The 109,180-nt window shown below is 37.1% G+C and overlaps 12 protein-coding genes across 36 annotated transcripts; 6 read left to right on the forward strand and 6 right to left on the reverse strand.

The window, feature by feature from the left end:
* Positions 1-2,935: 2,935 nt before the first annotated feature.
* Positions 2,936-6,590, reverse strand: cavin4a (caveolae associated protein 4a). The gene is made up of 2 exons (XM_081374298.1): positions 6,082-6,590; positions 2,936-3,614 (listed from the first exon to the last, which is right to left on the reverse strand). Exons 1-2 carry the CDS (start codon positions 6,460-6,462, stop codon positions 3,006-3,008), a joined length of 990 nt encoding a protein of 329 aa, XP_081230424.1. The 5' UTR covers positions 6,463-6,590; the 3' UTR covers positions 2,936-3,005.
* Positions 6,591-10,041: 3,451 nt separating this feature from the next.
* tmeff1a (transmembrane protein with EGF-like and two follistatin-like domains 1a) lies at positions 10,042-14,582 on the reverse strand (the record flags this gene model as incomplete). Its single annotated transcript, XM_081375619.1, has 9 exons — positions 10,042-10,249; positions 10,354-10,512; positions 10,636-10,753; positions 10,858-11,006; positions 11,942-12,035; positions 12,230-12,256; positions 12,446-12,575; positions 12,732-12,841; positions 14,444-14,582. The coding sequence occupies 9 exons, from the start codon at positions 14,580-14,582 to the stop codon at positions 10,165-10,167; spliced, it is 1,011 nt and encodes a 336-aa protein (XP_081231745.1). The 3' UTR covers positions 10,042-10,164.
* A 2,230-nt stretch (positions 14,583-16,812) lies between these two features.
* On the forward strand, positions 16,813-24,866 carry slc39a6 (solute carrier family 39 member 6). 2 transcript variants are annotated; one of them, XM_081374265.1, is made up of 11 exons: positions 16,813-16,959; positions 19,032-19,718; positions 19,958-20,102; positions 20,206-20,298; positions 21,193-21,362; positions 21,684-21,860; positions 22,042-22,129; positions 22,218-22,559; positions 22,894-22,974; positions 23,136-23,326; positions 24,336-24,866. In XM_081374265.1, the coding sequence occupies exons 2-11, from the start codon at positions 19,041-19,043 to the stop codon at positions 24,486-24,488; spliced, it is 2,118 nt and encodes a 705-aa protein (XP_081230391.1). In that variant the 5' UTR covers positions 16,813-16,959; positions 19,032-19,040; the 3' UTR covers positions 24,489-24,866. The 2 variants fall into 2 exon arrangements, with proteins under 2 accessions (XP_081230391.1, XP_081230390.1); XM_081374264.1 differs by having other exon boundaries at positions 16,959-17,199.
* cyp7b1 (cytochrome P450, family 7, subfamily B, polypeptide 1) lies at positions 24,741-36,795 on the reverse strand. Of its 4 annotated transcripts, XR_014030772.1 has the most exons (8): positions 36,484-36,736; positions 34,252-34,303; positions 32,663-32,799; positions 30,873-31,475; positions 29,122-29,328; positions 28,685-28,863; positions 26,599-27,324; positions 24,741-25,974 (listed from the first exon to the last, which is right to left on the reverse strand). XR_014030772.1 is itself a non-coding variant. In XM_081374282.1 (7 exons), the coding sequence occupies exons 4-7, from the start codon at positions 31,453-31,455 to the stop codon at positions 27,004-27,006; spliced, it is 1,290 nt and encodes a 429-aa protein (XP_081230408.1). In that variant the 5' UTR covers positions 31,456-31,475; positions 32,663-32,799; positions 34,252-34,303; positions 36,484-36,735; the 3' UTR covers positions 24,741-27,003. The 4 variants fall into 4 exon arrangements, 2 of the variants coding, with proteins under 2 accessions (XP_081230408.1, XP_081230407.1); XR_014030771.1 differs by lacking the exon at positions 34,252-34,303 and having other exon boundaries at positions 36,484-36,787; XM_081374282.1 differs by having other exon boundaries at positions 24,741-27,324; positions 36,484-36,735.
* Positions 36,796-41,483: 4,688 nt separating this feature from the next.
* trim55a (tripartite motif containing 55a) lies at positions 41,484-48,903 on the forward strand. Of its 4 annotated transcripts, none has more exons than XM_081374286.1 (11): positions 41,695-42,180; positions 42,907-43,079; positions 43,929-44,106; positions 44,212-44,307; positions 44,431-44,576; positions 45,213-45,300; positions 45,424-45,446; positions 45,549-45,673; positions 45,760-45,989; positions 46,962-47,018; positions 48,599-48,901. In XM_081374286.1, the coding sequence occupies exons 1-10, from the start codon at positions 41,851-41,853 to the stop codon at positions 46,968-46,970; spliced, it is 1,398 nt and encodes a 465-aa protein (XP_081230412.1). In that variant the 5' UTR covers positions 41,695-41,850; the 3' UTR covers positions 46,971-47,018; positions 48,599-48,901. The 4 variants fall into 4 exon arrangements, with proteins under 4 accessions (XP_081230413.1, XP_081230412.1, XP_081230414.1 ...); XM_081374288.1 differs by having other exon boundaries at positions 41,719-42,180; positions 43,926-44,106; XM_081374287.1 differs by lacking the exon at positions 46,962-47,018 and having other exon boundaries at positions 41,484-42,180; positions 48,599-48,903.
* Positions 48,904-49,106: 203 nt separating this feature from the next.
* On the reverse strand, positions 49,107-50,672 carry crha (corticotropin releasing hormone a; the record flags this gene model as incomplete). Its single annotated transcript, XM_081374309.1, has 2 exons — positions 50,639-50,672; positions 49,107-49,570 (listed from the first exon to the last, which is right to left on the reverse strand). The coding sequence occupies exon 2, from the start codon at positions 49,524-49,526 to the stop codon at positions 49,107-49,109; it is 420 nt and encodes a 139-aa protein (XP_081230435.1). The 5' UTR covers positions 49,527-49,570; positions 50,639-50,672.
* A 1,617-nt stretch (positions 50,673-52,289) lies between these two features.
* Positions 52,290-58,865, forward strand: adhfe1 (alcohol dehydrogenase iron containing 1). 2 transcript variants are annotated; one of them, XM_081374290.1, is made up of 14 exons: positions 52,290-52,399; positions 52,826-52,875; positions 52,952-52,995; positions 53,286-53,339; positions 53,557-53,711; positions 53,827-54,023; positions 54,258-54,335; positions 54,520-54,625; positions 55,165-55,317; positions 55,467-55,565; positions 55,872-55,950; positions 56,550-56,646; positions 56,944-57,101; positions 58,282-58,865. In XM_081374290.1, exons 1-14 carry the CDS (start codon positions 52,347-52,349, stop codon positions 58,363-58,365), a joined length of 1,407 nt encoding a protein of 468 aa, XP_081230416.1. In that variant the 5' UTR covers positions 52,290-52,346; the 3' UTR covers positions 58,366-58,865. The 2 variants fall into 2 exon arrangements, with proteins under 2 accessions (XP_081230416.1, XP_081230415.1); XM_081374289.1 differs by having other exon boundaries at positions 52,300-52,399; positions 52,943-52,995.
* A 1,226-nt stretch (positions 58,866-60,091) lies between these two features.
* LOC308695988 (uncharacterized protein) lies at positions 60,092-63,572 on the forward strand. The gene is made up of 5 exons (XM_081374307.1): positions 60,092-60,290; positions 60,375-60,415; positions 60,515-60,673; positions 62,500-62,585; positions 62,661-63,572. The coding sequence occupies exons 1-5, from the start codon at positions 60,224-60,226 to the stop codon at positions 62,809-62,811; spliced, it is 504 nt and encodes a 167-aa protein (XP_081230433.1). The 5' UTR covers positions 60,092-60,223; the 3' UTR covers positions 62,812-63,572.
* Positions 63,573-64,602: 1,030 nt separating this feature from the next.
* vcpip1 (valosin containing protein (p97)/p47 complex interacting protein 1) lies at positions 64,603-71,659 on the reverse strand. Of its 2 annotated transcripts, XM_081374222.1 has the most exons (4): positions 68,906-71,659; positions 68,550-68,636; positions 66,657-67,332; positions 64,603-65,177 (listed from the first exon to the last, which is right to left on the reverse strand). In XM_081374222.1, the coding sequence occupies exons 1-3, from the start codon at positions 71,499-71,501 to the stop codon at positions 66,683-66,685; spliced, it is 3,333 nt and encodes a 1,110-aa protein (XP_081230348.1). In that variant the 5' UTR covers positions 71,502-71,659; the 3' UTR covers positions 64,603-65,177; positions 66,657-66,682. The 2 variants fall into 2 exon arrangements, with proteins under 2 accessions (XP_081230348.1, XP_081230347.1); XM_081374221.1 differs by having other exon boundaries at positions 64,608-67,332; positions 68,906-71,653.
* Positions 71,660-73,242: 1,583 nt separating this feature from the next.
* On the forward strand, positions 73,243-90,167 carry cspp1b (centrosome and spindle pole associated protein 1b). Of its 12 annotated transcripts, none has more exons than XM_081374240.1 (29): positions 73,243-73,523; positions 73,605-73,695; positions 74,482-74,580; positions 74,662-74,719; positions 74,808-74,899; positions 75,748-75,807; positions 76,489-76,640; positions 76,765-76,824; positions 76,947-77,035; positions 77,400-77,493; positions 77,719-77,770; positions 77,849-77,973; positions 78,057-78,151; positions 78,461-78,554; positions 81,477-81,582; positions 82,308-82,455; positions 82,563-82,622; positions 82,727-82,839; positions 83,541-83,690; positions 84,487-84,627; positions 85,159-85,227; positions 85,327-85,387; positions 85,640-85,766; positions 86,520-86,632; positions 86,886-86,920; positions 87,084-87,144; positions 87,425-87,519; positions 89,538-89,652; positions 89,724-90,167. In XM_081374240.1, exons 3-29 carry the CDS (start codon positions 74,482-74,484, stop codon positions 89,891-89,893), a joined length of 2,634 nt encoding a protein of 877 aa, XP_081230366.1. In that variant the 5' UTR covers positions 73,243-73,523; positions 73,605-73,695; the 3' UTR covers positions 89,894-90,167. The 12 variants fall into 12 exon arrangements, with proteins under 12 accessions (XP_081230366.1, XP_081230365.1, XP_081230359.1 ...); XM_081374232.1 differs by having other exon boundaries at positions 73,258-73,523; positions 73,616-73,695; positions 77,852-77,973; XM_081374239.1 differs by having other exon boundaries at positions 73,243-73,695.
* Positions 90,168-93,246: 3,079 nt separating this feature from the next.
* gbp1 (guanylate binding protein 1) lies at positions 93,247-100,381 on the forward strand. 5 transcript variants are annotated; one of them, XM_081374269.1, is made up of 11 exons: positions 93,247-93,510; positions 95,725-95,942; positions 96,029-96,156; positions 96,237-96,346; positions 96,438-96,637; positions 97,223-97,465; positions 97,581-97,729; positions 98,277-98,408; positions 98,691-98,903; positions 99,009-99,111; positions 99,625-100,372. In XM_081374269.1, exons 2-11 carry the CDS (start codon positions 95,753-95,755, stop codon positions 100,023-100,025), a joined length of 1,869 nt encoding a protein of 622 aa, XP_081230395.1. In that variant the 5' UTR covers positions 93,247-93,510; positions 95,725-95,752; the 3' UTR covers positions 100,026-100,372. The 5 variants fall into 5 exon arrangements, with proteins under 5 accessions (XP_081230395.1, XP_081230397.1, XP_081230396.1 ...); XM_081374271.1 differs by having other exon boundaries at positions 93,255-93,510; positions 96,447-96,637; positions 99,625-100,381; XM_081374270.1 differs by having other exon boundaries at positions 93,430-93,510; positions 95,732-95,942.
* gbp2 (guanylate binding protein 2) lies at positions 100,117-108,468 on the reverse strand. The gene is made up of 11 exons (XM_081374274.1): positions 108,251-108,468; positions 107,942-108,138; positions 106,861-106,988; positions 106,541-106,650; positions 106,237-106,430; positions 104,621-104,863; positions 104,207-104,484; positions 103,795-104,007; positions 103,077-103,179; positions 102,661-102,854; positions 100,117-101,809 (listed from the first exon to the last, which is right to left on the reverse strand). Exons 2-11 carry the CDS (start codon positions 108,132-108,134, stop codon positions 101,585-101,587), a joined length of 1,881 nt encoding a protein of 626 aa, XP_081230400.1. The 5' UTR covers positions 108,135-108,138; positions 108,251-108,468; the 3' UTR covers positions 100,117-101,584.
* Positions 108,469-109,180: the final 712 nt, after the last annotated feature.

Consider the following 109,180-nt stretch of genomic DNA (forward strand, 5'->3'; position numbering starts at 1 on the left):
GTATTTTTGATCAAATAAATGCAGCCTTGGTGAGCAAAGAGACCTCTTTAAAAAAAAAAACATGAATAAATCTTAATAATGTAAAACTTTGGAACAGTAGTGTAGCCTATATATTTATGAAGAATAAAAATGAATAGCTTCATCCTGTTCAAAAGTTTGGGCTCAGTAAGGTTTTTGAAAAAAGTCTCTTATATTCACCAGGGCTGTATTTATTAAAAAAAGACAATAAAAATTGTAATATTGTGAATTATTATTGGAATTTCAAATAACTTTCTATTTTAATATAGTTAAAATTTTAATTTATATGCTAAGCTGAATTTTCAGCAGCCATTATGCAGGCTTCAGTGTCACATGGTCCTACAGAAATCATTATAATATGCTGATTTGGTGTTTAAACATTTCTGTTTTCATTATCAGTGTTGAAAATGGTTGTGTAATATTTTTGTGAAAACCGTGATGCATTTTTTTCAAAGTTTCTTTGATGAATAGAAAGTTTGAAAATAGTTTTTTTTATATATTATAAAAGTCTTTACTGTCACTCCTGATTAATTTAATGCCTCATTGCTAAATAAAGATGAATACAATTTCTTAAAAAAAAATCTTATTGACCCTAAACTTTTGAAAAGTAGTGTATATTATTACTTATTTTTCTTTCACACACACACACACACACACACACACACACACACACACACACACACACACACACACACACACACACACACACACACACACACACACACACACACACACACACACACACACACACACGTGTATATATTGACCTATATACAGTGAGGAAAATAAGTATTTGAACACCCTGCTATTTTGCAAGTTCTCCCACTTGGAAATCATGGAGGGGTCTGAAATTGTCATCGTAGGTGCATGTCCACTGTGAGAGACATAATCTAAAAAAAAAATCCAGAAATCACAATATATGATTTTTTAACTATTTATTTGTATGATACAGCTGCAAATAAGTATTTGAACACCTGTCTATCAGCTAGAATTCTGACCCTCAAAGACCTGTTAGTCTGCCTTTAAAATGTCCACCTCCACTCCATTTATTATCCTAAATTAGATGCACCTGTTTGAGGTCGTTAGGTGCATAAAGACACCTGTCCACCCCATACAATCAGTAAGAATCCAACTACTAACATGGCCAAGACCAAAGAGCTGTCCAAAGACACTAGAGACAAAATTGTACACCTCCACAAGGCTGGAAAGGGCTACGGGGAAATTGCCAAGCAGCTTGGTGAAAAAAGGTCCACTGTTGGAGCAATCATTAGAAAATGGAAGAAGCTAAACATGACTGTCAATCTCCCTCGGACTGGGGCTCCATGCAAGATCTCACCTCGTGGGGTCTCAATGATCCTAAGAAAGGTGAGAAATCAGCCCAGAACTACACGGGAGGAGCTGGTCAATGACCTGAAAAGAGCTGGGACCACCGTTTCCAAGGTTACTGTTGGTAATACACTAAGACGTCATGGTTTGAAATCATGCATGGCACGGAAGGTTCCCCTGCTTAAACCAGCACATGTCAAGGCCCATCTTAAGTTTGCCAATGACCATTTGGATGATCATGGGAGAAAGTCATGTGGTCAGATGAGACCAAAATATAACTTTTTGGTCATAATTCCATTAAACGTGTTTGGAGGAAGAAGAATGATGAGTACCATCCCAAGAACACCATCCCTACTGTGAAGCATGGGGGTGGTAGCATCATGCTTTGGGGGTGTTTTTCTGCACATGGGACAGGGCAACTGCACTGTATTAAGGAGAGGATGACCGGGGCCATGTATTGCGAGATTTTGGGGAACAACCTCCTTCCCTCAGTTAGAGCATTGAAGATGGGTCGAGGCTGGGTCTTAATGACCTGAAGCACACAGCCAGGATAACCAAGGAGTGGCTCTGTAAGAAGCATATCAAGGTTCTGGCGTGGCCTAGCCAGTCTCCAGACCTAAACCCAATAGAGAATCTTTGGAGGGAGCTCAAACTCCATGTTTCTCAGCGACAGCCCAGAAACCTGACTGATCTAGAGAAGATCTGTGTGGAAGAGTGGGCCAAAATCCCTCCTGCAGTGTGTGCAAACCTGGTGAAAAACTACAGGAAACGTTTGACCTCTGTAATTGCAAACAAAGGCTACTGTACCAAATATTAACATTGATTTTCTCAGGTGTTCAAATACTTATTTGCAGCTGTATCACACAAATAAATAGTTAAAAAATCATACATTGTGATTTCTGGATTTTTTTTTTTAGATTATGTCTCTCACAGTGGACATGCACCTACGATGACAATTTCAGACCCCTCCATGATTTCTAAGTGGGAGAACTTGCAAAATAGCAGGGTGTTCAAATACTTATTTTCCTCACTGTATATATATTTACATTAGAAAAACTATTTGAGTGAAAAGCTGAACTGAAAAATTTGAATGCTTGTGTTGTTTCCGAGATAAACCGTGAGTCAAAGTATGTTTTATAATGTTGGGTTACTATGAGCTGGGCAGAGCCGCTCAGCTGTTGAGATTAATTCCAAGAGATCTTTTTTTGGCTGATGGGTCAATCTTTCTTTCACTCTGCCAGTCTCTGTCTCTGTGATGTTGGTGTGTGTATGAACATGAATGTTTGGAGATTCAAATGTTCTCTGGCCTTCTGAGGTTCAGTCCCCAATGTGACTACCAGTGTTTTGGACAGAGTCATCTGCTCTTTACATGGTAATCAAAACACAAATGCAGAGTAAGAGGACACATTAGACAGGATATGTTTTCACATTTTAATACATTTCACATGTGGTTTATTGTAACAGAAATGACACAAACATTAATAGTGCTAGCACTATTAATTAATTTGGCTACCCAACACACATACTCATATACACTCTCACATTTTAGAGCACATTTTATGAACAATTCTCCTCTTTCTTCCACTTCCAATTACTTCCTCTGCATTTTATATGTTTTGTTCCATCCATTTCTCCACAGTTTCTGTGGTGAATTTCCTTTTTCAGTCCTCTTGAATACGAGTCGCCCCCTCTTCTGATACTGGACCCTCCCTCTTGATCTCGGTAACCACCTCTGTGTATGTCACATCTGGGCTGGGCTTCCTGCCTTTGGGAGGAGTCACAGCTGGCTCGCCCTCTGCACCTTCCTGGCCCTCAGCGACAGTGCGTTCCTTCTTCAGTTTGATTTTGAACGATTCTTTAGTGGGTGCTTTCTTAGCAATGTTTTCCTTCAGCCTCTCGCTGCTCTGACGCATCTTCTCTCGCTGCTCGGGGGGCACGATCTTCTCACCCAAGGTGTTGAATTTGGTTCCAAGCGTTTGGCCCGTCTTACTCAGGCTCTCCTTGGTCTTGCTTAGGTTTTCCCGCGTCTTATCGCGGGTCTTGCTCATGTTCTCTTTGGAGAACGCAGCTTTGATGTTCTCAATGCCTTTTAAGCCGCTCTGTTTCAGACGTGCGCCCCGGGATGACTCACCCTCCTCTACCACCATGTACTCCTCATCAGATGATAGGTCAGCAGGGATGTCATACTCATCTGGCTCCACCTCCAAGTTAGCAAGCCCTGCCCCCTTGGGAGTCTTGGTGACAGCAACAGAGGGAACTTCAGTTTCACCCTGCACACAGGAGAGACTATTATTCACTGGAAAACACACTCTGACTTTACCCACTCCCAGAAGGTCATGGAGAAGAACTCAGATGTGTTATGCTTTCTTGCAACAATGTCAAACTCAACAAGATGCAAGAGTCATTGTGCTGATTACCAAACATCAATTTCAATATTAACATATTTAGATTTAATTATTTATTAAAGCGTTAGTTCACTCAAAAATGCTAATTCTGTCATGAATTATTCACCCTTATGTCATTCCAAACCCTTAAGTCTTTCGTTCATCTCTGGAACACAAATTAACATGAAATGAAATCTGAGACCATTCTGTCCCTCCATTGACAGCCTTTGCAACTACCACTTTCAAGCCCCAGAAAGATAAGGCATCATAAAAGTATTCCATGTGACCCAAGTGATTTAACCTCAGTTTTATGAAGCGATGCAAGTGCTTTGTTTGTGCAAAAAACAAACAAACAAAAAACATAATTTACCTCTTTATTTACAAAGTATTAATATCTAACATGCGTTCATGAGAGCACAACGACGCATGCATGTTGTGTGGATTCATAGAGTGGTAAACAAGTGGTTTTTTTTTGCGCCAACAAAGCACTCTTGTCACTTCTTAAAATTGAAGTTAAACCACTGAATTCACATGGATTACTTTAATGATGTCTTTACTACCTTTCTGGGACTTGAACGTGGTAGATGCGTAAGCTGTCAGTGGAGGGACAGAAAGCTCTCAGATTTCATTTTGTGTCCGTTTGTGTTCTGAAGATGAACTAAAGTCTTACGGTTTTGGAACAACATGAGGGTGAGTAATTAATAACAGAATTTGCATTTTTGGGTGAACCCTTTAAGATCTAAATGCAAATTTCTATTTAAATGTATTACATTAATTAAAGCATAAATATGAATGTTGAGCTTTAGCTCTTGCTCTTACCAAAACAAAAACAGACAGCCTACATTTCAGGTGCTGCGTTGGGTGTAAAATGTTGGTTCAGTTACAGAATACAACTCATATACTTAAAGGGATTGTTCACTTAAAAATGTAGAGAATATTTTAGTTTGAAGAATATTTTTAACTGTTTTGTCCATATAATGAAAGTCAGTGTAGTCCAAAACAACATTAGACCCCAATGACTTTCATTGAAAGGAGAAAAAAAATCTTCTTGGAACGACATGAGGGTGAATAAATGATGACAGAATTTATTTATTTTGACTGAACTATCTTGTTAGGTAAAAATTACTGATATAGTTTCAGCTGTTTTGTTTGTTTGTTTTTGCAAAATTTATGATGATGCAAATAAGATGATATGTCTGATGCACATTGAACATTGAACTAGTTAAAATCACCATAATATTAAAACTTTTTATAAAACACTTTTTTTTTCCGGTCCTTGATTCTGATTAGTTGAGCCGCATTTAAATCTGCTGTAAATTACAAACCTACACCTCCACTCCACATCGTGCCTAACAACATCGCTTAGCTGTTCTAAATTCACTGTAAACCACTTCAATGTCAGTCAGACAATCTGATCCTGTTTAAGTGGGTGGTTCTTGGCCATCACAAGCAAAGTGGACTAGATTTTATGTCAGTCTAATGTCTGGTTACTTGAGACTACCCTTCCCTTGAGGACATTTTTTCAGTCTGTAAGAATGGATGTCTATGTACAGTATGTGTATGAATAAACTCCCTATTCAGGGAATAGCCTTAAAGAGTCTCTTCAGCTGTGTTCAGCAGCTCTATATTAGGAAAGCCCAGAATAACTACTCACAAACACACTCTCATACACACACACACACACACACACACACACACACACACACACACACACACACACACACACACACACACACACACACACACACACACACACACACACACACACACACACACACACACACACACACACACTAACAGCCTAATTTAGACTAATTTGTAACACATTTTCTCAAATGTAATAGTTTAAGAATAGATCATTGATGAACCACATTGGACTACAACTACTAATCTGTATCTGTGGTGGTTGAGGTCCAGTGTCACTCTTGAATGAACATATCAAAAATATCTTTATTGTCATCTGACACACAAACATAAATAGGTAGCCAATCAGCTCTAGAAAGGAAATTCTCAAGTGTGCATACAGCAGATGTCATTGTGAGATTACAGAGGCAACTTGCTGTTAAATGCCAAAAGTATAGAGCTTCACTATCAATCACCCAAAAAGTTTGATCACATTTACAGTTTGGTGAATTTTCACGAGTGAAATCCAATCACTTCAATAGGAATTCTTCAAGTTGTTGACCAACAAAAAGCTGCTTTGTTTGAAAGTGACTTCTGTGTGAGCTGTGCTTCATAAAGTGCTAAATTATTGACAATAGACAGTGGACCTTTTTTGCCTGTGGAATCTCACCAAAATGTCGCTAATGTGACCGCACCTTAACATGCATGCAGTGGTTAGCAATGGGTTTACCTGGTAGATAACAACCCTGAACTTGTTGCGTGTGAGAAGCTCATCCTGTGTAGTTTCCACCTTCTTCACACGCACGTTCTGTTTCTCCACACGTGAACGTACTTCTTTAACGTGTGTGCTCACGCGACGGGCTTTCTGCAGCAGTTTGTCAACGGTTGTTGCTGTGGCGCCATGGTCACGAGCCAGTTTAATAAGCTCGGATTGGACAGCGTTTACAGAGCTTTCGAGCTGCTGCTGTCGCTCCTCCATGCGCTGCTGGCTCGCCTGGACGCCATCGATGATCGTAGACACGCGTTCCAGCAGAGAGAGAATCGACAGGGCCGAGATGGGCTGCCCGGATTCATCCTCGACCCCCAACATGACATCTCCTCTCTTTTCCATCTCTGATTCTCCTTTTCACCGTCCCTGAAAGTAAAGCTACCGGGCCAGAGATGGGTAAGGGGCCTGGCGGAATCAAACACACAGTAGAGAGAAACTGACACTCCAAGAGAGAGACTCCAATGGAATCTGACAAACTCCACCCCTGTTCACACAAAGATATAAATGCATGGATATAAATACAACTGTAAGAGGACACTAAGACAGTTTTGGAAGCTGTATCACAGAAGCGTTGGAAAGCCCCATTAATTCATACATTCCAGTACTGTGTGCATGTGTTATGGTGGCTTGTGATATGCATAATAATATGTGTTGCTTTCTCAGCTCTGAAATATCTAAAATGACAGTGGCATTGATCTAGAGAGCAAATGTGTGTGTTTGTGTGGTGAGGTGGACTTACTTTTATAAATCTGCCCTCCTGTGGCATACCGTCAACTCAACTGAAGCCAACAGCTGAGGAACGCACACACACACACACACACACACACAGTGTAAACTGACCTTGGAGGGGTTTCACATTGGCGTTTTGACCTCTGACCTCACATTAAGGCATACGAAAACTGCACCTCCCAGCATGCACTTTGAGTAACTGAGGAAAATACACTAGAACTTTAAGAAAAACACTAAAGACATGACATTTTCCTTAAAACTCACTTTATACATTTTTACTGAGTTTAAACAGATTTGACATGCAAACTTTCACAGGCCTTCACATAATATCAAGTCACTGATTCACAAACTGATTTATAAGACTGATAAACTTCTTTAGGAAAATTCAGTTGTAAGAGGTTTGGATTGCTTGGTTTTGAATTGTGCTAAAACACAGCTGCTATTATTTCCTTTTTGCCAGCTTTATCCACCATATTTTTCTATGTGGAAGTAAATTATTTCCTGTGGATGTGCAAGACTTTGGATTCATTAGCTACTGTACTGTAGGTAAACAAATAGAAAATAATAGCAAATACCGGTTTGCAACATCAAGCAGCATAACAGACTTTTTTTTACAGCTAAAATAATTGACAACGGAAGCCTCACACATTCAAGTTAAAAATGATTACACCTTCTCTTACATTAAAAATGAGGAGGATAGAAGGTAAAATATAAAGAGAAAACAACAGATTCTGGCAGGAGTAGGCTTTACAAACATTCTCTGATATATATCTTTAACCTGTGGCCCACACTGTAAATCTCTTATGGAGAGTTTGGACACTAAAAACAACTATATTTTTCCTTTTCTTTTCTTTTTTTTTTAAGAATATCTGAGTGATCCATGCCAAAGTCACAAAGCTATTGTGCTGTGGGTGGTTGCCAGGGCATTGCTATGTAGTTGCTAAGGCTTTCAAGGAGGTTTTTTTTTGCATGTTTCTATGTGGTTGCTAGGGTGTTCTGAGCGGTTGCTTACTGGCCAAAGATAAAAGAGTGTCAGTAATATTCTGGTCCCAATAAATGGCTTGGGTAATGTTCTGCAACTGAAGAAAACGCATGCAAATAGAAAAAACACCAACAAATTAAGAAAACATATTTTGTTTGACAACATATGCTGCATATACTCGCAACGCAACCAAATACAGAAACGCAATGCAAATACTCGCAACGCAACCAAATACAGAAACGCACTGCAAATACTCGCAACGCAACCAAATACAGAAACGCACTGCAAATACTCGCCACGCAACCAAATACAGAAAGGCACTGCAAGTACTCATAATACAAGCATATGAAGGAAATGCACTGCAAATATTTACAACGCAACCAAATACAGAAATGCACTGCAAGTACTCATAATGCAACCAAATACAGAAATGCTCTGCAAATACTCACAATGCAACCAAATACAGAAACGCACTGCAAATACTCGCAACGCAACCAAATACAGAAACGCACTGCAAATACTCGCAATGCAACCAAATACAGAAACGCACTGCAAATACTCGCAACACAACCAAATACAGAAACGCACTGCAAATACTCGCAATGCAACCAAATACAGAAAGGCACTGCAAGTACTCATAATACAAGCATATGTAGGAAATGCACTGCAAATATTTACAACGCAACCAAATACAGAAATGCACTGCAAGTACTCATAATGCAACCAAATACAGAAATGCTCTGCAAATACTCACAATGCAACCAAATACAGAAACGCACTGCAAATACTCGCAACGTAAACAAAATTCAGAAAGGCACTGCAAGTACTCATAATACAAGCATATGTAGGAATTGCACTGCAAATATTTACAACGCAACCAAATACAGAAATGCACTGCAAATACTCATAATACAAGCATATGTAGGAAATGCACAGCAAATATTTACAACGCAACCAAATACAGAAACGCACTGCAAATACTTGCAACGCAACCAAATACAGAAAGGCACTGCAAGTACTCATAATACAAGCATATGTAGGAAATGCACTGCAAATATTTACAACGCAACCAAATACAGAAATGCACTGCAAGTACTCATAATACAAGCATATGTAGGAAATGCACAGCAAATATTTACAACGCAACCAAATACAGAAATGCACTGCAAATACTCACAATGCAACCAAATACAGAAATGCACTGCAAATACTCGCAACGCAACCAAATACAGAAAGGCACTGCAAGTACTCATAATACAAGCATATGTAGGAAATGCACAGCAAATATTTACAACGCAACCAAATACAGAAATGCACTGCAAATACTCATAATGCAACCAAATACAGAAACGCACTGCAAATACTCGCAACGCAACCAAATACAGAAACGCACTGCAAATACTCGCAACGCAACCAAATAGAGAAAGGCACTGCAAGTACTCATAATACAAGCATATGTAGGAAATGCACTGCAAATATTTGCAACGCAACCAAATACAGAAACACACTGCAAATACTCACAATGCAACCAAATACAGAAACGCACAGCAAGTACTCACAATAGAACCAAATACAAAAACGTACTGCAATACAACCACTCTGCAAATACTCACAATACTGAGTATTTGCAGCGCGTTTCTGTATTTGGTCGCGTTATAAGTATTTGCAGTGCATTTCTATATTTGGTTGTGTTGTGAGTATTTGCAGCACATCTGTTGTCAAACTGATGAAGATGTTTTCAAATTTGCTGGTGTTTTTTTCGTTGAGCTCTTTCGGCCACCCTATCTTAGTCAGTATAAATATAAATATGGGATTTGTATGCCCGTTATATTGTCCTCCAAGTGAAAATCATCTTATAGCTTTTGAAAGTAATAGCACACATTCTCCTTGACAATATGCCATCACTCTTAAATCTTGCTAGCACGTTTTGCGTGGCAAGCATCACTCCAATATTGTTCAGAACATGTAAAAATCGACTTAATGTAAACATTTGACCATGTGGATTTACTGCATTTAGACTAGAAAGAAAGTGACGGAGAGAGATGAAAAAGGCAAAACTGTGAAGGGGAGAGAACACTGGGAATGTAGAGATTTTAACATAAAAAAACTCCTGGTGACAAGATGGAATAAGGCCACTGAAATATCACTGTTGAAAGATAGAATTCTTTCCAAAACGCTTCAGTGAGAGTGTAATAGTGTTTGAGTGTGAAGAAGCTATTGGGGTATGGGGTGTATGTGATGTATGTGAGTAGATGAGTAGTATGTGTGCTTAGTGACAAAAAAAGAGTTTTAAGAGAGTACAGTTTGTGCGTTTCTGTTTAAGTTATCAGCAGCTATACAATCCTGCGTCCTCCATCTTTGGGTGAGTGACCTAGGCTCTGTTTCTGAAGATGGGCTCGTGGGTTTTTTGGATGAATCCTAAAGGCAACAGTTTTGAGATTTGGTGAGTGTGTGATATTTGTGCTTTTTTTCTATATTAGAATTTATTTGGTGCATACTACTGTGCATGAGAAGAGTTTTACCTTGTGATGCATATTATGATAGCGATAATTATGCTGATCTGTACAGCAGCAATAATCACAGCAATCAGGACGTATTGAAGCTTCTGTCCATTGGGCACCACGTACAACTCACTGAAGTCTCTCTGCTCACAGTGCACACCGGAGAACCCCACATCACACCTAAACAATACGACTGTGATTGACCGAAACACATCAACCACATATGCCTAAAATCCTTTTCATTTTTACAGCCAATTGAGATTTACTACAATAGATGACTTGTGCATGTGTTGCGGATCATACCTGCATGTTGCCAGATCATTTTTCATCTCACAGGTTCCATGCACACAAAAGCTGCTGTTGATTTCAGCACAGGGCATTGCTCCGCCCACACTGACTCCGCCCAATAATACCACTGAATCTATGGGATGAATCAAACATGTCATATCTGATTACAGAATTTTTTTACACATTTGTCTCTACATGTGTTTGCTGATTGTATGATTTATGTGTGTGTGTGTTTACCTGGACATTGCCCAAGGTGTTTGACATTAATCTGAGCTTGTTTCAAGCAGGAAGCTTCTCTGACCTGACATGGATTACTGTAAGACTGGCCATCTGATCCACAAACTGGATTCATATTAAATCCACTGCAGTCTATATTACATACACACCTGCACAGAAAATGCATGTTACTTGCATGTCCGCCTCTATAGAAGGATTTCGCAAATGGGCTTTTGGGAAGGAACTGCAGGGGGTTTGTGAGATGAAAAGCTAATAATTAATTAAGTCATGAGAAGTTCAAGGGTTTAAATGTTTGAAAATGAAGAATTTAAGACAAATATTAGTTTTGTAACTTGTAAAGTAAAAATATTATTATTATCAAATATTTGTATATTTTATTTTACAGTTCAATTGTAATTTGCAACATATTTATATATATATATATGCCTTCAATTTTTACAAGCTAACACTACTACAATATTTAATAATAGTTAATAATAGGAGAACTATGAACATGCAAATTTTAAGTTAAATTATTGAATTATTAATTTAAAATCTCAGGGTAAATATCAAGCAAATATTTACTTTAATGGGTTTGGCTGAAAAAAAAGTTTGGAAACTCCTGCTCTATAAAACGCACACACACACACACACACACACACACACACACACACACACACACACACACACACACACACACACACACACACACACACACACACACACACACACACACACGTTGGTGCACCTATAATTATGGGGACATTCCATAGGCATAATGGTTTTTATACTGTACAAACTGTATATTCTATCCTATTACACTAACCATACCCCTAAACCCACCCATCACAGAAAACTTTCTGCATATTTACATTTTTAATAAAACAATGTTTATTTAGTATGTTTTTAAAGCCATTTTAATTACTAGGACTCAATAAATGTCCTTATAAACCATGTTTACATTGTAATACCAGTGTAATACCCATGTCATTATAAAAATTTGTATCCTCATAAATCATATAAACAAGCACACACACACACACACACACACACACACACACACACACACACACACACACACACACACACACACACGTTGACCAACCAAATGCCTTCAGAGTCTTCATCACACTCCGCTCCAAACTTGCAGCTAGAACACTTAGAGTATCTGCTGGGCTCTAGTCCTGAACTCTCCAGATCTACACACAAACATACACACATGGTTTACGTAAGGTCTAATATTGCATTGAAAGTCACATATCATTTTTATTTTGGTTGCCTTAATATCATACAGCAATGAAGATCACATTTCACATTCCCTAGGGCCTAGACCATTAAACTGCTCAAAACTTTAGATGTTGGCTCTGACAGCAAAAAAATTAAATAAAAATACCTGTATCTCCTGATGCCGATTCAGCATCTGAGAAAAAGGATAAATATCATGTAAAACGCCATGTCTGCTTAATAGTTTTAAATATATGTATTACATAGATTTACATATTACATATTATACATACAGCAAAAAATATTGTATATTATTAAGTGTATAGCACTGATTTTGCATTTAATTGCTAAGTGCTTTGAAAAGGCTTTTACTGTTTTTGCTAACCGGGATGACAGTGTCCTTCCGTAATTACAGTGATTCTGGTCTGCTGTTCACAGGCAGCTTGTCTTAGGAAACATTCACTATGATATGTGTCACCATCAGACCCACATACTGGAGCAAACATCTGTGGACACTGAAAGAAACAAACACCTGAGTCCTGAAACCAGCCTCAGACATTAATTATGTCACAGGGCAATAATCTAGACACTGTTCTTAGCATCATTAGCTGTAATAAGCCATGTTTAATTTCATAATGTGCGGAGCTTATTGTGGCAGGACAAAAACAAACCTGAAACTGACAAAGACACTCCAGGTGTGATCCGTTGTCCCTACAGATTCCTCCGAAAGAACAACTATATTCATCACACACATGATGGTCAACGTTCTTCTCGGACATACCTAAAACCAACACACACCTTTGTCAAAGGCATCACGTGTAAGTGTGTTCATGTATGTGTTTGACCACACAAAGATAGTACAAAACCTAGCTCAGCAGGAATAGTGGGAAGAAGCCTTAGAAAGGGATTAAACCATCTGTTCTGACAAGTATACACATGCAAAAATGTACGAGGGACCATGACGTCCAAATGTCACCACAAAGATAGTAAAACCTGAAAAAACGAAACCCTGCTGAAAACAAAAAACAGCCTGTTTGATGGCCTTAGCTGGTGTCTCAGACTAGTTTTAGAGCGCCTTTTAGAAACTGTAAACTGCTTAAACTGGGGAACCAATTGAAAGCAACTAAAACTAACTATCTAAGGTTGGCTTGAACTGAAGGGGTGGATTCTAGAATCCACTGCTGCTTCAATGTATATCTGATGAGTGATTATAATCAAGGTATTAATCTATAGTTTTCCTTCTAAATATCAAATGAGTTGAATGACTTCTCTGGGCTTATGAGATTTTACTTTGTTATAGAAGTAACCAGTGTGATTACTGAAATGTTCTTTTCATGTATTCTTTAATGTTTGTATTATATATCTGAGAGGTGACTGAAGGGTCTAGTCCATGCTAGAAGTGCAGTAACAGTGCATGCTCATTTAGCTTGGCTTCCAGAAATGAAATATGGAAAGATGTTTTGTTTGAGAGATGTTTTGTCTTCAACATTGTGTTAAAACATATCTGTTCTTCTAGCTCACCATGACGACTATAGGTCACAATGGTCACTGGAACCTAGTTGAGGGACCATTTCTTTGTTAAAGCTTTACTTTATTGTGTTATATTAAAGTGTCCTCTCTTTGAGAGAAAGAATGTTATATCTTGATGTTTTGAAGACTCTCCAGTTTATAGTTAGAGCCTGGCCAAATCCAACCTTAGAAAAGCTGTGTGTCGGTGTGTGTGTTAGTCTTTTTGGTTGCAGGTAAAGCAACCACTGGCATTATTGGAGATTGACTGACTTGTTGTTCGAGACAGGCTGGCGCCCAGCAACCCAGATCCGCAAACTGGAGGGTCACAACGTGCCTAAATTCAGGGTCCAAGTGTCAGCTGCATAATTGATGGAGATATGCTTCAGTCTATCTGTATAAAATTACTATGTTTATCTATATTCAATGAGAATAATTCAACCTGAAGCAAGGACGTAGCTTAGACCTTGGTGAAAGGTATAACTGCTGTGATCTTTGTAACTGCAAGCCTACGAACTCCTTGTGAGTCTTGAAGCTGACTTCTGCTGATGAAACTGCAAACTATCTTCAGTAAAACTTTTCTTCAATTTATTATAATTCTGACTCCGGGTCTTCATTCATCACATTTTAATATTTTATTTTGTCGTGTTTATGTTTTTCAGCAGGACATTTTCACAAACTGCTAAATCTAAAAGCTTCCTAACATAAAGAGACTACGTTTAAAAAATAAAAAATGCCAATGCACTTCATTTTAAAAACAGTTGTCAATGGAAGGTCCGCACCATCACTCCATCAGTAAATTAAAGACTATGTGTATGTGTGTGTGTGTGTGTGTGTGTGTGTGTGTGTGTGTGTGTGTGTGTGTGTGTGTTCGCACCTTCACATCCTTTGTCATCTTCAGTCAAACAGTCGCTCTCCGTGTTGGAAGTCAGGGCCCCGGGCGTCTGCACGAGGACCAGCAGCCCGAACATCGCGAGACAGCGTCCAGCACCTGCAGCGCACGAGCCACCGGACATAATGCGGCTGAACACGACGATTCCGCGCGACTGATAGCCTACGGCTGTGTGAGCCAGGTGACGCGGAAATGTTGGTTCACATGAAAGCTGATGCTGCACTTACTATGGCTCATTTCTTCTTGTCATCGGCCGGGATGAAAGAAGGGCCAGTGACCCGATACCTTTAGACGCATCACACCAGCTCACGCGCTCTAATTATCGTGTCGCGCGCGCAGAGACGGCATCAGTTTCCTTCACTTCCCTTCATCTGCGCTAGACGGACACAGAACAGGGAATACAGGGAAGAGATAGACTCCACAGCAACAACATGAGACGGACCTGAATATGGTCACGTGAAACCCTTAATGGTTAGAGGGGGGAAAAAACCTATTAATAAAGTAAAAAAAATCAGGTTAAAACCTATTGTGAAAATTAGCGTTGCTTCCTACAATATTAGGCTATAAAAAGTCTTTAACATCATATAGGTTCATGCCTACTTTTCATCATATACTTTTTCTTACACAGTAGGCTATTTATAGGCTACATAATTAGCCTATTTATATTTTATATTTACTTTTAGGAAAGAGATCCCTCGCGAGGAGATCATCATATTTGTGAGTTCCATCAAAACGTTAGAACATTTCAGAAATAACGAGCTCTTTTTTCTTACTCTATTTTATAAATCCATCACAAATATGATGATTCCTTTCGTGAGACCCCCTTCCTTAAATATAAAGATAAAATTAACACAGTGTAACAAAAATATTATAAAGATAGGTCTGTGATATGCAGTCTTCATGGTTTTAAGATATGGTAGGCTATATTTTCTCTTAACACTATGGTCTTATTTATGTAACTATAACATTTTAAATTCGAAATATTCACTGTAATATTCAAGACAGTTAACCTTGACAGCCCTAAAAATACATAATATATAAAAAAAGCATTTATATCTCTCAAAGTAGGGGAGACCGGCAGACAGTTGCAACATGGGGATGGTTGCAACATGTCATTTTTGACATGTTGCAACCATTTTTTGACATAAAAAACTTGTTTTGGAGGTATGAAAGTAAATATTTTCATGAGATATATTTTTTGTCATACTGTCCAGATATTTTGTATGAAGTAATCAAAACTTACTTAATTTGAATTATTGTGTTGTTGACTTCTAAATTACATGGTTAGCATGTGTCAAAGTCAGTGTGTCTAGCAGGCACATTATGTTCTGTCATGGCTGATAGGGTTGGGGACGGCTGCAACAAGTTATAAATTGCATGTATAATAAAAGTTTGTTACATTGCAAATTGCTCAATTCTTCCAGTCTGACACTGAAATATGGAGGGATTGAATAGCATCTGTAACACCTGCACACTGAATCTATGTAAGCCTATGTTCTACACATAAACAAACAAAACTCAATAACTGTTATTTGATAAATATGACTAAATAAATTATTGGCTACAATAATATTATCGAAATAAATAATACTATAATATTATAGTAGGCCTAAAACAGTTAATATTTTCAGAATTATATGCTCATTGAGACAAAAAGCTTAAGTTAATGAATGAAATTTAAGGTATTTTTAACATGTTGCAACCGTCCCTGGGTTGTGTTGCAACCGTCCCCTGGGTTGGGGTCAGTTGCAACATCTGACTTCTTCCATTCAAATAAATACTGTGAATGATATGTCATATATAATCATCATTAAATGGTATGGGTAATTAGCAGACAGATGCAAGTTTAATATATACAAATTTGGTTGGTCTAGTAGTCCAAATAGTCTCTGAGTAACTGAGAGAAATGCAAAAAGTGTTGCAACTGTCCCCGGTCTCCCCTCTTAGTGCCCCTATAGAAAACTCCATGACAGAGCACATCTGTTGCCCTTTTTAACTCTAAAAATGCAAAGGTTTTTCTTTTTGGGCTAGTGTGTAGGCCTATGTCTTATAGTTAAATAAACACGTCTGTGTGTTTGAGATTTGTTGCTGGGTGTGTGTGTGTGAAGGGGTTATGTTTAGCCACATTATAAGTCCATTTGTACCGTACAACACATACAAACTTTATCTGCATCTGGATGTATAGGCAAGCTGTTGTAATGTGGCCATTTAAACTACTAGTCTAGGTCACCCTAGTCACAAAAGTAGCCTAGGGTCATGTTTTCAGAATAATTCACATGGTTAAAGTAAGTAAAAAATGAAGCCATCCCTTCACAAATATTTACCATAAATGTTTGTGCGGAATGTGGATGTATGACTATGGATGAATCAGAGAAAAGCGTGGTCATGTGACTACACCTAAACCAATGACATTGCTTCTGATTCTTCTTTAAAATCACCAGGCTCTATCACGGAGCGTCCCATTTTTTCCGCATAAAGAGGTCTACAATCACATCAAATCGGTAAGACTGCTGTTTGTTTTGTATTGTTAGTCGCCGACTCGCCGTTAGATCGGGAATGGCAGGGAAGAGATGTGGCCGCGCCGCGCGCTCCCCTCTTGAAACAAAAGATACTATCTCTGTTTCCGGTTTTACGATGACGTTTTTTTGCACACGGTCTGGTTGAGGTGCTCGTGGTGTTGTGTGCAGAATCGCCGTCTAGAACGCGCTTACATTCGAGCGTAGTGCACGTGTGGACTCCCGGTAAGCAGTAAATAGTGTTGATGTATGGTCAGTGCGTTACGCGTGAAAAATACAGTTAGGATGAGAGAAATTCGTTGTGCACGTTGCAGGAAAGTACCAACTAGGCCGCGTGACGCCTGTTGTTCTTCCACATCAGTGTTATTTCTGCTAAATTTTCATAGATCATAGATCTGAAAATATAAACGAAATGCAATCCAGTAAAGAAACGCCTTTGTTATTGTCAAAACCATTGACATTGTAATTATCGTTGTCGCAGTGTGTGTGTAAACAGGTGTTAGTGATTTCTGTTTAGAAACAGAAAAAACAGGGATGAAGTGCATTGAATCACCAGATTCTTATGCGTGTTACTTTTTCTTAGAGGTCTTACAGGTGAACACTATGCATATGGAGTGCATATGGAGTCACATATGGAACACTACGTATATGCACTTTGCACTAAGTATATGGAGTCGTTTAAAAACTCCAAATTCATTAACATTATAAATAGGATTAAGAACAAATTCACAACAAAAACAAAACACGCAATTATTGATAAATGGCTTTTGTTAGATACAGAAGGTCAAGACCTCTGAGGTAGAAGACTCCAAAATCATTTTAAGGGAAAATACATATAGATTTAAAACTAGCTACAAAAACATCAAACAGGTCTCACATAAAAAAACATGGTATTTGTGACAGTAATATTGCAAAGTAAAAAAAAAAAAAAACGAGTGATAGTGGGACACCGCATAAAATACGCCTTAGCAAACGACTCCATATGCTTAGTGCAAAGTGCATATGCATAGTCCATATGTGACTCCATATGCACTCCACATGCATAGTGTTCACCTCAGAGGGTTAGGACAAATTAAACAAATGTACTATTTTAAGTGAATTGTGTTAGCAACGCTTTTTTATTAAACATTTTTATTAATTTACATTAAGCTACAGGACATCGTCTTTCAAAACATAACCTGTGCGAAAGAGAAAAAAAAAATGAATGGGTCATTGTACCCAGCACTTCTGCAAATTGCACGTCCGAGTGAAGACTGCGCGAGCCACAAGAACACAGTATCCGCGCCACTGATCGCCGCGGAAACGAGCACTTTGATCACTTTATTTAAAATACAACACATTTCAGCGCTAGATCGCCACTTATTTAACAAACAAACTAAATTAATACTCTGCTAGTTAACTGGAGATGTTTTATTTATTTGTATTAGTATATTAGTGCCGCGAGATATTTCAAAAGTGGTGGGGACAATATCGACCTTAGCAAAAAGTGGTGGGGACATGTCCCACCCGTAAATTACACCTATGTTTTTACATAAGATGCTTACCCAAGTTTAGTAATTTGCATAAACACACTCAACTATATCCATATAAGGGTCTTCTATGCAACCTTTTTTTTACAGCTCTCCTTCCTTTGACGGAATATGCATTTAAGATGAAATTATCTATGCAAAATAATTCTTAACACGTTTACATGGCCACCCAAAGTGTGGGTTTTGCATATGTGTGATATCAGTTGTTTCTATATTTTTCCTGTAAATTTAGAATACATTTTGGTACAGATGTTATTGATGACTCATGATTTGTTTGTGCATTCTTAGTGAGTGAGATTCATTAGTTTGGAAATCTATTGCATTTGTTTTCAATTAATTGCAGTTCAAAAACGAATTATTTTTAACTAGGCTACTTGTTTTTTGGTCCTTAAAATGAGTCTTTCCATTTTCCCACTGTAAATGGAAGTTAAGAATATAGGTTTATGTTTTGCTTTTGTTTTCATTCTCTGTTTCAGAATTGTAATGTTACAGCATTGTGACAATAACCAGATTATTTTTCTGTTTTAGGATGCCAGAATGATTGACTTGTGTCCACGCCTCTTTCCAGTGGTATCACTGACATTACTGTGGGCGTGTTTAGTTGGGGCAGGTTCAGACTGCACATCTACGCCCATTGAGACTGACAGTCGAGTAGCAGAACAGGCACAGCAGCGCCACCTACATGCTCTGTTTGACAAGTATGGCCAGAACGGGAGTATCTCCTTAGAAGGCCTGTTCAACTTATTAAAGGGGGTGGGGCTAGACCGCATCCAGAAAGTGATGGTGCATCATCGTGAAAACGAACATAATCATACACACTCGCATGCTCACGAGCACGCTCATGTGGACAAACTCACCACACGCACACATCCTGTCACCAAGAAGGGGGGTATTGATCATATTGTGGAGAAGACTGACCCCATCCCAAAAGTGCAGCCTGATCCTGCCTCTGGGAAGAAAAGCCAGTCGGATGCTCACCACAATCTCTACATGAAGATGAATCAGGAACCGACCACACATTTGACTACTCCGTCCTACGTCACAAAATCACGGCGGACGAATCGTAGCGCTGACTATGATTTAACGCAAGACCACGACTCCTATAACCACGCCCAGCCCAATTTAACACACTCTAACCACACCCACCATCCTGAGGACACGGCCACCCATGTGCACGATGACCATGAGCATGGACACAGCCATACCAGTCTAGAGGTACACAAACAGTTACATTATTTACTTGTTTAATTTTTATTATATATTTTAATCTATGTATTTTAAATTTTATTTATTGAATTTTATTTTTATCAATATTTTTATTTAACCTTTTTTATTTATTTAATTTTTACATTTGTTACACTGTTTTTCTCTAAACTTTTCCATGGATCCGATAGTGCTCCTTTGAAAATCTCTGATATATCCCACTCACGTAAGTCCTGCCTTTTCTCTTTCAGTGTCAAAATGCCTCCACAATCCTGCAGTCACATGGCATGACAAAGGAAATGGGTCTCTCTGTCAAGGACTTCAGTTACCTGTGCCCTGCCCTTCTCATGCAGATTGATTCCAAGTCTTGCCTCGTGCACAAGGATGAGCATCCAGGTGAGCTTTTGTGCCTGTAATTTGCATACAGTTGTATTTTTGAGTCACAGCTGATTTGCAGAATCTGTTTAACAATTCGCTCCCTCCCCCCTCCCCCCGCCAGATCATTCCCATCATCACAACCACCACCATCATCACCATCATTTGCATAATCACACCGATGGCAGAAGCCCAAGGAATGCTTCAATTACCATTGGTAAGTATTGTTACTTATGGTTATTGTATATACTTATGGTGTATATATATATATATATATATATATATATATATATATATGTATATGTATGTGTGTGTGTATATATATATATATATATATATGTGTGTATATATATATGTATATATATATATGTATATATATATATATATATATGTATATATATGTATGTATATATATATATATATATATATATATATATATATATATATATATATATATATTATGTATGTATATATGTGTATATACATACATACATATACATGCAAAAGTTTGTGTATTTCAGTAATTCAAATTAAAAGGTGAAACTAATATATTTAGTATATATAACTATATACATATGCATGATTATACTTTTCAGAGGGCCGACATTTCTGTATTTAAAATCCTTTTTTTTTTATTGATTTCATTTAATATTCTAATTTTCTGAGATTTAGAATTTGGGGTTTTCATAAGCTGTAAGCCATAATCATAAAAATGATAACTTTTGCACGATATTCAAATTTTTCGAGTTTCACCTGTATCTGTGGAGGTCCTTTGGTTTATAATACTTAAACTTGGGAGTGATAAGTTGATCATTTTCATTTTGTGGTTGCTAACCTACACATGGCCCATATTAAAATTCTATTTACTATTTGACTGACTAAATAAATAAAAAACTAAACACAAAAAAAATATTAATTAGTATTAAATATTGCAAATGAATTCACAACATAATTACGAGATTTGCTAGTGTTATTAAATTATTAGTGTTTTTAAAGTTGGACTTTAAGTGAGCTTTAGATGGCGGCAGAAGTAATCTAACTGTAAAATTAGAGGAAAAACAGAACAAACAAAAAATCATACATCTAATAAGTGTGTATGTTTGTGTTACAGCATGGGTAGGAGGGTTTCTCTCCATCACTTTGATCAGTTTACTGGCATTAGTTGGTGTGGTTTTGATCCCACTCATGAACAGAGTTTGCTTCAACTTCCTGCTGAGCTTCCTGGTGGCCCTTGCAGTGGGAACTCTCAGCGGAGACGCTTTCCTTCACCTCATTCCACATGTAAGACAAAGACAAATACTGTCATCAAGACACAAACTGGCATTTGAATTTAGTACTGTTGTTTTTAAGCTCTTAGTTTTTTTTTGTTTTTTTTTTGGTCTATGGTTTTACTTGATACTAATATGATATAATCATCACCGGTGCTTACATATTTACAAATACACTGCCACGTACACTACCACTTAAGTTTAGGGTCTGTAAGATCTTAAAATAAGTATTTTATGCTCACTACATTACAAGACTGTGTTTATTTGAATCTATATACACAGTTTTTCTATATTTTGTGAGATTTCTCATTGACTTCTGATTGGTGTCTGTCAGTCTCTGGGTCATCACCAGCATAGGCACTCGGAGCACCATCACCACGATGAAGAGATGGAAGAGGATTCCCTTCGGCCTGTGTGGACAGGGCTCACGGCACTGAGTGGAGTCTACATCATGTTTCTCATTGAACACTTCCTGACCCTCGGCAAAATGTACAAAGACAAAAAACAGAAGGTCAGCAAAATGTACAAACACACAAAATACAAGGTTAAGATCTCATATTTCATGTTAAAGTCATGTGCCACATTATTTTAGCCACTCTGCCAAAAGTCACAGTATTAATTCCCTGAACATTGTGACATAACAACATGGATGTTGCATGGAGTTGTTCTTTGAGTATTATCTCTGTTTGTAGGTGCAGAAAAGAGTTGATCTCACCACAGAAGTTTTGGAATCTGAGAAAATGCCGTCATTACAAGACAATGATGTCAAAACACTTGATTGTATGTAACTTTATGCAACTCTTTTTGATGCTTGTCAATGTTTATGAGGTCAAAATAAAACTCTTACATGGTATTTCTATAACATCAGCTGTTGAAACGAATGGTGGAAGTGCATGTGGGCGGGGCGTGGCAGAGGAAGAAGAGGTGATGTTGGGGGCGGAGCTCTACTCCGACGTGGACTGTGAGAACAAATGCCACTCCCACTTCCATGACACTGTTGGCCAGTCAGATGAGCAGCATCATCATCACCATGACTACCACCACATACTGCATCACCACCACTCCCAGAACCACCACCCACACACACACTCACACAGACACACAAACTCCTATTCACTACAGCACTTCCAGCAGGCCGGCGTGGCCACACTTGCCTGGATGGTCATCATGGGAGACGGACTTCACAACTTCAGTGACGGTCTTGCCATAGGTAAGTTTTACACGCGCACATACACAACAAATGAAACCTTGGACTTACAGTAAAAGTGTACAAAAGTTTATGCATATTACAGTCTCTATTAGACAGTCTTGGGATAAACTTGTTGCAATTTTGAAACCATCTGTTTTTGCATAATTTAGCAAATCACCTAGCAAACAGGCCTTCATAATGTATGTGTGTTTGATATAGAGATCCATAAACATGAATGTATGTTACAGTGCATATAAAAAATTTGCATTGCAAATTTCAACATTGCATACTAAGGCTTTTATCATCCGTGTTTTAGGAACAGCATTTACAGATTATGTGCCATTTTGTATTTCAGGGGCAGCATTCACTGAAGGTTTGTCCAGTGGTCTTAGTACCTCAGTTGCGGTGTTCTGCCACGAGCTTCCTCACGAGCTGGGTAAGACATTGTTTCTGTCATCATGCTGGCAGTTTTTTTGACATTAGAAATGTGTCAGAATAAGGAAGGAACCGGAAATTAGGTTGTTGTCTATTGCATTACTATGAATTTTTTTTTTTTCTGTTCTCACTCCCCTCTCTTATCTTCTTATCTTCTTGCAGGAGATTTTGCGGTCTTGCTGAAGGCGGGTATGTCAGTACGACAGGCCATTTTATACAATCTGTTGTCGGCCCTGATGGGATATTTGGGCATGATCACAGGCATTCTGATCGGACATTATGCGGAGAATGTTGCCATGTGGATCTTTGCTCTCACAGCTGGGTTATTCATGTACGTCGCTCTCGTGGACATGGTGAGTAACACAGAAAAATAAATGCTGTGATTGATGAGGGCCGATTCAAAAGGCTGTCTACTAGAAATACTACATCCTCAGCAGGGTTATCATGAGCTAAAAAGAAAAACCTTTTTGTTAATTTAAATAAAGCTGAAATAACAAAATATTGGTTAATGTGTCTGGAAAGATTATATTGTAAATGGTTAATTGTTGAGGAATTATAATTGTATGTTGATGCTTTGTGATTTTAGATTTTAAACATGTTTAATATTTAGCATCGATTTAACTTGCTGATAGACGGTGACGTCAATATAAAAGTAATTGTTTAAATAGTGGGTGGAGATATGATATAGTGGAGCCAAAACGTTTGTGTATTTTTCCACTTGTGTAAAATAAAAAAAACGCTTAATTCTGAGTACGAATCAATGCTCACTGCTCATGATAACTTCTGTTAACTCTACAATAAGTAAATCCACTTCACCAGCTAATTACGCCTCGACAATGAAATCATAGAAATATACAGGTCTACCGCAAAAACGGATTCTAAAGATGGTTTCGTGCTTGTTTCTCTGGAGAATAAGGTGTATAGGCATGAAGTGTTTCTTTAAAAAGTGACATCGCCAACTACTGGCCTGGCATGAAAGTATTTTCAGTCGTTTTTGTGGATCCGTGTGAACAAGGATCTTTTTAACAACATTGCCGTCTGTACGTGCATCGCTGTCGTGTAAACGTACCCTATAACAAATAAAAATAAATTAAACCTTGAAGTAATATTAAAATGGAAACAGAAATATAACAAAAGCCAATTCAAAATATGAATGAAATACTATTGTAGTTATAAATACTAAAATAACACTGATCCTTGGTATCTTCAGCATATACAGTTTAGCTAACTATATGCATTTCTAAGTAAAGAATAATGTCAGTTCGGATGAAAACATGGTTATTTCCACCATATGCTTTGTGATTTGTGTTTATCTAACTGAAACTGATCTCTAAAATTGTTCTTTTTGTGTGTGTTTTGTAGGTTCCTGAGATGTTACACAATGATGCTAGTGAAGCAGGCTTCAGTCACTATGGCTTCTTCCTCCTGCAGAATGCTGGGATACTCCTGGGCTTTGGCATCATGCTTATCATCGCTGTTTTTGAGCACAAGATACAACTTGACTTTGGCTTCTGACCTATGTAATAATAATCTAAAGAATGCCACTCCACAAAAACATCTACTAACATTGCTCTTTGACTGATGACCCTCACTCTTGTTCACCTGCCTGGTGTCTACCTCTTGACATGCCTTAGATATAATTTAGTCTGTGGAAAAGTGGCATCTTAATATGCAAGAATAATTGTCGTCTTTGTTGCTTGTGGGAGAAAAAAAATATAAATGTTGACTGTTACAGTTTCAGTATAAAAGAGAAACTTGAGCCACATTGAGAATGTGGAGATTTTTTTATTTGTTTGTTACAGTGTTGTTCAGTAGCTGTTGAAGCAAGTTACATTGTTCATTTTGCACATGCTGTCTCTCTAACATTCCAGTAAAGTATTAAGTGTCCCATGATGCCTTTGTCCGATTTCTGTGTCTAAACTGTATTTGATCTTAATGTGTGTATCAGTGGAGTTTATAGTACAGAATCTATTGATATTATTGGGTTGGGTTACTGAGAAATCATTCCTATGAATGAGACTATATTTCACGAGTTCACACTTACAAATGATTAGATTTACATTTAATCATTTAGCAGACGCTTTTATCCAAAGCGACTTGCAACTGAGGAGACCAATAGAAGCAATCAGACCAGCAAGAGGGCAACAATATAGATATAAAGAATAGGCAAATGCTAGTATTAATTGGCCAGGTGCTGAACATTTGTCGAAAATGGTTAAAGAATCAGCTGCATGAATTGAGATAGAGGTCATTCCACCAACAGGAAAAGGTCCGCGAGAGTGATTTTTGTGCCTCTCTGGGATGGCACCATGAGGCGTCGTCCACTTGTAGAACGCAAGCTCCTGGAGGGCGTGTAAGTCAACTAGTGAGTTAAGGTATATTGGTGCAGACCCAGTGGTTGTCTTGCAGGCAAACATCAGTGCCTTGCATTTGATGCGAGCGGCTATTGGCAGCCAGTGCAAACTGATGAAGAGAGGTGTGACGTCGGCTTTCTTTGGCTCGATGAAGACCACCCTCGCTGCTGCATTCTGGGTCAGTTGCAAAGGCTTTGTAGTAGTAGTAGTAGTAGTAGCCGGAAGGCCTGCTAAGAGAGCATTCCAATAATCCAGTCTGGATAGAACAAGAGCTTGGACAAGGAGTTGTGTGGCCTGCTCTGACAGGAAGGGTCTGATCTTCCTGATGTTGTATAAAGCAAACCTGCAGGACCAGGCCGTTGTAACTTGTAATAATATGGTCTGTGAAGCTTAGCTGATCATCAATCACAACTCCAAGATTCCTGGCTGTCCTGGAAGGAGTTATGGTTGACGAACCCAGCTGAATGGAGTAAAAGAATAGGCTATGTGTATTTCGCGTGCTGTCCGTAACTCCGTAACCAGGCGAGTGTGAGGAGACGGGGTAGTGGAGCGGAGGGATGCAGAAAAAACTGTCGATGAACATATGAGTCGGCTACATATTTATAGACCTCCTCTCGTGGAGATCATTTGAACGTGCTCCTCCCGAACTTTAATAAAACATAATTTAATGTTATTAAATGATTAGTTGTTTTTAAAGATGTACTTTGTGATATAAATGTAAAAAATAAGGTAAATGAACATGCGCAATTAAATATCCAATAATGACCAATACTGATAAATAAAATTAAAAACTTGTGTACATTATCATTCAAATGTTTGGGGTCAGTAAGATTTTATAAAAAAAAAAATTAAGAAATGTACATTTTAAATTACATAGGATGCATCAAAAGTGACCGTAAAGGCATTCATAATGTTACAAAAGATTTATATTTCAAATAAATGAATCCTGAAAACATTTATTGTGGTTTCCACAAAAATATTTAGCAGCTTAAATGTTTCTGGAGCAGCAAATCAGCATATTCGAATCATGTGACACTGAAGACAGATGCAATGATGCTGAAAATTCTTTACATTTTAAAATGCATTTAAATAGAAAACAGTAATATTTCACTTTTGATAAAAAAAAAAAAAGCAGTCTTGGTGAGCATAAGAAATGGTTTAAAAATCTTACCAACCCCAAACTTTTGAATGTCAATTTGTTTATTCCACAATCATACAGTTTATGACTCGATTAATCCTTTTAATTAAAGTAAAACAACAAAAACATTTACCTTTTAATGTTCAACTCTGTTAGTCTGGATAATGAGCTGCAGTCCATGAAATCCAGTCGACTGCCATGTGACTCCTTTGCAACTCTATGAGTTTATGATGTTATTTACACCAAGTGACAAGATAACACTGAATTATGAGAGGTAAGATGTTTGAAAAGCTGCCCTTATTTCATGCAATAGTAGCCTATACATAGAAGGCTGTTCACTGAAGTGCATCAGACCCTGATTCAAAGTGCACTGTATACTGCGTGCTTAGCTAATTTAAAGGTGAAATTTTTCCATGGCAGTGTTATGTGTAAATACTGCAGCTTGCATTATTTACAAAATCTTTGAATTACCCTTTGGAAAATCAAGGTAAAATACCCATGAAAAGAACAGACTACAGTCCCTCTCTATTCATTTAGTTCATTCCTCCCTCTCCGCCTCGCTGTCTTGTGGTTTTCTGGTTCTGAATCTGAAAGTGATTTGATTGGCCGGTGGCATGATGCCCAGACCAGCACGGCTGTTGTCTAGCATCGCCTCCTGCTCGTTGTCCAGCAACTGCATTTCACACATGAGTAGAGTGACACACAAAAACTGCTTCAGCTCATTCATCGCAAAAAAGCGTCCCGGACACTGTGTGGCTCCCGAGCCGAAAGGCATTCGATAGTACCGAACCTTCTGGCCACATTTATAAAAATCAGTTTTCTCCTTCCCGTCCTCCACGAAACGGTCAAATTGGAAGCGCTACAAGAAACCCACAGACACAAGACATCTCAGTAAATGAGTTTTTTAACAATAAAGAGTAATATGTGTTAAATGTGTCTGCTAGGTGGATCTAGCACAGTGGTTCTCAACCTTTTTGACTCCAATAACTCTCATTGGCCACAACAATATTCAAAGGCCCTGTGACTTCCAGTTGTTTGTTTAATTAAGGATAAGGATTTTTAAGAATATGTTTTCTCATAATTTCTAACCCATAATATGGGTTCATATATATATATATATATATATATATATATATATATATATATATATATATGAATCATTTTTGTTCTGACTGCATGTATGTATATACGCATGTATGTGTGTGTGTGTGTGCCCCCTGAAGTTTTACAATTTTATATATAATATATTTTATATATATATATAAAATATAAATAAATTTATAATAAATTTTGATCTGACTGTATATATATATATATATATATATATATATATATATATATATATATATATATATATATATACAGTCAGATCAAAATTTATTCAGACACCTTTATTCGCTATAGTTTAGAAAATGGTAATAAAATATGACAAGAACTCAGGGTTATCAAATCAGTTGATATTTCACTGATTTTGGCCATCCTTCTGTTAGATTGTCTCACAAATTAATTAGGTTGAATAGCTGTCAGCTGTTAAATTTAATTACACAATTAGATAATGCCAATTTAGGTCAACCAATTACCAAGCAATGCTTAATTTTGTTCAGTCTGTGGTGTAAAAAGTTCGCATTAGTAATTAAAGAAAAAAACACTTAAGCAAAACACGGTCAGGTCAAAATGTCTAGATTTTTGTTTTATAAATTTTACTGGTATGTATAACACTGTATGAAGAGTTTTAAAGTATAATATGTCACAGTTTACTTTATTTTGCTATCCTCACTTACATAAATGAACAATATTGTCTTGCACCCACTAGTAAAAAAAATAAAAAAAATTATATCTGGTGTCTGAATAATTTTTGGTTTGACTGTGTGTATGTGTGTGTGTACCCCCTGGAGTTTTACAATTTTATATAAATATATACAATGTTACTTATTACATGAATTTATATTTGATATATATAATAATGTTAAGAAAAACTGTGAGAACTTTTAAAACACCACTGCACGCCACTGGTTAAATTAAAAATAGGTAGGAAGTTTATAGACAAAACTTATGTTGGCTTGAGAAAGCCTAGCCTAAAAGTTTGAAGTGGTTTAAAAAGCTTGGTTAAAATATGAAATATTTTTGTTATTTTGACTAATTTTAATGTATGCTATATCTTATAACATTTTAAGTCATCTTGGTTGAGAATCACTAATCTGGAGAGCTGTAAGTATTACCTGAGGCTGTTCATATATTTCCGGGTCAAGGTGTGTGCTTTGTGGGTAAAGAGCAATGATGTCATCTTTCCGCAGGCTGATTGAATTCTGGGCATCCAGACGCAAGCAGAAATCTTCCTGAACAACACGGATGTTCATCGATACAGAGGAGAGACGTAAACTCTCATTTACTGAACTCTCTGCACAGAGAACAAAAAAAACAGTCTGAGTCACTGAAAGCTGGCATAGTAACTCCAAAATTATAGCACAATTTATTTCTTTATCTACGCAAGAGTTATTCATTTAAGTGACAACCACTGAATTCACTCCTGAAAACAATACAAGGTTACAAAAAATGTATGCTGTCTCTGAAACGATCATACAAAACGCCCAAATGCTCATTCAGGTTACAGTATAACTATGAGTGATGGGTTACTGTGTAAAAATGTGTTTGTTACCCAGGTAAACCATTTGTTCTAGCTGTTGTCGTGTAATAGTGATGTCCTCTTTGAAGATCAACTGCATGTCCTTCTCTCCAACCACATTCACAATCTCTGCTCGTACTGCTGCAAGGGCTTCTGGGCAGGTGATGAGGTGGTAAAGACTCCAGAAGGCTGCTGGGATGGTGTTTCCCACTGATGCCCACAGCATGGCAAAATGATGTGCTATGGACAGAGAAAGTAAGATGATATGAGTGTGTGTGAGTTTGTTTGTTTGTTTGTTTGTTTGTGTGTGTGTGTGTGTGTGTGTGTGTGTGTGTGTGTTTGTGTGTGTGTGTGTGTGTAAAACAGCACAGTCATAATGAACTTTCACTCTGTGTCAATTCTTTATTTGTACAGTCACATCCTGCTTCCAGCATTCCAGCATACTGAAAAGAAGCTGTGGTAAACAGCCCCTTTAAAGGGATAGTTCACCCAAAAATATAAATTCTGTCATTATTTACTCACCCTCAAGCTGTTCTAAACCTCTATGAATTTCTTTGTTCTGCGGAACACAAAAGAAGACATTTTGAAGAATGTGGGTAACCAGACAGTTGATGGGTCACACTGACTTCCATTGTATAGAAAAAAATACTATGGAAGTCAATGGGGCCCATCAACTGTTTCACGAGATCACACATACATGAAATCAGATATAGTCAAGTATGCTTATTTGGCGTGCTATATGGGAGGGCTCCGAGGCGAGGATGTGAAGCTGTCGCGGGACAGAGGTGAGGGAGGGCTATATATACCGGCTTTCTTTTGCTCTGATTGGTTAGATTACCTGATCGTGCTCCTCCCGGACTTTGTTAAATAAACTTTACTTAGTCACCGACATTCTTCAAAATACCTTCTTTTGTGTTCAGCACAAGAAAAAAAGTTAATACAAGTTTGGAATAACTTTGGAACAGAATTTTCATTTTTGGGTGACCTATCCCTTTAAGACAAGTCAGTTCAGTCAGCAGTCATCTTGGCAAAACCCCAGGGGAAGGAAATTTCTTTGTACATGGGAAGTATAAGACCTTTCTACTTTAATGGGGAAACACCGAAATCTCCAAAACAGTTTGTCAGTTTGTTGCTCAGCAATAAAATCTGACAAAAACATAATTTTTTTTTCATCCATAGCTCAAATTATGCTAAAACCCCAACTAACCTTCACTGCATTCACAGATAACCACTTTAACAACACTGATAGTTCTTGTGATGGGCACTTTCGAAACACTGTTTCATGAAGCTTCAAAACCTTTTGAAATTTGATTTGAAATAAGTGGTTTGGCATGTATATCGCTACTGTTTCAAACCATGGTTTTGAAACATTTTCAACTGTAACACTGTTCGTTAAAACGAAAACTATTCAAAATGAAATAAATATTAAAGCTGAAATAAAATATATAGATACATATTTTATGTTGCCTCTGATAAAGAGTCATTAAAAAGTCTGTGTAAACACACCTTTTGTGAGAATTGTTTTCCATTTATTTAGTACTTTAATAATCTCTTTTTGTGCATTAAACTTCAGTGCAAAAACCAAAGATTTAGGGTTCTGCATGTCATCATCATGGGAATATTAATATCCTTTTGTAGGCGAGACATTTATCATCAACAAAACACGGCACAGTCATATATGGGCCCCACAAGAAGGATCTCAGACTTTCTCTGTGTGTGTGTGTGTGTGTGTGTGTGTGTGTGTACTGTACGTTTGCTTGTGTGTGTGCATGTGAGAGTGTCACCTGCTTTATCCTTGTCCTGAAGAGTATCATACTGCTGGAAAAGGGCCATTCGGGTCTGTATGAACTCGCATGGACCTTTCCATTCTGACATTTTATGAGGGTAGAAAAATCTTGTCAGCTTCTCTCGAATTTCTTTGGTTTTTCCCAGCAAGCCAATGGGCACACGGGCCATTAGTAAAGGGAAAATGGCATCAAACTTCTCAAAGTCCTCTCGCAGCTGATCCAGACGCAGATGTGGCGAATGTCCGTATAGCGTGTTAAACGTGGTCTGAAACATTACGCATTTACAGAACTCATATAGCTCCACTTCTTTCCAATCGCCATCAGGCCCAGACTCTTCACTGGGCAGAAAACGGTGTCGCAGGACCTGCTGCAGGTTTCCCATCATGCTGAACGTGAGCAGGTCGAGAGCAGGCCCCTGCAGAAGGGTGTAGCTCCTCTGGAGGCTGTCACTCATTCCAGGAAAGTGGCCACTCCGTACCGCTGGGAAACCGAACGTCCTGGATGCTGCGCTGTCTGAAAATGTGTGGAAATCCAACTGTTTCCCGTGTTTGATCACAGACGAGTACAGGAGAGGGTTCATTATGAATGTTATGTATCTCCCTAAAGAAACACACAAACATAGGTAGATGTCATTACATCACGACTGATTTGGATCAGAAAACATCTACAGAAAAAATCTAATTTTTTAATCACCAAGTTCACCCAAAAATGAAAATTCTGTCATTAATTACTCACCCTCATGTGGTTCCAAACCCGTAAGTAACCCCCACCCCCCCATAGACTGCAACGTAATTGCGTAATTTCAAGGCCCAGAAAGGTAGTAAAGACATTGTAAAAAAATGTTCCTGTGACTACAGTGGTTCAACCTTAATTTTTTTTAAAAGCAACGATAATACTTTTTGTGCGCAAACCCTCCCCCCCAAAAATAACGACTTAATTCAACAATTTCTTCTCTTCCATGTCAGTCTCTGATGCTGTTCACGTTGTAAACAGTGCAGCTCTTCCGGGTTCTACGTCAGAACGCATGCGTCGTGGTGCTCACGTGGTGCTGCTCAGAGACTGACACGGAAGAGAAGAAATTGTTGAATTAAGTCGTTATCTTCATATAATTAAAGCTGACCCACTGTAGTCACATGGACTAATTTAACAATGTCTTTCTTTACTACCTTTCTGGGCCTTGAAAGTGGCAATTACGTTGCAGTCTATGGGGTGTGGGGTCTCAGCTCTAAGATTTCATCAAAAATATCTTAAAGGGGACATAAAACACGCAGTTTTTGCCAATCTCATTTCAATCTTGAGTACATATAGAGTAGTAATGTATCCTTCATGTCCCCAAAGAGTCTATAGTTTTATCAGATTTATAAAAGACAGATACGCTGTCTTCACGAAAACAGCCGGGCTCCTGGAGGTGTGCCGTGTAGCGCTGCCGACGGTGATGAAAATGGTGATGAATTGCAGAATCTAAAATATACACTTTGCCATTCACATTTATAAAAACTGTAACCTAAAAATGTTTATGTTAAATAAGTCCATGTTATTTGCCAGCTATCCAAATGCTATTCTGACAACATCTTTAATGACCATATCTTTTTTATTACCATAACTATGTGCGAGCATGTGTTGCGCAATGACAGTGTGTCTGAGAGAAAGAGCAAAAGGAAAACTGTAACTAAAAGTTAGCAAAATATGACAAAATCTTCATTTTGTTAACATCAGAAAACGTTATTTGAAAAAATGACCTAATTTGTATAAGTAATGTTAGGTAAACGTGTGTGTGTCAACTATACCTGCAATAAGTACAGTGAAAACATCTCCATGTTCCTGTTGTAGTTGTGTAAGAAACTGTAGGGAGTTTTTTCTGAATTCTAGAGCTTTCCCAAGGAATGGAATCCAGCCTTTAATCAGCGGGGGCTCACCGTCCTTCCTGTAACACGCACACCCAATGTAACAGTTGAGTTCTTTCAACAATGCCTGAGAGACTGCCATTCAACATAAAATCTTAGACAAACATACAAACTCTTCAACTCTGTTCTCTTGATAATGTCTCTGTGGTAAAGCGGTTACATAATTGTGCTGAACAAAATCTTATCAGTTTGTTTTTCTGCTAGTATTCTTTTAAATGACAAAGCCATTATTAGGATGAGAATTAAGGATTCATCAAGGATTCATTAACTGAGAATACTGCTGAATGACCACAGGGATCTACTGCTGATGTACGTCTCCCATGGCCTACTTTTCAAGGCTGACCAGAAAAGGATGGGGAAGGATTGCCCTTTGGGAATTTATTTTCCAAACTTCCTCCTGAGGTTGCAACTGACAAACTGACCAAGAAGCCACATTGCAGCCCATAAAGAAGTAATTTTCCGCAGAGTTCAGGTTCAAAGGGTTTTAAAATAACCCCATTAGTGTTTATATATATATATATTCCCTTTCATGCAGTGTGTAATATAGCTGTTTGTGAATGTAAACATTCTGCAAAGTTGTAAAGTCAAAAGTGCGGAATAAAGTTATTGTCTCCCAAAAGAATGAATCGACTCAGGATGGCCTAAACAAGTCGTCTGTAATTCGAATTCCACTGCTTTACGGTTCTATGTCACTAGATAATACATTTGCATAATGCCTGCCTATGTTGTACATTGTCCGCCCGCGAACAACTTGTCCTACCTTCAAACACGTCATTTTACTGACGAATATATGCGTTTACAGAGTGTAACACACTACAGAGTGTTTCAAATACGTATTTTTGTGTTTTATATGGTGTAAGTTTCTGCTAACTCACATAACAGCATTACTGTCTTACTGAAATAGTTCTGCAAATCACTTGAGGGCTAACTATTATCTAAAATAACTGAACTGTACAAGAGACTCTCTCTCCAGTCAGAATTTCAATTACTCTCCACCTCAGAAACTACTGATCGTTTAATGAGGGGGAAAGCCACATTTTATGAACATGGAGAGAGAGCAGGTAAATTCCTTGCTCGGCAAATTAAAGAGACGGCAGCATCAAGACTGATAACTGAAATTAGGAAAGAAACAGGGCAAACTACATCTGACCCACAAGAAATAAACAATTTTTTTTTTAAATTACATCAAATTATATTTCTCAGAATCTATTAATGATCCATCGTGTATAGAGCAGTTTCCTGAATCACTTAACATTCCGTCCTTGAATATGGAAGACAGAATGTCTTGGAACAGCCACTAACTATTATTAATAGTTAGTGGCTGTTCCAAGACATTCTGTCTTCCATATTCAAGGACGGAATGGAAATAGTCTATTAATGAAATAAACCAAGAGATATCCAATATGCAATGTTCCCAGGTCCGGACGGTTTCACAACTGAGTTTTATAAATCTTTTACAGATCAAATCTCACCATTGCTTTTAGAGGTTTTTAATGAATCACTTGAGAAAGGCTGTTCTCCCATCTGTGATCTCCACGGATCAAACAGGATGGAATATTGAGAGGGGGAAAAGAACACAAAGTATCATTATACACTGATGACCTGTTAGTTTACATCTCCAACCCCTTACAATCATTGCCAACCATTATGTCAATCTTAGATAAATTTGGGAAAATCTCAGGATACAAGATTAACTTTTCTAAGAGTGTTATACAGTATTTCCAATCAACCCCAAGGCCCAATTTGAAACACTTTCCTCTTTCCCTTTTAAAGTAGCAAACTCATTTAAATACCTAGGGATCACCGGTAACTAAATGTTTTTCTACCCCTTTTAAAGAAAATATTCTGAAACTGTACGCATATACCCAACACATTTTTAAGAAGTGGTCCAATCTCTTTATTTCCTTAGCAGGTCGTATTAATCTGGTGAAAATGAGTATTTTGCCCAAATGTTTATTTATTTTCCAGTGTATCCCAGCTTACATTAATAAGTCATTTTTTAAAAATTTGGATAGTTATCCAATTTATTTTGAATAATAAGACCCCCAGAATCAAGAAGATATATCTACAGAGGACTAAACCGGAAAGTGGGATGGGTCTGCCTCATTTCCAGCTGTATTACTGGGCATGTAATATAAGAGCACTCAAATTTGGCATACAGGAGGGTTCAAAAAAGGGGTTTGTCCTTCCAAAATTTGTTTATTAATAAATGCTTTCCAACATTTCAGCAGTTACAGCAGATATTTGATATTACTGCACACTGTATCCGTAAAGTGAATTTTGATGGAGTTTTTCTTTGTGCCAATGTAGAAAATTTTATAACTTGAATGTTCCAAAAAAAAAGAAATATACAAATCGGTTTGTTGATGAACAATTGAACATACACTTGTTAATGCTGATGGTGTGTAATTACAGCTGCAATATCTCATGTACCTCAAACGGAGTAGCACATTGAGGTTCCGGTTGAAAAACTAGTTCCTCAAATGTTTCATCATCAGACTCGCGCTCGGATTTATATGATAAAATCAACACCATCATTACTGTCTTTATTGTGTGCAATTACTGAGGACTGTGGAAGCCTTCTGAGCTGATGTTCAGTTATGGTTATGTGCGTTTAGCTTCCAACAAGCAGCTTACATACTGGGCCGTCTGGCCAATCAGAGCAGTGCATGCGGAAAGGAGGGATTTAGAGAGACTGATTCATCCGACGAGTCGTTTGAGAATCATGTGCAAAATGTGGTGATGTGCAAAGTATATTATGAGAAAATTAAAGTGTTTTTTGACCTTTAATGCATGTAAACCTGATGTAGGAAACCTCCTAAACAAAGTTAGGAACCTTTAAAATAGCATAATAGGGGCTCTTTAACATTAGAAAAGGGGGTTTAACCCTAGGGTTTGGGTTAGAAAATAGCAATTTCCGAATCAAGAATGAATCGTTCATCGAGTCGAATCTTTTCAATGAATCATTTAAACCAGTTCACAAAACAGGTGTTTTTTCATTACTTCATGTTTTTATAAACTGAATCATGGCAACTACAAAAATCTGAATAGGAACAAATTACATACACCTTTATAAATACAATGTAAGAAAATGTATGTCTCTCTCTACAACATATGTCTTTATTGGAATATTTTAGAGAATGTATGTACATATGCTACACCTACAGGTCTAAAAACAGTGGCCTTTTTTTATTTCAATAAAAGAAAACAGCACTGCATCAGCACCTCATCTGCAGTGTCCATATCGGCACGTCAGGAAAAACGATGACGAAATAGAATCACTGAATCGGCTCGAATCGTTCGAAAGAACCGATTCTCAACGATGAGTAGAACAACCCATTACTGGAAGGTTCAATTTCAAACTGAGGTGAACGGAGTAAACAAGAGACCAGCCTGTTGTTAATTGTTCATATGGTCTGAGCAGACATTTCTTTGCCAAATTGGCTTGAATTAATGACGATTGTAACGTTCAGTTTCATTTGCCTTCAGTCCAGACTAATCAGGGATGTGCTGATTTATTAAATAGGAGTCACTTTGATCAAAAGAAGTCTGCCTAATGATAAATACACACTCCAAATATGCAACATAATCACAACTGAACACAACGATCCATTTAAACAACGTATGTATCTGTATTACAATGAATTAAAATCGGATACATGTTACATTCTCAACCAGCAGCAAAACACAGTCAGAAAACTCACCGCCTCCGTCCACAGAACACGCAAAACAGAAGCACGGAGATAAAGCCCAGAAAGATCGTCAATAAATAATCCAACATGATCAAAGAGCCACTGAGTGAAAAAAAAAAATACAAGAGAGGTCCGGTTTACAAAGCACTATACGCGATTTATAATACGTCCAGGTTTTGCGACGGTCACTTTAAAAGTGAAAGAGTGCTTATCATCATCGCACAAATTAAACATCAGAGTCCAAAGAGAGATATGCCATGTAATGAAGAGATAACACGCGAACACGGCACGGCGAGTGTTCAAGATTTTCAGAAAGTCACGCCCAGTGGAGGTCGCTCAAAAGAAATTTAAGCAACAGTCTGCATGTTTTGCTTTACAAAGCTTGGGTCATTTAAGCTTTTAAACACACACAGAGCCATGGTTATCGATACTGCAGCATTTATATAGGCCTAATATATTCATTGCATTGATATATTTTTTCAGACAAAATCAAGACATAATCTATTTGACTCAGTCCTGCTAACACACACACACACACACACACACACACACACACACACACACACACACACACACACACACACACACACACACACACACACACACACACACACACACACACACACACACACACACACACACACACACAATATGAATGACTGAATTAATGAATACATAAATAAAAATAGTGCAACAAGTTGGATAAAAAAACAGTGATATGCTCAATTTGCAAGATGACAATAAATGTGTATATTATAAACAATAAATAAAGACTAATTTATATGATACTGCATGTAGTGTGTGTGTCATTAATGCTGTGGTAATATACATTATTTTAACATGGAAATAAAGCGATTTGTATGTGTACAAATAAATAGGCGAAATATTGACTTCAAATCCCTCCATTTTCCAAGACAATGTTGAAGATATTTACATGGTTAGGATGATTACTCTGGTGCTTCTGCTGCAGTCATAACTAACTTGTTTTCAAACTTTCCTATCAACCGAAATCTGGAGTGATTAAAATATTTTAATGAGCTTACCTATAATTAATGTCATGATTCCAGAAGAGCTGAATGCTCTTTAATAAACAAAATGTTCTTCTGGGACCAGATGAAAATATAAACTAGATTTTGAATGGCTTATTTATTTGTATATATTTAAATCATTAATAAAAAAAATATTGTAACAGTAAAATAATTGTTAGTCATCTTCAAAAAGTTTGCTGAGGCCCTCTAGTGGGTAGTCTGATGGCCTCCAGGAGCAGGGATGAGAAACACTTTTACAATGGGCTACATTATCACAGGGACAACCCCTTTGAAACATTTTTGTTCTTTGCTCATGGGAAAAATAAAAAATAAAAAAACACCTTTGCAGGGTTTGAACCTATAACCTTTTTATAATCGCTTCACCACACTTCAGCAGCATGTGAGAGATCACACACAGATAGTTTATATTAGTGTATGTGTGTTGGGGAGAAAAATAAATCACCACCCGGTGTAATTCCAACGGTTCCTGAAAACAGATGGATTCTCTCCATACAAAATAAATATTTTTCTTCTTTCAAATTTACTCTTTCTTCTCTCAGTCTGTGACTCAGTGTGTATGAATGCCAGCAGTAAGCCCTACTGCTCCACACACAAAGGTCTCTCTGTTTGCCTGTTCTGTGGCTCATTTTTCAATGCTGCCTGAAAAAACAACAAAAAACTGGCTTTCACCATTCCCAACACTCCTTGACTGTTGCTGCTGCTTATTGTGACCACACTATGATAGCACAATTAACTCACTTAAATCAAATGAAAACATTTCCTTCAGTTTATCATATTGAGGGCAGATCATCTATTTTAGTTCTCCAGGATTTGATGGCTTTAATTTTCTCCCAGTACAGAAGTCACACTCCACATCTCCAGATTCAGTGTAACACTGAGCAGGACGAGCTTGTAGTTTTGTCTTCTTGAGTTTCTCCACCACTTCAGCCAGCATGGTGTTTTTAGCTAAAACAGGTCTGCCAACTTTTGAGTTTTGCTTGGAGTGAGATTTTTGGAGTGAGAGAGGTGTAAAAACAATTATTGCATCACAATTATGGGGCGCCGTTTGTAAAGCGGCTCACGCTGAAAATAACAGCAACATTTTGTCACATTTAGCTTCAAACAATGTTTAAAAAACTGGTATGAATTTTTGACGGTCACTTTTTACCACATTTACAACAATATTTGTCAACTTAGAGATATTTTAAATAGTTAAATCTAAATATTAAATGTTACACCTAAATGTTAAATAATAAATCTAAATGCTAAATATAAATCTAAATGTTAAATCTAAATCTAAATGTTAAATCTAAATGTTAAATGTTAAATCTAAATCTAAATGTTAAATCTAAATATTAAATCTAAATCTAAATGTTAAATCTAAATGTTAAATGTTAAATCTAAATCTAAATGTTAAATCTAAATATTAAATCTAAATCTAAATGTTAAATCTAAATGTTAAATCTAAATCTAAATGTTAAATCTAAATGTTAAATCTAAATCTAAATGTTGAATCTAAATCTAAATGTTGAATCTAAATGTTTTGGGTGAAACTAAATATTTAACTAATATGCAAATTCAAAATGCCGGAAGTGCCAAAATAAAAGCTCGAGGTGGTCAGTGTGTGTTTATAGCATGGTTTATAGTGTCAAATAACGAATAAAAACCATCTCATAATAATAACTATAATATAACGATAATAACTTCCTAAAATAATAAACACGTTTGGAGAAACTGTAGAGTCTCGTGATGACAGAGCGATGACATGACATTCAGTCAAAGTGAGCCCCATAGTGGCCATAGCTGGCTATTATGGCTACAGGTCATAACTCCCGCACTTTTCATAAAAGTGACACTAGCCTACTCTTCAAATACAGTTTCTCCAAACGTGTTTATTATTTTAGGTAGTTATTATCACGATAATCTATGTCCAAGAGTCCATTTCCTCGGATAAGATGGTTTTTATTCGTTATTTGACACTATAAACCATGCTATAAACACACACTGACCACCTCGAGCTTTTATTTTGGCACTTCCTGTTACCGGCATTTTGAATTTGCATATTAGTTAAATATTTAATTTCACCCCAAACATTTAGATTCAACATTTAGATTTAGATTTAACATTTAGATTTAGATTCAACATTTAGATTTAGATTTAACATTTAGATTTAACATTTAGATTTAGATTCAACATTTAGATTTAGATTTAGAATTTAGATTTAACATTTAGATTTAGATTTAACATTTAGATTTAGATTCAACATTTAGATTTAACATTTAGATTTAGATTCAACATTTAGATTTAACATTTAGATTTAGATTCAACATTTAGATTTAGATTTAGAATTTAGATTTAACATTTAGATTTAGATTTAACATTTAGATTTAGATTTAATATTTAGATTTAACATTTAGATTTAGATTTAACATTTAACATTTAGATTTAACATTTAGATTTAGATTTAATATTTAGATTTAACATTTAGATTTATATTTATATTTAACATTTAGATTTAGATTTAACATTTAGATTTAGATTTAGCATTTAGATTTAACATTTAACATTTAGGTGTAACATTTAATATTTAGATTTAACTATTTAAAATATCTCTAAGTTGACAAATATTGTTGTAAATGTGGTAAAAAGTGACCGTCAAAAATTCATACCAGTTTTTTAAACATTGTTTGAAGCTAAATGTGACAAAATGTTGCTATTATTTTCAGCGTGAGCCGCTTTACAAACGGCGCCCCATACACAATAAGTGTATTGTGATTGTCAAAACATTTTAGTAACTGAATTTTATTAGGTTTAGTGACAACATGTTACAATGTTTACATGGTTCAATTTCTGGTAAGCTGCGCTTTTTTATTATTTCAATTCAATTATTGTGATTTGATTTAATATTGACTCATTTGGATAAATATTAGGTATTCTACACAAGATACGCATTCATTTTTCTCAAGAAAAAAACAACTCACCTAATGCTGTAAACATACAGAGAGCCCTATCAGCTGGCAGTATTATTTAAGGTAAAAAATAACACAAATTAAATATAATGCGTTTTTTTATAATACTTTTTTTTATATTTTATATATTTATATAATAAATATGCAATATAGTACACATATTTAGCAAAATACTCTCTATAGCTCTTTTTTTCTAGCCAACTAACGTGCTATAGCCTATATTATCATGGTCATTAAATGGCTTTCCTGAGGTAAATGTTATGTGACATAATTGTTCTCCAGCTGTTTTATTGACCCCTTTGTTTGATTGATTGGTCGATATTATGTATGAGGAATATACATTTCGGTAAGTTGTACTGTATCTTTCAACAGTGTTCATTTGTGTTTTAATGTTATTTACTATCAGCTAGAGATGATCGGATCACGTGCTGCTAGGGATCTGTCGCGTCACATTTACAAGCGCCAAAACGGTATTTATTGTCTGAATTTAGTAATGAAAGTGACAGAATCTGAGAGCTGCGATTTTTTTTAATATCATAAGTAACCTGCTCTGTCGGTCTTCGTGTCCTCTTTGCTTCGCGATTTTTCTGTGCGTGAGAAAATGGATGTGTGGCGTGAGAGCGTGTGAAAAGTGTCAATTGCATGTGTCTCACGGTGAATGCGTGAGAGTTGGCAGCTATGGGTCTTGTAGTGAAGGTCTGTCTGCACTGAGGGCAGCTGTAGACTCCCTTCTGATCATCCTGATCCCAGCAGCCTGTGATACAGATCATACAGTAACTGTGTCCACAGGGAATGCCCACTGGATCCTTCAGTAGATCCGATCCAGACAGAACTGATCCTGAGCCAAAGAAACACTATTCTGCCAAAATTCGTATTTGTCTACAAAAACAATAAAATTAAGCATAAGAGTTTGTGAGACCATAAGAACAGAAAGTCAGTCAAGTCTCCCCATAGATTTAAATGATGGTGTTCCAATTATTATCATATTTATGCAGACTAGCCTACTATGGTATTTACATGCCACTTCAATGTAACATGGTACAAGAACATGGAAGTGCCAGGGTACTTTATGTCAGTGGATCTTCTTCACATCATCATAGTAGACATAACTCCAATTTTAACAAGAAAATCTAAAGAAAGACTGAAGAGTTTTTCTTGTTAAAATTTTACTTAACATTTAAACTTTTAAGAGAAAATATGAAAGTAGTCTGGATGACCATGGTGTGGTGGTATTCTCACGCCGCAGGCTGGTTTCCAGGGATGCGAGTGTGATTAGGGAGGTTTGCGAGCTTGTGGTCAGTGGTGGGGGTAGACAGCTGCCCGGTCTCGCGCAGTGCCGTTTTCATATATGGTCACGTAATCATGGCAACCTTTACGTACTCATGCTAAAAACAGACCAGACAAGCGCGTGGAGGAAGGTGACGGAGCGGCCTACGAGTGCCACACGGAGAGACAGTTTAACAACTGGATTTCTTTTGAAAGGAAATAAAAAAGAAACAGAACAACACACACCGGAGTGTGTTCGCCAAGCGCGTGCGTTCCGCGTGATGAGCGTGGGTTTGGATTATTGGTGCCCTAGAACGCGCGAGACCATGGAGAGTTTGGAGAGGCAGCTGATATGCCCCATATGCCTTGAGATCTTCACCAAGCCGGTGGTAATCTTACCGTGCCAACACAACCTCTGCCGCAAATGTGCCAATGACATCTTTCAGGTACCACCAATACGCAAAATTAAACTTGGTTAACAATGTTTAAAACTAACGTTATAGTGTTTTGGAACATGATATTTCATAACACAATTCAAAAACCAGCTTGAGTGTGTCCAGCTGGTAGGCCTAACGTTACTGGTCATAGATTGTCTTGGAATGGCTAGCTTGAAACAGCTAGAAAGACTAGCTAATATAATCCTCCCTAACATTTTATAAAACTACCAGCTGAGTTTAAGCTAGATTTCTAGACTAGCCTATAAGTTATGGGCAAAATGGGTCGATGTAATACATACATTTCTAAATAACTACAAAAGAGAGCGGGAAATTTTGTTCAAGAATTAAGGTTATGACAAGAAAATTGATTAGAGTGGTAACATTTTGAAGAGTCATACAAATATCAGGATTGGGAACAAATGTAACATCCTCAAATTCTCTGTTTAATTATAGTTAAAAGAAGAGTGTAATAAGAAACAAGCTTAAGGTACTAAGCTAGACAAAATACTTTTGAGTAAGTGCACAACTGAAATTATTATTGAATCACAAAATAAAAAAGATTTTATTATTGTTACAGCTATTATTATTTGCTTTTTTATCATTACCATCATAATATTTCTTCTGTCAACGTATTTAGATGTATTTTTAATTTACATGTAATCCCCTGTAAGGAAGAATTTCAATAATATAAGTAAAATCTAAAATATAACAAAAATATTTGTGTGTATGTTTCAGGCCTCAAACCCCTACTTGCCCACACAAGGAGGTTCTTCATTGGGCTCAGGCGGCCGGTTCCGCTGCCCATCCTGTAGGCATGAAGTGGTTCTGGATAGACACGGGGTGTACGGCCTGCAGAGGAACCTGCTGGTGGAGAACATCATAGATATGTACAAACAGGAATCCAGCAGGTACACTTGCAGCTTCATTTCACCTTCTCTAATCATTTATGCTGTCTAATCATTTGGAATCCTGTTGCAACTCAGACTTTCCTCTCTATTCTATTCTATTCTATACTATTCTATTCTATTCTATTCTATTCTATTCTATTCTATTCTATTCTATTCTATTCTATTCTATTCTAGCACATGGTCAATTGTGTGTGTGCTGGACTATATTTATAAGTAGGCCAATGTGACAGGAGCTATTTCAGACACACTTTCTGTGTTTATCAGTCCCCTCCAACCCCCAACACACACACACACACACACACACACACACTTGGAAACACATCAACATGAGCAACAGCAGTTCTCTTTTCAAAAAGAAAAGTTCACTTCTCTGTCAGTGCACTTCTCTAGCACTTCACATTTAGTTGTACTCAGTAGGGGATGCAAACTAATATAAATGAAACTAAACAAAAACTATATCATCACAGCAGTGATTGTGTTACTTTTATAGGGAGGGGAGTATTTCATTGCTTGGAAATTTGTTTCTCTTTGTTTTTTTAATTTTCATAAGATTGTTGTTCTATACTCTATACCAGTGTTTCCCAACCCTGTTCCTGGAGGCACACCAACAGTACACATTTTGGATGTCTCCCTTATCTGACCAATATATTTCTGGTCTTGGAGTCTTTACTAACGAGCTGATGAGTTGATTCAGGTGTGTTTGATTAAGAAGAGTGTGAAAATGTTTAGTGTTGGCGTGCCTCCCGGAACAGTGATGGGAAACATTGTTCTATAGTCATTTATATACATTTAAAAATAGGTTTTTAGATAGACAATTGAAGTAAAATCTCTCTGATTCTCTGTCAGCAGCAGTAAGCCTGAGCCAGATGTGAAGAATGATGAGTTGATGTGTGAGGAGCATCAAGAAGAGAAGATTAATATATACTGTGTGACCTGCTCTGTTCCCACTTGTTCATTATGTAAAGTGTTTGGGAGTCATCAGTCCTGTGAGGTTGCTCCACTCAAATCTGTCTACGAGACCCAGAAAGTGAGGCTTTTTTAGTCTATTTTTCTTATTATCATCGCTCTGCACCTCTGTATTCTTTATCTCATGATAATTTATGCGTTTATATTTCTGTGATTGTGTGTGCAGACAGAGTTGTCTGATGGTGTTGCTTTGTTGGTTGGCAACAATGACAGAATTCAGGGCATCATCAGTCAGCTAGAGGAAAGCTGCAGATCTGTGGAGGTCAGTGTCTGTGTTTATTATAATTATCAATGACTGATCCTTTTTTTGTTGTGACTATGAAAACTATGATTTCTTACATTATGGTCCTAGTAATGATGCCAGTGCATATGTGTTTGTGTGTAGGAAAATGGGCGTAGGCAGAAGTCTCGTGTATGTGAGTGGTTTGATCGTCTGTACGCTCTTTTGGAAGAGCGCAGAGGAGAACTCACACTGAAGATCACTGCAGAACAGCAGGAGAAACTCGATTACATCAGTAGCCTACAGCGCAAGTACATGCACATATACACACTACACAAAAATAAAGAGTAATATAGAAGGTCACATTCGTGATGATAGGTAATCTAATTGTCTGTAATAGGTGACAAATGATTATGAAGAACAGATATATATATATATATCTATATATCTATATATCTCATTCTATACCATTCAAAAGTATGGAGTGAGTAAAAAAAAAGAATACTTTTATTCAGCAAGGATACATAAAATTTGATCAAAAGTAACATAAAAGACCTTTATGTTACAAAAGATTTCTATTTAAAATAAATGCAGTTCTTTTGAACTTTCTGGTCATCAAAGCATCCTGACATTTTTTTTAATCAGTTTCCATGAAAATGAGAGAATGATTTCTAAAGGATCGTGTGACACTGTGACTGGAGTAATGGCTACTTTGCCATTTTACCTTTTTCTGTATTTTTGATCAAATAAATGCAGCCTTGGTGAGCATAAAATACTTATTTCAAAAACAACCCCAACATTTTGAATGGTAGATAAATAATAGATGCTCATCAAATATCCATAAGTTTATCTGCTTAACTTCTAATTCCTCTATTTTCCCCATACTAAGTATGTTTATGCATGTGTATGTTTACACAATCTGCTAATCACAGTAATCACCTGTGCAGGTACAGAGAGCACTTGGATAACGCAGCCAAACTAGTGGAGACAGGAGTTCAGACAATGGAGGAATCTGAGATGGCCATCTTCCTGCAGGTCTACAAAGTTCTTTATTACATGCTTTTTTTCTTTTCTTTTTTATAATTTGGTACATATTAGAAAATAAAGCATATTTTTTCCTAAGCAATGGAGTCTCTAATCTAAATGTCTCTCTAACAGAATACGAAGCCTCTACTACAGAAGTAAGATTCAAATAATCACCATTTTACTGATTCTAAAAACGTTTAAACTGTCAGACACTCCTGTTTTATGCCATCTAATTCATTATGTCTCTTTCATGTCAGAATTGCAGAAGGCAGGAATGTGTCTCATTTAGAAAAGGTAGAGCGTGGATATGAGAATATGGATCATTTCACTGCAAACTTCCAGCCTGAACGAAGAGCAATACTCAGCATAGACTTTATCAGGGGTAAACTAACTCTAATCCTAACCTAAGGTGTCAGGTATGATTTTATTGGAATCTGTCTCTTTATAAGATATTTTTCTCTTACTTAGATGGTGATGACAATGAAGAGGATGATGATGAAGAATTAGCAGGTACTGTTGGTCCTGAGACCCCGCAGAGGCAAACACCTGTACTGAACCCCCCACCAATGACAACAGACTCCTCCCAAATGTCATCAAAACCCAACCAATCAGTGAAAATCAACCCGGCAGAGAACACGCCCTTATTAACGCCCACTCCAGACTCCAGTCACAACCCTTCTACAGATGCGCCAGCTCAGGTAAGGGTTTCTCCCTCTTTTAATCTCATCCATATTTGTGATGCTTTGATTATTTAATAATATTTTTTAGGATTGATCAGTAATGTTTGTAAGGTTAAAGGAGAACTCCAGTCAATTTTAACATTGAGCTCATTTTTTTGTAAATTTGGAGTGCTGTCAGTACAGAGAACAACAACAAAAATCGGTGTTGCCTACACTGTGTTATCCTCTTTTTAAAATTTGCACCCTGTTGACTTCAATGGGGCAAGTTTTAAACCTGCTTTTAGCCTCTTAACATCCTTGATGTGTCATTGGCTGGGCACTTGTAATGACACATCAAGGATGTTAAGAGGCTAAAAGCAGGTTTAAAACTTGCCCCATTGAAGTCAACAGGGTGCAAATTTTAAAAAGAGGATAACACTGTGTAGGCAACACCGATTTTTGTCGTTGTTCTCTGTACTGACAGCACTCCAAATTTACAAAGAAATGAGCTCAATGTTAAAATTGACCGGAGTTCTCCTTTAAGTCATTGTGAAAGACACAATTGGAATCTGAGGACATTATGGATCATAAAGCAGTGGCTGCTGTGTTGGGATCAGCTTACATTTTGAGATTATACCTTATGATTCAAACACATGACCCCAGACACCAAAATATGGACACTTTTCTCATATATTCTTCATTTTTAATATGGTATGGTATTTAAAATGAGTAATATTTAACTTTTGTCAAATAAAGTTTCAGTGAAACATTTCTGTAAAATTCAGTGAATTATATTGTAAAATTATAATTTTGAACATGCATTGATTTCATATCTGTGTCCGAACATTAAAAAAGGCTGTATTCCAAGGAAGGAAGGCATCAATGCACGTCCGAATATAATGTTATTGCTTCACTTCCTGTCTCCTGAAATACCTTCATCTGATTGATTTTTGAAGGCAGCATAGATGTATCCTTATATCCGACAATCCTGTGCTTTCCATTTTGTTACAGTTGAGCTAGAAAACGAAAGATGGCGTCTGAAAGTTGTGGTTGGTGGTCAGTTTGTGTGTAAGTGTACATTTTTAACCAACGTTGTCAACTTCTGATGTCATTTCTAGCAAGAAATTACTATTATAAGAATCAAATATTTGCTTAGTTATCACCAAACCTAAACTATTTTGCTGTATATCATTAGACAAGTCAGCTGCCTAAGTTTTCAGATGCAGCATATGTCTTATTGCCTTATTATTTCACAATATCATTCTTATATCCTTTGCTAAATTCAGTTACTTTTAGAATCAGAAAGAGGTTTGGCTGTAACAGTAATTGCCCTCAGAAATACAGAATTAAAGAAAACCATACACGGCAAAATCCCCAGTGTTAAATTAACACTCCTCGGTGTACATATAGGTCCAACTACAGGATGTTAAAAATTAACACTGAAGCAGTGTTGAAGTTAATTAAGTGTAATTAAGTGATTAATTAAGTGATAATTGGCCATTAGTGGTGACACCTAGCTTGGGAAAACCCAGACTACTTCCGGCGAATTTTAATTCTCTCTCCAGGATAGAGAATAGCCCATTTAAACTCATTTCTGTGCCGCCGAAATCGCGGCACCAATCAGAAACGTTTGGGGAGGGATTTACATGATGACTACAGCGCAGCGACGCTGAAGGAGATTTCATTACAAAGATGGATGCCGCCGTGGAACATCACTCGTTCGAATCAGTTATCGCGTCTGTTTTGAGCGATTTAAAACTTACCGTTTTCGTTGAAACCGGAGCAAAGAACAACACTCGAAGCATACGTCATCTCCTTCATCGATCTGATTGGTTTTAAGACTATCCAATTGCGCCCAGAGGAATTTGAGCTACGTCAGTTGGTGACGCCCCTTTGGAAATGATTTGTCTACATAGCTTCGCCAGACCCTACACTCAGTTTCAACTGAGAAGGGTCTGGTTTTAACCAGGCTAGGTGACACCTGATGTTAATAAGAATCATTGAAGGAAAGAGAAACAAGAACTGAAAAAAGAGAAGCACAAGACCTACTGACTTCGAGCCATTACACATTACTGCACTTATTATTACCAGTTGGACTTTATTTCTGTCATACATCTACACACGTTCTTATTTAGATTTAACAGAAGTTTAGATGGTAATGTTTTATGGAATGTTTCGTTTCATGTCACCATTATGGTCATCAGTGTTTGCTTTAGTTGGGCTCACGACCCTTTACTATTTAATATTAGTTTTTCTCTAGCTGCTCCAACTCTGTGTTTATAAAGCACATTTGTGTACAGAATACAAACACTGTCCACTTGGGACTGTCCGTCATTAGAATGTTCCTGTGATTAAAACATATAAGAAACAGGCTGGTATCTTCAAAATCTGAGCTGCTAGTCATCTGAGCCTTGAAGATGAAAACAGCCTGTTCCTGAGTTACGAGTGACAACTGCAAAACGCCTAAATGCCGAACTCTGACCTGCCCATTCATGACCCTTCCAGTCATTTCGACATTATTTCATGTGACCACTGTAGATTATTTTTTCTGACCACAAATCACTATCAAACCACTTTTGTTCTGTCTGTCTCTCTTTATCTGTCTATCCATCTCCATCTCTCTTTCTCTGTCTTTCCCATACATGTAGGTAACTGCCGATCCCAGCCAGACATCTGAGGATGAACCACGCCATGTTTTCTCTTTTTCCTGGTTAAATGTGCCAAAATAAAATCAGTTGGTAACCCTGCAACATCCCAGTGACCTTCCAGAAAAACCTGTTGTTCTTCATAGCTAATATTTTGTTACTTTGACAATCATAAATATTGACTACATTGAATAGCTAGACAGGAATTTGAAAAGGTAAAAACCACAACTGTTAAATATTAAAATGATGACAATCTTTACTGAAGTAGCTGACTAAAATGCAAAATAAAGGATTATGAATAAGTGTATAAACATTCTCTTTTGTATATGTTAATAATGCTGTTTCTAGGGGAATACATTAAAAGATAAAAAATATATTACATTAAAAGATAGGAAAAGGCCAAACGGGATAAAAAGACACCAAACACAAAGTATTCACAGGGGTAAACCATAATCATGTGTAATATTACTTAAGAAATTGAATTACAAACATTTTTTGTGTAGTTAATTTATTATTTTCCTAAATCGTCCATGATTTTGCGGTTGTTGCTCGCGCGCTGGGCCAGTTGTTCGGCTCGCGCCATCTGCAGCACCTCGCGCAACAGGTGAAAAGTCAGATCCAGCGAGATTGGTGGATCCTCAGACCGGCGCTCGCGTTCCACGAAGCTGTTCATGATCCCGTTACCGACACTACCGACCTTACCTCCTAACAGCCGCTGCGTGAGCTGCAGCTGAAGAGCCTCGGTGCGGGACGGGGTTCTCCGGTCGGGCGCGCGCGGGCTGTAAGCGGCGTTATCCGGTCTAGTGAAGTACTCCTCTCCCAAACGCATCAGAACCGGCAGCTGCGTATCAGTGTGTCCGGGAGCGGACTCAGACAGCGAGACGAAGACCCAGAGAGACACCGCAGCGAGTAGTACTACGTGCAGCTTCATTGAGGGGAATTCCCAGGAATCTGAATAATACAGCAGGCTGTGGGCTACAATAGGCGATACAAACGTCCAGGATTTTAGAGATAGATAGATAGATAGATGGTACTTAGGCTACATATAGGCTATATATAATATATGAATGAAGAGTTCAGATGTGTGTGCCTCTAAGTGCCATCTGACATTTTCTTATCATGATAATTTTTATCAAGCTCGTATATTTAAGTTAATTTCACTTAAATGGCAATGCATATTACCTATTAATTGTAATTTAAGTGCAATTACTGAACTTAAATATACCAGCTTGATAAAAATGGTCATTCTAGAAGAAAATTTCAGATGGCACTTAGAGGCTTTTGCATCTTAACTCTTCATACACACACACACACACACACACACACACACACACACACACACACACACACACACACACACACACACACACACACACACACACACACACACACACACACACACACACACACACACACACACACACACACATACATTCCTAATGTAAATAAAAAAACTAAGACTTTACAAAGGCCTGCCCATGTAGCCTACATGTTCCTAAAGTAGGCTATTGCTATAGATGCACATTTTTCTATTTCATACAAAGCTTTTATTACAAGAAGTTAAGTTTGAGAATATATTTATTTATTTTGTGTTTTTCTTTAATGACAGCATCACTTAAGATGCAAAACATGCAAAAAACTGATATGTTCTCCAGCATAATAAATTGAGAATATTCCAAAGAGCATATTTTCAGCTTCAGTGAAAGAACATCTGACTTTGACTGTAAAAATGCTTTTTAATGTTTAATGTTGTAGGCTATTATTTATCACAGAGTAGCCTATAGTTTTAAGTCATAACGTTTCCCCCCTCTATAGCCCTCTTTGTTTTATTTTTAGCTTTAAAAAAAAAAAAAAAAAACAGATTTTTAATTTTGTAAGACTTTTGGACCCCAATGTGGCTATAAGAAACTTTGATTTCGATTTTTTTATTTAAAAACAATAATTTTAGTTTATTAAACAAATAGCCTATAGCACATACATAGCCTACACTTATTAGAGTTATCATGTATGTCTTTTGTAGGCGTGTGTTGAGTTCATGCTTACCTCAGGTGTTCTCCTGAAGTTTGAGAGAGTCTGCTGTCGGTGTAGCGCGAGCATCGCTGCAGTTTATTTATATGACGCGAGATTATTTCGGAGATGGCAGAATGAGTAACGGAATAATTGGCTGCGGTTCAAGTAAGTAAAAAATTAAAATGCTCTTGGATTCTGTCCTGTGTTTACTACACTGTAGATTGACTGAAGAGGAATTTACCGGGGCTTTCTTAATTCGTGTTAATGAATCAATCAGATTCAACCGCAGGTAATTGAGAGACTCTGCTGATGACGCCGAGGAGAGGGGGGGGGGGGTAGTTTACGCTTACGTCATTCTCAGAAATTTGACAAGTGTTTTTGAATTAGATTAGTTTAGTGTTTAATAACTGCAAGAAATGAAATAGTTGCCCTTTATTTAGATATAGTAATAAATTCTATTCTATAAAGTTACTGACAGATGAATTAGCCTATCTCAAAGTGGTTCATTTGTTAGAAAAAAAGTGTTCTGATAAAGTCAGTAAAACACAAACAGCTGCTCCACATGTACAGTTAAACAAAATTAATTAAAAGTAATTGTATAAACACTGGCAATTATAGGCTATAGCCTAAAGGGAGACTGACGAAAAAGTACCATAGCCTACTTCATAAAGTTCATAATTAATTGTGTTGTTGTTGTTGTTTGTTTTAAAGCAAATTTAGCAGAAAAGCCTATATTAGGCAGTTTAAGCTCCCATTGTGACAATTTAAGTCATACAGTGACAATATGCCCTGAAATTGTGTAAAAAAATATATAGGGGTTGGATGGGGGAAGATGACCCCCTTGAGAACAATGTGGATTTACTTTTAAATTGTAACATATTTAGATATAAATTTGCATGTGCAGAATGATGATGCATCAGCCAATGGGTTATTATTATAGGAATAAATAGAAACATTTGCCAATTTAGTTGTAGCACAACATATTAAAATATAGCATATATAGCAGTCAAATATTAAAAGAGGGTTAAGATGGCCCCTACTGGGGTAAGTTGTTCCCCTGGGGCAAGAAGCCCCCTGGATAAACTTTTACAGAATGTACAAATTACTTTTGGTATCATTATTATTAATATTTATATATTTTTAAAGTGTAATTTATGTAAAATACTAAAACTATTGCATTTAAAATTTTATTTTGAAAATTTGGTTGATAATAATTGAATAATGGATGACAGACAAAGCATAATTCCAGTAAAAGAGATTTATCTGAAAGGTAAAATTATTCTACGAATTATATACAGGCATATGAATATTTACTTATTTAATTGCCCATATTTTAATTGAAGATATGTCATAATAGCAACACTATGAATGCAATTTAATGATTTCACTCAACTAACCTATAGGTTTTAGTGAAAGCAAAGATGTCTGAAATGTAGGCTACATATAATTAATGGAAATACTGAATAATAACCCCATTATTACAATAATTATTACATTTTAAAATAACAACACTAGTAACAGCTAACCTTGGGTCCTTCTGTGCCAGTTCTGGGGAGGGTCATCTTACCCAAGGGTCTAATTTTATCTTTTTACTTCAAAATAAAAGCTATGACTTTTAATCCACAAATACTATTTCAGACACTTGCCAACACACACAGTCATGTTTCCGCCTCGAGCGCATACCTGTCAGCAGGTGGCGGATGTGTTTGCGGGCGCGCGCTAGAGGGCACGAGCAGAAATCATGGCAGGCGGTGAGAGAGTCGCGCATCTGATGCGCCAGCTCGCGAGCGCGGCGTAAGTTTCAGTATTTCCATTCATTTCATTTCATCGTTAAGGTATTAAAGTGTGTTTTTAGTCTGTGCACTTTCATATTTCTATTTGTGTATAGGTTAAGCATGTTGTCTGTACTCAATGGCCTTAGAGTTGTAAACAAACCCTTAAAGTGACAGTTCACCCCCCACCATAATTTAGTCTGACACACTCAAGTTGTTACAGAGCTGCATGACTTTTTACTTATTTGGAAAATAAGAAGATATTAGGCAGAATGACAGCATTAGTCTCCATTTAGGCCTACTTTTATTGCATTTTCTCTCTCTCTCTCACCAGAATGGTTAATGAGTTGTCCTGGCAAGCACCTCCTTTTTGTTTTACACATAATAAAGTAATGTAGATTAGTATCTATTATCAGTAGTATTTTTTTGCATGCCATATGTTTTATAGGTGCAGATGTCCTGCTCATTCTCAAGCGTATTCCCACACTTACAACCGAGGTAAGATATTTCAGAGATTTTTCTCTGAATAAATGAACTATAATATGTGAGTGTGTTTCATGTGTAGTTTCTGCAGGTGAGGCTCATATATGTGAACGCAAAACAGACTACGCATTTGAAGTAAGCGCACAACATGCATGCATTTATTATTTATGCATTGTGGAATATAGTTTTAGCACTCAACGTATAGTTTTTTTTAATACTGTGTTAAATAATTTGCACGTATTTATAGTGAAATACTTTTCTCTTAATGAATGTCAGTCAGGCCAGCGAAGATATGTCATTGTAATTGCGAGCCTGTTAATATCCAGGAATAAAATCATAACATCATAGGTCTATAATAATAATAACGATAATATAATTTTTTATTGTTATTGTGGTTATTCATTTCATTTGTTGTTCCGTTTCAGATGGCTTGTTCAAATATCAGATTTGGAGCAGGAGTTACCAGAGAAATTGGCATGGTAAAGGACTTTTTATGTTATTTTTATTTTTTTTACCCCAAAATTACAGTTGTATCATCATTTACTCACACTCAAGTTGCTAATGTATTTTTATGAACACCATTTGTAATAATAGGTTTTATTATAGTTCATCTTATTGCTCTCTCTCTTCACTTCACGTCAGTTCTGTTGTGGATTTGTCAGTCATTGGTTGTGCTGTTTTGGCTGATTTAATCAGGATTTGCAGAACATGGGAGCACATAACGTGTGTCTGATGACAGATAAAACCCTGTCTCAGCTGCCGCCGGTTGCAGCAGTGCTGGACTCATTGACAAAACATGGAGTCAAATACAAGATCTATGAGGATGTGCGAGTAGAACCAACCGACAAAAGGTTAAAAAAAAGTGAAAGAAAATGTGCTGATTTTTGTCCGTTTTTGCTGATTTCTGTTTCTGATTATAAACAGAACACAGAAGTGAGTGAAAGCAACTTCTCTTTCTCTTTTCAGCTTTAAAGCAGCGATTGATTTTGCCAAAAAAGGACATTTTGATATGTATGTTGCTGTGGGCGGGGGCTCTGTGATTGACACCTGTAAAGCAGCCAATCTCTATGCATCTCATCCAGAGGCAGAATTTCTAGACTTTGTCAATGCCCCAATTGGAAAAGGAAAACCCATCACAGCCACACTGAAGCCATTAATCGCTGGTACGAAGACATACACAGAGCCAAACTTTTTTTCTTACTTTCTGACTCTCTCTCTTGTTAATGGTGACCATTTAGCATGTGCATATAAATACAGACCACAGCTGGAGAGACCAAACATTGACCACAGACCAACCTTCTATTTTTTTTTTTAAATAGCACTGATGTGCTGATACATTACATTGTTTTGTTTTTTTATTTACATTTTGTGTGTCTGTATGTCTGTGCATGTGTTAGTTCCTACTACGGCTGGAACGGGGAGTGAAACCACAGGAGTGGCGATCTTTGACTTTGAGGACATGAAGGCCAAAACGGGTTCGCAGAAACATTTTACTCATTAACATTTCGTCTCTGTTCTCGGTATACTAGATACGTAATTCTGAAAGGTTGAGTGTTGAGGTTTAAGATGAGATATTGGTTAAATAGGTGTAATGATAGAGGTTGAGTTCTTTGTACTGTGTTGTGTGAGTTTAACACTTTAATGTGTGTGTCTTTTCAGGTATTGCAAATCGAGCATTAAAACCCACTTTAGGGATGGTGGATCCCCTACATACTCTTCACATGCCATCCAGAGTGGCAGCTAACAGTGGGTTTGACGTGCTCTGGTGTGTGTTTACATGTACACTTTATTTATTTACCATATTCAAACCAAGGCAATCACTTAAAGATAAATTCCTTTAGTGTACAGCAAGAAAATTTAAGTATACTGACAAAAAGCACTGATTTGATAGTTTCTGGTTGTGCTCATTTTGTGTGATCCTGCTTTATTATATTCCCATTTGGTGCTTTTAATATTTTGAATAAAAGGAAATAACTTTTTTATATATTAACATAATTTATTCATGTGACGACAAAGCTGAATTTTCAGCATCATTGCTTCAGTCTTCAGTGTCACATGATCCTTCAGAAATCATTCTAATATGCTAATTTGGTGCTCAAGAAACATTTATTATTATTATTATCAATATAAAATCAGTTTCTGTGGAAACAGTGCTACATTTAAAAAATATGTTTTTAACTTTAAAAAGGTCTTTACTGTCACTTTATTAGTTTAATGCATCCTCGCTTAGTAAAATTATTAGTTTCTATAACTTGTGTTTAGATTGATATTTATTGTGTTTGGTTGAAATCTTTCTCTTTTTAGTCATGCATTAGAGTCATTCACTGCATTGCCGTATAACCTGAGAAGTCCCTGCCCACCCAACCCCATAAATCGTCCCGCTTACCAGGGCAGCAATCCAATCAGTGATGTCTGGGCAAGACACGCTCTCATGATCGTTGCCAAATACTTGAAACGGTATGTTGAGTGAGGTCATGTGTTTATTTGTGGTTTATTGAATATTTGGGTACATCTAAATGTTTTTATTTTATTTTTTTTAATACATTTTAAAAAGATTATATTTAAATGTAATATTGTTAAGATATGAATACGTTTGTGTGTTGTAGGGCGGTGTGTGATGCCGGAGATGTGGAGGCTCGCACCAGTATGCACCTGGCCAGTGTGTTTGCTGGAATTGGCTTTGGCAATGCAGGAGTCCATTTATGGTAATTAAATAGAACTAACATTAAATTAACATCAAAAAGTGTTGATTCTGGCAGCATCGAATCACAACACAATTAAAAGACTGCTAATGGAATTTCTAGTGCTGCACTGCCATAATTTTCCATATTTGCACATATCAGAACAGAGAGCACAGGTGGACTGAATTTACTGCTGTGAGTTAAAGGAAAGGCATAGAGATTTTCCAGCTGTACATTGATGTGCTTCCAATAGTTCTATTTTTCTATTGATATGTATTTGTGGAAATTATCTGATAATGCCTTTTTGATTGTTCTTTTTCTATGTTCAAGTCATGGAATGTCATATCCCATTGCCGGGAATGTTAAAACTCACAGGGCTAAAGGCTACAATGTGGAACATCCTATAGTGGTAAATATAAACTGCTCTACATTCAAAAGTTTGGGGTCAGTACGATTCTTTTAAATAAATTGATAAAGTGACAGTAAAGACATTTGTAATGTTACAAACTATTTCTATTTCAAATAGATGTTATTCTTTTGAATTTTCTATTAAAATAATGCTGAAAATGTGTGTGACTGTTTCAAAAATAAAAGGAAATAAGATACAGTACAATTAGGTAATAATAATAATAACTGTTTCTTGTGCACAAAATCAGAATGATTTCTGAAGTTATGGCTGCTGAAAATTCAGTATTGCCATCATAAGAATTAAAAAAAATATTAAAACGGAAAACGTTTAATTTGTAACAATATTTTAATATTACTGTATTTTTGATAAAATAAGTTCAGCCTTGGTGAGCATAAGAGACTTAAAAAACATAATAAAAACTTTTTGACTCCAAACTTTTTAATGATAGTGTGTTTCTAGCCTAATACATGCAATTTCACAATTCTACATTCTGTAATACATAAAAGTACTAATTCTAGTACGTTTTTTGTTGTGTTTTTGTTCGTGGCAGATTCCCAGTGTTTTTCACACTATAGTTTAACTGTGCCTTTCTCTTTCAGCCTCATGGACTCTCTGTAGTTCTTACTTCACCTGCTGTTTTTGCCTTCACTGGAAAAATGTGTCCTGAGCGCCACCTGGAGGCAGCACAAATACTAGGTATCACACATTGAGGGCCAATCTCAAAATTTTCAAATATTAACACTGTAATTTGACAGTAGCTTATGAAGATTTAAAATGTAACTTTCAGAAAAGTTCAAAAGGGTATTAATTTGGGTCGTTGTATTGGAAAGTGAAATGTTTATTGTGTAAAACGGATGTGAGGTGCATTGATTATGTGTTATTCACTGTAATTTGTGGATGATTTTATAGAAAATGCTGCTTTTGAGAGCACTGTAAGATTTGATTGATGATGGATGGAGGTTTGTATTACAGATTGTGCATGTGTTTCATAAGGTACTGATTTGAGTAACATCAAAAAAGAGGATGCTGGCCGCGTGTTGGCGGACACTCTCAGGTCGTTTCTGTATGACCTAGAAGTGGAGGACGGCTTGTCTGCAATTGGCTACACTAAAGAAGACATTCCATCTTTGGTGAAGGGCACCATTCCTCAGGTCAACAAATCATGTCACATCCCTGTACTAAAGTGCTACAGATCATTTTTTTGCTTAAAGCTGAAATTCTGCTACACCCAAAATCCCCCAACACCTAAAAATAAGAGAGAAATATGGCATCTTAAAGGGCTGAGCTCCTTCAGCTAAAGCAACTGTTCATTATTATTATTATTATTAGGTTACACTTTATTTTAAGGTGTCTGTGTTACAGTGTAATTAAACATTTAATTATTGAGTAATAATATTTAACTACTACATGTACTTCATTAGGATTAGGAGTTGGTTTAGGGTTTGTTGCATGTAATTATGCATAATTTATAGTTATTACTACAGTAACTACATGTAACGTGTAACAAGGACACTGTAAAATAGTGTTACCCACACACACACACACATATATATATTATATATAGGAGGTCTTCATATATATATATATATATATACATTCACTCAATATTATCTCATTTTTGACAGAGGTGGCTTTTAGAGGCTTTTGCATCAGAGATCTTCATATATATATATATTTATATATATATATATATATATATATATATATATATATATATATATATATATATATATATATATATATATATATATGAAGATCTCTGATGCAAAAGCCTCTAAAAGCCACCTCTGTCAAAAATGAGATAATATTGAGTGAATGCTCTCTGCACATAGTATACGTTCATCAAATACTTTCATTTTAGACTCACTAAATCCCAGCCTCAGTTTATTCAGAAATGCTGGTACTTAGGTAGAAACATATACATAGGAGCCTTATAAAAATGTTAATATTAAAGAAAAACTTTAGACGGACTTATAGGCTTTTGCATCTAAAGTCTTCATATACAGTACATAACATTAATATGAGATTAACAGGAAGTCCACCAATTGTCCCTCCCACATTAAATTGTATGCAGCTAAATTATGCAATGTACAACTGCATCATTAATGCCTATTTTAATGGCCTTGCAATTTTAGCATCAAAGTATTTAAAATACATTATATGGTACTTTATTCGTGTTTTATAGCCCTGGCTTAAAATGCCACACTCCAATGCATATAACATTATGCTAGTTATTTTCATAATTAAGTAAATAAAATAATTATATTATTTTATGAGTTAAAACTATCTCATGAGTAATTTACTGAGTTTGTTTTTGTGTATTTTTCACAGGAGCGGGTAACTAAACTGTCTCCTCGAGCTCACACAGAAGAAGATCTGACCGGTCTGTTTGCTGCATCCATGAAGCTCTACTGAGCTCATGAAGGATATTTTAACACGTTGATGGTGTTCGCAGAAGCACAGCCTCAGATTAGCTGTGCTGATTTCATTATGTAAGCAGAGACACTGATCTGAACTAACTGACCTCTCTTTGAACTTTAATCCTTTCACAGAAATGTCACTGTCTTGAGCAAGAAGGATTTAAAGTGTGTTTCATATGTTGTCAACTTATTTAAACATAATCATCATAGTAATCATATTTAAACCACCATGTATACACACACAGTACTGAGACTCTCCATTCACTGTAACTCTTAAGGCTGATTTGTTATTCAGAGTGAATTAGGCAGGTTGGATTTAAATAAGTCTAATCTAAGAATCAGGATTAGACTTTCAATTGCATTTGTTTTTTTGGTTGAGTTGTTTTTTGTTTTCCTGAATGGCCATGCAGCAAATCTGAAAGAATTCACAGAAATTCTGAAAATGAAATTCTGAAATATCAATGCATGCAATAAAATGCAAATGCAATAATACTTTTTGATGATCAGGGCTGTTTCTTGGCATATATGCAAACTAGGCAGTTGCCCAGGGGGCACCAGTTAGCGCTTCAAATGGCCTCAACACCCCATTAACGTGCACTGTAAATTTGTAAAAAAAAAAAAAAAAAATAGTTTTTAGTTTTAAGGAAGTATTCGTGCTGCCTTAAAATTTTAAGTTTAGACAACTTGAAATGTGAAAATTGTATTAAGTGACAACTTGGATATTTGAGTTGAGTGAACTTAAAAATTTAAGATAGAACAACACTTTTTTTTTTTTTTTTTTTTTTTTTTACTTAAAAAAAGTGTTTACAGTGTGTTAACTACTTTTTAGCCTAAATTCACCACGTGATTAAATTCACCATTTAAGCAGCTGAATATTAGCATAAAAATAAATAGTTTTTAAAATGTTATTAGAAAATCGGTGATCAGATATCCAAATATTTTGTGTATATTAAAATTGTATAGGCCTATTAAAAAAATGAATGGCGGCAACAGTGAAATAACACAAGTGTTGAAAAACATTTTAAACATTTTAAAAAACAGTTGTCCAGAAAACCTACATCATTTTCGACTGCATCAGTCACCATTTCAAGGAAAAAGTTATTAGATTACAGCAATGAATTACTTAGTGAGGAATTGCAACTTGAAGTTTAGATTTGGATACTGTGCACTCGAAACCTGTGAAAATGTATTGCTATCTAACAACGCTCTATATATAGGGTGAATTCCGGCTGATTGGGACACATTTTCCCAGTCATCTCAGATCTCCTTTGGGGATCCAAAATGGTCAGAAATAGCCCAGCTGATGAATGTGGGCCTAGAACTCAGTATTTCACTAATGTTATGCCACTGATCTCCACGCAACTGAAACTGAGCTAAAAAAAAAAATCCCCAAAAACTGTATTTAATGCAGTGTACAGATTATTGCTTGAAAGATAATGAAATCAGAATACCTGTTCAAATATTTATTGCTGTATTACAGGCTAATGACATTGAAAGTTATTTGATTTGTTGAATGACTGGGCATAGAATGTGAACTGTGGTGTCATGTGTTAAAGGTTTGAGTGAGTTACTGTAAGTGCAGAAAGCTGACTTTTAGAAGCGTGTGATTGGCTGATCAAAGCCGTGACTTGCACATCAACTGAAGTGGAACAGATTTAAATAGATTTAAGAGTGCTAAAGCTTCCTAGAAAAGCACCTAACCAAGATCTCCTAATGTGTGTGCGTCTTTAAGAGAGTATTTAAAGAGAGGAGGAGGTTTAGCAATAGCAGTGATTCTGAATGAATCGATAAAGTATTTCAGCTCTTCTTACACTGTAGGTACATTCAGACTTTGTGTGTTGTCTGACTTCATCATGCAGCAAATCTACACGCAGAGCCATGAAGAGTTTGAAGTGTTCACAACTGTGCTGTCTCCTCAAGGTTAGTCATCTTTTCATGCTCTCTTTTTTATAATTTCTGTTAAATTTACAATTATAATTACAGCAAAATGATTCAATCTTACAGTTTGTCGAAAGAGAGTGATATTCAAGCACGAAGGAGAAGTGGTACAGGTTTTCTCATCTTAGCTGCTTTTCAGTTTTCTCATGCTGATTTGATACAGCAGTTTTTAAGATGGTGAAATCTGCTGATGTTTTTTGTGTTAGATGGTTGTGGCAGCAGACTACAGTGCAGACTGTGATGAAGAGGTGTGTGTCCGTGCTGGTGAGGTCGTGTTGCTGCTGTATCAAGAGAACGCTGACTGGTGTTACATCCGACTTCAGAACGGAAAGGAGGGATACCTGCCTACAGCCTGCTTTACTCCGGTATTCATGCACACAAAACTCATGCAGTGCACAAATTATGCACTACGTGGCCTTCAGTAAGTACACCTGTGTGTGCTAGTTGAGCATTTAATTTCAAAACCATGGGTGTTCCTTGTGAAAAAGAAGTACTTTTTAAAAGAGTTCACTGATTAAAAGCGCAAACTGAATGTAGTCTTTTAGGACACTTAATCGCATGTTATTTGCAATTTAATGAAAATGTATTATAACTTACATTTATATTAATTTATATTAAATGCATTTAGTTGAATTTAAGAGTGCTTTTTTAATCCTCTTAAGTACATCTTTATATGTAATTTCATAGTTATTTTATTGTCTTGGAAATATGCTTAAAGTTTACTGCTGAATGTACTGACGAGCATTTATGGTAAACTAAAATATACTTTAATGTCAGTTTTGTATATCATGCATTTAAATATATTTGTGCTTTTGTAATGATGAAGTTGCAATTCAGTACATTTAAAATAAATTAATTTTTTAATATGATATAGAATAATGCTACAGTGCTTTATGTTAGTCAACATAAGTGTGCTTTTTAAAAGCACGACAAAATAATATTAAAATGCAATTATTTAAAATGTATTTTAAAGTAAAACTTATTTTGAAATGATCACAAAGGGCACTTTTTACATGTGTTCTTAAAGGGATAGTTCACCCAAAAATCATTAATTACTCATCCTAATATTGTTCCAAACCTGCAAGACTTTCATTGATCTTTGGAACACAAATGAAGATATTTGTGATGAAATCTGAGAGCTTTCTGTCCCTCAGTTGACAGCCACGCAACTGATACTTTGACGCATCAAAAAGTTCATAAAGAGATCGTAAAACTAATCCATATGAATTGAGCGGTTTAGTCCAAATATTCTGAAGAGACTCGATCACTTTATATGATGAACAGATTTAATTTAGGCTTTTATTCACATATAAACATTTATCAATGAACATAAACAGAAGCTCAACTGAACATGCTTGACGCGCGAGAACAAACCTCATGCAGAAGCTTTAACGTGTTGCGTAACACGAGAATGAACTTGATTGGTTCTTGTTGAAGCTGAAACGTGATGCATAACACGAGAATGAACCTCATTGGTTCCCCCACGTCAAGTTTACCACAACTGATGTGTGAGTTGATGAATGTTTATATCTGAATAAAAGCCTAAATTCAATCTGTTCATTATATAAAACGATTGAGTCTTCAGAAAATTCGGACTAAACCACTCAATTCATATTGATTAGTTTTACGATCTCCTTATGAACTTTTTGAAGCGTCAAAGTGGTCGTTGTGTAGCTGTCAATGGATGGAAAGAATTCTCTCAGATTTTATTAAAAAGATCTTCATTTGTGTTCCAAAGATGATCGAAGGTCTTTTGGGTTTGGAACAACATGAGGGTGAGTAATTAATGACAGAGTTTTCATTTTTGAGTGAACTAACCCTTTAAGTGTGTAGAAACAGTCACTAAAGTGTACGCTTAAGTGGCCTTTTACTTCATTAATATATTATATGCAAGTACAGTTTTAAAAATATACACCTCTAAAATTTGAAGTACACTACTTGTGGTTAAAAAGGAGATGCTCCCATTGTTGCTATAAAAGCTTCCTCTAGAAAGGCTTTCTATTTCCTGAAATTACTTTTGCAAACTGAGATGGCCTTCAAAAAAGAACTGTGATGCTTGATGCTTGAAGCAACAATAAAAACAAACTAGTAACCTACAATTGATATTTCCTATTGGCACACTTAAGCTATCATATAAAAGCATCTAATGTGCCTAAGATGTTTGAACCGTACTGTATGTGTATGTGTGCAGAAGCAGGAGCCGCTGAGGCCCATCGTGAATCAGGAGCCGCAGAGCTCCACGCAGGAGTCGTCTAATAATCGTAATGGCTGTGCAGGGTGAGAGCTTGTGATATTTTGTAACTCTGATTTGTTTTTGTTGTACTGTGGGATCATTGGTGTTTGTATCCCTAGAGGGCGCTCTCTGAAACTGCTGCGGCGGGCGTCTCTGTCAGGAGTGCCGGGTTCACCTCGATTACTTCAGAGGCTGCTCTCTCGTCGACGTAGTGACGGACATGCAATTCGTTCGATCGGCTCCATAAATCCAGCATTTAATCCTGACTGATGCATCCACCCTCAGAGCTCCACTTTTCCCTTTTAAATGGGTCACAGAGCAGCAGAAACTAGGACAGCATGACACTAAAAGTTCAGTCCGTACGCACCTCCTTCTTTATGGAGGAGAAAAACGGAAGTTTGGTGTCCTGGTTAGGGGTTGGGGCCTTAGTAACTTGCCAACTTGTGGAAATGAATCTGCTTCTGGTATCAGGAGTCTTTATTTATTAGGTTACTGCCCCACATGTAAATAAATACTATATGTGAATATTGTGGTTTTGATTAAAAAGACATTTGAATGTCATTACACTGCAGTTTTAATGGAAAAATCACACCCTTCGCCTAAGAATATATTTGTTTGAATATATGTATTTGGTTTGTCTAATGCACAAAGACTACAATGATTTAGATATTTACAGTGTTTAAATGTGAATACATAAATGTGAATATTATATACAGTATATTAAAATGCTACTGCAGATGTAGGCCTATCACATTATCTATAAAAATGCATCAACAGGAATCTACTTGCGACAGAGGGAATGTAGGGAATGTACATTTCGATTTTTTTTTGTACTAGTCATTCAATTTAATGTGGGTAGGGGTCAACACACTGACTGTGTTCTTCATATGGATAATACAATTTATTAAAGAAAAAAAACCTCAAATTGATATGTGGAACTGGAAGTTTAAGTTTTGTTGTTTGTAATAATGGATTGCTTCCCTTTGCTTTAATTTTGGAGAATTCACTTGGAATAAAATAATCATCTTATAACCACTGGAGCACTATTGATTTCCCTGCAATGACATCTTAATTGAGGAACAACTAAAAGTTATGAAATAGTCACTACAGTTTTATTTTACCCTGGTATGATTATTGTTAAATGATGAAGTTTACCTTTGGTGCTGTTGAATTCTTATGGGCTATTTAGCGTTTGTTTTGTGTAGGACGTTAGCACACAGCTCTGATTGCTGCAAAATTTCCTGAAATGAAAAGTCATTTTGTAAGTCACAGTCTGACTATAATCATTATCACTTCAGACATAACGAGGACAAAAGCATATCAACACTAATTAGGTAATGCATTACACTTAGGCTCAATTTGTGAATGCATTAGGTATGAGCAAACAATTTTTTTACAGCATTTAGAAATCTAGGTTAATTTGACAATGTACTATTGTTTAATTTTGTTCACAGTACATTAATGTTAATTTTTACAACCTTAAAAATGTATTAGTATACACTACTGTTCAATTTCAAACGTTTGGGATCAGTCAGAAATTAAAACTTTTATCCAGCAAGCAGGATTCATTAAATAATCATAACTGGCAGTAAAAACATGTTAAAAAAGATTTATAATGTCAAATAAATGCTGTTCTTTTGAACTTTCTGTTCATCAAAGAATCCTGACATAAAAAAATGATCAGTTTCCACAAAAATGTGAACTGTTTTCTGCATTGATAAAATTAAATGTTTCTTGAGCATCAAATCAGCATATTAGAATGACTTCTGAAGGATCATGCGACACTGAAGAGTGATGCTGAAAATTCAGCAATAAATAAATTACATTTTAATTTGTAATAATTTTATAATATTATCTGAACAGCAGTGTGTAGAATTTAAAATATACCAAGATTAATTTTTTATTTTATGTTAGTATACAGTAAAATTCAGTAAAAAAAAACCCTAATAGTTAAGTATTACCACTAATTAAAATAGATGTGGTCCATTTGTGACCTATTAGAGAGAACTGAAAACACCACTAGCTTTGTGTGAGAAAGTGATTCAGAAACAGTGACCACATCGTTTCATACAGATGGAATAACTTTATTGTTGTTAAGCTGAAAAGTAATCAAGCATGCAAACAGCAGATTCAGCTGTGTAGAAACGTCCAACTGTTTTTATTGAAAAACAGAGGAGAAACAATCCAGAAGGGAAAAAAACAAAACAGATTCAATATCTGTACAGATGAAAGTATAATACAATATATACCACTATTGTACACTGGAATACAATATATCAGGAGGGCAGCAGTCACAGAGAAACAACCTGCGCTTGAGTCTGTTACGTGAAGCAGTAAAACATCTCTTTGTGCTGCTCTTCTTTACACCAACAATATCAATTATTTTCAAGAGCTAATAAACACGCCCACACAGAAAAGTGCTCTGGTATAAATGCTGCCGAAAAACATCAACAGCAAAAAATAAAAATAAATCTTTTAAAAAGCAAAAGCTCATCAGGGCCTCTAACATCATCATGCTTCACTTGGCCTTTGACCAAAGTCAGGCCTCGTTCCAATACTCCAGTTTATCCTTCTCGGATCCTCTGTCATACGGCACCATTGGGAGAAGTGTCACGCACAAACACTGCAGATCAGAGCTGGGGAGGGTAGAAGACTCGTTAAGGCTGTTAATAACAGGTTTGATCACCTGTTTGTTTTTTGGCAATATCGTGTTAAATGCAACAGCTCAGCAAAGTTCAACAATCTCTAGGATTTTCCATCTGTTTTTATGTTCTACCCAGGGACCGAAGCACAAAGATCAAGAGCTCTAGTAATCAGTTTTACTGTCATTTGTTTTTGGTTCATATGAATCAGTTGCCAAGGTGACAAGAAAAATCTGTTTAGAATTTTTTTCTGAACTCAAACCGTCCTTGACACACATTGCCCTATACTTCAGCATTTTATCATGGCCTAACACAGCTAACAATACCATAGCGCTGAAATCAGAATATCCTGAAAGTATCACCAACTCTGCTACTTTCCATTTGGATTTAGCCGAAATCTACATTACATTCCGATACTAAGTAAACCTGTTGGAATTGTCTTGCACTGAACAGTGTTCAAAGAAGAAAGGACATGCAAAAGGGCACAACAAAACCAAATAATAAGTCTGAACAACTCTGGGCTGCATAAAAGCATCATTGTCAAGAGTTCAAAGGCCAATCATAGATTTCAGAACAGAAACTTGCTCTCAGATCTACGGATACTCCATGCTGCCCTGCTGAGAGAGGTTTCTGAGCTTTAAGTTTGTAGTGGGACGTTTAAGTGAATGTGAAATGCTGCTAGAACTCTTTTTACAGGCTTTTACCCATGTAGTGTTCTTTGGATGGACAGCAATGCATTGTGGGTAATACAGGGTAGAGAAGTGCAAAAGATGACTACCTCACTGAGCTGACACCTGGTTTGTTCCGCCGGCCACTACTAAGTGCACACAGGGCTGAAGTTTAGACTCAGTGAGACAGTCAAAGTTTCAAATTTGATTGTGAAGAATTAGGTTGTAATTATGTTGATAGCAGAGCCGTGAATCCAGCAATGAGGGTCAAAGTGCACTTTGATTATATAAGTACTATGCATCTGCATACAAGCAAAGCTCAAGGGTGATCTTAAAGGGATAATTCACTCAAAAATGAAAATTCTGTCATAATTTACTCACCCTCATGCCATTCTGACATACTTTCTTCTGTGAATTGTTATGTTTTTTTTTGTCCATACTAAGAAAGCCAATAGGGTCCAATGTTTATTATGTGGACAAAAACGGTTCAAAATATCTTCTTTTGTGTTGTACAGGTTTGGACCGACATGAAGATGAGTAAAGGAATAACAGAATTTTCACTTTTAGTTGACCTATCTCTCGCAATAAATTAGTGTGTGCACCATGTATATATTTTAAGTGGATGAAAGCCAACACTCACTACCCTAAATAATCACTTCAAATTTCACATCTTAAGACTTTGAGAATATAAGGAATGCGTTTTGCACTAAAAAGACACTTACGTTAGTAAATCGGCTGCACCCTTATATTAGTCGGATCACAGTGTGTGTGTGTGTGTGTATGTGTGTTATGCCAGGAAGCTCACTCTGCTGCTGTAAGGGTAATGAAGCATCAGGATTGGTCCATGGGCTCAAAGGTGCTGGGAGGCTCCGCCCCATGACTCTCCATCTCCTCCTGTTTGTCAGGAGTCTCTTCTTCCTCCCCATCATGCCTAGCTGTTGCATGCTGGCGCAAGTGTTTGTCCATGGACGCTTGTATGTTTGAGACCATCTCCTGCAGGCGCTGCCGCTGGGCCTCGATCACGGCGGGCTCCAGCCCCATGCCGCGGCCCTCACGTAAAGTGAGCATGCCCGGGGCCACGCGCACCAAATCCTCCCCTGACAACGTTAACCCTTCGTCGCGAACGCTGCTGCTGAGATCCACACCACTGCTGTGTTGCCGCCTGATTGGCGGGTGTTCAGGAGGGGCGGAACCCAAGGAGTGACCTTTGCCCTGGAAGGCAGTGACGTTCTGCTCTTTCTTGCGCACCGCACCACCGGCGCCCAATCGCAGGCTGTGGGCGGGGCTTCCCTCGTGGCTACGGGAGGCTGCGTCTGAGCGGAGTTGGGAAAGGGCCTCCTGGACGAGCTCCTCCACGTCAGGGCCCACTGGAAAATGACCGGCTGTGTCCACACACAGCTCCAAACGCTCCTCTGATGAATTGAACACAAACGTCTTGCCCGACAAGTGGGGCAGTGTGCAGTGCTTCCCGTCCAACAGACCTTAACACAGAAATTGAGAATATTAGTATATTCATACAAAAAAAAAAAAACATACATTATGATATTACACACCTTCTAAATTATGATATTACACACCTTCTAAATTAATAGCTACTTTTGCTACTTTTGCTATACTCGCTTTTTTTAATACTATATTATATTGCAATTTTTGCACAAATGTTATTTATTTACATAATTACAAGTAATAAAAAAAATAATAATTGTATAGTCAGTTTAATTTGACAAATGTTTGCCATATCTTTACATACGATAACAATATGCATCACAAAATACTAATTTTTGTGGAACAATATAATAAAACCCCCCAAAAATTATAAAATGTATTGAAATATGTTTTTGACTTAGTAGGCCTATCACACATTTGTACAAAATAAAAATAATAATAAAAAAATAAAAAATTATTATATATTATATTATATTATATATATATATATATATATATATATATATATATATATTTTTTTTTTTTAAATAAGAAATATTTAAGATTCTGAGCTATTTCTAGGTCACTAATCAAATTAAATCAATTTGTGACAATGATCATGTGAACGGTTAGATGTTCTTGAATCTGATGAAGCACAATATGCACTTTGGATCAGTCTTGAATCATGCTGGAAAACATGGCTATCAGGTTTTACACAAACTTGTGGCTTTCATACAGCTCGAGTCCTGCTGTCATGAAAGTAAATATAAAAGAGACAGACCAAATACTAAGACATTCTTAAATTTATTTTAATTTCTCAATTAAACTTTTCACTTTTGTTCACAAATTGTTATGCTGATAATATAATTTGTAATATTTTTTTTATTAAATTAGAAAAATGCATTAGATTTTCACTACTGTTCTCTGACCATAGAGTCCTAATGTATATATTATTACATATAGAAATTATGGTTAATCAAAACAATTTTTTTTTATTCAGCTGCATTGCATCTCTCAGCCAGAGGCAGAAAAACAAGAATCCTGATAAACAGAGGGTCAAGTTCCACATCACAAACCATGAAAATGATTCTGTATATTTAGGAAAATAGAACCAGTTTTAATAAGAACCATTTCTCAAATCCCATCCTATTGACAATATTGCTTTTGCAAATACTTACGGTAAAATTCTGTCTCATGCCAATAAAGCACAATTTGGAATTTTATAAACTGAACTGAAACTGTGTGTGAGAAAAAGGGAAAAATAACAGACTACCCATGTCTTTCTTCACAATATTGTAAAAGACTCCTCCTTGCTGGAACAGGTGAGGCAGTTTCTTAGCATAAGACCAGACATCTTCACCTGAAAGAAACAGCAAGAAAGAGGAAGAGACAAGACATCAAATCAACAGATTCAGGTCTCACAACATACAAGGTTTAGGCAGAACTGATGAAAGAGAGCAGAATCTCAAATTACAGAAGAAGAATTCTGATATTACAGCGATAAGTTTGAGTCAAAGAGACAAAAAGAGCACACATACTTAAGAACATAAAAGAGCTTATGTAGACGCTGATTCTAGTACGAGACAGTCAGTCTTACTGTAATTTCATAAAGCATAAAGTGTTTCTTACCCATGAGTGCTGCCAGGAGACAGAGTGATGACATCTCAAGGTCAATGTTGTCCTGAAGTTCCCTGCTACTGGTGCGACTGAGGTGTGTGTCAGAGTGAGTTTGAGTTTGTGGTGCGTGAGTGTGGGTCTGGGTCTGGGTCATGTGAGTATCGGGTGAGCTCTCTTTCAGCGCTTCCACAGAGATGCGGTCGCCATGCTGGAGTGCCACTGGCTGGTTCTGGTCCTCAGGACGGGGCGGGGGCAGCTCTCGAGGGGGGAAGCCGTGTCGGATGCACAACTGTCCGGACGACAAGTTGAAGACCTGGATGATGGAGTTCTGGAGATCACTGTAGGTGGTGTGCGGCTGCAGCGTGAGCATGGCTTGCCGGCCATCGCTGGTTGTTACACGTATCTTCTTCTCCCCGCTGGTGGGTGGCACTTTGGTGGGCGTGGGAGGAGCAGAGGATGATGAAGATGAAGGAGATGCCGGGCGAGGATCCTGCTGGCGCACGCGGTCTGTGCTGCGGCGCTGGGAGAGGGCGGCCTGCTCGCTGATGCTGTGCTGCAAGACCCTCTCAGTTTTGCTCATCACCAGCTCCTCTTTATGCAGGGTTTTGCCCTTCTGTCCCGTCAGGATGATTTTAGTTGGAGGGCGTGAGGCCGATTCACCCCCGTGTTCCCCGTCCTGTGCGTGAGCACCTTCGATGGCAACCGGATTGTATTCGTCTTGGCTCCGCTTGGCGGTGTGATGCAAAATGGTGTTCACAACTTTTTGGACTAGGATCTCGCTGCCAAACTCACCGGGGAAGTGCTTCGTGACGAGTCGCATTGTTACGTCGTAAACGTTGCTGTTGAGCGTCTGATCCGTTTCGTACTGGAACCAGTAAACGGTCTCTCGCACCACACGGCCGGCCCACTCCAGAGTGATGGGGAAGGCTTCGGGAAGATTTTCATACTCCTTCCCCCCCCAGAAGTGCTTAAACCCACAGCCGCACTTCCCACCCTGCGAGCGAGTGTTGGTACGGTCTCCGTCCAAATAGACTACAGAGCCGTCGCCACAAACGCGCCGCACCGAGGTCCCGTGACACCAGGTGCAGGCCGCGAGCGAACTGAGTTTGTAGTCAGGCACGAGCACATCTTTTTCTGGGTTATAGGAACAGACCAAACTATTCAAAGGAAAGCTGTAGTTCTTGTCCGCTCGCAGCGTCCCATGAGTCGACTTGGCCAAGTTGTAGAGTTTCCCTCCCGGGATGAGCCACTCCGCTGGCACGTGGAGTTCAGAAAGGGCATTGCAGACAAGGCAGCGGTGGAGACGGCCCTCCTGAACGGATTTCTTCGCCGCTTCTGTGACCTCCTCCGGCTGCACGCCGATCACTCCAGTGCGTCGATATATGTACTGGTGGACGTCGGCGACAAGAGCGGGGTGGATACCGTGCTTGTCCATGAAGACGTCCTCCATTGCGCCTACGAGCCGCAGCAGGTACTTATCCTGCAGGCTCCGGTCTCCCCCGATCACACAGCTTCCACTGGAGTCCAAGCTCACGTATTTGCGAATCAGCTCTTGAGGAACACCCCAAGCTTTCGGGAGCAGCGCAGCAGGTAAACGGGGCAAAGCTACGCCCTTGATGCCCACTAGGGGCAGATAGTGATTTCTGCCAGAGCTGCTCCAGGCGATGCAGATGGGTTTGTTCAGAGTGCCATCTTTTCCTCTGCAATGCTCCTCTGGAACCAAGCCCGGCAAGAAGGTGGCGGAGTAATCGCCTGAGCTGCGCATGCCGCTCAGTGAGTCCAATAGGATTATGGGTCTGTGCAGTACATTCGCCAGGCCAAATATGTGGATGTTCCGCAGCCCCAACGGAACGCCTTCTGGAGGGATAAACAACGGGTCACACTCGTTAATGATGTCTTCCCATTCTGCTGCATCTATAAAGTCCTGGAAAAGAGCTTTGTAGCGACCAAGATATTGACTGAAATTGAGCTTTAGGTTCTCTCGAAGGGCATGCCAGAACAGCTCACGTCCAACTAACGCCCTGGACACGGCGTGGACCAGGCAGTGTCCGTCTCCATCCACATGCACGGGAATAAGACACTCTCTATTCAAGTTTGCTTTCTTGATCTCCTCCAAAGTGTCATGCAGGTAGATCAGGCTCCCTGACCGATCCCGTCCATACCCAACAGTGGACACATGCTCTTGCTCGATGAGAAATGCACGGTCCCCAAGAAGTGAGCAGTCAAAGATGTCTCCCTGGTTCATTTCCTTCAAGAGTTTGGCAGTGCCCGTCTGTTTGTCCATGCCATAGCGGGTGAGGATGGGTGACAGCAGCTTGCAGTGATAGTTGGACAGTCCCATCACTTTCACCAGCTCTGAGCCCTTTTTGGGAGGGCCTGGCACACCCAGCAAAGCATTTCTCAGTAAATTATGAAGCACTACATCTGGGTCAGTCACTTCCTCCACATTCGCGAGATTCTTCTGCTCGTGTCTTTGGCCGCACTCAGTGCACTCGATGCTCATGGAGGTGTGTGCAGGGAAGAAGAGCTTCGCCTGGCACTGCGGGTCCGGGCACATCCCGCATAAAATGCGCCTGTCCTTCTGCTTTGAGCCCGGAATCAACGACATAGTCCAATCTGATATCTCTTCTGACGCAGCGGTTTACAAAAGCATCGCTGTCTAATCAGTGACGGTCAATAGAAAATTATGTCACCTCACGCAGTTTCTGTTTTCCAGTAACAAACACAACACGGAAGCAGATCTGTAACACAGCGTGACCCTGTGGGGAGCACAAAGCATGCTGGGAATTGTTGTTCACAATCGTCACAGGTCTAGAGGTCTTGCAACGACGTTATTTTAAAAAATAATAAGTAAAAGGCATTCTAATATTATTAAAAAATGATTGAGTTGTCTTTTATTTATCAAGTGCCCTATTTATTTACTATGGCTGGGACGTAGCATACGATCTACGACCATAGACGGAAGATATTGTAAAAGTGACTTTAACAAAACTACAATATCCACAATACAAAGAAGGCCAAAGGTTGTGTTGTGTTTATTGAGTTCAGCAGTTTTTATATGGGCGTGAGAATAAACTGCAGTTGTTTTAGAAATAACAGGATTAATGTAATTAACATAGATTGTTTATTTCTCTTTCTCTGTAACAAATTAATGCTTAAATTTCACTGGCAGAAGAATTAAAAATAATGTTGAGATATATAGGTCATGTCAAATAATAATAATTTATTATGATGTGATCGAATATTTATCGATTAAATCATTTTCACAGTCCGTTTTTTTGTAACAACAGTAATGAGAAACCAAAGAAAATAGTAAAAATTCTAGTAATAAATAGCTTTAAAGAAGTTGGCAGTTTGAAATTGTAATTTTCATTACAGAACGCTATTAACCTAATACATAATGTGCCATGCGGAGGAATGTTCATAACTCTCAGGAAAAAATTACAGAATGTCCCCTTTGAATATAATTATTTTGTACGTAATTTTCAATCAATCAGTACTTCGTAGGAATTATGCAAAAAGTGTTCATATTAAGTAGCCTAAACAAAACAGCACAATAAAGAGCAAGCTATAAAATTAGTCTTCAGTATGAGTTGGTCAGTTTATCATCAATTCAAAAGTTTAAAATGTAATTTTCATTAGGCTACAGAAAGCCATAACATAATACATAAATCATAATACATAAAGTGGAGGAAATGTTAATTACTTTTAGAAAGAAAAAAACCCCTCATGTGATGTATTTTAAACATTTAATGAACCATCCATGAAGAGTGAGTTAATAATATTCTCTTATCCTTATTTTGACTCTGAATTAAGCTCACTTCTTCATTCTCTTCGTTACATAAATAATAAAAAAATCCCTACGATTTATACAATATTATGAAGAAACATTTCTGCCATGCCATTGTATTTTTTTATTTTTTAATGTCTTGTTTTTATGTATGTATATGTAATTCCTTGATAATGTTATTTTGTTCTTGAGCAATAATAATAAAAAAAAAAATAATAAAAAATAAAAAAGAAGAGTGAGTTTATTAGAAATCCACAGTTAATATAAAGTATACGTGAGATTTTGTTTATTTTTACAGAAATCACACACACACACACACACACACACACACACACACACACACGAAACGATACGTGTGTGCAATGAACACAGAGAGAGAGTATGAAGGAAGGAAATAAAATGTATTTTTCTCATAAATTCAAAACCTTTATTCTAATTTCAAGGCCTTTTCCGGGTTGGCCTAGAAAACGTCACGACCGAACAGCGTCTTTCCCTGTCTATGGTTTTTCCGCTTCTGCCCATCCGAGAGTTATATAAGTCAGCAGCAGCGAGAGGAAACAGGAATAGCGGAAGAGAGGAAGTGAAAGACAGGAAAACGGCGCTCTGTTGTTTATGCCTTTCCAATGTGACCGGTGGCCAGAGATCAGGGCAATCACATACGATAAATATAGGCCTACCGTTTATTTAAAACATTTGATTATTTTCAATATATGAACAGATCCAAATATCAGATGACATATTTATTCCCTTTCCCCAATGAAACGAGGACAGTAAATTTTCTGTTGAGAAGCTCTCAATAATTCGCTATAGAGTTTGCATCAGCTAACGTTAAGATTCAAGGTAAATAAACAACACACTTTAAGTCACGTTATTAACATGTCTGATATCGGTGTGATCTGATCAAATGGTTCTTTTGTGGAGTGGAAGAACAGATGTATTCAGATTCAGATTCAGAGTCGTGCCAACCGAGGATTAAACTTCAGAGTTTCAGCACCAGGAGTTCTTCAGAGAGGTGTGTGTGATTGCACTTTGTCTCTCGGTGTGTAGTAGATATGCATGCATCAGAGGTTATGCGAGGCATACATGGTTCCTATAGAAATAGTTTGTAAGGCCGGTTCATAAGTATTTGCACACCCATGCATTCCTTACCTAAAGATGTCTCAATGTCATTGAATAAGATTAAATGAAATTCTACCCAGTTTAAATCTATTATGGATTTGCAGTCATTGCATTTTATATGCATTTCTTTATTTAACTGTTTACTTGCTTATTGTGTTTAATTTATTTTTTCATGGTTAATCATAATTGTATTTCCTTGTATCTACTTTCATATCATGTGTGTATACAATATGCCTTCTGTAAAGCATTTTGTAAACAGTGTTATAAATAAAGCTTTACTTACTGTTACTATAGTTATTTTTTATAGATATTGTAGTAACACTTTACTGTAATGTTCCATTTGTTAACATTAGTTAACCACATTAGTTAACATGAACTTACAATAGAAAATACTTCTAAAGCATTTATTAATCTTAAAGTTTCATTTTCAACATTTATGCAGCTGAGCTAACAATGAACAGTACTTTTATTTACTAAGTAACACTGACAAAGATGAATAAATACTGTAACAGATGTATTGCTCACTGTTAGTTGATGTTTTTTAATGCATTATCATAAACTAGTGGGACCTTATTGTAAATTGTTGCACATATTGTTTATGAATAATAAGCTATGTGCATCTTCAAGTGGCGCTGTTTATGTTTGATATGCTTTGCTTTAATATTTGTATGTATTCCAGATGGATGAGGTATTGGAGAAGTTTCTTGAAGATCAGAAGACGAAGATAGCAGAAGAGAAGGCCTGTCTGGAACAGGAGCCACCTTACATGGAGATGAGGGTGAGAGTTGGTGATGGGGATAATGAAAGCATGTTTGATCGGGCATCATTGTAATGTTGTTTCATTTGTTTGATGTATCAGAGGCGGTCAGGCCATGTTCTCCAGAAAGAGAACATCTCTCCATGCACAAGTCAGCAAGGTACAGCTCTGTTAATAAGGTTGTAATTTAATTTCTGTTATATACATACCTGGTTTTAAAGGTGTGTGTGTTTAATTTCAACGTGTAGATGGATTGAGTCTGCCGCTCGGAGATGAATATGAGAGAAAGAAACACAAACTGAAAGAAGAGCTGAGGAAAGATTACAGGAAATATATGGAGGTGAGACACATTTACAGTATACATACATGCACACTTGCGCCCTGTCCCACATGTCTTTAATGAAGATGTCAATATTAAAATGTCAATATTCAAAGACAGTGAGTCTTATTCAGAAATAATTGATTGGATAATTTCATATTTGTTCACACAGGAGAACTTCTCTTGAAACATGTTTAAGCACATGAATTTATTCTGAACCTCGTTCTAATATTAATAGATTTGGAGTATTCTAAATGAGCAGCTGCATGTTTGAGGTTAGTCTGTTGTATAAAACATGCCCAAACCATTTCCATATAAGGGCTTTCTGCACTTTCCTTTCCAGCCTTTCGTCACTCTCAGCACGCTCTCTAAATATGCGCTCCTGTCTGAGAGCACACGCAGAAAGATCCTCAAGCAGTGCCAAGCGTGCCTCAAAATCAGTTCATACACATTGAACACCTTTTATACAGACCCAGATTATAGATGTCTCATTAGTTAGCTGTACATACACACATCTGCATTTTTATACAGAGAAACCTCAAAGCTCAAGCTGTAACACATTTTTTTTTACTTCACTGTAAATGTTGGAATATATTTAAGATGAAATATCTTATCTATGTATAAAATTTCATCTTAACATGATTATGTAGCCACCTAGAGTAGGTGATTTTCACGTATGTGTGGTTTCAGTTGTTCCTAAATTTTTTATAAATGAATATTTGAATATTTAGTACAAATGATATTGGTGAATCATGATTTGTTTGTAAAAACGCTTGTACGTCGTAGATTATACACACACATTTGTGTGTATGCACACTTAGTGAATGAGACCCAGTCTTCATTTCTCACTGTCTTTGTGTCTCTTGCAGAAAGATCACTGGGATGCTGGTGACGTTCACACAGTTCCAGAGAGAAGAAGAATACCGAGGGTACAGTACTTGATCAGAACCTGATTGTTTGTGTTTCCCTCCTTGTATATGCCTTATCAGTTTAGGGTTATGATCCAAAAAAGCTCTTTTAAGTTCAACTAATTATACAACTATAACACATTTTCATTTAATTGCAAATAACATGCAATTAAGTTTTAGAAAGCATTACATTCAGTTTCACACTTAATAGTCTTTTTAGGGATATTATTTCCACAATAAGTACATTTTTAACAAGTATGCTAAAGTGTACTTCTTTTTCACAAGGTACTGGTCAGTTACTGTTCTGTCAGGTTGAGATTTCCCTTCTAAATCTGTTGCTCTCGCCTATCGCTGAGATCAGTGCTGTCATGCAGGACAACTGACTATTCTGATACAGAGTAAAGCAAAATTAATTTTGATTTTATTTAACGCAATATTTCTCATATCTACTAAAAAGTACTATGGGATTACCATGTTTTTGTACATAAATGGTAAATACTGTAAATTTAAAATGGTAATACTGTGTACCCAACTCCCCACTGTCCCATCTTTCTGATATCTGTCTGCCCATAAGAAAAGCCTCATCATCTGTTACTGTATCATAAATTACCATGATATTACCATTGGATATTATTACTGTACCATGATTCTCCCAGATTCAACAAGTCTCTCACTCACAAAACGCTTGCTCGCTTTTTTCAGACGGTCCGTGTGCGGAATGTGGCGACCCTTACAGAGGTGTGTGGTCTGGGATGGGGTGTGTGTAGCTCTGAGGAAGACTGCAGTGATGAAGAACTCATACTTTTACAAGGGAGACGACATCAGAAAGAGAGAGACACCAGGACAGCAAACAGGTGAGGAGAGATGTTTAGAATTGATGACTCATTTCGTGTTCTCTATGGATTGATTTTTTTGGATATTATTTATTTTGATTGTATATATTAATGGTATTATCTTTATCTCTGTCTTTCTCATAAGAAGAGAAGAATTGTACACAGAGACAGGGCATCACACGAGCCAACTACAGCACAGAAACAGGTAAAAGACACGTACACGGATTAAACTTACAGTATTGACAAGCTGGCTGCTTTTATTTATTAGTATTTTGAATGGCAGAATGGTTTGGACCCACATTTATCACGGCTCTTTCACTGTTGTAGAATGTCGGCATCCGTTGCGACCCAAGCCAATGAAAGATCTGTATCTGGGGCCAGTCAGGACACAGTTTTCACCACTGGAATCCTAATAGGTAATTCAGTATTGCGATTCTGATTGGTTCGAGGTCCTTGTTACTGCTTTGATTGGCTCAATAATTGAAGAAGTGATACTTCATTCAATTGAGATTGATTCTGACTTGATTTTAAAGGGATAGTTCACCCAAAAAACAAATCATCACTTACTTACTCATCCTCATGTCGTTCCCAAAACTGTTTGGTTTCTAATGTTCTCCAAATATCTTCTTTTGTGTTCTGCAGAAGATAGAAAGTCATACAGGTTTGGAACGACATGAATGTGAGTAAATGATGACAGAATTTTTATTTTTGAGTGAACTATCCCTTTATCTGACATTAACTGATGCTCAGGCTTCTGACATGGCTGAATTTGATTGACAGGTGCAACAGATCTGGAGTCCGCACTGAAGAGGAGAAAGGAGCGTTATAGACGTGAACTACAAGAACAAATTGCAGAGAAACAGAGTCGCAGGAGGTGTGTGTTCATGCAAGTTGTCTTACTGGTGTATTTGGTTCACGTCATTACCTCGAAAGAAATAATGTTTGATTGATAAATCGCCCGAAAATTACAGTTCTGACATCGTTTACTCACCCTCATGACATTACAAACCTGACTTCTTTCTTCATGGATCATAAAAGAGATGGTAGGCTGAATGTTTATGCAGCTTTCATGAACAACCTGTAATTCAACTGTTTTTAGGGAAAAGGAACTGGACCTGAGAGTTGTGAGAGTAACAGATGCTGAGAAAAAGGTAACAAGGTGTGTGTTTGTGAATGTGCACATATTTGGTGATGTTCTTGTGTTGATTTTCTGGTCTGTTCCTTTAAAGCAGCTCTATGTGAGTGAGGCGCCCGCATACAGAAAGCAACCTAGGGATGACATCTTCCGTCTGGACACTGCCGAGCCTCCTGAGGGTCTTCTGCAATACAGGACAGACCCTCTGTCTCCATGCAGGTATGCATTGATATACACAAGTACAAACACACATATTCACACATGCTGTACTTTAAACTCACAAACATCTTTTCTTTCTACAGGATGCCTTTTATCCCCACTCACCTCCCATTCCTTGCAGATGCCTATAAGACTCCAAATAATGATTCTGAGAGTTTGCTGAGCCCAAGCAGAGCCTGTAAGACACACTTATGACCCAACAGACTACATTAAATATATGTTTACTTGCAATGAAGATGAACATGGTTTTGTGCAATAAATTATTGGCTGATGAGAGCATGAAACCATCAACATTAATGCATTTCAGTGTACATTTTTAAGGACATTTTTGTTTACTGTACTGTGCTGTAAACAGTGTTGGCACTGTGTTGTGTATTCTGGATCCTGCAGCAAAACCAGTTGAATACATTCAGCATGAAAACAAGTTTTTAAATGCGTTCAGCATATGATTCCCACTGCTACATCATGAGTGTGTGTGTTTCCACAGATGGCCCAATAGCGGGACTTTCTTTTCCAACATCATCAGGAGAGCCACACCCACTCAGTCCTCACAACGAGCACAGCAGAAGCACTCACAGACAGTAAGAGTGCAGCCGACACACACACTCACACACATGCAATTTTCCAGACACATTTCTGATTGTAATTTGTGGTTAGAAGCAGTCATTAACACCAGGTAAAGTTGTCCAGCATCAGTCTGAGTGTTGGATCTGCCAACTTTCCAGCTTTCTGATTGTCCTGTTTCTGACAAATATATATTTTTAAATAATTTCTTACATCTATCATGTACTTTAATGCCACATTCACGTCGAGGTCCAAATTGAAATGTCCTACTTCTGACATCAGTGAGTTCCAGTTAGTCAAATGTCATGCTCACATGTTGACCACATGATGTCGCCATGACACATCATGAAACACGTTTCATGTTTTTCTATCAATTAAATGGCAAAAAAAGAAAAATGCTGCCATTCACTTTGACAGCTGACAAAAAAGCAATGATTTAAGTATCATTGTATAAGCATAATGTCTAATGATAAAGTTTATTTTTACATTTGACGTAAGGTAGCTCTACACTATGCTCGTTGGAAGCAGAACTTGCCTCCATCTTGGAAGTGACGTCAAATGACTCGTCTCGCTGAGGTCGGGGTTGATTAATCTGATCCAAGTTCACCGGTCGGATGTCCGACTTTGTGCGGCATTCCAGGCCTAATTTACAAGTAGGTGGTGGGAAAAATCTCAATTCCGAGTTGTCTGGAACGCAGCATTAGACACAAACAATACCCAGTTTCTCCAGAGTCACTTTGTGACGTATTAAAAGAATTGACAATTCCATTTCCAGCTGACAACAATGACAGCAAACCAATGGCAACAACTCTTCTACTTTCTTTATGAAGATCTTGTGTTAGAACCAGATGATACAAACAAATTAGTAGAGCCCGACCGATATGGATTTTTGGGCGCCGATGCCGATACCGATAAAAAAAAGCCAGATACCGATATATCGGCCGATATCATTTATGTGTATATTATAATACAGTAGCAATATTATTTATGTGTATTATAGTACAGTAAGTTTGGACACACTTTACAATTGGTGTGTACAAACTTTTGATGGGTACTAGAGCCCGACTGATAAAGGATTTTGAAGGCTGATACCGGTACAAATATTTGTTGGTTTTAAAATCCGATATTCCGATATATCGGACGATATTTTGTATTTTTTTTCAGAAACGCGCAACAAAACATTAACAAATTTCCCTAACATTAGTTATTTGTAGTTATTTATGAGTTTTAACTAAAATAATATGATAATGCATTTTAAAAAGAAACTTGTTTCTTGTATTGTCACAACAGAACAGAGGAACATCAAAATATATTAAAGTTCTGATAAATAAAATGTATAAAAATACAAAATTAAGATTTTTTTTTTAAGACTAAACGTTTAGTCCTTTGAACAAAAACAACAATTTCACATTCAAATTGACAACAAATTCAAATCGTCATAATTTACTCTCTCAAGTTGTTTTTTTCTTCTGTTGAAAATAAGTTATTTGGATGAATGTGGGTAACCAAACAGTTGATGTACCCCAGTGACTTCCATAGTATATATTTTTTTTCCTTTGGAAGTCAATGGGGACCAGCTACTGTTTGGTTACCCACATTCTTCAAACAATTAATATTAGAAAAATATTAGAAGGAAATTAATACAGTTGGAACAACATTAGAGTGCCTGTAAATAATGAGATCATTTTTATTATTGGGTGAACTATCCCTTTAAGGACAAGCGGCAATGTGTTTACAATTGCTACTGTCTGTTTAAGAGCTGAGCACGACACGTCTAATGTACACGCATTTGACAAGCGGACAACCGACATTGTTTATGTAAATCTTGTGTGTATTTAACAGGATTAGCACAATAATACTCGAAAGATAACTTAGTCCAGTATCCAGGCGCTGGTAGAAAGGCTTTTAGTGCATGTGAGCTTCACATGTACGCGCTGAGAAACACACACGTTAGAACAGCGCATCAGCATTTAAAATTAAATGTTTAACCGACAAAGCATTAAAGCACATGCACATTATGAACTTTTGTGAACTGCAGTGTTAACATTTTATGTGAATATAGCCTACGTCGCGTTGTTCCGCTTCACTCTCGGCTTATTTAACCGCAGCAAAACTGGACATGAGTCACGAATTTTGTCATCCTTATTTGAGTTAAGACGAGAACTGATAGGGATGTTCTTTTAATTGTTATTCAAACAATGTATGTCTCGTTAGTCGTTACCAACTCACCATGAACACACTTCACCGCTGATCTCACTCGCGGTTCTCTCTGCCCGACTCTGGCTGGATCAACAGGTTGCAGAATGTGTGGCGCGTTATACACGAGTGTTGCCAACAGGGACGGTGTAGAGTGCCCTCTGGTGGACAAACTATACAACGCCAACACTCATAACATGGTTGAAGGGTGTTTCGTCCGTTTTTATTTTATTTTTTAAATATTAATTTATCGGCCGTTATAAATGCCGATGGCGATAGTTTTGAAAATGCCTAATATCGGCCGATAATATCGGCCTGCCGATATATCGGTCGGGCTCTACAAATTAGGTACAAGTTAGTGGGCATAAAAACTGTTTGGTTACTAACATTCTTAAAAATATCTTCTTTTGTGTTTCACAGCATAAAGAAAGTTGTTTGGAATAACATCAGAATAAGTAAATTATGACATAATTTATCTTTTTGGGTGAACTATCACCATGAAAGGAGAGGTCATTAGTGCCACAATTATCTCAACATCTTGTAACCTTAATTGAAAATCATTTACCACCAATTCAGACCAAAATCTCAGCCAGATTACCAAAAACTTGTTCTTTCTATGGTACTTTCTTCAGACTTTTTTTTTCTCACCATCAAAGATACACTTTTAAACCAAATGCCTGTATGCAGACAGCTAATACACATTTAAATTTGAGGAGTATTTGCACTTTATTTGTGTGTTTCAGGATGTTTCTGGGTGAGAATGAAGGTGTGGGTTCAGGTCTTTCAGTGTTTCCTGCACATCAAGCGCAGAAGAACAGACTCAGCTATAAAGAGGAGCTCAGACAGCAGGTGTGTGTCCTTAGTGCATATTAAACAGTATGTCTTTATGACATAGTAAACAGTGGGTTTGTCTTTGTTAAAGGGATATTTCACCCAAAAAATGAAAATTCTGTCATCATTTTCATTTCATAAAATTCTGTATGAATTTCTTTCTTCTGCTGAACACAAAAGAAGTAACACTTTATTTTACAGTGTCCTTGTTACAGTACATATGTTACATGTACTTACCATAGTATTAACAGTAAATTATGCATAATTACATGCAACTAACCCTCAACCAAATCCTAATCCTACACTAACCCTATAGTAAGTACATGTAGTTGCTTAATATTACTCTTAGTTATTTACTTAGTTTATTACTCTAATTTTAATATTAGTAAAAATGACACCTTAAAATAAAGTGGAACCCAAAAGAAGATGTCAGTAACCAAACAGTCGATGGGCCCCACTGACTTCCATAGTATTTTCTTTCCATACTATGTGGTCCATCAACTGTTTGGTTACCCAGTATTCTTCAAAATATCTTTTATGTTCAGCAGAAGAAATTCAAACAGGTTTGGAACAACTTGAGTGTGAGTAAATGATGACACAATTTTCATTTTTGAGTGAACTATCCCTTTAAATATGGTTTTGCATTAATCTATTTAGTCTAACTTGGAAAAGTACAATAGAATGCTTCTTAATGAAGACTTCCAGCTTATTAGTTTGTTTATTTGTGTGTGCCCCGTGGGTAGATAGAGGAGCGGGCCGCACAGAGGAGGGTGGACAGAGAGGAGAAGAGAAGACTGGATGCAGAACTTGATGCTGATATGAGAGCATATGAACCCTGGGGAAGGGGCGGAGGTGGTGCACCACTCAGAGACAGCACTGGAAATCTAATCAGTATGACTTATTTACTATGACTTAGATCTCCAGCTAATCTGTTAGTAATGGAACTTTTGGCTATAGAAATTATGTGTTTGTGTGTGTGTGTGTGTGTGTGTGTGTAGCTGATCTGAAGCAGATGCACCTTTTGAATGCAGCAGCAGCACAAATACCGGAGAGGCCAGGTAACATGCTAGCACACATGTTTTAGTTCAAATACAAACATGTATGATGTGTTTTTAGCGAATGTTTACATTCTCAACTAAATTATATGTTTTTGTATCTGAAGGTTTTGTTGAGACACACACTCCACAGTTTGCAAGAGGAAATGTGTTCAATCAGATGATGTCACCCCAGCAACTACAGGAGCAAGACCAGTACAAAGCGTACCTGAAACAGCAGGTACACACATGCACTGCTGTTCAAAAGTTTGGGCTCGCTAGGATTTTTTTAAAGAAGAAATTAATACTTTCATCCAGCCATGACACATGCCAGGATCTGACATTTTAGGGCAATTCCACGCAAAACTGTCACATCCATAACGCCAACACAATGCCATGGTATTTAGTTGGCGTAATGGATGTGACAGTTTTGCGCGGAATTGGCCTTTACCAAACATTCTTTTTCACATAAATGCTTAAAGAAATTAAGAATTGAGCACTAAATCAGCATATTAGAATTATTTCTGAAGGATCATGTGACTGAGGACTGGAGTAAAGAAGCTGACAATTCAGCTTTGCATCACATGAATAAGTTACATTTTAAAATACATTATTTTTTTAATTGTAATGATATTTCACAATAATACAGTTTTTTCAGTTTTGATCAAGTAAATGCAGCCTTGGTGAACATAAGAGACTTGTTTCAAAAACAAAATAAATCTTACCAACCCAAAATTTTGAATGGTTGTGTATATACATAAAACTCTTCACACTCATATTCATTCAATTCTAAAGTATTTAGGATTAAATTAGATACTGAATCACAGATTTTCAATTTGATTCAATTTTAAAACTTTTGGACCCCAACTGTACCTGTAATTAAACACCATAAATATAATGATCTTTGTATGTTTTTTATCCTTTATATGTCTGTGGCATTAGATGGAAGAGAAGCGAAGGAAGCAAGCGGAGGAGAGAGAGCGGATGAGGGCCGAGGAAGAGAGGGAGGAAAGACGACTGACAGAACAGAGAGAGAAAATCAGGAGAGAGTATGAAGAGGAGCAGGAGAGCAGGAAACGCAGAGAGATGGAGGTCAGACAGACACATGCGCTCCTGCCTGTCATATTTTTAGGGATGCATCAGTCCCATATCAGCAAAGAGTCAATTTCAGTATTAGTCAATATTGGATATTAAATTGTGCATGCTCATTTCTTCATGTTTTTTATATTTAGATTACCATTTGTAATGCTCACTTAAAGTTGATGTTTAAAAAAAAACACTAATAATTTAATAACACAGTTAAATGAATGTTCTAAATGAATGTCCATCTTCATTCTGTGTATTATAATGTTGTGATGCTTAAATTTGATATAAATGAAAATTAAATTAGTATTTATTTTTAATAATTTTAGATACAATTATAGAACTTGATTTAATACAGTTTATTATAGAATTTTAATATATATTTAATGACAAAAAATATCAAAATGTTTTGTGCCAATTTATACATGAAAAGTATGTTACGGGTGCATAAAATACTACATTTCAATGGACCTTGAACACTGAATTGTTTTGATGTGTGGATTCCTCTGTTGGTTTTTCAATATAGATTTCATAACAAGAAAATGATTATCAACAGAATTTTTCATTATCAGTGGCCTAAAGCAATTATTAAAAATCTCCTAGTCGTGGTCTAATCTAAACAATTAAATAAATATGAATGATTTAACAGAAATGTGTTCACTTTAAATCACATTTTGCCATCATGTAAGTGCTTAAAGAAATGGCATCAAATGTTGTTGTCTCTCATTTCCAGTGCATACGCATTCCTAATGATCTTAGTGACCATCACCGCTGACTTTAAGCAAACTTATGACATTTTTTGTAGCAAAAACTGAAGAATGAAGAACTTGTTCGTCTGGCGGAGGAGAGACGAAGGGATGCAGAGAAAAAGAAGAAAGAAGAAGAAAAAGAGAGAGCAGCTTTCCGAAAACAGGAACAACAAAAGAGACAAATACGGCTGCAACAGGTGTGTGGTTCTCTCTGAGTGTGGATGTGAATTTACTGCAATGAGCTATCATTCACATAAGCTGTATATGTGTGTTTTAGCATAGATACAAATTTCTTTCGTGAAATTCTAGATGGCACAGGCTGATGGGTCCTTGACTCAATCTGCTGCAATCACATCATTCTCTATAGGGCACAGCTGATTGGCTCCTGCTGTGTCAGTAGCCAATGAGCTCGTTGCTCAACCTTCAGATACTTCAAAAAGCAGTTGCTGCACACTTTCAGAAACCCTCCTCCTTCCCCAGCTCCACCTGTATAGATCTGCTACGGGTAATTTAGGTTATTGTACACCAGCAGCTCGTCTTACTTGCTCACAGCAGCGTATTGGCAGTAGCAAGTCCCTTACTTACTCTGCAGCAGCAGTGTAGCAGATCATATCCATTACCATGCTAAACACTCAGAGAGTTGTCATGACAGAACAAAAAATTGCTGTCCATAGAAGTAGTGATTGTGTGCAACTGTTTTGTCATCACTAAATCTGATGTTTTTATAGGTTCAACGTGCGCCATCCCCTCCTATCCCCACCTTACAGAATAAACACCGCAACCCTTCAAACGCTACAGTAACAAACACTTCATTAAACTCAGACATTTACTTAAACAAACAAACATTGCATAACTCATGTTCACTTCTCACTCACTTGTTTCTGTATATTCTTCAGGATTTCTCTCCGTTACAGGCTCCTACATCTCCAGAACACAGAAACCATCAGAGAACAGAGAGTAATATCACAATGAGAATGTTCTATTGACTTTTATTTTAAGCTAATAATATTTGCTATACCCTAACCCTAAACCTGACCCTTACAGAAATCATATGTAAATTTGAGATTTGAATTAAAAAATGATTTAGTCCAACGTCAAGCTGGTTATGAACCTTTTAATTTATTTGTTTGGCCTGCTTATAAATTAGCTAATAATATCCTTATATGTCCATTTTTGAGGGTTTACTGTATTTATTTGTCTTCTCTTCAGAAGACAGAAGTGAGGTTGTTAATGAGCTGAGTGTGTTAAGACGACGTCTACGCAGTGAACAACAGCGTCTGGAGGAGCAGCTCTTGCAGACAGAGTGGGAGCCTCTCCCCTCCCCCTTCACTGACAGGTACAGTGTGTTGTTATTAGTGTTTTATAATGTTTGTTTAATATTTAAGTCTGACACTGAAGGAATGTGTTGATCATTTGCCAAACTTGACCTGTTCGTCAACCTACTGTGAATGAATACAGTAGCGGGTCACTACAGTTGTACTGTTTTAGAGGCTTAAGCATCAGCCTTTCCCAGTCATGGCTGGTTTGTGCTGGTTTTGACTGGTTCTACTAAATGAGCTGTTTTTTTTTATAGTTAATGAGCATCAGTAATTGTCTGTGATCTTTTAAACTAATGGTTTATAATTTTGCTGTCTGGAAGGAAAGATACTTAGGAAGTATGATGCATAAAATACGCCCAATGATTTCTAGGTTTGCATTAGTACAGAACTGATCTAAAAGAGATACACACATAAAATATAACTCAGATGGCAGCTTAGCTGACAGAAGTAGGCTACATGTTTTTCCAGACATGTAGTTCATGTATTCTGGTCTTAGCCAAGGTAAGGTTTTAAATCAGAATTGCTTTAAGTATCCAAAAGTATCACTATTCACAAAATGTATGACTTTAAACAATAGTTCTGGTCCTGGATGCTAGTTGGTTAGTATGGCTACATTAATACAATATGACGTTCCAGCCTAGTAAAACTCTTTAATACATTGTCACTGTGCAACACTTATAAATAACACATAAATAACACAACTCTTTCATAAATTATGTCTATAATATTTGTATTACTTTCATTATATAGCATTGTGTGTGTGTTTGTAGGCCCAGGGTGGATGTGTTTGACATGGCACGTATGCGTATGCCTGTTCGAGGCCCCTCCTCCCGTGGCACTGAGCCAATCAGCTCAAAGAAATCCTATGACATCATGTACAGGGGTAAGAATTGCCTGTTTTACTAATATAAATCTGAGCTATGAGGATTAAAATTACTAAAATGAATATTAATTTGAGTGTCTGTATGTGTCTTTTGGTATTTATTTCACTATAAAACAGGTCAAATCATACTTAAGTAATTTGTAGTTGGCTACGATTAAATATTGTGACTGAAATGAGAGCTCACTTTAATGTTTGGTTTTATGTAAATTCATCTTTCATGCAGAAACTAACACTTTTTTTTCATATTTCTCAGATGCCTTTATGCCGCTTCCTAGAACAAGGCAGTCTGTAAGTCTTCCTGTTTTATGAATGTAAGACGTGCTTGTTATTTCCTGTGCTTGTTATTTCCGTTGTGTTCTGCGGTATCAGAAGCAGCTCAAGCTGTACTTGTGAGGCTGAGTTAAGACTGAATGATGTTTAACATGGCAGTTCTGTTTTTCCTGTCACACAGAGGAACAGAGAACTCGAGGGGGGACGAGGATCTGTGCTTCTGTCAGAGAGTGAATTTATCGGTGGGATCACACGTTTCTTTAATTGTTTGATAAGTAAAAAAAGTTATTTTATTATATACAGTGGCCCCAACATATTTATATACTTGGGGCACACTTAAAAATGTATGCATGTTTTTGCATTATATAACAAAATATCAAACCAAATGTGTGTTAATATTTTTCTTTAAAATAAATTACTTTTCAAACATTTTACAAGATGTTTTTGATAGTTAAATATCACTTTCTCATGCATATTTTAATTTTTTTTAATTCATACTGTTGATTTATTATATAACATTAGATCAGAATGGAGTTGCTTTCCCGCTTCCTCCAGATGTTGAGAGGAAATCTCCTAAGCCATCGGCACGAGAACGACGCAGACTAGCAAACCTTCAGGTAATTCACATCTAAACATGTATGTACAGTACCGTTCAAAAGTTTGGGGTCAGTAAGATTTTTTGTTTTTAAAAGAAGTCTCTTCTGCTCACCAAGGCTGCATTTATTTGATTAAAAATACAAACAAAAACAGTCATATTGTGAAATATTATTCCAATTTAAAACAGCTGTTTTCTATGTGAATATACAGTAAAGTGTAATTCATTCCTGTGATCAAAGCTGAATTTTCAGCATCATTACTCATCATTACAGCATCTTCAGTGTCACATGATCCTTCAGAAATCATTCTAATATGATGATTTGATGCTCAAGAAACATTTATGATTATTATCCATGTTGAAAACAGTTATTTACATTTTTATTTCATGATGCTATGATGAATAGAAAGTTCAAAAGAACAGCACTTATCCGAAATCTAAAGCTTTTGTAACATTAAACACTACCGTTCAAACGTTTGGGGTCAGTAAGAATTTGAATTTTATTTTTTGGGGAAAAAATAAAATAAATCAATACTTTTATTCATCAAGGATGAGTTAAACTGATCAAAAGTTACAGTAAAGACATTTATAATGTTAGAAAATATTCTATTTTAAATAAATGCTGTTCTTTTGAACTTTCTATTCATCATAGCATCATGAAATAAAAATGTAAATAACTGTTTTCAACATTGATAATAATCATAAATGCTTCTTGAGCATCAAATCATCATATTAGAATGATTTCTAAAGGATCATGTGACACTGAAGACTGGAGTATTGATGCTGAAAATTCAGCTTTGATCACAAAGCTAAATTGTACTTTAGTCTAAATTCTTATAGACTAAAGTACAATTTATACTGACAAAATTGCATGCATTTTATTGCCAGTTGTTTTTTCTTCATGTGTCAGTTGATTAATTATTACAGATTTTATGGACAATTATCTGATACCTAAAAAGAACTCAACTACATTTCACACAATTCATGATATGCAAATGTTAAAGTCCCCCTGTAATCAATAATTTTATCCCTTAAAACTCCACTTTGATCACCAAAATTATATATTTATATCTTCATGCCTTAAAATAACCACACCCTTGCCTCATTTAGAATATGTGATTCTATGAATATGCAAATTAGCCCCGCCTCCAATCACTCACACCAGCTCAGAGATCCACTCATTGACGATCACACAGGTAGTTTGTGACGTCAGAAACACCAGCGATTTCAAACCATGTTTTTGAGACTGTCTTTGGTTCATTGCAGTTTTAAATAGAAAATACTCTGCAATGGTGTTGACTTATGAATTTGCACATGGTTTGTCTTAAAGCACATTAAAACACCACATAGACATATAAACAATATTAAAAGCTTGATTTTCACCACAGGGTGTCTTTGGCATTATTTATGAACCATCATTTTTCTCAACCAACATCAACCGCATCTCGTGGAAATTATATACAAAAATATTGTTCACAATTTATATTTGCCTAGTTTTGCTTTTAAAAGTATTGTTTGTTTATAAATACATTTGTTTGAGTACTGTTTTAATACTGATAGCATCCCAGGATGCACCTGATAAAGTCGGATGAGGGGCTGGTTAGTAAGCGAAAAACAGTATGTGACAAAAGAACAAGTATGTTCAAATTCACAATACTCATAAAAGAATAAATGAAAAATACCTGGATGACCTACTACTTCTGCCAAGATTCTGAAGTGTGCATATGGACGCTTTACTATCCCATAAGGCCACGGGAGAGGATTTGTGAATGACACTGGTATTGTAGGGCACAGGATAATGACAACATGGCGAATGTAGTATGCCCAGAATACATTCATACTACAGTAGTAAACATTTGAAGTGGTCACTCAAAATAAATACCTACTCGAGAGTGTGCGATTTTGGACGCAGCCAATGTCAGGAACTAACATACTTGGGTTTTGATTTTGTCACTACATAATTCCTAATCTTTTGTTTTGCATATGATTTACATATGATGACATCCATATAACTCTAAAATAAAGTGTATATGTGTTTAGGCTGCAGGAAAGCAGCCGGTGCAGCAGCAGTCCCTCAGTTTGAGGAAAATCAGAGACACAAACACTCTCAGGATGAAGAGACTACAAGCCTTCGGTCATCACAACACCACAGCAGGTGTGTGTTTGTCTCAGTGAATGTTCTGTGATTCTTTTAAGATCCAGAACTTATTTCAATGATGTGTTTAGGTGGCTGCTCTGATGATGAAGATGAAGATGAAGTTGGTCATCGCGATGAACGTTTTACCCTGACGTCTCCTGGCTGGCCCGGTTCCATTGATACAGCTACTACAGAGCCCTGGATTCGAGCGGAGTCGTCAGACACTCTTAGGAGGCTGATGTCTGGCTCTGAATTCTAGATGGATGTAGGACGGACTATAACATACACGACTGCATATATAGGACATTTTATGTAATTAGATCTCTTGAGCTAATAAAAGACTGATCAACATAATCTCAGCTGTTTGACTGCATAACAAAATCCCTTCTGTAAGCTGATTGGTGGATTCGTATCAAGTGAAGAGGTTTTTTTTTTTTTTTACAAAACAGAAGGAATGTAAATTCCTTTTAGAAGTAGTTTATAAATGCAAAATAAATTCAAAATAAATTTTAAAAGTATATTTGCAATGAACCAAATCCTGTTTTTTTTTTTTTTTTTTTTTTTTTTTTTACATCAGGATTCACTAGAATAAATAGCACTTATTGAAAGCACTGTATTCCTGATTGTTTGGAGGCTTAAGGCCTGTTCATACCAAGAACAATAACTATAATAATAATAAAAATAGAGTTTTGAAAATCATAAATTTAAAGGAATAGTGGGGTTCTCACCAAAACTATAATGTTAATAGCTCAGAGGAACAATATTGTTGGAATCACTTTCAGAATTTTTTTTTCAGCTGCTAAAAACATTGACAGCCAAAACAGAATCCACCTAAATTTTAAAAAGCTTGCGCATTTAAAGCGGCAGCGTGTGCTTATAATAAAAAGAACGTTATCTACTGTTGGTGTGGATGCTAATATACAACCCCATTTCCAGAAAACATGGGATATATGTTCCATCACAACATTTATTGCGAAGGGTCTGCGAAGGGTCCATCTGTTGTTTCCTTCATTGCCCGCGAAACAAAGAGCGCATTTCCAGTCCGCATTAGAAGGAGCCTTTGGATTGGGACAGCCTTCGTCAAGCTGTGCGTGAACGCCTTCGAATTGAACTGTTGCCATCCTGGAATATGGCCATGATGTGAAAGTTAAAGTGATATGTTAAGGCCAAGAATGGCAACCCATACACGGAAGATGTCCACTGCATTTAACCCTTAAAGAGAGTGCACACATATTACGAATAGTGAACACACACACTGCAAACCGTGGACACACACACCCAGAGCAGTGGGCAGCCATTTTTGCTGTGGCACCCGGAGAGCGATTGGGGGTTAGATGCCTTGCTCAAGGGAACCTCAGTCATTTCCTTCTGGTGTTGAGAATCAAACCCGCAACCTTTGGGTTACCAGTGTGACTCTCTAACCATTAGGCTACAACTGCCCCTGTGTTTTCCTACATGGTTGTTTAAGAAATGAAAAGCTACCCACTCCATCAATTAGGGTTATAAGAACTGTTGCCAAACATATAAAATGCAAGAAACATAATAATCACTGCAATAATGATCTAGTCATAGACTCTTAAGCATTTGCCTATTTAAATCCAAACTGGCTGGGCAGTGTATGTACAACATAATTACTAATCCTTGCTAAATAGAATAGCATAGACCAGCTAATTCTGCTGTATTCTTCAGAATCTGCTAAAGCTCTCAGCCAAGAGGGAAACACTAAAAATTAACATTTAACTGTTTTTTTTTCATTATTATTTCTTAAGTATGAGAGGTACATAATCTCACCTGGTTTGAGTGTCAGTGCACTCTCCAGATACTCGTCTGACGTTATTGGTTTATTCCCCATTTTCAGTTCCAGAGTGAAGTCAATCTTTTGTTACAGTGAATGTGCATGTTTATTGTGTATGGAGAATGGAAGGATACTGCAGCTTTTCCAGTGCATTGTTGTCAATGGTCCCTAAGCTGTTGTGCACTAGAGTGCTGCTGAGAAGAACAGCCAGACAGAAGATCCACGTGTCATGTTTCTCATCCCCCTGAAACAAACAGTCCGTCAGCTACAGAATAAGTGGCCACTTATTTACCTGTGATAGAAATATTTTATGTAATGTGTATTTTCAACATTAAATGTACAGAGAAACACAGACTAAGGATGCTCAGGTATATATGCCTACTTAACCAAAAAGTGCTTAACACAGTAGAACTTACAGTCATATGACTAGCTCAGATCATTACAAACCAATCACCAGAACAAATCACAGTGAAGAAGACTTGAGTGACATTGATTTTTACTCAGCTGTTTGATATAAATGTACATGTATCTTTCTATTCAGGAGACTCACTTGGTTGTTGTGACCAGTGATCTCCCAGCCGTGAATAAAACTTCATTTCTACAAAGAGCAACTTGGGAGTCGTGTCAGGTATATGCTGCACAGCTGAGAAACAGATTCTACGCTCAAAAGAAAACAAAAGAACATCTATGTGTGACTGAGGTAGTGATAGTAGCTTCATCGACGGGACGCCGTCACCTTACTTCAGGGAAGTATTGTATTGTATTGTATTGTATTGTATTTTTAACAACTGCAAGTTGTTTAAATTGTCCGTGGTAAAGAAGTTGGTATTAAGTATTTCCACGACAGTTTTACTACATCACACAATGTGTGGAACAGAGTTTTAATGCAATATGGCTGTCTTACAAGCACTATGAAAGATAAAATTAGTCATGCTGAAAATATGGTTTATTTTGTTGCAGTGGAGGTTTTTGCTACAGAAACATCACTGTGAATGCTGTATGGTCTTCCTCCTCACCTTCTTTACATCACCCAGTCCCTCTGTGTCCAGCAGCACCAGAGTGTGTCCTTCTTTATAGGGGTGAGGGACACACCACATCCAGATGCCTTTAGTCTTTGATTCAATAGTGCTGCCAAGAGCAAAGCCTGAGACAAATGCACACACACTCACTCACACACTCACACTCACACACACACACACACACACACACACACACACACACACACACACACACATATATATATATATATATAGGAAAATAAGTCTCATAGGAACAGTTATTTATCTGCCACAGATATTTCAAAGCCAAAAGGGATGTATTTATCAAAAAAAGAAAGAAAGAAAAGAAAAGATATTCACATATTTACGTTATAAATAAATGTAAATATAATTAAGAATATATGACAATAAAAATCACATTGTGAATAAAATGTGTAACTGCACAATTAAAAGTCTTGAATGGACATTATACTGATTATATTATCAGTATACTGATTACATTGGTAGCCTAAAATGTTTGCACTGATTTACAACCTGGTCCAGGTTCGTGGTGCGTGTTAGCCCAGTTTGTTTTTCTTGCGGTTTATGGAGCCTGGGGTGTCTACAGAGACCGCGTTTTTTTTTAATAGTGTGTTCAGGGGACAGGCAGCTAGCGGATGGTGAGGAGATATTTGCTGTATGTGACAAAAAATGTTTTGGCCTAAAAAACGCGTGACATCGCTTAGAGCACCTTTAATCTTTAATTTTTAACCTTATCTTTTCCACCATAAATTGTGCAGACAGAGTCGAGGCGTGTTCTCTCATTGGCGAATCAGTGATGCTAACACGAAAGTGAAACTAAAAGCGAAGCACCGCCAGTTCGGTTTGGGATTGGTTACTAGACAAGGTTTCCCAGAAATCGACCGTTTAACGTCAACTCCGCTGTAAATCCATATGGGCGGACACTGAAAAACAACTTATAATAAATAAGACCTGCGATTGCGTTCAGTGCGCTGTGGCTGAGAAGCATCGTGGACGAAAGAGAGAGCATCGGTATCTATTATCTCATCACAGAGTCGAGACACGTTTCACATTTAGGGTCATGTAAGTAATTGTGCAGTTACACATTTTATTCACAATGTGATTTTTATTGTCATATATTCTTAATTATATTTAAATGTATTTATTATATAACGTTATTATTTAAATAAGTATTATTTGACACTATTAATTATCTAAATATGTGAATATTTTTTTTTCTTTTTTTTTTAAATAAATGCATCCCTTTTGGCTTTGAAATATCTGCGGCAGATAAATAACTGTTCCTATGAGACTTATTTTCCTTTAGGCGGCGCACGAGGTCTCGGATTCGGAAAACACAGAGCCATGGAGAGAAAGAGTTGCGACACTCCCATAGACCTCCGTTGTAAATAATGGCGGCGCTTTTAACCGCCTACTTCCGGGATTTGAAGAGCGGAATAGTTCTAAACACTGTCATTTTGCCGTTGGACCCCATTCACTTACATTGCTGCGCGTCGAGTTGTTCCAGAGTTAAGTTGTTGAAATATCGACCTCTTTTGAATGGTCAACTGTCTATTTTGTATCAGAGGCCCTTTGCGATGCTTATACTGGTCTTCATTTGTACATGCACAGCGTAATTATTTATATTTTATGTTAGTTGTTTCAACCAATTTTCAAGCACTGCCTGCTAAATTAGCTAGTTAGCTAGCGCGACTTCGTCATTTAAGAGTTCGGTAATGAATCGCTGCCACCTTTATAGCAACTTTTATTTAATTTAATTTTTTGGGATATACTTTTCATTATGTTTTATTGTCTTGAGTGAAGCGGCTTGTGAGAACAATGCTGGACCTCTAGGATTGTTATGGCCATCACCAGTCCTGTCTGTTTCATGGATCACCTGCCCCTGATTTTTGCTTTTCTTGTTCACACAAGCACACATTTTTGTTGTCTGTCATTGTTTAATAAAAATAGTTTATTTGAAAACTTTCTTTTGTATCAGCAATGCTTAAATTCGTTTTAATCTGTTATAGTTTTGACAATGTGTATGGCTTAATATTAAAATAATATTCTTAGTCTTAACATGATAATGTTTCACGTTGTGGTCCTGGGGTGGCCACTTTCATCAGAATAAGTGAGCTAGCTTAAGCGAATTCTGAACGGACCGCCACGGCAGACCTCTTTGCGTGATCACGAAGGTAGGCTAATGGCTGAAACAAAATTTATAAGCAAAATCACGTGAATCAATAGCCTAATATAGCCCAGTTGTGCTAAAATAAATATCATGAGACGTCCATCATCAGATGAATGATATGGAAAAGTTAAGTTAGAGCCGCTAAAGCCAGTGCTACTACCCATGCGAACATGAACACTAAGCTTTTCCCTCCAAAAATATAGCCTAAAACTTGTCTCCAAATGCAAAACTGACATTAACAAAATGCAATAACAGCTGAAAAAGTACTTGGGGTGTGTTTTATTTTATATTTACCGTTCAATAATGCAATCGCTGCTGTCTGTCCCATAGAAGAACATGACAGCCAGCGTATGTTTTAGAACTATTGGGGCGTACATGAACCACGTGACAGCCTTAGCGGCGACATCAAAGAGTGTCGCAACTCTTTCTCTCTATGGCTCTGGGAAAACATAATAGACTCACATTCAAATCTCACGACGTTTGTTGTTTCTTTCCTTTGTGCTCCTAACTCGCAGTCCCAAACAAAAATGTAAATACATTTTTAATATAATATTGACCTGTTTTAATGTATTATTGCTGTTATATAATTATTTTAATACATTATATAATATATAATACTGTCTTTTACTTGTAGGCCTTTTGGGGTGTGGCGATGTCAAATGGCTAAATGAAAGTGGGCAGCATTTGTTGCCACAAGTCATAAAAGTGCAAGCTTTATTTGTTGATAAATATGTTTATAATATTATTTTATAAATAAAATATATATATACAATTTTAATAAACCATATGAGACCTATTATTATCCATTAGTTCTCCACCTTAGCAGCGTTGAAAATCAGAAAGAATACTGAAATCATAATTCTTGTAGCATAATAAAGCATGTGAGTTTTAAGAACAGAATTAACTACATAAGAATAAATAAAAAATAGGTTTTTAATGGCTAACACAGAATGAAAATGGTAGCCTACATTATATTTGAAAGTCCATGAAGAATTCATTGTTTTGAGGTATTTTGTGTCTACAGGTTTTATAAATGTCTACAGGTTTTATAAATTTTGTTTACAGTATTCTGTTTACATTAACCAAATGACTATTTTCCCCTTTAGCAAACAGGAAGAGCTAGAGAGAGCCAGCATGTCTAATGCCAGACCAATGTCTTCACCCATTTGTTTGGTGGAGAATGTGAACGGATCTCTCCGCGTCTGTAAGGATGCCATTGAGCTCCTGAGTAGAATCAATGAGCCGGTGGTGGTGGTGTCTGTGGTGGGACTCTACCGTACGGGGAAGTCCTACCTTATGAACCGCCTGGCAGGACAACAGTCAGGTGAGAGAACTGTTTAGACACGTTAAATTAATGTGTGAATATTAGCTAGATTGTGCTAATAATAATAAAAACTCGAATTGTCTCAGGCTTTGCTCTTGGCAACACTATTGAGTCAAAAACCAAAGGCATCTGGATGTGGTGTGTCCCTCACCCCTGTAAAGGAGGACACACTCTGGTGCTGCTGGACACAGAGGGACTGGGTGATGTGGACAAGGTGAGGACAAGGATTGAGCTGTAGATTTGTTAATATTGTTAAATGGTCGATGCTTTGATTTTGAAGACTCTGTGTTTCAGGGAGACTCTAAGAATGACAGCTGGATTTTTTCTCTGGCTGTTCTGCTCAGCAGCACTTTAGTGTACAACAGCCGTGGCACCATCGATAACAATGCAGTGGAAAATCTGCAGTATCCTTTAATCAGCCACTTAACCCATATAATCTTTCAAATATACAAACATACACTTTGCAAGATAAAGTTATTTCTCAATGTGCTGCAGCTACGTTAGTGAGCTCGCCGAGCAGATCAAGATCAGATCGACAGAAGCAGCAGAAGAGGAGGAAAATGAGGATTCTCAGTTTGTGCAGTTTTTCCCATCATTCATCTGGGTGGTTAGAGATTTCACCTTGGAACTGGTAATTGATGGAAAGAAAGTGACTCAGGACCAGTACCTTGAGTTTGCCCTTCAGCTGAAGAAAGGTATTTATTGATAGACATTCTATAAACATCAAGCACCACCAGTATGTGGATTTTAATAATTAGTCACTAAATATGTGACCCTGGACCACAAAACCAGTCTTATGTGTAATTTTTTTTAAATTGAGATTTACACATCATCTGAAAGCTGAATACATAATATTTCCATTGATGTATGGTTTGTTAGGATAGGACAATATTAGGCCGAGATACAACTATTTGAAAATCTGGAATCTGAGGGTACAGAAAAATCGAAACATTGAGAAAATCGCCTTTAAAGTTTTCCATTTCTATTGGCGATAGTGCTGCATCCATTCACAAAAATAAATGTTTTATATATTTAAGGTGGGAATTTTACTAAATATCTTCATGGAACATGATCTTTACTTAATATTCCAATGATTTTTGGCATAAAAGAAAAATCTATAATTTTGACCCATACAATGTTTTGTTGGCTATTGCCACAAATACCCGTGCAACATAAGACTGGTTTTGTGATCCAGGGTCACATATTAACAACAATAAAAAAAATGTTGACACAATCTTCTTTGGTAAAATGTGTTATTTTCTCCTAAAAACCTAATTTAGGTGTAAATAAGAAAATCAGCGACTACAACCTGCCCCGTCAATGCATTCGAAACTATTTCCCATCCCGGAACTGTTTCGTGTTCCCATCTCCTGCCTCGCCTGAAAACATGAAACGCTTAGAAAGCTTGCAAGAAAAGGACCTTGTAGCAGATTTTCTGGAGGTCACGGGTCATTTTTGTGACCACATCTTTCAAAAGAGTTTTGTGAAAACACTGAAAGGAGGACACAGAGTTACAGGCAAATGTGAGTGTTTTACCAATTTAAGTTATTGGAAATCTTCAGTGTTCAGAGTGTGAACTTCAGACCCATAAGCCTTTATATTTCTGAAAAGGTAAAATGTGTTTGTGTGTGTTGTCAGTGCTCGGGCACCTGGTTGAGATTTATGTGGATACAATCAGCAGTGGGAAGGTGCCCTGTCTGGACAATGCAGTGGTTGCTCTCGCAAATCTAGAGAACCAGGCAGCTGTTCAAGAAGCTTTGAAAGTCTATCAGAGTGGGATGGAAGAGGTAAGACACAATTTTCATATATGTGACCCTGGACCACAAAACCAGTCACATGGGTAATTTTTTTTTAAATTGAGACATATACATCGGTTTGTTAGGATAGGACAATATTTGGCCGAGATACAATTATTTGAAAATCTGGAATCAGAAGATGCAAAAAAATCAAAACATTGAGAAAATCGCCTTTAAAGTTGCCCATTTATGTTCGCCATTGATTTTTGGCATGAAAGAAAAATTGATAATTTTGACCTATACAATGTATTGTTGGCTATTGCCACAAATATACCTGTGCGACTTGTGACTGGTTTTGTGATTTTTACATATCTAAAGCTGATTTGATATAATGTTAAATAAAATGACACATAAACATACATATACAGGTCACTTACAGCAGGCAATAGTTTGAATCATAATGTTATCCATTTAACATGTTAATATTCAGTAAATAAATAAAGCCTTTGTCAAATTCACAGAGTTATTCTTTTTTTATTTAAATACTTGTATTTAATTGTTACAGCCATTCAGTGACAAAGCATGCTGTTCTTTGCAGGTGAAGAACAAGTTCCCAGTAAATGTGGATGATATTTCCACAGAGCACCAGAAGTTCAGCAGTCTGGCCACCTCTGAGTTTATGAAACGCTCCTTTAAAGATGAAAAAGGAGAACACCTAATAAAACTAGTGGTGAGTTTCAAATGCACAATTATACGCACACTCATTATAATGCAGCTATATTCTTAAATATGCAAACGTTTGTTAATTTAATCATTATGCTTTATTTTGAATTATATTTAGTGGAAGTATTTAAATATTATCCTTGTGAATAGAAAATATTTGTATTTTAGGGAAGTTGGAGGGGGGCGTAGATGGTTATTTATTCTTAACCAATAACTCAGCTTGTATAACAGACTTTTTCCATTGTGTATATGTGATGTATGTACTGTATATGTGTGTATGTATGTTTAGGAAAACATAGATGTACACTATATAGGCCTGCTGAAAGAGAATGAGATGGCGTCAGAGAGAAAGTGCCAAGATCTGCTGAATAATCTGTTCTCTGACATGAATAAACGGCTGCAGAATGGAGAGTACAGTCAGTCTGGAGGATATGAGCTGTACTGCAGAGACAGAGACGCCATCGTTGAGAAGTACCGCAGAGAACCCAACAAAGGTGTATCGGTGAGGACACTTTCAGTGTGTGTTTTTACGAAATGGTTCTTTAAATACACATTGGGTTATGAGTATGTCTATAGATGTGCTCTAAATATATATGTTTATGTGCAGGCTGAGGCCGTGCTGAACAAGTTTCTGAATGAGCGAGGAGCTGAAGCAAACAGTATCCTTCACACCGATACAAAACTCACTGAAAACGACAGAAAGATGCAAGGTAGGTCTTTACCAACCGTATGAATATTTGTAATTCATTAGGCGGTTTCATCCTGCAGCATTTGTTATTAAATAAATGCATATAAAATGGAAACCAAACCCAAATTCTTAATGCATCTTGAAGTTCAGATTCAGGAGGTTTAAGTTCAGAAGTTCAGATTCAGGAGGTTTTAACACAGGGGCAGTTGTAGCCTAACGGTTAGAGAGTCACACTGGTAACCCAAAGGTTGTGAGTTTGATTCTCAACACCAGCAGGAAATGACTGAGGTTCCCTTGAGCAAGGCATCTAAATGGCTGCCCACTGCTCTGTGTGTGTCCACGGTTTGCAGTGAGCGTATGTGTGTTCACTACTCACTTCTCGTAATGTGTGTACTAACTTAGATGGGTTAAATGCAGTGGACATATTCCGAGTATGGATGACCATACTTGGCTGTCACTTTCACCATTTCACTCTCCACTTTCACTTAGCATCATGTTTCACATCATTTCTCTCCTTTTTTATTGTGACTGACAGAAGGAAAGGAGAAGAATGATCTGCTGGAACAGAAGTGGAAAGAAGAAGAGGAGAAACGCATTGAGAGTGAACGAATGAGGCAGGCAGAAAAAGAGCGGCAGGAGGACCGAATGAGGCAGATGGAGGAGAAGTTCAACCAGGAGATGGAGCAGCAGCAGCAGGAGATGGACAGAGCCATTAAGAGCAAACTGAAGGAGCAGGAGGAGATGCTAAACAAAGGCTTTAGGGAGAAAGCTGATTTTCTGGATCAGGAGATAAAGAATCTTAAAAAAGAAAAGGAAGAGAAAAGTTCTGGCGGTTTTATGAAGGAATATCTGATGCCTCTTGTTGAAACTGCAAAAGAAATCCTTCCTTCCATACTCCAATACAAGATGCTGATGAAAGGACTCAAAACTAAATAAATACCCCTTCAGTGCAAATCACTGTTGAATTACAAATTGATTCATTTTATAGTTATAGCTTATAAAACTCAATCATGCGTAGGTTTTATTTAGTAAGATTATATTTAGTTTATTGAGTAGAGTCACTTATTGTACTGTGCACAAACATTGTGTTCTGTGTTGCTGGTTAGTTTTAAGCATGTAGTAAGACATACAAGTTTGCTTGTATTTAGTAGACCTTCATTTCACATAGCCTACTGTTTGTGTTTGGATGTAACCACTGCATTCTTCAAACTATGTTACAATCATTAAATTCAGAATAAAATTCATCATTGGTTAACTTGTACGTTCATAAACCTTGAAGCTGTTGTCGTCACAAACTCCTTTTCCCATTTTTTTCAATTTGACTCCCGACCTCAGCTTTAGAATGTTAACAACAACTTCAATCCTTTTATTATTTATTATGAACAAGGGTGAGGATTTAGAATTCAAGAAATGGTCGCATTTAAAGTTTGAACCGCGCCATCATGACATACATTTGTAGGCCAAACCAGAAGGCTAATTTTTCATGGGTTCTCAGGAATTTCCTAGTGATTTTTAGAATAGCTGATGTGTAAAATATGGTCTGTGATGAACTTTACTTGGAGAGACTGTTCCATAAAAACAGTCATACCTAAAAATGAATTGTGAAGCCCAACATGCTTATTAAGTTGCTATAACAAATTCAAGTTCTGAATGGTTGTAGTTGCTGTCCTTATGTTGTTGGCACAGATTAGAATAACAAGTAGGGTTTTGTTTGATTTACATCATTTCTAATACATTTTGAGTTTAATTTATGGTTGTAAATTCTTACACTGAACCTACCTGCAACCAAAATTCATCCTTTAAAAAAGTTTGGACTTCAGTTATGGAAGTTTTCTGTTACACTCTGTTACAAAATCTGTGACACTCAAATCTCTTAGTAACTCTTGCTTACTTTTAAGCTCTGTTGGGTGCAATACAGTTATGTGCTACTATATTTAGTCTGCAACACAATTAGTCTGAATCAAATATAATATTTTATTATATTTCACAGACCACTTTAAGCCTATAGGGAAGAATATTTTATCTGAGTACAGGCAAAAAAAAAAAAAAAAAAAAATATAAAAGTGGTAGTGTTAACTAAACCTTTGAACACAAAAAGTACAATTATATTGGCCACTGACAAGGCTTTTCTTAATCTGCCAACTGGACACATATATTGGCCAAAGTCATAATCTCAATATGGCCAAATATCAAACTATACATTTGAAGGTTCCCAGCAAGATTTACATCAAAATTCACAGATTATGTGAATCAGTTTAAAGTTATATGGAAAAGTTCACATCACTCTGATCACACAGCTTTGTTTATAGTTCATAACATGTTGGTGGTGCAAGCTTGGCAGTTAATAAACTGGGCTTTAAACATGAATGTCATCTAGGAGAACAGCAACTCAATTTCACAAGCAATGACAAGTAACTGCAGGACAATTCAAGATGGTTGGAGAATAATACATATAGCCTATGTTTAGGTGAGTGTGTGTGAATAATGTATATTCATTATCGAAACCATTTTGAGACCATGGATAGACCAAACCCAGCTGCTTTAGGGATGAAGCCTGGCAAGAACAAAGTCGCCGCAGTGCCGATACCATCCAAAACCTTGCTCACCGTGGAGGGTTGGGATGTCTCCTGTTTATTCATGTCAGCTTTCAGGTTGTCAATCTCGCTCTGCATCCGGGCAGCTTCCTGCTGAAAGCCCTGCTGTAGAAGAGTTTCCTTCTCCTGCAACACAAACAGCATCTGAATAAAGAATGTCTAATCCTAATCTTGACCAAAAGCACATTCAGTAAACCTCAAAAACTCAGACAATACATTCAATCAAACATGTCAAAAATCACCCATATTCTATATAGTTAGCAACTTAGCATACACACATTTGATATGTTCTACATTACTTCTTACTTTTGTTTATTCTGTATATTGATACTTTGCGGTCACGTGATATCTGGCGGGCAACAAACGCGGTTAGTGCATCCAATTGCACAACAACTATCTGACATGTCGTGTACACCTCAAAACACCAACTTTTGTATATTAAAACTGGCAACGTCCTGGCAAGATCCTTGATTAGTTTACTGGTTTTCGCTGCTAGAGAATGACATTCTTGCCCGCCAGACAGTACAACTGACGTCACGTGCAAAGTATCAATATGCATTAAAATAGTATGACTTAAATAATACATTTGCTGAAGTGCTGCTTAATTAAATAATTTCTTCTTATTTAATACTCTTATTCATAATGGTGCTTGCCAGCAGCAATATATTGGGATTCCAAAAACATTATATAACATTGAATATCCCTCCAACTTTAAGCATTACACCTTTCAAGTAATTCAGACCAAACAGCTTAATGTACAGACTCTATTCAAACCTTTAGTAAATTTTATTATAAAAAAAAGAAAAATCTCCCATATTCCATTGAAAGAATGTTCACCTATTCAAAAATAGCCTACCAACAGCAATCTGAGTTTGTGATGAAATTCATGCTTTTCCTACATCGATTTGCATACCTAATTGTGACTGTTTTTTTCTTAATTCTACTTGTGAGAATTTTTAGAGTGAGTGTATTCTTACCCTCAGTTTGGCTTCCAGGACTTGTTCATTGTCTCTCCTCATTCTCTCTTGCTCTCTCTCCATCTGATGAATGATCTGATTCAAATGCTCATCATGGGTTCTCTGCATGTCTTTAAACGCCTGCTCTTGTAACCGGTTCTGTTCCTCTAGGCCTTTTTGCCGCTGCTCTAAGATCTCATTCTTTAATCTCTGCACTGTATAGCGAAAGAGAAAGAGAAAGTTTACTCATTCTGACCCAACAGCTAGACAATACACACATACACACGAGAAGTATATAGTAATGAAAGTGAGATCTACTGCAGCTATAAGTTAATCACAAAATCTGTTTGTTTCTGTCCTGTGCTCTGATTAGTCATTGTACAGTCTATCACCGAGAGCCTTGACTGACAGAAAAGTGCAGATGATTTGAATTGTACCCTCTTTTTCCTGTTCCGCCTCACTGAGAGATTTGTCGGCTTGTAGAATCATATTTCCAACCTCTTCCTTTGCTTTCAAATGCATACTCAACACTTCCTCACACTGTGAAAAAAAAAACATTCCTAATCATTCAAAATATCTGTTCCTTAAAAATGGGAGTGTTGTTTTGATAGCAACAAATCATATTTAAAGGAATAGTTCACCCAAATAAATAAGTTGTTTTTTATTTATTTATAATTTACTAACCCTCATGTTGTTACAAACCAACATGGTTTCAATTTTTGAATGTTATAAAAATGTTATTTTATATACAAAGTTCTTAGTTACATCATAAAAGTATCCTGTGCACCATTTTTCATATCTTGTAAAGCCTCATCATATTGCATAACTTGGAAAATCAAGTCTAACACATGAGTCATGGTGTTTGTTTGCTTTTTGCCCTATTTCAAGTTTGACAGTCCTGATCATTAATGTTTGAATAAAAAGAACATTCTTCAAAATTTCTAATTTTATGCTTTAAGGAAAATAACAAAAGCAAAGATTTAGAAAAACATGAGAGTGAGTAAATTATAGAAATTTTTGTGTTTCAGTTTCATGACTGTTAGCTGTTGTCATGTTATCTTTAATCTTTATCAGCATTATGTTTATCAGTGCCGTTTCATGCTGTTATGACCATCCAGAACAATAAAATGCAAACAAAGCATGCATGTTCTGTACCATTATTTGTGACTGTGTCCTTGCTCTGTACTCTTCAGCCAGCTGTGCGAGCATGTCTCTGTACTGCCGGTATCCTCCAGGTTTCAGGTATAATCCGTCAGAAATGCCTTTTTCCAGTTTATCAAACACCTCATGCAGAACAGACTCACACTGCATTTGAGATGCTTGATGATTCTGCAGGCACATGTCTTCATATTCATTATGAATCTTCCTCTAAATTGTGAGAAGCAAGAGAGAGAGAGAGAGAGAGAGAGAGAGAGAGAGAGAGAATCATTTAACATCATTTGTTGACATCATTTAAAGCTTAATTTGTATTAAACATGGATTTTTTCTCTAAATGTATAAAAAGTTAGCTAAATCTTATCGCCTCTATGCAAATACAACATAAAACACAACAAGAATTAAATTTTACCATGAGCTCTTGTTGGTAGATCTGGTCATTGTCATTGAAGGACATGGTGATGAAACCTTCAATGGCTTTCTTCTCTGCGTCTTTGTGGATGTTGGACAGATCTGCAGGGTCCATGGGAAGCTGAGCCATGCTGAGTAACTCGGTCATGTAGGACTCCAGGGCCTGATCCACTGCACGGACGTTCTGGATCTTAGCCAAAGACACGACTGCGTTCTCCAGACATGGAACCTTCCCGCTGCGGATAGCCTCTACGTAAACCTCAGCAAGATTTCCCAGAGCTGTCAGGAAACACAACTCGATAGTTCAGCTAACCCTCTTTGTTTTTATACAAAGTCCATTGATTCTTGGTTCTTAAAAGAGATTAAAAACTTTTATAAATTTGTTCTCTATGAGGGTTTCTAAGGTGGCACACACCTGCTCCAGTAATTGTACGGCCTCCGCAGACGACTTTTGGCTCTGCGATGTCGTAAATGTAACGGCAAAAAGTTTTTGCCTGCTCAAGGAACTCTGAATCCAGATCTTCCTCGGCCAGATCCTCCATTCTCCTCATGTTTTGCGTACTAGCCGGCCGAGGGAACACAAAGCACTTTCTCACCGCAAAGAAATGACGCAAACAGCGCCGAGGCAGGTTAAACCTCTCAGTCTGAGGTGAGTTCCCTAAAAAAGTACAATTATAAATAACATAATTATGAAATCATAATATATACTGTATACATTATGGGTGCTTCTCAAATGGAAGGCTGTCCTGGTAAAGTTGCATATCTCAGCTGCCATGTCATCATTACATCTCAATTTGAAGGATCCTTGAAAGGCAGCCTTCATTTCGCATCCTTCATTCAGTTCATTTTGAAGGATGCATCAAGTGTATCCTTCACATCCTTCAATTACCCACAATCCTAAGAGTTCATTATGAAATGCAAGACAAAAATAATGTTTTCAGAGATAAAGGCATGTTATCTTTAGTTTTGGTGTAAATTGATCACCTGACAACAAACAGTCAATAATATAAGCCACTGGGAGACCAAAGACGGATGTCATTAAATTTTTCCAAAATTAAGTTTTAACCATGTTTTCGTGCCTTGACCGTGGGGGTGGGAATAGGTTTGAAGTAGCCATGCATTTACTAGACCGTTTCATTCTAGCGTTCAATGCTGAGGAGGAGTCTTTAAGCCTATGAAGGACTGGACTAGGAAGGACACAGCATCACGAGGAATAGGATAAAGCCTTCTGTTTGAGAAGCACCCTATATCAGTGATCAGTCTTTCTTAACCCTGTTCCTGGAGGCACAGCAAGGGTGCGTTTGGGATTTGGGATCAGCTCCCTAGTTCAGTTATCAGGGTACTGATCAGGGAGTCGGCCATTTAAAATCCTGTCTCAATCGCAAAATCTTCCAGGGAACTGAAAATAACATTAAAAATAATGCCAGAAAGATGTCAGTTCTGCTGTTATTCATGAATACCAGTAGTTATTAAAATACGTTGTCATGTCGCTGGAAATAGAGTCATCAGTGGCCCAATGTGTAGTGAGCCAGGATCCTTACCGTCCTGACCAATGCTTGAATTCATGAACAGGATCTACTGATTTACTAGCTCGGGAGCTGATTGAGACGCACCCCAACACTACACATTTTCAAATCCTACTAATCACACACACCTGATTTAACTCATTAGTAGAGACTTCAAGATCAGTAATATATGGGTCAGATAAGGGAGACATCCAAAATGTGCACTGTTGGTGTGCCTCCAGAAACAGGGTTGGAAAACACTGTATTATATTACGAGAGCCAATTTAAGCTAAGCCAGAGGAATGAGTTTGGGGAATTTTTTAGGGAAAACTTGTTTATTTGGAGACAGTCATTATTTCTGCAATTATGACTAACGTATCACTAGCTGCACACTGTAGCTTTAAGACCATTGTAGAATTTCCTGTTATCTAGTTCAGATTGGACTATAATAATGTTTTTCAACAGGACAAAACTTGACTGTGATGGCATTTTTGGCTGTAGGTAAAAGAGTATGTTTTTGTCTCACCTGGTTTGAGTTTCAGTGAGCTCTCCAGATACTCATCCGATGTTATTAGGTCATCCCCCTTTTTCAGTTCCAGAGTGAAGTCACGAACAGCCCAGACAAACGATGGGAAAACACGCATGAAATCTTCTGACTCGTCCTCGTCTCGACTCACTTCTGCCTTCACACGAATGTTCTCCGTCAGCTCTGTAACGTAGCTATATTAAGCTCTGTTCAGGAAGAATTACACAAATGCTATGAGAGTGTTTTCAATTCTTTTGTTACAGTGAATGTGCATGTTTATTGTGTTTGGAGAATGGAAGGATACTGCAGCTTTTCCAGTGCATTGTTGTCAATGGTCCCTAAGCTGTTGTACACTAGAGTGCTGCTGAGAAGAACAGCCAGACAGAAGATCCACGTGTCATGTTTCTCATCCCCCTGAAAAAAAAACCAGTCCGTCAGCTACAGAATAAGTGGCCACTTATTTACCTTTAGTAGCAAAAGACCATTCAGTTTAAAACCGATGTGTCATGTCTAAATAATTCTGTGCAGTGAATTTTCTCATCTATTAAATGGAAAGTGAAAGCACAAGACTAGGTGATATTAGACTAGAGATAATGTTGCTATGGATGCAGTTTTACTCCTCACCTTCTCCACGTCACCCAGTCCCTCTGTGTCCAGCAGCACCAGGGTGTGTCCTTCTTTATAGGGGTGAGGGACACACCACATCCAGATGCCTTTGGTCTTTGATTCAATAGTGCTGCCAAGAGCAAAGCCTGAGACAAATCACAATGACATTTAAGGATGTCCAAGAGGAAAAACACATTTTTAAATCTACTCGCCAATCCAGAACTCAAGAAATATAATATTTGTATTCGTGTTGGTTTTATATGTTTATACGTTAAAAACGTCATATAAAAAAAAAAAAAGCTTTAGATGATATCCATCGTTTGTGATACCATTTACAGTTTTATGATTGTCACAAAATGGTTTCCTGCATGTTGGTAACACAACCTGACAAAAGTTTTCTGAATATCAATAATATTTTTTGAAAAAAGATCCAAAAAGTTAAAAGCCTTTATTCGCATCATGGCTCACTCTCGAAACATTAGAAAATTACTAAAACACTACACACTGATGCATTTCGGCCATTCAGCATTCATCATAGTGTCAGGTACAAAATGAATCACAGGTGAAGATGTAAATAGTTACTCAGTAGAAATAGGAGAAACCAAAATAATCATTACAGATTGACCTATAATATTGTTAACTATTACAAAGTATATTCACAGTTTTTAGTTGCAGATGCCATTGTTGAAATGCTTTATTCAGTCAGTTATGATCAATTTATTCAGTGAGCAACAGTGTCAGGGAGGTTTTACTGAGTGCACCTTTTATACTTTTTCATCATTACAATCTCAGGACGGTTGTTTCACTGTAAAATTGTTTACTTTATGCCCCACAAAATATTTTGTGAATACATTTTAATTTAAGGTATGAAATTCATTTGAATAAATCTGAATGAATTGTCCAGGGCACAGATTTTTAGCATAAAGACCCTTATTCTTACTATTAATATTTTAACTTATATTTGTAATATATAATTGTTTACATGTATAAATGTTCCCATCTTAATGCAGTTAGCTACTATTTTACACATACTCATTTACCGTGCGTCCTACAGTAGGCTACTACTGCACAACATGAGTCTTTCAGCAGTTTCTCTCACCTGACTGTTGTCCTGCCAGGCGGTTCATAAGGTAGGACTTCCCCGTACGGTAGAGTCCCACCACAGACACCACCACCACCGGCTCATTTATCCCATCCAGAATGTCTTTGGCCTGTTTCCTAACACACAGCTTCCCATTTTCATCATTTTCAATGAGACACACCGGAGCGGACATGAGACCGCCACACGCCATGACTCTGCGAAAAAACAAAAAACAAAACGCTAGATAAAAACACAATTAAACAAAGCCATTCCCGCAATTTCATACGTAGTCCTACACATAAAAGATTAAATCTGAATGTTTAATACCTTATTGAAAGTGCGATGGAGCAAAGGAGACTTTCTGGCGTTAGCGAAGATATTTGTTGTTTTATCAGCAGAAAGCGACTGCACGGTTCATTACTTCTAGACTGCACGAACCCGTTAGGTTGAGGCTCCTCCCGTCAGTAAATTTGTTATTCTGAGTCATTCCCAGACACGCTGAAACGAGTGAAAGTGAAAGTAGCTATGCACCACTTGGGTGGGGTGAGTTCGCTCAGTCGAGGCAGGGGTTTCATAGAAATCATCCATTTTACTTAACCTGCTAAACATAGACTCTGGGTTACTGGCTACAAAAAAAGGAACTGTATTGCACTAATTACTATTATTACGTGCCAAACGTTTCAGAGGGTCGAAATCGAAAACCCATGATATTTCATTTTAGGGTGAACTATCCCTTTAAGACAGGCTACAATATATATATATATATATATATATATATATATATATATATATATATATATATATATATATATATATATATATATATATATATATATTGCAAAGTATAAAATAGGTCTAAGACTTTTTCCTGCAGGCTACTAAAAAAAGCGAATGGTATAGGCCTGTCAGGTTCCTTTTCTGTGCCCGACATGGTAAAGTGTTGTAATGTCTCAGCATTTCTGCCGTGTTAATTGCACATCTGTACAGTTTTCTGTTGCTAGTGTGATAGAAATATTTTATGTAATGGGTATTTTCAACATTAAATGTACAGAGAAACGCAGACTGCAATAGCCTACAATACAATCCTTCCCTGAACTAAGGTGACGGCGTCCCGTCAAGAAGCTACTATCACTACCTCAATCACACATGAGCACACAGGTCTTTAGCATCTATACACTCTCACCGTCCTTCTCAGGTGTACGCTGGTCCGACACAGGAACATTAATACTAACTCAGAGTATTACAGCCTCACCCCGA

Source organism: Scardinius erythrophthalmus (assembly GCF_964197995.2).
Source record: "Scardinius erythrophthalmus genome assembly, chromosome: 9".
Taxonomy (NCBI): domain Eukaryota; kingdom Metazoa; phylum Chordata; class Actinopteri; order Cypriniformes; family Leuciscidae; genus Scardinius; species Scardinius erythrophthalmus.

Bases quoted from the DNA above. Each gene is read 5' to 3' on its own strand.
- cavin4a (XM_081374298.1), bottom strand. From the start codon at position 6,462: ATGGAAAAGAGAGGAGATGTCATGTTGGGGGTCGAGGATGAATCCGGG. The intron at 3,615-6,081 runs GTAAACCCATTG...TCCTGTGTGCAG, and splicing joins TCAGGGTTGTTATCTACCAG to GGTGAAACTGAAGTTCCCTC.
- vcpip1 (XM_081374222.1), bottom strand. From the start codon at position 71,501: ATGTCGTTGATTCCGGGCTCAAAGCAGAAGGACAGGCGCATTTTATGC. The intron at 68,637-68,905 runs GTAAGAAACACT...TGTTTCTTTCAG, and splicing joins TCTCCTGGCAGCACTCATGG to GTGAAGATGTCTGGTCTTAT. The intron at 67,333-68,549 runs GTAGTCTGTTAT...TTCTGTGTTAAG, and splicing joins TATTGTGAAGAAAGACATGG to GTCTGTTGGACGGGAAGCAC.
- gbp2 (XM_081374274.1), bottom strand. From the start codon at position 108,134: ATGGCGTGTGGCGGTCTCATGTCCGCTCCGGTGTGTCTCATTGAAAAT. The intron at 106,989-107,941 runs GTGAGAGAAACT...GATTTGTCTCAG, and splicing joins CCTGGCAGGACAACAGTCAG to GCTTTGCTCTTGGCAGCACT. The intron at 103,180-103,794 runs GTACAGAACATG...TTTTTTTCACAG, and splicing joins GGACACAGTCACAAATAATG to TGTGAGGAAGTGTTGAGTAT.
- LOC308695988 (XM_081374307.1), top strand. From the start codon at position 60,224: ATGCAGCAAATCTACACGCAGAGCCATGAAGAGTTTGAAGTGTTCACA. The intron at 60,291-60,374 runs GTTAGTCATCTT...TCAATCTTACAG, and splicing joins AACTGTGCTGTCTCCTCAAG to TTTGTCGAAAGAGAGTGATA. The intron at 62,586-62,660 runs GTGAGAGCTTGT...TTGTATCCCTAG, and splicing joins AATCGTAATGGCTGTGCAGG to AGGGCGCTCTCTGAAACTGC.
- gbp1 (XM_081374267.1), top strand. From the start codon at position 95,705: ATGACTATTTTCCCCTTTAGCAAACAGGAAGAGCTAGAGAGAGCCAGC. The intron at 97,730-98,276 runs GTAAGACACAAT...TGTTCTTTGCAG, and splicing joins ATCAGAGTGGGATGGAAGAG to GTGAAGAACAAGTTCCCAGT. The intron at 99,112-99,624 runs GTAGGTCTTTAC...TGTGACTGACAG, and splicing joins AAACGACAGAAAGATGCAAG to AAGGAAAGGAGAAGAATGAT.
- slc39a6 (XM_081374265.1), top strand. From the start codon at position 19,041: ATGATTGACTTGTGTCCACGCCTCTTTCCAGTGGTATCACTGACATTA. The intron at 20,103-20,205 runs GTGAGCTTTTGT...TCCCCCCGCCAG, and splicing joins GCACAAGGATGAGCATCCAG to ATCATTCCCATCATCACAAC. The intron at 22,130-22,217 runs GTATGTAACTTT...CTATAACATCAG, and splicing joins TGATGTCAAAACACTTGATT to CTGTTGAAACGAATGGTGGA.
- cyp7b1 (XM_081374281.1), bottom strand. From the start codon at position 36,560: ATGTTGGATTATTTATTGACGATCTTTCTGGGCTTTATCTCCGTGCTT. The intron at 32,800-36,483 runs GTGAGTTTTCTG...TGCGTGTTACAG, and splicing joins GTGTTCTGTGGACGGAGGCG to GAAGGACGGTGAGCCCCCGC. The intron at 27,325-28,684 runs GTAATACTTACA...GGTTTCTTGTAG, and splicing joins AAATATATGAACAGCCTCAG to CGCTTCCAATTTGACCGTTT.
- cspp1b (XM_081374233.1), top strand. From the start codon at position 74,482: ATGGATGAGGTATTGGAGAAGTTTCTTGAAGATCAGAAGACGAAGATA. The intron at 77,974-78,056 runs GTATGCATTGAT...TTCTTTCTACAG, and splicing joins GACCCTCTGTCTCCATGCAG to GATGCCTTTTATCCCCACTC. The intron at 82,623-82,726 runs GTAACATGCTAG...TTGTATCTGAAG, and splicing joins ACAAATACCGGAGAGGCCAG to GTTTTGTTGAGACACACACT.
- trim55a (XM_081374285.1), top strand. From the start codon at position 41,851: ATGCTAAAAACAGACCAGACAAGCGCGTGGAGGAAGGTGACGGAGCGG. The intron at 44,308-44,430 runs GTCAGTGTCTGT...GTTTGTGTGTAG, and splicing joins AAAGCTGCAGATCTGTGGAG to GAAAATGGGCGTAGGCAGAA. The intron at 45,674-45,759 runs GTAAACTAACTC...TCTCTTACTTAG, and splicing joins CAGCATAGACTTTATCAGGG to ATGGTGATGACAATGAAGAG.
- adhfe1 (XM_081374289.1), top strand. From the start codon at position 52,347: ATGGCAGGCGGTGAGAGAGTCGCGCATCTGATGCGCCAGCTCGCGAGC. The intron at 53,340-53,556 runs GTAAAGGACTTT...TGATTTAATCAG, and splicing joins TTACCAGAGAAATTGGCATG to GATTTGCAGAACATGGGAGC. The intron at 54,024-54,257 runs GTACGAAGACAT...TGCATGTGTTAG, and splicing joins ACTGAAGCCATTAATCGCTG to TTCCTACTACGGCTGGAACG.